The 139,558-nt window shown below is 54.0% G+C and overlaps 1 protein-coding gene across 2 annotated transcripts; it reads left to right on the top strand.

The window, feature by feature from the left end:
- Window positions 1-39,374: 39,374 nt before the first annotated feature.
- FBLN1 (fibulin 1) lies at window positions 39,375-120,187 on the top strand. Of its 2 annotated transcripts, XM_044226470.1 has the most exons (17): window positions 39,375-39,455; window positions 56,829-56,934; window positions 61,088-61,223; window positions 63,268-63,439; window positions 67,352-67,411; window positions 68,760-68,861; window positions 69,443-69,580; window positions 70,767-70,904; window positions 74,800-74,943; window positions 75,762-75,890; window positions 76,530-76,655; window positions 79,495-79,614; window positions 80,388-80,519; window positions 82,000-82,123; window positions 97,701-97,843; window positions 99,745-99,876; window positions 119,398-120,187. In XM_044226470.1, the coding sequence occupies exons 1-17, from the start codon at window positions 39,386-39,388 to the stop codon at window positions 119,535-119,537; spliced, it is 2,112 nt and encodes a 703-aa protein (XP_044082405.1). In that variant the 5' UTR covers window positions 39,375-39,385; the 3' UTR covers window positions 119,538-120,187. The 2 variants fall into 2 exon arrangements, with proteins under 2 accessions (XP_044082405.1, XP_044082406.1); XM_044226471.1 differs by lacking the exons at window positions 97,701-97,843; window positions 99,745-99,876; window positions 119,398-120,187 and adding an exon at window positions 89,932-90,377.
- Window positions 120,188-139,558: the final 19,371 nt, after the last annotated feature.

Here is a 139,558-nt window from a genome sequence, read left to right as displayed (position 1 = left end):
CTATATGGCAGAATGAATACCCTACAAAGTGTGTCCAGTACCGCTCCACCAGATCCCAGATTAATTACAGTAGCCAATTTATATGCATTGCCGAGCTCACAAGGGAGTAAATGAAACCATGGAAGTTATATTGTTTATACACATGAAACAACAGTGAACCGAAACCAAAACCGTGAACATTAATAAGAAACAGAGGCTGGGGCTGCCCTGGTGGCCAAGGTTGATAATAGGAATCCAGAATTTGGGGGATTAATAATTAGGAGAAAAATAAGAGGCCCTCATAAATGGGGGGTAATCAAAAATTGAGATTTCTACGTGAATCTGGGACCCTGGAAGGTGAATATACCCTTAGTGAAAGGGAGGGATGGGTAGAAACTTCTGGAAAGCAGTGAGTCTTCTCCGTGGCTGTGGGATAGTAATGGTGGTGATGGTGATGGTGATGATGGTGATGGCGGTGATGGTGATGATGGTGACGGTGATGACGATGGTGATGGTGATGGCGGTGATGGTGATGACGATGGTGATGGTGAAGGTGATGACAATGGTGATGGTGATGATGGTGATGGCGGTGATGGTGATGACGATGGTGATGGTGAAGGTGATGACAATGGTGATGGTGATGATGGTGATGGCGGTGATGGTTATGTTAGTGGTGATGGTGGTGATGATGATGGTGATGTCGATGGACAGTGATGATGCTGATGATAGTGGTCTTTGAGAATCCACACCCAGATGCTCACTTTTATATAGTCTCGGAGTTTCCATGATTTTCAAAGAGGGGAGAGAAATCCCCAGCAGAAAAATTAAATCTCAGTGTTCTCAGATTAGTTTTGCCTCCACGGAATGTACTAGAGGCTAACGTAAACAATCTCTGGACAAAAGCAGTCCTAATTTAGACCCTCAGGATTCCCCCAGATTAAATTCAACCAAAGACAAACTCACAAAACAAACTCACAAAACTTGCCAGCAAACAAGCCACCATGAGTAAACCTCAGTAGAGACCACCATTCAGATTCGGATCTCCCTAGAACTTTAGATAACGAAGTTACGGCATATTTTTTTTTTTAAGATTTTATTTATTTATTTGACAGAGAGAGATCACAAGCAGGCAGAGAGGCAGGCAGAGAGAGAGAGAGAGGGAAGCAGGCTCCCTGCTGAGCAGAGAGCCCGATGCGGGACTCGATCCCAGGACTCTGAGATCATGACCTGAGCCGAAGGCAGCGGCTTAACCCACTGAGCCACCCAGGCGCCCCATATGTTTTATTTTAAGCGTGCTGGTCTTCTGCATCAAGCCCTGATGGAGTAACTAGTGCGGGGCTACCTCTCCTGCTACAGACAACAGAAAACTGGACAAAATAAATAGAACAACTGTTTTCAGACATTGGACCAGAGATGGTGCAGGACTGTGATCTCCAAGAGGAGGGGAAGGAGGGGAGCTGTACAATCACCCAGCACTTCCTCCTGAAGGCATCACTGGACTCAGCAGGATGGGGGAGTCCGAGAAGAGCACGCTGGCCTCACTGGGCTGAGGAGGAACTCAGAGTCAGAGAAGCTGAGGTGGCAGGAACCTCTGGAGCAGAGTTACCACGTGACCCGCAACAGAATTCCTGGTTATCCGCCCATGCGAGTTAAAAACGTCTGTCCACACAAAACTATGTGACAGTATGATTCAGAGCAACATTATTCACAACAGCCAAAAGGTGCAAATGACCCAAACGGATGAATGGATAACCGAAATGTGTGTGTGTAAAGCCACAGTGGACTTGTGTGAATGGAGTTCTGATAAATGCTACAACACAGATGAACCTGGGAAAAAATTATGCAAAGTGAAAGAAGCCAGATATGAAAGGCCACATACCACGATTCCATCTGTATGAAATGTTCAGAAGAGGCAAATCCATAGAAACAGAGAGTACATTAGTTTTTTCCAAGGACTAAAAGATTCAGGGTTTCTCTCTGGAGTGATGAAAATTTTCTGAAATTATATGGTAGTGATCGTCACCCAACTTTGTGACTATGATAAAAACCACTATATAGTTTTAAGAGTGACTATTATAGCACATGAATTATAACTCGATTTTTCAAAATCTCACAAGATACTGCACTACACAGCCACTAGAATGGCTAATATTAAGAGAACAGACCATACGCAGCAATGACCAAGATACAGGGCAACCGGAGGCTTAATCCATCATTGATGGGAAACAAGCAATTTTCACACAGTTAGCCATATATTTAACTATACATTTAACTATGCACTTAACATGAAACAAAATGGACCACACATCTACCCTGTGACCTAGCTATTCCTGGAGAAAAGAAAGCATATATCCACAAAAAGACTTTTATGGAAATGTCCGTAGCATCTTTATTCATGGTAACCTCCACCTGGAATCAACCCCTGGGATACCTACCAAAAAGTGATCTGGTAAACATATACGTCGCCTCTACCACTCCCCGATTAAAAAACAATCTACTAGCATGCCCCCAAAAATGGGTGAATTGGAAACCATAACCAGAAACATCATACCAGATCCAAAAAAGGGCATAAATCCAGTTCTGTATGTGTGAAGTTCTAGAATCAGCAAAACTATTCTATCAGTGTTTGTCTGGGACAGGGCGATGGAGATGGCCAGAAAAGCACATGAGGCAACATTTTTGGAGTGAAGGAAATGTACAGAAAAAGAAAAAAAAATAGAAAAGAAAACAAGACTTTATGCCCCACCATCAGGAAGCGAAGGCAGGGCCCTAACACACCTGCGACCAGATTCCGGGGTGGGGGGAGGAGCTTGGTGGCTGCCTGCCATGCCGACGTCCACCAGCAGGTGGCATTGTGTCTTGCACGCCACTGCCCTTTCCATCTTGTTTCCAGGCCGGCCTCTGGTCTCTCTAGGCAGACAGGCAAGGCTGGTGTGGGGGCTGTGGGTATAACCCACTGTGACAGCCACCTTGGAGTGGTGCGGCAGGGGTGACTGGTCCCCACACCTCTTGCCTGGTCACATGGCAGGTAGAGTCTGGTGAGAGGGCCTTCTGAGGAACTTTTCCAAAAGAGGCACCTTCTTGACCTATGATGTGTCCACATGATGCTAAAACAATGATGAAAAGAAGCCAGAGGAAGCCAAGTGAGTGCAGGACATGAGGTGTGTGGACCTACATGGCCTTCCTCTGTGCTCACCTCCCAATCAGCGAAGGCCCGGGTGTCACCCTACATTCTTGTCCAACTACCCCAAATTCATGCTGTCCCATCTTAGAGCCTAGCCACCCATCTGCCAAGCCCTGGCAGTTTTGCCCACTCTGTGTCTGGGAGGTCTACCCTCCTTTTCTTCTTTTGCCAAATGAATGGTGAGTCCAAATCCCTAAGGGCCAATCCCTAGCTGGTGCTGGTTACGGCCCCAATGTGGACACGGGTGGGAATGTGGGGAGCTGGAATGCCTGTGATTTAGTGGGTCTTTTCTTCTTACCAGAGTGTTTCCAAACATACTCAATTGAGTGCCAGAAGAGACTTCAGCCCTATTGTCCACAATTGTTGAGGATGGAACATTCCAAAATCCATTGAAGAAAGATGCGGCTCAAACTTGTCACCCCATAAGGTTCCCATTGGGGCTCTTGGGTCTTTTCTTCTTACCAGAGTGTTTCCAAACATACTCAATTGTGTGCCAGAAGAGACTTCAGCCCTATTGTCCACAATTGTTGAGGATGGAACATTCCAACATCCATTGAAGAAAGATGCGGCTCAAACTTGTCACCCCATAAGGTTCCCATTGGGGCTCTTGGGCTCAACAAATGTGCCTTTGTTGCCTGGATGTCCCGCGGGGACTCACAGAGCCTGAGGACAAGACTGACATCTCCGCAGGATGAGCACGGGGACCAGCCAACCGCCATTAAGCCCCTCAGCAGCGTGACTCTGCCCTTGTCTTGCTCACGTGGAAAGTGGCCCCGATTGGCCTTTCAGCTCCAGGGCCACCACAGATGGGGCCAGTCTTCTCATTCCTAGCTCAAACTCAAGACTGGGGAGGCTAATAAGACTCGGTCGTCCTTTAATAGGGGGAGTCCATAGGTGAAGGTTAAGATGTCCCTTCTCTGTGGCCAGGAGGGAGACGCTCAGAGCGTAAGCAGAGCTCAAAGGGGTGGTGGTGGGCTTGCAGCAATGTTAAATCCCATCCGCGGCTGATGCTCACGGCGTCTAGCACAACACTGCACGGCACAGACCCAACATGTGACTCGAACCTTCACGAATCTGATGCGTTATGGCCACTTCTATTTTCCAGGTGATGAGCAGAGATTTTAAAGATTTGAATTAACTTTTCCAAGAGGGAGTCGGAGTCCGACTAGAGGACCTAGAAGGAATGGTCAGCCGAGCCCCAGGTCAAGAAGATGGGTGACCGCTCTCCCATGTGTGTCTCTAGCTTGGCCTTCGCCCTGGATTCCAGGCTCAACATCAAACACCCACCTGATAGCCCCATTTGGGTGTCCAACAGTCGAGTCAGTGCGTCCGGACAGAACTCTGACCAAACCCATTCCTCCAAGACTTCACCGTCTCCGTCGATGGCAATCCTACTTTCCCAATTGCTCAAGGCAGAGAGTTTGGATTCATTACTGGGTTTTCTCTCTCTCACATCCCACATCCACCCCATCAGCAAATTCTATTGGCTAGACTTCTAAATATTTTAAAAATCTGACCGCTTCTTACTGCCTTCTCGGCTCTGCGTCCAACCTCTTCTCTCCCGGCGGGCTGATTGCATTAGTGTCCTCACTGCTGTCCCTGCTTCTCCCTTTGTCCACACACATTCTTTCTCAACAGAGAAGCCACAGAGACAAAGTTAAAATGCAAGTCAGGCAGTTTTTCTGCTCAAACCCTCCAGTGACTCCCAACTCACTCGGAGGAGGGCCAGTTGCCTTCAAGGCCATGCAACCTTGGTCCCCGCCCTGCGTCTCCCTGACCTCCGCTCCTACTGCCCCCTCCTTGCTCATTCCGCTCCGACCACACTTGCTTCCTTGCTGTTCCCCGAGCACACCGGCCTCATTCCCACCGCAGGTGCTGGGCGCTTGGTGGTCTCCTACCTTAAAATGTTCTTTCCCTGGATATTCCCCTGGCCAACTCTAGCCTCTCCTTATAGACTCATTGTCAATGTTACCTTTGACATTGAGGTGAGGCTCTTTCCTGACCGAGACGACATATGATGACAACACCCCTCCTCCAGAACACTGGCTGGCCACCCTGCCCATCCCCTGCTATTCGTGCTTGTCGTTGGCCTTCACCTGCCCCTAGAAGGTAAGTTCCCTGAGGGAAGAGACTTTGCTTTCATCCCTGCCTTGCCCAGAGCCCTGAATACTGACATTTATCTGTTGCACGGATTGATGGACTGTGTGGTGTGAGTTTCACACATAAGCTGGTTCACTCAGCATTCAGGCATGCTCGGGGTGTGTTCAGAGAACAAGGGGGATGAATCCACTGGGGACTCACATGTCTGATGATTGAGGAGCTGCCGGGGAAACACTCATCCAGGGGCGAGAGGACAATCCTGGCACACAGCGTGTCCTAATTGTAATGGCTTGGCGGACAGTAGAGAGAGCTGTGGCTGAACTCCATGGGACTCTTGTTAGAGACACAGGGAAGGTGTCAGGAGTCCAAGGACCGGTGTTCCTGTGGGCATGGGGAACACCAGGCAGCATGACCTTGAGTGGTACTGGAGAGGTGTCACAAGGCATCCGCATGACCAGTGAGCTTTAGTGGGGGGAGCATGGCACCCACCTGCTAGGGGTGATGAGGCCAACCACAAGAGCCCTACCACTTGCCAGAAGCAGCGGTAGTCCCTGGGCTGCAGCAATTAACAAGGCATGCAGCTAAGTGGGGCAGAAGGACACAAGCAAATACATGGATGAAATCAACTCAAGCGAACTTGAATACCACCAAGAAAATGGCCATGAGAGCTACTTTGTTGTATCCAACATTTTTAATGGCCATGTCGATGAAGCTCTAAAAACAAAACAAAACAAAACAAAAAGCCAAAAGCATTCCTCATGTGGTCAGGTGAGTAGAGCCGGAATCAGGACCCACGCAATCTGGAGCACGGCAAAGTGGGATTCATTGGTGGCAAGTCGTCAAGATCTAGAATCAGTTTCCCCAAACCAATTATGCTAACTCATGATGTCAGAGTGCACAGGGCATCTAGAATGGATTTGGACCACAAGTCAAGGACAGCATGCCTGTTCTGTCACTCATTCATTCAACAAACTTTGAGTGGGTACTGATAGTGATAGGTATTGTTCTGCACAATGAAGTTAAACCAAAACAAAACATACTCCTGTCCCTATAGGGCTCACATTCTGATGGAGGGACAATGAACAAGATAAGCAGGTCACTCTGTGAGGGAAGATAAGGATGGGCGCTAAAGAGCGGAAAAGGAAGGGGCGAGTGCGCATGCGTTCGAGCAGGTGTTCTGCACTTTCAGATAGGGTGCCTGATGTCACTGAGTTCCCTGGGAAGAAAACTGGTTAGATTAGTGCATGGGATATCTATTAGGGAGGGCAGCTGGGATCAACATGTGTGGGGGAGGGGGAAAGGCAGGATTGGGCAGAGGGAGAAGTTGAGCTGTGACAAGGTCCGACAAAGATGTTGGCCAGCTCCACGTGGAATTCTGCAGATGGATGAGCTTTCAGAAACACCTAATGTTAGGCCTTTCTATGCTGTGTTGGTCAGCCGTTGGATAAGGCTGCCCCTGGAAGGAGGTGTGGCCTTCCTCAGCTGAGGCAGTTCTGGAGGAGGGCAGGAGCAGCCAGGAAGCAGGTCTCCCATTCCTGCTTCCAGAGGAAGCTTCCTCCCATTCCAGAGGAATCTGGGCCATGTATCCTCTGTCCACCACGCCTGGGAAAGCATCAGCAAGGAGGAGATGTGGAAATAAGAACCTGAAAGTGTGAGGGCAAAAGCCTTTCCAGACAGAGGGAAGAGCAAGTGCAAAGGTCCTGGGGAGGGGCAATGCCTGCGTGTCCAAGGAGGCTGGTGTGGCTGGAGCTGAGTGTGAGAGCGGGGCAAGGGGAGCAGCAAGGACGATACCGGCCTTTGCAAGTTTTAATGTTCCCTGGGAGTCAGATGGGTGCCTTTGGAGGGTTTTGACCAAGGGATAATTGACTTGCACTTAGTACAACTCCTCTGGTTGCTGTGGCAACAATGGTGTGTGGGAAGGAAACAGAGATGAAACGGGACCCGAGGGGACCCCACAGGAGTTATCCAAGTAGGGGGGATGCTGGCTTGGGGCCGGATGAAGCCGCGGTAGTGGGAGAGGTGATCTGCTTCCAGTTAAATCTTAAGAAGGAGTGAACAGGCATGCGGACTCGGGGTGGGGGGCGCCATGAGAAGGGGCACAGAATGACCCAAGATTTGGAGACCTAGCAGCTGTTTGAAAGGAATTTCTGTTACAAAAATTGACGTCTTCTCCCAAAACAATGCATTGCACCGAGCCTGCCCCACGGGGCCTGCCCTGGGCATTGAAGAGTCAGCCTTTCTCCAGGGGGCTCCTGGGGGGCTCAGTCGGTTAAGCACCTGACTCTTGATCTCAGGTCGGGATCTCAGGATGGTGAGATTGAGCCCTGCATCAGGCTCTGTGCTGAGTGTGTGGAACCTGCTTAAGATTCTCTCCCTCTGCCTCTGCCACTCCCCCCACCTCACTGTCTGTCTCTTAAAAAAAAAAAAAAAAAGTCAGCCTTTCTTCAAACCCTCTGGTTCCTTTCCTCTGAGTGGGAGCTGCCGAGCTACCCGTGGTTAGCCAGCGAGGTGAGAGGGCTGTGCGCACGGAGAGACCTCAGGGTCGCAGAGATCAGAGCCCCTGCCGTCCAGCCGACGGTGTCCCTCTCCTGCCCTGGGACACCTGTCGGAAAGGCGCTGAGAAATTAGTGCGCTGGGTAGCAAGACCAGGCGACCGATCTAGTGGCTGTTATAACTCGGAAGTAATGAGGGCCGCCAATGCCGGGCCCCAGGCGCTGCTAAGACTCCCCCGGAAGGCTCTTTACCTTATAATGGAAGGCGGCGCTGCATTTCAGTTATGTTGTTTGAAATAAGGAGGCGATTTCCCCCAACCTCTTTCATGCCTCCCTCAATCTTCTCCACGGATCTCTCAGGATTCCGCGGTGCCAGGCAAAAACGCCCCATGTGGAGCCCATTTTGCTATTGGGTTGCGTCACCGGAGGCTCAGAGAGGTAAAGGGATTTGCTTGAAACCACACAGCAAGGAGCCCGGATGGGGACCCGGGCTGTGTGGCCCCACGGCCCACTTCGGATCTGCTCTCCATCCTGAACTGGAGCTAAGCCTGCTCGCTCGGCCGGGCCAATGGGAAGACCCAGCATGCCGAATGCGCCGAGACCCAGGCCAGGCGGGTCTCCATCATGTGCCAGTCCTGGGTCCGTCGGGCACCAGGCAAGAATGGGCTCCAGGGGCTTGCCTCCCAGTGGGCAGCCTCCGGGATGATTTGAGCCTGTCTGGGGTGGGGGGGCCCAGTTCTCTCTCCCGGGCTACAAGGTGGCAAGTTGAACGGTAGGTCCTGGTGGGTGGGCGGGAGCTGTCTGGTTACTGGAACACCACGCGGGGAGGAAGAGAGAGAAGAGAGAGGCTTTCCTGACCTTGACTCAGACCTGGCAAGGAAGCCCGGGAGGAGGGACAGGAGTCCATCAGTCTCCTGATTCCTTCCATATGGCAGTGTGCACAAGACGGGGGGTGGGGTGGTGTCTACAGGAAGGCACTGGTGTTTGGAAGTGGGCTTCCTCCACGCAGAAATAGCTACAAGTTGTCTGTTTTCTTTTGCTTCCTTCCAGGGCTCCCGGAGCCATGCCTGGCTCGTCCACAATTGCCCCGAGGCCCAGAGGGTCCTGGGGGCTCCTGGGGCCAAGGCCCTCCCCTGTCAGCCTGTGGGCGCTGGGGGAGACGGATGGAGACGTGTTGTCTGAGGGGACCCTTGTAGTTCCCACGCAGTGATGGGGCACAGGTGCTGAAGAGGGAAGAGTGGGGTCCTGGGGACTATGAGAAGACAAAGGAGCTTTCCCTCCAGGAAGTTCAGTTTTCCCGGCTGTAAAATGGGATCATAACGCTGGCCTATCTCTCAGCGTTACCAAGAGGAGGAAGGGGATGAAAGTACATGAAAGGCATCCCACCGCCGTGGCCTCCCGTTGGTGCTCAGGAGTCGGAAACAGTGGGGAAGTGGGCTGCGGGGCCACACTCCCTGGCCTATGCAGCACCTCTGCGTCTCACAGGCTGTGTGCCCCAGGAAAGAGGACCTTCCAAGGCCCGTTCCCGCATCTCTAAAACAGAGAAAAGAAGCATACCATCACCCCAGGGGTATGGGGATTAAAGGACACGGCTCCCTAAAGTGCTCAGTGTATAGGATAGATGTCAGAAATGTTAGCTATTTTTTTAAGATTTTATTTATTTGACAGACAGAGATCACAAGGAGGCAGAGAGGCAGGCAGAGAGAGGAGGGTGGGGGGAAGCATGCTCCCCACTGAGCAGAGAGCCCGATGGGGGCTTGATTCCAGGACCCTGGGATCATGACCTCGCTGCAGGCAGAGGCTTTAACCCACCGAGCCACCTCACTGTTAGCTATTACTATGTAAAAATAAACTGACTCAAGTGGGTGGGATCTCTCTCTCTCTCTCAAATATAAATAAATCTTCGGTTGGTACTTGTGTGGCTCTGTTGGTCAAGCATCAGACCCTTGGTTTGTGCTCAAGGATCATAATCTCCGGGATGCGAGAGCCGGCCCTGCCCTGGGCTCCGTGCTCAGGAGAGTCTGCTTGAACATTCTCTCCTGCTGCCCCTCCCCCAGCTCGGCTGCTCGCTCTTGCTCCCTCTGTCTAAAATAAAAATACACAGGGCACCTGAGTGGCTCAGTGGGAAGCCTCTGCCTTCAGCTCAGGTCATGATCCCAGGGTCCTGGGATCGAGCCCCGCATCGGGCTCTCTACTCAGCAGGGAGCCTGTTTCTCCCTCTCTCTCAGCCTGCCTCTCTGCCTACTTGTGATCTCTCTGTGTCAAATAAATGAATAAAATCTTTAGAAAATATAAAATAAAATAAAAATACACAAATCTTTAAACGGATACTTGGGGATACCCAGGGTTCGTAAGTGAGCACTGTACCGTAATGTCACTGAACAGACCCCAACCATGACCTAGACTTTGACAGAGGCAAGGGTAAAGTTCTCCATCTAATTTCAAAACATTACTTCTCTATAAATACTTTCCCATTTCTGTCTCAGAGAAGCCACCGCTCCCTGTAATAAGCCCATAAAACCTTTGGAGGAAATGTCAACAGAGAAAAACTAGCTTGTCCTGACCTGTGGTATTCCTTTCTTCGGTCAGCAAACCCTTAGGGAGCACGGTCCGTGTGTCTGGGTGGGGACACCAGGACACAAATGCCCAGGCCTTTGTCCCTCAGGCGCTCACCGTCTAGGGGCCTCTGGGTGCAAGTTCAGACGGACCGGCTGCAATCGACTGAGGGGCTGGCTGTCTTCCACGCAGAACCTCACGGAAAATGGCCATTCTGGAGGCGAGATCCAACAACTGTTTCTTGGAATCGTAAATGTCTGAGGGTTGCTGCAATGCTCTTGGCTATCTTGTTGTCTTTACCCACCAGAGCCAAGTTTCTCATGCTACATCTGTGTGAGTATCTTTTGGTAATAAGAACCAAATGTTGTCGGTGGGAATGACTGGAAATTACACTTGAGGATCAGAATGTGGGGTTTTAGATTCCCTCTTGGAAGGCAGCACTGAGAAACAAACACAGAGACGTTTTCCCTATAAATCACCTCGGGGATGTTGCAACACTCGGGTCGCCTGCCCCCTCCCGTCTCTGGGCATCAGGAAGGCTGGGGTGAAGTGTCTTGGGTGAAGGAGTCCCCCATCTGGAAGGAAATGTGCCAGGGTGCAAACAAAACCCCCGGCCCCCACCTCTTCTCTGAGCTTCTTTTTCTGCTACTAGAAATCCCTACCCGGCTGTCCCACGGGCATCTTGACTCAGCGTGTCCAGAACTGCTCGTCTGTCTGCGAAGCCCACAGGGACGAAAGGCACCACCTTGTCCTGGTCCCGGGCAGGAAATCGGGGACTATCCCTCCACCACCCGCGCCACAGCCCCGTCTCTCCAGCTCTGGTCGCCCCTTCTCCATCCGCCTGGCCCCTGTCCTGGTCTGGGGGCCCCTCCAGGGTCTGGACCACTGAAGTCAGCCTCGACCGACAGCCTGCTCCCCACCCCTCCAGCCAAGGTGATCTTTGGAAAAATCCAGATCCCACTTGGCTGTGGTTCTTCCCCAGACCTGAGCTGAAATCTGAGTCCTTGGGCATCTCCTTGAATCCTACCTTCTGAGAATGATGTTAATAATGACAACGTGAATTCTTACGTAGGATGTAGGGGGCAGGGGGGGGGCTTCCAGGAACAGCCCTGAGACCAGGACACCCCGCGTGAGACTATGCCCTTCCTCCCATGCGCGGTGTCCTACATAGTGGAATGGAGGGGCCCGGTGGTGGCAATCAGGCACCTGCTCAGAGCAGGACCCCGCACGTGGAGGTGACTCAGATGCGGTCTCTGCTGCGTGGGGCGTGAAGCATGTATAGTTCCGAATGATGGAAAGGAACGTTTCTAGAAGGAGGGGCCCGAGACAGGCAGAGCCAGATTGAAAAGGACCTTGAGCCTGGAGAAGGCCAAAAGATCGGACCAGTGCCCGTGGGCTATGGAAGCTGAGAGAGTGTTAGCAAGGCAGTGGTGGTCAGCGCTGGGCGCTGGGCACGTAAGGCGACCACAAACTCCCCCACGCCCCCTTTCCAAACATTAGTGACCTTCCCTTGGGCTTTGCACTTGTAAATCACGAGGGGGGACAGAGGCCACCCTGGGCCCCATCTCCTCTCCCCTGGGCCTGGGCCAGCACGTGATGCTGTGGGGCCCTCCTGTTGCTCCCTGAAGGAGCTCTGATGCAGAACAGATTTCTATCAGTCGCTCTGTTTTGCTTCATTCCTAAAAGGCAACCAGGGAATAATATTTGCTGCGTGACCCTGAATGCGTGGACCCTCTTTCCCTGAAACAGCTCCCGTACCGCTCTGCCCCCGGAGACCCAGAAGGCAAAGCCAGTAGGAGTTCAGTGCGGATTCGTCTGTTGGTGGTATGCCCAGCAGGACTGGAGAATGGTTAGTGCTTGCGGAGTCCCTCCCCTGTCCTAGGCCTGGGTCGTCATGGAATTCCGACGACAACCTTGTGTGCTGTCTACTATGAGCGCGCCCATTTGCGGAGGAGAAACCAAGGCTCTGGGGGGCTGAGTCTCTGGCCCAAGGTCGCACACTTGGCGGTGGAGTCGGGCGGGACCTGCCTCCAGGCGGTGTCACCCCGCAGAGGGTCGTGAACAACGCGAGGGTGGCGTTGCCTTTAGATGGCGTTGCCATCGAGCCGAGCACAGTGCATGGACCGTTCTCTCTCTCTGTCCCCTCTCCCTTGGCAAAGTCCCGGGCTGGCCACACCCCAGCGCTGGTGAGCATCCACAGCTCGGGGACCGGGGAGCCGCGGGTGCGGAGCCTGGAGCAGAGTGGGGTCACCGCTGGCCCTCAAAGGAGGTTCGCTAGGAAGTGCGTATGGATGCATCCTTTGATCCCACGCCGAACAGCCTTCCCTACGGCCCCAAAGCCGGCCCTCTCCACCCAGCACCTTTTCTGGATCCGTCCTAAAGGCCGGGGGACAGCTGTAAACCGGTATCTGCGAGAGGAAGTCCTCCCTCTCCACTCACTCTCTCTAACAGCCCCAGCCACCCTTTCCCAGGGGCTGCGTCCACGGCAGCTCCCGGGAGCGGTCAGCTCTGTGGTCAGCAATTTGTTGAACATCCACGGAAACGTCCCCCCATTTCAGCAAACTCATGATCGACGGTGTGTGGTTTTCCTCCGGGAAGGCGGGCGCGGGCTGTGGGCACAGACGGATCACAGAGCTGACCGGTGTGGGTGGGGGGTGGGGGGCGGCCTCCGCAGGCGCCCCCGTCCAGCCACCTCGGCTGGAGCCGCGGCCTCCTCTGCGGGGCCTGTAATTGGTTCTGCATGGGGCTGTGCTGGTGTGTGTCGAAATCAGGACGAAGGAATTCGGCGGGAACGCTGCTGTCAGAGACGGCGTGGCCCGCTCCCTGTGGGCGCCTCCACTCACCTGTTCCCAATTAGGGGCTGGGAGGGGGGTGAGGGGTGCTCAGGGCCTCCAGGCGGTTTGCGCAGCTCTTTGGCCAAACCTGCCTCTGCGGGCCCTTTGTGGAGCTGGGTTCGCGGTCCTTTCTAACCCGCAGACAGAGAAAAGCCCCGTGGAGGTGAGAGACAGCTCGAGCCGGCCCACTCTGTTGGATTTTACGAGAAGGGACGGCAGCTTGCCCAGCCCTGTCCCCCGCTGGCCGGCGCCAAGCACCCAGGCTCATGGGGCTGTCACCGCTTGGCTGGACGCTTCCAGAAGCGGCTGCCGCGTCGATTCAAGAAAGAGCTGGGCGGAAAATTTGGGAAGGAGCCGTATTTTCTTCCATGGCTTGGGCACCACTTTTGCCTTCTACAAAAATATACTTTGCTATATTTAGGCAGTGCCATTAACTGGACTGTCTCTCTCTCTCTCTCTCTCTCTCTCTCTTTTCTTCCCCTCAAGAATGTTTGTCAGTTTGTTTTTGTCATTGGATATTTTCTCCTACCACCTGGGGAAATCATCAAGGGCTCACATTCCTGAATCAACTTTTCCTGCTGTTCACTAATTAAAATAAACCTCTGGCCTGTTCACCACCTCCTAGCGGTGTCCGTGGAAGGAACTGGTGCATGTTTCCCCGACCCTGGGTGGAGAGGTGTCGGTCTAGTTTCTGGGGCGTCTGCTGTGTGCCAGGCACTGTGGCGGTTCCCGTCTGCGCTTCTGGTCTCCTGGGCTCCCGTCTGCTGTGCGTCGTGGGAGCTGTCATCCCCGCACCATGTTCTAGATGACAAAACCAAGTCCTAGAGGGTCACGGCTCAGCTCCAGGGGCGTGGGGACCCTGAGATCTGACTCCAGGCTGATTTGACTCTAGTTTCTGTGTTGAACACACGCTCAGGTAAAGCAAGGAGCAACAGATGTTTCCGAGATTCTGTGGGCTTTATTTTCACGTGGCATCTAACTGCTCCTGGAAGATGTCCTTTGGGGAAGGGGCCCCGACCTGGGGCTCCAGGGGGCGGACCGCTTTCCCAAGGGTCCTATACCCCCCCAACACCACAGTGAGAAGTCCGCCTGGCTTCCAGCCCTCACCCCAAATGGAAGCAACAGTGAAGTCCCCTTCACTGTTTCCAGAAGCCCCAGGACTGCAAGTCTGAATTCAAAGAAGCCCCCAGGTCCCTCTCCCAATGCAGAGCTTGGTAAGTTTCGAAAAACCCCTGCCTCCTGCATGGCGTCGCCCTTGCTAGCCTGTGGCAGGTGGCCTCCGTCCGGTCCACCATGCAGCCCCCGGCCTGGCGTCTGTGTGGGGCAGGCAGCTTCGCACGTTACAGCACTGACGTCCCGCAGCAAGGACACTATCACGTGCAAGAGCTCAGCCACATTTTCCAGAACCGTCCCTTTAGCTTCAGGGCCTGACAAATGACGATGACAGAGACACAAAGCAATAGGCCGTATTGTTCCACACTTACAACGCACAAGGCACTTTTCTTGTTTAATCTGTACCATCACCCTAGGAGGTAGGTTCTGTTATTATCCCCATTTAACAGATGGGGGCACTGAGGCTGTCATGTGAGAGTACGGGGACCGCACAGCCAAGCTTCTATCCAAAACGCAAATCTGACGCCATCGGTCTGCTCCCTCCTGCTGAGCACCAGCGCAGCCCAGTCTCCTGGGGGCCCACCCCCCACTCCGCCACAGCGGCACTCAGTAAACCCTGTCATGCCTCTGGACCTTTGCACAGGCCGCCTGTCCCCCGCCGACATCCCCTCTCCACCTGGTCTGCCTGGCAAACTCCTCTTCTTCGGCTTTCAATACCTACGTAAGCCGCAGCGGTTTTGATCTCCTTCTGAGAACAGCTCTCTCCTTGCTTCCTCTGGGCCCTGCTGCTCCAGCACACACAGCCGTCAAGCGACATCTTGTGCCTTCTCCAGTCTCACCGTCCACCCCCTGCAGCCAGTGGTGGGTCCTCAGATCCCGGAGACATCCCAGAGGCGGTGCCGGATGTGTGTGTTTAGGTTCAGAGGGAAAGGCTTGGCTGGGCCGTGAATTTGGGGGTGAGTGACAAAGAGATGGTAACTGGATTTGCAGGAGAGGGAGAAGGGGCTTGGGAGAGAGACAGTGGGGAGAGAAGAGAGGACATCCAGGACCCAACATGGGACGAGCAGGTAGAAGCCGTGGCTGGGGGGACAGGAGAAGACCCAGCGGATGCTGGAGCAGGAGGGGACTGCTTCCAGGAAGAGGGGGTGGTCGCCATCGCGAACGGCCTCGAGTAAGAGGTGGTCACTTTTTTCTACCCGCACTCATGTCCTTCCGTGTCTTCCACAAGACGGAGGACAGCTTAGGGCTGGGGCTTAGTTTTGCTTCTATCGGCATTCCCAACTCTCACCCCAGGGTCTGCTGCGGGAACAGGGACGGGGACGGAGTAACAATGGAAACAAGGAACTGTGCCATTTCCGGTTTTCCTTAAGCAGGCGTGAATTTGTTCTTGGGAGATCAGGCCACTTTCTGGAACTTAAAGATGGGTAGATGTGTCCTTTGATCACAAGAGGCTCCCGCCATCCCCAGGGAAGCCGTGGCAGCAAACAACGGCGAGGTCCAATGAAACACCCAGATGTGCTGTTCCACTTGGGAGGGGGGACCCGGCTGTGTGCGCTGTGGCTTTGTTTGGCTTTTAAACACTGATTGGTCAAAGTGAGTGATGTTTTCCAGATGCTCCCATCTCCTCCAGCCTGGAGGCCGGCTGGCCAGCTGGGCCCCCGCGGTGGGCCTCTCCTTCAGTCCCTGCTGCGGGCAGACAGACGGCCTCCCTTGGGCCCCACTTCCATCCGCCTCGCTGTGGCTGTGGCTGTGACCTTGCTCCCTGCTGTAGAGGAGGGTCAGGCAGGTGGCACCCCCGGCCCTTCCACCTCCCATTCTACAGCTGTGTCCCTCCTGGGCAGGTACCGACCACAGAATCAAAGTCAGGCGTTCAAGGACCCTGACAGGGTTCGTAGGAGTGGTGTCTTTTATTTGAAACATGCTTCATAATCTTTTCTTTTTTAAAGATTATTATTTTATTATTTTTGAGAGAGAGAGAGTGCGCACAAGAGCCGGGGGAGGGAGAAGCAGGCTCCTTGCTGAGCCCAACTTGGGACTCGATCCCAGGACCTTGGGATCATGACCTGAGCCGAAGGCAGATACTCAACCGACTGAGTTACCCAGGTGTCCCAAAAAGTGTTTCATAATCTTCAGAGACAGCACCCTACAAGTCCTGAGCTGCCAGCGCAGCCCCATCTCCCTGGGCACCGCCAGTGCTGTTCACGGTCCCGTTGCCTTGGTAAACCCACTCCGCCAAAGTCAGCCCCACACTTGCTCCTGCCTCTGAGCGGCCGTCCTTTGGGTTTTATCATGCACTGACTTCAATCGATGGATTGTTTTATTCTTTTTGAGTAAGAAAGCTTTCTTAGATTCTGACCCGTGAAAAAATTGGCGAGAGGCCTTTGTTAAAATTTCTCTTTAACCTCTCATTTTGAAATAATCATAAACTCATAGGAAGTTGCAAAAACAGCACAGAGACTTCTCTGCTTCTGGGAAGATGGAGCAGATGCATTTTTCCTTATTCCTTTCACTAAGTACACCTCAAAAATGAGCATTTTATTATAAATATAAGAAGATTCTGAAAGATGGAGAGGAGAAAGGCCGAGAAGGGGCCTCAAGACCCAAGAAACAACACGGTGGTAAGTTCCTGGGTTCTCTTTTGCTGTACGTAACCTGGACTTGGAGCCAAGGCAGCTGCCATCTGGAAATGCCAGGAAGCACAGACACCAGAAGCCCAACAAAAGCCTGTTCTCTCTAGCCAAAGGACCGAGAAAGGGCAGCCCAACAAGACAGAAAACTTTTAGACAAAAACTGCCCTACTTTAGCTAAACACACAGCGGGGGAAAAAAAAAAAAAAAAAGCCTTGCCCACACACCCCTAACCAGGCTGTAATGAGGTGCCCCAACATCCCCACAGGGCTGGTGTCAGAGATGGCTGAGTAGGGGGGCAGGACTGATATCCCAGCCAGCTGGTAATGAGGTCTCTCTCTGTGGTGTCGGAACAGACACATGGGGAGTCTCCCCCAACTTCTCCCCCAACTCAGCAAAGACATCTTCCTTCTTCCCCATGAGGGTTTTGTGAGAGGAGGCCAAATAGAGCTGGGACTCACCGGGCAGTAATGAGGCAGGGCCCCCACTTCCCCTGCCAGAATGGTATGAGAGAAAGCCAGCTGAAACAGAAGGTTTAAATAAGATCCAGAGCTGCATACGTAATAGGAGAATATCCAGGTTTCAGTTGAAAATCCCTCAGAACCAGAAAGGTCCCAAACAGAATGAAAAAGGACAATAAATAGATACCAACCCTGAGATAGTTAGGTGTTAGGTTATCTGGTGAAGATTGGAAAGCACCCGTGATAAAAATGCTTCAGCAGGCAGTTATGAATACGCTCAAAGCTAATGAAAAATAGAAAGTCTCAGCAGAGAAATAAGAGGTAGACAAAGGAAAGAATCTGTGAACAGAAATCATCTGATTGGGACAGCGAGGGAGAACAGACCGGGAGGGGGGGGTATCAAAAAGCCCCAGTGATCCATGGGATTATATCAAAAGATCAAATATTGTTTTATCAGAGTCCTAGAAGGGGAAGAGAAAGAGTGTGGGGCTGAAATAATCATTGGAAATGTCCCAACTTTGGCAAAAAAACATAAACTACAGCTTAAAGAAGGTGAACAAATTCTAAATATGATAAATTTAAATAAATGCACACCAAGACCCATCAGAGTCAAAATTCTGGGAACTAAAGATGAAGAAAAAAATTCTAGAAAGCGGTAGAGGAAAAAGACTCTCTACCCATAGGGGAAACCATTCCAATCACAGCAGACTCCTCATCAGAAATCACAAAGGCCAGAAGAAAGTGGCATCATATTTAACAAGGGCTAGAAGGAAACATTCAGAATTCTATACTCAGGGAAATTATCTCTGAAAGGAAAGGGAAACCAAGACATTATCAGACAAAGGAGGAACTTTTGTCAATCAACCTGTACTAAAATGATTATGAATGGAAGTTTTCTAAACAAAAAGGAAACAATAAAATGAGGAAACCTTGGAACATTGGGAAAGCAAGCAAAAGGATGGGAAAGTACAATGAGTTTTCCTTCTTCTCTCGAGTTTTCTAAATTTTCTTTGACATTAAAACAAAAACTGGCTGATGTGATTCCAAATATATGTAGATGAAATATATTAGGCAACTATAAATGGGGGAGAATAAAGGAATCTGAAGGGAGGCACGATTTCTACACTTCACTCTGATTGGTGAAATGACACCAGTAGACTATGATAAGCTTCGTATATACAATGTGATACCTAAAGTAACTACTAAGACAGTTATTCAAAACAATAAATTAAAAAACACGAGAGACAAATGAAAATGTAACTCTAAAAAATATTCAAGTAATAATAAAATATTCAAGTAACTCACAGGGAAATTAAAAAAAAAAGAACAAATATAAAACAAAAAACAAAAGGGAGATTTAAGCCCTAATATGTCAATCATTAAACTAAATGTAAATGAACATTTCCCATGAGAAAACAACTAACAGACAGAAATTGGCAGTGAAAAGACAGGAGTTAGTATAGTGGATTTTTAAGATTTTGTTTATTTATTTGTGTATTTATTTATGGAAGAGAAAGAGATAGAGAGAAAGTTGGAGAAGGAACAGAGAGGGAAAGAATCCCAAGCAGATTCCACGCTAAGCATGAAGCCCAAAGCAGGGCTTTATACAGGGCTCAATCTCACCACCCCAAGACCATGACCCCAGCCAAAATCAAGAGTCAGAAGCCCAACTGAGTGAGCCACCCAAGCATCCTAGAATAGTGGATTTTACTTATTTATTTGAGAGAGAGAATGAGAAAGAGAGAGAGAGAGAGCAAGCATGAGAAGAGGGAGGGTCAGAGGGAGAAGCAGTTTCCCCACCAAGCAGGGAGCCTGATGTGGGACTCCATCTTGGGACTCCAGGATATGACCTGAGCTGAAGATAGTTGCTTAACCAACTGAGCCACCCAAGCGCCCCTAGTATAGTGGATTTTTTTAAATGACCCAATTTTATGATGTCCACAAGAAACTCACTTACACTGGCATAGTCAGGTTAGAATCAAAAGAGTAGAACATGATCATGTAAATATTAAATATTAAAGCAGGTGGCTGTATTAATAATATCAGATGAAGTAGATTTCAGAGCAAAGCAAATGACTGGTGATAGAGTTTATATGATGTTAAAGGATAGATCCATCAACAACATACCCCAATTCTGAATGTGCATCAAGTAACAGAGCTGCAAAATATGTGAAAGTAAAATGGATAGGATTGAGAGAAGAAACAGATAAATCTACATTTATAATTGGGGACTTTCACGTGCTTCTCCTGGTGACTGATAGAACAGCCAGACAGAATACCAACAAAGATACAGAACTCAAGGACACCACTGACCAACAGCATCTAACAGCATTTGAAGAACCCTCTACCCAACAATGGCAGGACACATGTTCTTTTAGCTGCCGGGAATCACACACCAAGACAGACCACATCCTGGGCCAGAACACAAACCTCAAGAAAATTAAAAGAAGGGAAACTGCACAGAATGTTTTCTAATCACAATGGGAGCCAATTAGAAACCGATGACAAAAAGCTAAAAGGAAAATCTCCAAACACTTGGAAAGGAAGCAGCATGCTTCCAAATAACCTATGGATCAAAGAGGATGTCTTAAGTAAAGGAAAAAAAAAATACATTGAGTTGAATTAAAATAAAAATACAACATATTAAAATGTGTGGGCACAGCTAAAGCTGTGCTGAGAGGGAGATTTATAGCACTAAATACATATGCTAGCAAAGAGGAAAAACCTCAAATCAGTAATTCAGGATTCCACCTCAAGATTTGATAAGTGGAAGTGGAAAATAGACCCAAAGAAGTAAGGAAATAATAAAGAGCAGAAATCAGAAGACAGAAGAAAGAAGAAAAAAAAATCTACAAAACAAAGAGTTGGTTCTTTGAGAAGATAAAACCAACAAACCCAGCAAGACTGACAAATTACAGAGAGAATATACAAACTGTCAACATCTGGACTATAATAGAGACTATCACTCCAGATCCTGCTTTTAAGGGTTGATAAGGGAAATTTATGAGCAACTCTACACACATAAATTTGGCACATTAGTTGAAATAGACCATCTTCTCCGAAAACACATACTAACCACAAATCACTTGATATGAAAGAGATAATTTGAACAGACCTACAACTATTAAGAAAATTGAATTCATCATTTTAAAATTCCTAAAAAGAAAAAAGAAAGAAATCTCCAGGCCCAGATGGTTTTGCTGAAAAATACTACCAAATGTTTAAGAAATAATTATTAATTCTACACAGTCTCTTCCAGAAAATAGGAGGAACACTTCCCAAATCCACTTTTATGAAGTTGGTATTATACTGATATCAAAACATGATAAAGAAAGAACAATTTAAAAAAAGAAAAAAAATTGCAGACCAAATATCCTTCATGAATTTAGATACAAACATCCTTAACAAAATACTACTAGGTAGAATTTAGTAATATATGAAAAGAATTATAAACCATGAGACACGAGATTTATACATGTAGGGTTTGTTCCAGAAATGAGATCCAGTTCAATATTTCAAAATCAATTGATGTCTTATTAATGAGCTAAAAGAGAAAAATAATACGATCATATCAACTGATGCAGAAAAAGCATTTGACAAAATTAGACCCCATTCATGATAAAGAACTCTCAGAAGAGAGGAACAGAGAGGGATTTCCTCAACTTGATGAAGAGCATCTACAAAACCCTACAGCTAGCCTTGTACTTAATGGTACAAGACTGAATGCTTTTCCCCTAAGGTTGGGAACAAGGTAAGGTCTGCTCTCCCCATTCTTACTCAGCATTGTATTAGAAGAACAAGCCAGTATATCAAAGCAAGACAAGGAAATGAATGGCATTACAGACTAGAAAGGAAGAAATAATACTGTCCCTATTCACAGATGACATTATTTTCTCCATAGAAAATGCCAAGGATTCTGCAAAAAACTCCTAGCACTAATAAGTGAGTTCAGCAGTATCTCAGGATATAAAATAAATACATAGAAATCTACCTTTCCTATGTACTAGCAATGAACATGTGAACACCAAAATTAAAAGTACAATATCATTTATAATCACTCAAAAATAGAATAGTTAGGTATAAACCCGATAGAACATACACAGGATGAAATGTATACAATGCTGATAAAACAAATTACAGAAGAGTTTTGAAAATGGAGAGACATACCTTGTTCATGGATGGGAAGACATAACACAGTATTGATGTCAATTCTCTCCAAGTGGACATACATGTTTAATGCAATTCCTTTTATTTTTTTAAAAAGATTTTATTTATTCATTTGACAGAGAGAAATCACAAGTAGACGGAGAGGCAGGCAGAGAGAGAGAGAGAGGGAAGCAGGCTCCCTGCTGAGCAGAGAGCCCGATGCGGGACTCGATCCCAGGACCCTGAGATCACTACCCGAGCCAAAGGCAGCAGCCCAACCCACTGAGCCACCCAGGTGCCCAATGCAATTCCTTTTAAAACCCTAACAAGATTTGAACAATATATAGGTAAAATTGTCTCAAAATCTATATGGAAAGGCAAAGGAACTAGAGCAGCTAACACAGTTTTGAAAGGGAATAATATAGCAGGGGAATCAAAGTACCCAGTTTGAAGATGTATTCTACAGTTGTAGTGATCAAAATTGTTCCATTGACAGAGGAAAAGATATACAGATCAATGGAACAGAATCAAGAGCCTAGAAATAGACCCACTTGAATATGCCCAACTGACTTTTGATAAAGGTGCAAAAGTAATTCCATAGGAAAGAGATAGCTTTTCCTACAAATGGTGCCGAAGCAATTGGACATCCATCAGATAAAAAACAAACAAACATCAACCTAAGTTTCCCACCCATTAAAAAATTAACTCAAAATCACAAACTTACATGTAAAATGTAAAACTTTCATCTTTTTCCAAAATTTTCTTTAAATTCTAGTGGGGCAACATATAGTACAACATTGATTTCAGGACTGAAATTAAAATGTAATACTTTTAGAAAAAAGCATGGGAGAAAATCTTTGGGATCTGGGACTAGGCAAAGACTTCTTAGAGATGATAGTCACAGCATTATTCAGAAAAGGGGACACTCATAAATTTGACTCATTAAAATTTAAAAATTTTGCTCTGTGAAAAATCCTGTTAAAAAGTTGAAAAGACAAGCTACAGACTGGGAAGAAATATTTGCAAACCACATATCCAACAAAGGACTAGTATGTAGAATATATCAAGAACTCTCAAAAAACAAAACAAAAGAAAACAACAAAAAAACCCTCACCAGTGAAAAACCCCCAAAAAACTCAATTAGAAAATGGAAAAAAAACATGAAGAGACAGTTAACCAAAGAAAATATACAAAAAACAGGGACATCTGGGCAGATCAGTTGGTTAAATGTCTGCCTTTGGCTCAGATCATGATCCTGGGGTCCTAGGATGTAGCCCTATGTCGGAGAGGGAGAGTCCCTGCTCAGCAGGGTGTCTGCCTCTCCTTTTGCTCCTCCCCACTGCTCATGCTCACTTTCTCTACCTCTCTCATTCACTCTCTCTCAAATAAATACATAAAGTCTTTAAAAAAAGAAAAAAGAAACTATACAGAAAACAAATAGGCACATGAAAAGACCGTCAACATCCTTAGTCATTAGGGAGACACAAATTAAAACCATAGTGGGATGATGGTTCATTCTACACCCATCAAAATGGCTAAAACAAAAAATAATGACAATATCAAATGCTGGTGAGGATGTGCAGAAATTGGACTACTCGTACATTGCTAATGGGAATGATACCACCAGCCTGGAAAATAATTTGTCAGTTTCTTTAAAAATTAAATATTCAACTACCATATGCCCCCACCCCACCCATTGCCAAGCATTTGTCTTCCCTGGGTTTTTATCCCAAAGAAATGAAGATTTATGTTTGCCCAAAACCCTGTGCACCAATGTTTGCTGCACCTTTATTCTAGGTGGCCCAAACTGGAATAACCCAGATCTCCTGGAACATTCACTCAGCAGGTTCACTGTCCGTCTGCGTCCGGACCTTTATCAGATCGAATATCTGCTTTCCATTCCCGGTTTGTTGAAACATTTTATCATGAATAGACACTGAGTTTGTCAAATGCAGCTTCTATATGTATTTCTTATTTCTATATATGTGTTTTTGTTCCTATATATATATATACACAGAAATGATGATGTACACAAATATATCAAATGATGAGATACACACGCACAGAGAAATTATTATATAATTTATGTCATCTGGTGAATTACATTGATAAATTTTTAAATGTTAAACGTGCATCGCATTTCCATGATAACTCCAAATTGGTCATGATGTATTATCCTTTTTTTTTCTTTTTTAGAGGGGGAGAGGGGCAGAGGGAGAAAGAGAGAGAATCTTAAGTGGGCTCCATAACCCTGGTACAGAGCCCGAGGCAGGGCTCGATCTCACAACTCCAAGATCATGACCTGATCTGAGATCAAGAATCTGATGCCTAACAACTGAGCCATCCAGGTGCCCCATCCCCCCTTTTTAATTTTTATTCATTTAAGTAATCTCTACACTCAGTGTGGGGCTTGAACTCACTCTCCTGAGATCAAGCGTGACAGGCTCTCCAGACTAAGCCAGCCGGGCGCCCCAATGTCTTATCCTTTTGATACATTGCCGGATGTGATTTTTGACAGTATCTGTTAAGGATCTTTTGTGTGTGTATTCATGAGAGATGTTAAGCTGCAATTTCCTTTTCTTCTAGTGTTCTTGTCTGGTTTTGGCAAGAGAGCAATGTTGGCCTTATGAAATGAGTTGAGAAATAGTCCCTTCCCTGTTTTCTGAGTTTGTGTACAATTGGTGTCATTTTTATCACAGATGTTTGATGTAATCCACTTATGAATCTTTGAGTCTTCCCTCTGTCTGTCAGTCCCTCTACAGATACAGTAGGAGCTTAGCACATGTGGAATGAACGGATTTGTTCTTTCGGAACTGGAATGGCTTCAAGGCTGAACCAGTAAGATCAACAGGTGAACAGTCACATCTGTAATAGGGAGTGGTGGGGTCTGTGGCTAGAGAGCAATGCAGAATCTTCTTTGTGGATCTTGGCTGCAGACCTTTGCTTTGCAAGCCCCATAAGTAATTCTAATTCCAGTTTTGTGAAGACACTGAGAAGGTGCTAGAGCCTTCCATGAGCCCTATCATACTCAGAAATTTAAAGTATGTACATGTGCTTCTGTTTGTTGCCTTCTTTGCACTGGTTCACCCTGTTTCTCCGCCTCACTTCTCCTCTCTCTCTCTCTCTCACTCACTCTTAGGACCCTGAGATCACAAGCTTCTGATAAAGCATCAGCATGCTTTAAAACAAAAGGGAGGGGGCATTCCAGCATTATGCAGCCATTGCCCAGCGAGGTGGAAGCTCCCTCCCCAAAGGGAAGGGCAGGTGGGAGACACTGGCTCTTGTTCTTTTCAGCTCAAGGCCAGCTAGGCATCTTGCTGGCACGGCACAGTATTTGGGCAGCATTTCATGGCTAGCGGGCCAGAGGGGTGCAGGAGTCGGAATTCTCTATCTGGGTTGTCCTTATGCCTTGGTTCCGTACCCTCAAATGTTCTAGGGAGCCATCTCATCAAGGAAAATTTGCAGAACTTGGCGTCGTTTGTCCTAGGCTGCTGGATCCCCCTCTCCCTATCCTTCCGGTTTCTGAGTTTCACTCCCGGGAAAGGTCAGTCAACTAACCGTCAGTGCCTGTCTTTCCGGGGTGGGGAGAAGCAAGACACAGCCGTGCTCTTGAAGACGCGGGACTGTGTCCCATCATCATCATGGCTAGAAACCATCAAAGGAAAACATAATGAAATAAGCTCGCATTCTGTTTCTAAAGGCGAGGACATGTATTGTGTGTTTTGAAAATCTCCCCATTCAAAATTGTCCAAATAAGAAACAAAAGCTTGTTGCTTGAAGGGAGAAGTGTCCCTACTGGAGGGAAATTGCTCATGGGGGACCGGTTCTTTTCGAAACACCCTTGATCACTGAGTGCTTACTGTGTGGTGCTTTTAAAGGGGAGATGGAATGTTCTGTGACAGCAGAGAGGGTCACACAGGCAGCCCCGCCCCTCACTTGGGGTCTCAGTGGTGACTTCAGTGTTGGAAACGATTTTTTTTTTTTTTGATCAGTTTTATAGTCTTACGAATTCCGAATCCCTATGACCAAATTCTTACTTGTGTCTCTGAAGTAGAGGCCACATCTTTAGGGGCCGTTTCATTTTTCTATTAAAGTTTAAAAAAATATATTTTGAATTTTCCCTGGCTCCGAATGAAGTCATAAGATCTCAGAATTGCCAACAGATGCTCTCTTCCTAGAACGTGAGCATATGGGGAAGTTTTATGAAAGTGATTTTCGTGTGCAGAGAAAGATGAGGCTCATACAAAACCTGCCATAAAAAATACGCACCTTCTCTGGGGAATGTCTCAGATGCGATTGCAGACTTCAGTCGTGCATAGATAACAATGGCCTCTAGGACATGCGTGTATTTTCCCCCTCTTCAGCTCGGCCTTGCTTTTTGTTTACTTGGCCCGTGTCTCCACTGTGACTCTGAATGGCCCAGACTCAAACCTGGGAAACTGGCATTTGAGATTAGGCATGAAATGAGGCGATTGTATACCTCCCAACTTTCTCATGCTTTCTGGATAGCCTCAGCCCCAAGGCTCTTGTGCGCCAAGAATGAACATTGCACTGGGGAGCAGCGCAGGTTGTTAAAAGTACTTGTCAAACGCACTTCCAAAGCTAACCCCATCTGGGGAGACAAAAGAAAGAGCATTACAGAGGATTGGCTCGAAAGCAGTTTACCCCACGGTTGGCCCCCCCAAATGTTTCTCATTAAGGACCTTCCCCAAGGGCATGCCTAGGACTCGTTTATTCCTTAATTTCCAGCCCCTTGCTCAGCGCCCGACAGCGTTAGGTGCGCACCAACAGTGGCCCCATGGATTCTTCTCGTTTGACACCGAGAGCGGTGTTAAATGGATGAGATCCCAAGGATTTTGATCCAGGGCTCAGGGCAAAGGAAGCCATTCTGCCTTTCATTTCCAACACGGACTAGTGGAACTCTGAGCAGACAGTGCCTTAAAATCTAAGGAGTTGCTTTGCTTGGAGGGAGGGATTCCAGAGAAAGGACGGAGAGAGCGTGACGCAGGCGAGTTCCTGGGGAAGGCCTTGCCCTGCTCTGCCTCAGAACTCGCGCGATGACTGACTCCCAGGAGAAGTTCTGGGGGGATCTGGAAGAACAGGGGCCGTGCACTCTTGGAGGGCTGGGCGGTGGGCTGGAGGCTGTCCCAAGGTTGGGGACGAGAGGCCTGGCTGGTGGCTTTGGTTCGGAACGTCCCCTCTCTTTGCTCGGCGACTCTCACCTGTTGTTCAGGACTCCAGTCAGGCCTTCCCTCTGTGGACAGACCGCGCCGTCCCAGCCTGGGTCACCTGCCTCTTCCCCTCTCACCCTCTGTCTGTCATGAACAGATCACGAGGGATGGCAGTCCTCTGTGTCATTCCAGCCTGTGAGCCTCCCCGGGACGGACCATGTCTGTGTGTCTCTGTGATCTACCCGGGGTGTTCTACCCTTCCCCATGGCTCTGTCCTCTGCCCGCCTCAGTTCATCAAGGCTGTTCTGAAGGGATTGTGTTTCCCTGCCCCTACTCCTACTCCCAGCTGTTTGTAAGATTTTTCTTTGTGTTTGTTTTATAACAGTTGGACTATTCTGTACTTTCGATTGTGGTCTTCTTTGTGCTTATCCTGTGTGGGGTAAACGGAGTCAGCTTTTGAACCTGTGTGTTGACAACTTTCCTTGTTTTCAGGGAATTTGGGGCCATAATCTGAGTGCTGGTTTGCCCCTCCCTTTTTTTCTGGGGCTATAATTACCATATGTAAGACCTGTCGAAGACAAAACCATGGATCTTTTATCCTTTGTATTTTAAAAAAATTCTTCTTCTTCCTCTTCTATGTTTCAGTTCACATATATTTTACTGACTTGTCTTTCCGTTCATTTTTCATGTGCTGTGTTGTGCCTAATCTGTTGTTAAACCTTCCATTAGGCACTTAATTTCTCCATTTGAGAACGTCAATCTGGTTATTTGGTCCTTTCTTTCTTCCTTCCTTTCTTTTTTTAAAAGAATTTATTTATTTATTTGACAGACAGAGATCACAAGTAGGCAGAGAGGCAGGCTCCCCGCTGAGCAGAGAGCCCGATGCGGGGCTCGATCCCAGGACCCTGAGATCATGACCTGAGCCGAAGGTGGAGGCTCCACCCACTGAGCCGCCCAGGTGCCCCTGGTCCTTCCTTTCTAAAGATTTCATTTTGTTTTCCTTGTCATTGAAAAATCTACCTTTGTTATTTTGCCTACATCTTTCTTTATTTCCTTTGATATTACTAGTTTTAATTACTATTTTTAATTTTAATTACTATTTTTAATGGTTGGCTAAGGTCCATATCTGCCTCAAGTGTGGTTACGTGTCCCTTGACCTGTTTTCTCTTCATTATTTGTCATACTTTCTTTACTCTTTTATGATTTTTTTAAAAAAGATTTTATTTATTTATTTGGCAGAGAGAGATCACAAGCAGGCAGAGAGGCAGGCAGAGAGAGAGAGGAGGAAGCAGGCTCCCGGCTGAGCAGAGAGCCCGACGCGGGGCTCGATCCCAGGACCCTGGGATCACGACCTGAGCCGAAGGCAGCGGCTTAACCCACAGAGCCACCCAGGCGCCCCATGTCTTGTGATTTTAACTGAATGCTGGACATTGTGTGTGCAAAGCAGAGGGGCTCCAGGGGACTTTATTCTCCTTTGGGAGTGGTTTCTTCTCAACTCCTAAACATATTCCTGCTTCTAACTAAAACAACAACAAAAAAAAAAAAAAAAAAAACTAAATACAAAACTGTCTCTAACCTGTAAATATTATGAGGAACATTTCACTCCAGTCCAACCAGAAACGAGCAGAGAAGGGTCTAGGTTGTAGTTTTCGTCATGGTCAGTGTGTCTCTGGGGTCGCTGTTCCCAGAGCATGGATTGGGAACCTGATCCCATCCAGCTGTCCCGCTCACTGCCCCGTGGCTTCCACACCCTACAAATACATGGAGCAGGGGGACAGGGGACATGTTGGAGGCAGGTCGTCTCCCCAGCTGGTCTTTTGTGCCTGAAGCTCCACTCTGCCTTGCAGGCTGACCCCTGGTTCCCCAGATCCCTGCACAGCACCGGAGCTCAGCAAATGTCCCACCAGGAGAAATGATCCCTGCATCCGAACCCTCTCAAGCTGCCTCCCCAGGCACTCCGCTGAGTGACTTCGTCAGCTAAGCGTCCAACTCTTGATTTAGGCTTGGGTCATAATCTCAGGGTTCTGGGGTCCAGCCCCTGGTCAGGTGCTACAACGGGGCTCTGTGCTCAGCAGGGAGTCTGCTTGAGGCCTCTCTCTCTTCCTCTCCTTCTGCCCCTCACCTTTGTTCCCCCCCCCAAATAAATACATCTAAAAAAAAATTTCTCTTTCTGTTTCCTTCTGCCCCTCTCCCCCCAAATCATGCTTATGTTAAAAAAAAAAAAGAAAACAAAAACCTAAGCATATGATTGTATCTATGCCATGATTCCAGCTGTAAAAATCCTCCTTGCAAATCAACAAGAATGGGAAGGAACATGAAAAGTCAGCCTCCTGGGTTAGGGCAGTGGGAGTGTCCAGTTTGCTCTGGGCTTTTGATTTCCCTTAATGTGATTAAGCTGTGGCTTATAGAATTTTTAAAAATACCATTTTGGAAACGAGGCTTGGCGATGTGGCTCTGCGTGAGGTCTGGTTGCCTGACGGTGTCCCGGGTTCTTGTAAATGGGCCACTGCCCCTCAGCTGTACCCAGGCTGAGTTTGTGGAAGTGATCCCTGTTCTTTGAGAGAACCCCACACTTCCTCTGGCCCCTGGCCTTGTTCTCATTGAGATGCCTTAAAAAGCTGGGGAGAACTCACGACATTGACCCATTTGAGTCTCCTGTTCATTTTCGGGTACTTTAGTGCATGAAGCTGTGGACTCGGAGCCAGGAGAGCTGGGGAGAGGGGAGCACTGGGGCCTTCCTGAGCCTCTGTTTCTCCACCTGTAGAATGGGTACATTCCTCCCTCACAGGGCAGTTTGAGGACTCAGGCTGTGCTGTGTGTGGCTCACCAGAGCTTGGCTAAGACTGCCTTTGAGCCGTGGGGCCAACAGGCATGAGCAGATGATGGCGTTGGAGGCGCAGGTCACTGGTCTGATTAGACACACTCATCGGCCAGCCCCATTCATCCGTTCATTGCCACGGTTCCACGGGACGCTCAGTGTGGATGCAGGACAAATGTGGCCTCTGCCCGGCCACGCCCTGAGCGGGAGTCCGAAATGAACTGGAGGCTGCCTGCACTGTGCTGAACCAGCCGGGCAAATGGTCCACGCCAGCACCGGCCGGCCAGGGTGAGGCTCGGGGGACCAGGGCCACGGAGATCCAGAAGAGGGCTGACGGCAGAGACCGGCATCCCAGCCTGCCCCCACTGAGCCCCCAGCTGTGACCGACGTCAATCCCGAAATCCCAGAGGGAGTTAAAAGTGTCTGGTGGTCTGAAGCGTGAGAACACGTGAGGTGTGGTCGTAAACGAGGTCAGCCTGGTGAACTGTGAAATCCAAAACATAGACATATTCTTTCCATGTTGGAGTGAACACGGCACCTTTTCTGTTAAGGCTGAAACTAAAACCAAAGATAAGGTCAGAGCCCGTTCGGAGGTGAGATACAATCGTCTGTGTCAGAGGATGGCGAAGCTTCTGTATCCACGTGGTCAGGGCGGGTGGGGGTGGCAGCGCTGAGATGCCCCCCCGCCCCCGTCATTAGACTGTCCCTGGGGAGTTGGGAGCACTTGAGGCACTTCTGAAGGGTGATGATGGATTTGCCCAGGATGAGGGGTTTCCCAGGTGAGGGAACGGCAGCCCCAGGCATAGGAAGGACATTTCATGTCTCCATGGAAATCCCCCGCCCCCTTGTGTCAGCTCCGGGGAGGCAGGATTTTGTCTGTGGTTCGCTTCCGCATCTACAACCGTGCCTGACACACAGTAGCTGTTCAATAAAATATTCGTTGAACAAACAGGTGCATGAACAGTCCGCCAATCGTGCCGACAGGAGCAGTGCAGTGAAGATGACACTGAAGGCAGCAGGCAGGACAGAGCATCCCAGGGACTTCGAGTGGCAGCCCGAGGTCCTGGACAGAGTCCTGCAGACGGCGGGCAGCCAGCACGGATGCCGCAAGATCCCCCCGGTATTGCCCAACTGTCCCCGGCGCCCGGGGGTGGGGCAGGTGTGCCGCTGCCAGACCCTGGGCAGTGCCATGGCCACAGCCACCCACATGGTGGCCCTTCAGGCCCGCCCAGGGGCCTTGCCAACATCTCCCTGTGAGGTCTGTGTGCCAGCAAGGCTTCTTCTGGCTATACCGCCATGTGACGGCGCAGCCAGAGGCAGCAGGAAGCAAACAGCTGCCAGGTGTGTGACAGGTGACTGAGGTCTCTCACACTATCTGTCGGTGCTCTGTATGCTATAGAGGGAATCCTGATTATTTTCCTGTAGGGTTATCTTCACAGGATTGTCTCCATCCAGGAGACCGGGAGCTGACATTGGCGAGAGCCGGACACTCCCACTTGCCCAAATTCACCACGTGCCCTCCTCCTAGTTTCCTCCTTTCCTTACGCACCTGACACCCTTCTGTGGGCAACCCTGAGCCCCTCTGCTCCCTGCACCCCCTCCCTTGCTGGGACTCCCATGGCTCTCCCTGGTACTGAAATGGCTGGTGTAGGTCTCCCCTAGACCGTGAGCTCCCCGAGGGAGGTCCCCGCGCAGGTCTGTGTTCAGCGTTTGCAGAGGGAAGGAATCCAGTCCAGCACGGGTTGGTTCTGAAGTGGCCCTGGGACTCGGAGGGACCCGATGAGCGTTGGTTTTGCTACTGAATCACTGTGGACTGTCAGGCATGTCCCTTCACCCGCTTGAGCCTCGGTTTTCTCGTCTGTAGAATGGGAACAATTTGAGGTAGAGAGAGAGGAAAGCACTTGATAAACCGAGTGGGGGCGTGGTGGTAGGGAGGGATGGTGGCAGTTCCCAAGGCGGCTCCTTGCTAAGCCAAGCAGACACTCTGTAAGACTCGAGATTCTGTGGATTTCCCTCAATCATGAGTCAGTACAAAAGACCGTTGAGTTCCTTTTAGAAAAACACTACCTGCGGAGATATCTGGCACTGACCGTTCAGTTTAGCAAGTTTGCTCTGGTTGTAGAGACCCGCCCCTCTCCCCAACACACACACACACACACACACACACACACACACACACAGCTGGAGCCTATGGGGAAACTTTGGGCCTTTAATTAGAATCATTTGTCCTTCCAGCAAACGGCAGGTGACTCGGCAAGCTTCGGGAGAGATGCTCATCGGGGGCAGCGTCTGCCCTTTGACCCATTCATCTGACTTCTGGGAATTCGTCCTAAGGAAATAATCCCGAATGTGAAAGGCCTCATGAGCAAATAAATGGTCTTTGCAGTATTCCTTATATCAGCAACTGGAAGGAACTCAAATTCCCAATAAGGGAATGAGTCGATGTTTCCCCAGCTGGATGGCGTTTTACTGCCCACCGAGACGGAGTGGCATGGAGGCTTTGCAGCCACACAGAGCATGTTGATGGCAGAATGTTAATTAAAGAAATCGGGTTACAAAACTATGCACCCTGAGACGGGCCATGTAAACTATGCATGCTGAATACGGGAAAAGAACGCCCCACAGTTCGGCTTCTGTCGGAGGGTGGGATCGTGGATAATTTTTCTCTCTATCTTCCTGATTTTCTGCAATGTGGTTATAGTTAAATGTGTCTTATAAACGAAGACGTCAAAACAAAGAAACAGTGCTCGGTTTTCCGGGGGTGGAGCATCCCCCCTGACTTTGTAAAAACAAGTCCTGCAGAACCACCGGTAGGGCTTATTTCAGATTTTCTTTTTCTTCGGTGAAAAAGTAACACACGTAGAGGGTACAAAAATATTCAGTGCAGAGAGATCTAGAAATGCCACCACTCCCAGGAAACGGCTTTTTTCTTCCTAATTTCTCTCCAGGATCTCTCCATACTCGTGGATGTTTTAGCAAAGCCTGGTGTACCTACAGGATGTATATGTACAATGTCAAGTTCTGCTTTTTTTGTTGTTTTGTTTTACTAAGACGCAAACACCTCGGTCTTCACATTTGTCCGTTTACAGAATTACATCACATCCCAGAGCAGGGTCTGCCATGGATTTACTTCAACACTGGTCTCGCCTACAGACCAGTTCTTACGCTCCCATTTATGTTCATGTTTCTATTTTAAATCTCATGGCAATAAATGTAATTGCCCACGATACCCATACAGTTGTACAGATTCGATATGTAAAATCTTACAGCTTTCCTTTACGTCGGGGGCAACAATGTGCGAAACATGACGGAAACTGTATCCCAGTGAAATGTCAGTCACGCACACAAAGCACTGAGAACTGAAGAAGGACGTTGTAAGATTTGTCCTAAAAAATGCAAAGTTTTAGTAAGAGATTCAGCTCTCCAAGAAGAGGGAGTGATGGAGGTGTGTGATTCCCCGACGGTGCCCACGATGTCCTGGCCATTGGCTGCTCTCGGCACACTAACATACCTTCTTCTCCCGTTCTCTCTCTATATACATACAAGCTTGTCTTTGCTGAACTCAAGCCAGCTCTCTTGCATACAGCCGCGACGTTGTGAAGTTCCTCCCACCAGAGGCAACCAAAGCCATGTTCAGAGACCACATTCGGACTCGCAATGACATCACCACTCTTCCCAGGGCCCACGGTCCTTGTGGGAAGGCCCGCTCCTCTTCCTGTAACAAGCAAGCCCAAGCGTCAATCGGGACTCTTAGCTGCCACCCATTCGGGTCAATGTAAAGGGAAAGAAGGTTATTGGCCCGGTACCAGGCAGCCTGCGTAATCATCAGGAATACCGCAAACCGAGCCTAAAACCTGGGCTTGACCAGGGGTATCTGGAGTAAAGCCAGGGCTGTACCCAGATTCTGGCAATGTCACTGTCACCCACCACTGTGCCCTTGCCACCACGGCTTCCCTGCTGCCAGGACTGACCCCAGAAATTCCACGTTCTCGCTGCCAACAGAAGGGACTGGCCACCAATGCCGCCTTGCCCCGTTGTCAGCTCCCACCACAAAGTTTGCGTGCGGTTAGCCCCCCCCTTGGGCATGGGCCAGCACCCTGCTTTCAAGGAGGCCGGTGTGGGACAAGTACGGGTTTAGGCTCTGTTGTGGGAAGCGGAGGGATGCCTCTTGAGGGCACCGCCTGAGACAGAGGGGAGAAAAGGGAAGATGCCGTTACAATCCCACTTGTGACTCCGCAACCCAGGCTAACAGGAAGCTTCGAGACCCCGTTCCAAAGCACTCTCTCTGGCAAGGAACGCAAGACACGCGGTCTGTTTTGGGACAACCAAAAACTCAAACACGAGGCCGTCCGAGCTCCCACCCCTGTCCCCGAGACATCAGGGGCAGTTTTTCCAGAACCTGATCAGTTATATCCTCTCATGTTTGTCAAGACAAAATTACATTTGCTTCAACGTGTCGTAGCCCGCCCCTCCCCCCCCAGCACACAACTTAACCACATGAGCTCCGAGCTTTTATCTTGTTGACTTTCATTTTTCCCACTTGCACTTAACTACTCTTGGCATGGCCCAAACATATTGCCAGGTCCCCCAAAGACAGAATCTCTTTGGTTTTTCTGTTTTCTGGGCTTCTGCTTGGATGGAGCTGGAGCTCGGCTCTTCACAGAGTGCAGTCCCTGAAGACTTACCTGTAACACAAGAATGAATGATGCTGGTTTTATTTGAATTTGCCCTGATAGTTCTGATCCTAGAACATCAGGACAGCTGAGGTTCTAGAATGCTCTGGAATGCTGCATGCGCCCCCTCCTTCCTTCCTTCTGCAGTGGTTTGAACTATAGAACTACATTCTCTCACAGTTCCAGAGTCCGGGAGCCTGGGATCAAGACGTCAGCAGGGTTGGCTTCTCCTGAGCCCTCTGTCTTTGGCTCATGGATGGCCGTCGTCTGGTGTCTGCAGCGGTCATCCCCCTGCGGCTGGTCCATGCAAAGCCGGCAGCTTCCTTCACGATCCTGCCTGGCTCGGTGCACAGCAGAGGTCACGTAGTGACTCACTCACGGCCGGCCATGTGAGTGAAATGCCGTCGAAGGGGCCCGAGGCATGCTAGGATGCTGGGTGTGTGGAAATTCTACGTCTTTAGGTGTCACAGGGGAGATAGAAGTATTAGAAGCCTCTGGTCAGGAGCTTCCCTGGTCGTGACCTTCCCTGATGACGGAGTTGTTACTAGACGCGGAGGCTCCCAGTGTGGGCCTAGAATCGGTGCCCTGCTCTGTGGGAGTCTGAGAGCGAGACATGTGCTGGGGGATCCAGGGAGCCCAGTGGCCCTCCCTGTTCCGTGTGTAACTGTGTGTCTTTTATGGATGTCGGGCATAATTTGGAATCTCTACTTTTCTGCAGCCACCTGGAGGGGACAGGACCCCTTCTCGTTTGTCATTCTAGTCATGCCATGGTCCCTAGGACCTTCCTAGTAAGGAAAAGACCCTGGGATAGCCTGGAGAAGGGACCCAGAGGGGCCGGGAAGAGGAACCGGGAGAGGAGATGGTGGGATTGCCGCCCCGGGCTGAGCCACACGGCCACACGGCCACACGGCCACCGGCCACCGGCCACATGGGCATCAGGGATTCAGCCCCCTTCCTGGCTCAGTCTCCTCAGCCGTTGTACGGAACAACAATGTCCAGCCCAGCGGACGTTGTGATGCTGGGTGTCCCTGATGAAGAACCCTGCTTTTCTTCCCCCGAGGCTCAGCCAGAGGCTAAGATTCTTGCCCCCGGAAGATGTGCGGACCCAGTCCCTGCCCTCAGGAAGCTCACAGGTCCAGAGCCAGAGAGAAAACCAACACTTGAACAAACACATAAAGGAGTAAAAAGAGGAACATTGTCATAAAGGGGATGGAACGGGGCAGGACGGGGCCCCGGGCACAGGGCCCGCAGAAGCCCTCTGCCAAGTGGCATCTTAGCAGACACCCGAAAGGCAGAAGGAGCCCGGGGAGCAAAGAGGCAGGAGGGGAGGGGGTGCTTGGGTGTTCTGGGGGCCATGAGCCAGGGGCGCAGGGCCGGGTTGCGCCTGGCTGGGTGGGGGGCGGGGAGGCAGCCACTGCCTTCGGGGTGGGGAGCACATACAAGAACCACAAGAGGCTTGTCTCCAGAGTTTGGGCAGCGCCGAAGCCATTTGTTTTCTGACTTGGAGAAAAACAGTCCACGTGTGCCAGCAATGATCTTTGAAACAAACGGAGAGCTATTTGTTACGGGGGGTGGGGAGCAGTGGTGGGGAGCCAGGCTCCTCTGAGATGGGAGAAAGCTGGACTGTCACAGCGGGACATGACAGATGGCTTCCTGCTTGGAGCAGAATCGGAGGGGGGAGTGGGCAGGGGCGGGGGGGGTGTCGTCTTGCCCTAGACCCAGGGGTCAGATGGTTGGGTGGGCCTCCGTGGTCCCTAATCCCCCCCGGGGAACCTCTGTGAAGACCAGTCCCATCTTCTGCAAATGACATGGGACATGCAGTTTGCTTCTCAAGTTTCTTGACTCTTACATAAGGACCCAGAGGGAAACTGGTTCGAACTCTGTGCTGGAAGAAGCTGGTCTCTCCTGATGAAAGGTTGCACACTCTCTGGTCAGAAAACAGCAATTATTCCAGTGATCATAATCTGATTTTTTACTTTGTTGTCCAGAAACTCAGTCAAGTTTAAGTATAGGGATTAGACCATTTCAGGTTTCTGGTACAATTCCTCCTTTTCAGTCACAACTGTTTCCTAAAAAAAAAAAATTCACTAGTAAACACAATATCCCATTTCTTTCAAGTTCCCTTTTGCTCTTTAGCTACGTGAATATAGCTTTCCTAGGGTTGTAATTGCAGGGTGGACCTACACAGTCATATTCAATTTTTTTTGTTATTTTTGCATATTAATGGTTCACAGAGATCTTATTTCTACCTAGGCGTCCTATTCAGCCTTTTCTGCAATGGTGCACTATTTCCTGGAGCACGGCATACAGGCAGAGCTGACTCTAACCTTATTCACCATAGACAGGCTGCTGTTAACGCTGCGTCTTTTCTCGATCGTTCACTGCAATAAGCAGTTTTGTTATTACCAAAATAAATGAGCAAATGTTATGAAAGGAGTCACAAAGAAAAGAAACACAAATGGCTAAGAAACGTGTTCAAACTCCGTGGTGAGACATCTGAAGATGACGGATGATACATTGAAACAGCGACACACCTGTTGCTTCTGCCTGCCCACCCAAATTAAACAAAGATGTTACTCCGTGTGGGCGCATGGGTGGACAGACTCCGGGCTGGGCCGTGTCCCTCGGCGGAGACCTGAGAGAATCAGTCCATTTCTGGGTGCAGAATGGCTCTCCTAAGACTTCCCCTTCTACCCTAGATGCTGAGCCTAGAACATGCAGGTTTCCCTCCTGCACGATTGTTAAACACTCCCCCCACCCCCGCTCCCCAACTTAAATGCCCTAAATGTCCAGTCCTGGCGGAGTGGTGAAACCATGTGTATAGCGTTCATACGATTCACTCCCAGATGAGCCCAGGCCTGGGACTCGGCCGGCCTGCTTTCAAATCTCAGCATAGCCAGTCGCCTAGTTGTGAGCATTTGGCCAGCCTCTCGGGGCCTCAGTGTCTTCATCTGCAAAATGGGAGCACTAAGACCTTCCCTGACTATTGTAGTCACAAAATAACGCTCTGGCCCATAATACCCACTGCACATACTACAATTACTCTAAACTATAAACTCTCTCCAGGGCCCCTCTTCCCTCCCATGGCTTAAATAAAGCAAAAACAATACCTAAGCACAAGTCTTCAATCCATCCCCAGCTCAGAGCTCCCCACCCGCCCCCATCCAAGGGCCGGCAGCTCCCTGCCTCTTGCAGACAGCCCACACCCCAGCGAAGGGGACCAGATAACCTTCCCCAGCTGCCCTGGGCAGGGAACCCTTTGTACCCTGTGCTCATCTGCCAAGGGCCAACCCCAAGTCACCTCTTTTGGGAGGCATCTTTAGCCAAGGGATTAACAAGTGACCGCTTTCTATGATCATTCCTAGACTCTCCACAAACCTCCACCTTAGGAAGCATCCTATGAAGACAGGAGTTTTCGTCTTTTTGTTTTTTATTTTTGAATAGAACTTTTTTTTTTTTAAGATTTTATTTATTTATTTGACAGAGGGAGAGACAGCGTGAGAGGGAACACAAGCAGGGGGAGTGGGAGAGGGAGAAGCAGGCTTCCCGCTGAGCAGGGAGCCCGATCCCGGGCTGGATCCCAGGACCCTGGGATTATGACCTGAGCTTAAAGCAGACACTTAGCGACTGAGCCACTCAGGTGCCCTTGAATCGAACTTTCATTTAGAAGAGGAAACCAGGGCGCCTGGGTGGCTCAGTGGGTTAAGCCGCTGCCTTCGGCTCAGGTCATGATCTCAGAGTCCTGGGATCGAGCCTCACATCAGGCTCTCTGCTCAGCAGGGAGCCTGCTTCCTCCTCTTTCTCTGCCTGCCTCTGCCTGCTTGTGATCTCCATCTGTCAAATAAATAAATAAAATCTTTAAAAAAAAAATAGAAGAGGAAACCAATAACTGAACAGCGGGACACGTTTTCACAGAGGGAACCCAGCCTTGTAACCAGTACCCAGCTTTAGAAAAACAGATTCCAAGCAGCCCCCCAGAAAGCCCCCTGGTGCTCCCCAAGGACCATGGTTCTCCTGACCGCTAAGCTGTTGTCTTTCCCACTGAGGGAACCTGCAGCACCTGGGGTGCGGGGGGCGGGGTGTGCCCCACCATGTTTCCATCCTGTTGCTGGGGATGCCCGGCAGTTCCTAATTAGAAGCTATTCTGAATAGTGCTGCTACCAACACCCTAATGCCCGACACCTGCTGGCTGTGGACCTGGGAGGGGGAGGGCCCATGGGGGCATCCACACTGAATGGTGTTTCTGTGGGTTTCCTCTCTTCCTACCTTCACTGGCCAGCATGCGCTTTTTTTTTTTTTTCTTTTTTTCTTCTTTAAAACAAATGTTATTTATGGTTCCAACAGACTAATTCACCTTCAGGAACCACTGCCTGGTTCAGCCATTTATTCCCGCACGAAGAGGTAATTTCTGTAGGCCCAGCTCTAAGGCCGCGTTCTCTCGGCAAAACAAAATCTCTTCCTCTGCGCATCGGGGTCCCGGGTTCAGCACATTCTCTGGAGCTGGGATGTTGGTTGGAGGTCGGCCTCCCTGGACTGGCAGTGCGCTGAGGCCCTGGCCAGGTGCCGGGACCCAGCTGGGACGGCCACGGACTTGCAGGACCAGGAGGATGCGTGTGCGCGGGACGGCGGAAGGCGAGAAGCGATCTGACAGCGGGTGCGGGGCTTTGCTCGCGGGCCACGTCCTGCAGGGAGTCCCCCCCCCCACCGCCTCGAAGGGACACCTCCCTGTCTCCCCCCACCCCACCAGAAAGCGCCTCCGACCGGTGGGGACCTCCTCGCCACCTTGATCCCCGCCCCCCGCCTTGGCCGCCGAGTGGGGCGGAGAGAACCTTGGAGACGCCGCGGGCCTTCGGGCCGCGGGTGGGGAAAGGGATCGGGTTTCACGCGCGCCTGGGGGAGCGGGAAGGGGTGCCCCCCGTCCATGTGCGCCCACCTTCTCGGCCGCCCCCGGGAGAGGTTTGGGTGTCCCCGCTCCCGCCCCCGGCCCCGTGAGCCCCTCGGGGTCGGGGTGCCCGGGCCCCAGGCCGGGGAGGGGGGCGGCCCGACCCGGGAGGGAGGGCACTGCGCGCCCCCGGCCCCGCCCCCGCCGCGCCCTCCTCCGGGGCGGGATAATTGAACGGCGCGGCCGGGGCCCTGCGTTGGCTGCGAGGCTCGGCCGGAGCGTGGAGCCCAGGAGCCGCGCCCCGCGCCCCGCGCCTTTGTCCGCCCGCCGCCCGCCGCCCGCCGGCCCCATGGAGAGCGCCGCGCCGAGGAGGGTCCCGCTGCTGCTGCTCGGCGGCCTCGCGCTGCTGGCGGCCCGAGGTAGGGGCGCCCCACGTCCAAGGCCCCAGCTCTGGTGGCTCCCGTCCCAGCCCGGCACGCCTCGGGAGGCCTGGAGCCGTAGTCGTAGCGGTCGTCGGGGCGCGGCGCCCCCGCCGCGGTTCCGGGGTCGTGTGCGCGGGCCCGGCCCTCCCCTCACCCCGCTCCTGGCTCTGGTCCTGACCGCCTCGATGACCTGGGGCACTTGGGTGAAAGAAGATATTTCCTCCTCCCTGACCTCTCCCCGCCCACCCCCACCCCGCCTCGTGCGGCCCCCCCAGTGCCCACCCACGCTCCCCCTGGGGCCAAGGCTGGGAGGCTAGCGGGGAAGGCCTGGCTGGAGGGTTGACTGAACCCCGGGTGCCCTGCTCTGTCCGGAGCGCCCGCTCTTCCCGCGGGCCCCACCTCTGCCCCTTGGTAGGGGCTGTTGTACCCAGCTTGTTGGTGAGAAGACGGAGACTGGGGACAGTGCTTTGCCACTCATGGGTTTCCGGGGGGGTGGACTGGAAAAATCAGAAAAGAAGGGAGCAGTCTGGAGACAGATTTTTAGGGAAATAGCCCTGTGTGGGGAAACCTCTGTCTGCCCTCCCAGAGTAGAGGGCCCCAAGGCAGAGACTCAACCAGGCTGCACACCCAGCTGGGGCTGGGGACAGGCCCCTTCCAGGCCCACCCACCCAGTGGCAGGGGGATGAGTCTCCGTTGGCAGCGCTCAGCCTAAGACTGAAGGCAGCGGGATGGCGCTTCTTTCTCCCTTAATTCTCAAGGCCTAACTCCTGGGTTGGGGGCTGGAGATGGGACAGGAAAACCCTTCGGCCCTGCAGATTAGAGCAGCAGGGGTGGCCTCTGACCTCTCCGCTGACCCATGACTCATCAGTCACTAGGCCTGCCAGCCCGAGGCTTTGTTCTTGCTGGGGCCAGTCCCAGAAGAGCCGCTGACCACCCTCAGAATCCTAGATGCTTAATCTCTGGTTTAGCTTAGTTTCTTTTCAACTCCCAGGTGATCACCCTCCTCCCTGGTCAGAAGGTCGCCAGGAGAGGTTGGGGGCAGAGGGCAGAGCTCTGCGGGTGCTTCTGGGCTTGCTCACTGGCTGCAGCAGATCCTGGAGCTCCGGCTCTGTCCTGGGTGCCTGCTGGGGCACTTTGTGGGGGAGATGGCGTGGGAGGCACAAGGGCCCAGGGGTTGGCGGCGAGAGCCATCCTGGTCCCGCCGGGGCTCATTGGAGACTTGTTGGAAGGATGGTGCTTGGGCAGGAGCTGGGAGGCAGAGGGTCGAAGGGCATTCATGGGAAGGTGACTGGTGGTTGGACTGAAAACCCTGGGGTGTGGGGGGGCTCTGACTGGAGGCCACACAAGACTCTTGTAGGAACTACAAAGGGCCCCAGGGGCTCCCTGTGTATTTTACAGATGGGGTAACTGAGGCAGGCCCAGAGAGAGGGCAGAGGCGAGCTCGGCCTGCTCCTTTTTCCACTGTGCTCTTCTGCCCGGGGTGTGAGAAGGTTCCCCTGCAGCCTGGCCGTGTCTGACTCTGAAGGGACACGGGGACTGGGCAGGCTGGAGGGGCGCACATCGTCTGTACACAGGAGGCCCTAACTTCAAGCGTATGTGATAAAGGAGATCTGTTCATCGCGTACCCGGTTGGCGTGGCCTTCCCTTCCTTTCGGGATGGTCCCTCTTTTGAGTTTCAGCACTGTGGTGTGGTTTGGGGGCAGGGAGCTGGAGCTCCCTGGTTTGCGTCTGCGGCTTGCCTGGGGTGACCTGGGCCCACCCTCCAGAGAGCTGGGGGTGGGGGGTGCGGGGCAGTACACCAGGGAAGGGAATTTAGAAGTGATGCTGGGAAAGGCCGTCCCGCCGTGGGCCCCGTTGCTAATCTGTGGCCGCTCTGTGGCCGCTCGCTTTGCCTGGTCATAGCAGTATGGGGGGCGCTGACCTTCCATGCTAGGGGACAGAGTCGAGCCCCTGTCTGTCCTATGTCTGTCCTGTTGAGCTTTACCGAGAGTGGGGTGGGAGGGAGTGGAGAGGAGGAGGGCAGTGGGGAAGGCCGACTGCTTTCTCCAAGACTTTCTTGGCCTCTAGCTCCAGCGGGCAGCGTTGCTGACTGATTACAGAGCAAGTCTCTGGGAGGGAGAACAAAGACGGGAGAGGGAGAGGGCTTGGCTTAGAAGCACGTGGCCTGCACCCCGCTGCTGGAACTTCCCCAGGCTGGTGGTGGGGGCCTGAGGGCCCCCCAGGCTAAGCCAGGGGAGGGGGCTGGTGGTGCCTGTTGGAGGGCTGGATGCACGAAGATGAGACGCAGGGTGCCCCCGGGTGGGGGACAGTGCCACGGCCCCTCCTGTGGGACCCACGACTCTAAGTGACCCCTTCTCCTGACTCTGCCTGAGGGGCTCCCCGCCCCCTGGCTCAGGGCCCCCTCTGCCACCCCTGCTGGACTGTGGAGTGTGGGGGTGGGAGAGAAGGGACAGCATGGCTCAGTCATCTGGGGCTCCCAGCTGGCTGCCATGAGCTTCTGTAGGACAGGAAACAACTTTGCCTGTATCCGCCTGGAAAAGCCCACAGGATGGGTTGGTGGTTTTCTCATTTGTAAAACGAAGATAGCAGAAACCGACTCCTTAACGTGCCTGGCGGTCGGGGGGCGTGGGGGAGAACATGGCACCGTGCCTGCCACGGTGGCTGGATTAGTGTGACCTATTATTTGTGTGACCCCCTCCCTAGGGTAAGACAGAGTCCTCTTCCCCACGAGTGCTCTGAAAGTCATCCCAGCTCCCCAGGAGCACCTCAGAACTGGCAGCGGTCCAGAACCCAAGCCGTGCTGGGGAAGGTCACACAGAAGGGGCTTCTGCGGTCTGGACAGCCTTGCAGATAAAGACTGACAAACATGGACGCTGGCCCGCACCGTCCCCTGCCGGGGCGCTTTATCCAATATAAGACTCTCCTTTGCAAAACATCACGTTATAACAATTTGATTCATAAAAGATTTTGCAGGGTCCCAGTGTCCTGGTGACGACCTCACGTGTGGCTGCCTAACCAAACGGGGACACCCATTCGGTCAGCTTCCCTGGGATCAGAGACCCGTTAGCCTGGAAGGAGCTCGTTGAGGAGGGGGTGTGCAGGGAGGCTGGTGGAGTCGAAGTCACAGCGGGCAGGGCAGGACAGAGGCGGGGTGCTGCCGACTGGAGCTCTCCCCCCCCCCCACCGGGGCTTCCTCCCTTGGCCTCAGGCTGGTCCTCACCAGGCTCCAAGTCAGGAGGGAGTTAGGAGTGGGTTGCTCCAGCTGCCTGCATGTTATCAGCAGGTGGGGCCGGCACTCAAAGGAGGAGAGGAGACTGGTTCCAGCTCCAGATGAGACCAATCCCGTCCTCTCCCTGCTTCTCCTTAAGTACGGAGTGAGAACACAGTCTGCTCTAGGAAATTTTAAAATTGACATATTTTGTATGTAGTTATTAATTTAACTCTCTCAACAATCCTATGACGAAGGTACTGTCCTTATTTTCATTGTACAGACGTCTAAATGAAGGCCCAGAGCAGTTAAGTAACTTGTCTAGGAAACACAGTGGTCTGTCGAGGGCCAGGACAGGCGACCCCAGATTCCTGACCACTTGGTTCTCTTGCCTTAAGCCTAATGAGGGGAAATAAAAACCATTTGGACAGCACTGAAACCCCTGTAGACAAATGCTGCGTGTGCAGGGGGTCCTGAGGAGGAGCAGGTGTTTTCCATCCATGGGGGACCACAGAAGCCATGAGGGGCTCGTGGCTGGCTTGGTGGGATTCCCCAAGGTGAAGACACCTGTCTTGTTTTCAGATCAGAGGACAAGCCTGTCCTTTGGAGGCAGGGGCTGTGGTGGTGGAGGGCTGTTGCCTCGGGTACCCAGGTCTGCTCTCAATCCTGCCTATCCCTTGGGTGTGGCCCAAGTCAGGGCCTCCTTGCTGCCTTCTGGGGGTGGGGCTCAGGACCCCTCCCCTGCTCGCAAGGAACCTACATTGGCTGCGCAGGGGGGAGGCCGTGCACCCAAAAACAGATGCCTCTGGCCACAGGACACTGGGTGAGGTCTAGAAATGTCCACAGGGTAGAAAGTCGCCCCTTTCCTGGCACCTTCATAAAGGAAAATGTTCTTGGCGGGTCCTGGGTTCCAGACACAACAGGGCGGGCCCGGCATCTGGAGAAGACGGCCCTGGAAATCGTTCAGGTCCTGTTCCCGCTTGATGTGCCCCTGGCCTTGCCAAGTGATCCTGCCAGAGGGCTGGGCTGACATGGCCAGCGCTGGGAGTGGGGACACTGGGTTCCTGCCATCCTGTTGCCGACTTCCTGGGGGTCCCGACTGCCAAGGGCCCCGGTTACTGCTCCTGACGGCCAGGACCCAGAGCCTTCTTTTCTCCATGTGGAGAGTCTGTGATGCATCCTGCATTGCTGGCTTCCAGCCACTCAGAGGGGACACCACACCAGAGGGTGGGGAGGGTCTGGCCCTCTGGGGTCCCTATAGCTCCCAGATGGTAGCAAGGATGTAAGAACCAAAGAACCAGCCTTGGGGTCCGATGGGTCCCCGGACAGGTTTTATGATGGGCACTTGAGGTGAATTTGGGAAGAAATGGTTTGTCTATCGGGACATGGAAACCACAGATCAGCCGGTCCACTCCTGGTATAGGTGGGGAAACTGAGGCCCAGAAGGAGGAAGTAGGTGATCTGTGGTGTCATTTGCCAGCTGTCTCTCGGGTGTGATTAGCAAACGTTTCCTGCGCCTCCCTTTCGAGCCTGGCCCGGCTCCCGAGGAGCTGTTCATCATGCTGCCGTCATCTGTCAGCGCGTCACCTGTTACGCCGCGAGCCCGAGGCCCCAGGACCCAGCACAGACGAGGACCGTGCCCTGTGGAGCTCGTGCGCCATGTGGGTCCCCTGTGGCCCCAGATCAAATGACTGCAAACTGAGCAGCTTAATACAACAGGTCTAGCCTCTCACTGTCCCGGGGGCCACAATGTCACGGTGTCGTGTGGGGCTTGGCTCTGGGGCAGGGTCTGTCCTCCCTCTCCCCGCTCCTGGGCTCGTGGCTGTCCCTGTCCCCACGTCGCTTTCTCTTCCTCTTGTGTCTCTTCTAAGGACACTCCTTGTGGGATTCGGGGCTCCCCCAGGTGACCCAGGAGGAGCTCACCTTGAGATCGACCCTAAATTCCAACTGCAAAGACCCTTAGTCCACCTAAGGCCACACTCTGGGGGCAGGACGTGGACGTGTCTTTTCAAGCCGCTGCACACACAGACGCCCTCGCTAGGGTGTATCGGCAGGAATCGGCGCCGCAGTGACCGTGACCTGCCGTGACGGGGACAGCAGACAGGGGCGCCTCTCAAGGGGGCGGAGGAGGGTGATGCCCCGCTGAGGTGTGAGTCGAGAGGAACCGTCTGTGGAAAAGACCTGAGAAGAGGTTTTGGACAAAAGGAGCAGCTGGCTCCAGGCACCGGGTGGGAGCGGGCATACTGGAGGGAAGGAGGGGAGTGTGTGCCTCTGGGGGGGGGGAGGGAGCTGCGGAGGATGGGAGGGCCTTAAAAATTAGGGTGCAGGGCGCCTGGGTGGCTCAGTGGGTTAAGCCGCTGCCTTCGGCTCAGGTCATGATCTCGGGGTCCTGGGATCGAGTCCCGCATCGGGCTCTCTGCTCAGCGGGGAGCCTGCTTCCTCCTCCTTCTCTCTCTACCTGCCTCTCTGCCTACTTGTAATCTCTCTGTCAAATAAATAAATAAAATCTTTAAAAAAAAAATTAGGGTGCAGACTTGTGGGTTTTATCCCGAGTGTACTGGGAAGCCGCTGGAGGATTTTAAGTGGAGGAATGACGTTATTTGACTCAGGTTTCTAGAAGTCACTCTGGACTGCTGCATGGTGAAGGGCCTATGGGGTGGTAAGAGTAGGCAGAGTGAGCCAGCGTGGAGCTTTCTGCGGGGTCCAGGGCCGAGTGGTAGTCGGGGGCCGCTGGGAAGTGGATAGATCTAGGGCGTCTGGGAACTTGAGTGGCCAGGACTTGCCCTGGGATGGGGGATAGAGGGCGAGGGAGAAGGCATAATTCAGGCTGACCCCACTGTTGTGGGGCGAGCAGCTGGGTGGAGGGTGATTGCTAATAACCGAGCCAGTCAAGGCTGAATGGAGTGGGGCCCCGGGGGGTGGTAGAAGAGTCCAGGTTCCTAGTGGACCCTGAAAGCGTCCTGCTAGGCATCGGTGGAGTCTGGGCTTGGAGGCACGATCAGGCTGCGGACAGAAATATGGCCGTCTCAGCCCATTGGATGAAGCTGCAGAAACGGGCAGGGGAGATGGAGAGGGGGATGGAGGGGCCGGGGGATTGAGCCCTCCCAGGCACTTTGAGGGGGGAGAAGCTCTGAGATAACGGGCCTGCTCGGGGGCTTCTCAGAACCCCTGGGACGTTGCCAGGACTGGTTTTGAGATGGGGGAGCCTGTGTGGTAGTGGTTGGTGGTCTGTTTGCTAATGGGGTGAGCTACTATCGTTCTTGAACCTGTTTTTCCTTTTGGATCATGTCACCTGCTGGAGTCAAATGTGCTATAAGTTTTGCTGCCTGCGTGTGCTCCTGATTTTGACATAAGGCTTCTCTCTGCGCCCCACGCCCGTTATTATCCCCACATCCACAAAGGACGGTGTGAAGACACCAAGGTTCAGAGAGGCCAAGTAATGTGCCTGTGGGCGCACAGCAGCTGAGCGGCTCCCCCGGGACGGGAACCTGGAAGCATGACTCTTGAACTGTGTTCTTTTTCTTTTCTTTCTTTCTTTTTTTTTTTTTTTTAAAGATCTTATTTATTTATGTGAGAGAGAGCACAAGCAGGAGCGAGGGAGAAGCAGGCTCTCCCGCCAAGCAAGAAGCCCGACACGGGGCTCGTTCCCAGGACTCTGGGATCGTGACCTGAGTTGAAGGCAGACGCCCACCCAACAGAGCCACCCGGGCGCCCCTCAGATCATGCTCTTCTGCAGGACACTACCGCGCCTCATTTATCTTTCTGACCGAAAAGTCTTGATTTTGCTAAGTTGGGCTTCGGGAGGAAGCCAGTGTCCTTTGGCATGTGGCGGGGGTATAGGTGAGCTTTGAGTCCGAGCCAGGCTCCAAGGCTTCCTCTGTGTTTGCTCTGTGCCCTGGGGCAGCTTGCTTAACTCTCCCTGATCCCGTTTCCTGGAGTCGTGAGGATCCCATAAGATCATTTGTCCACTGGCTCTTTCCCAGGAATTTATCGAGTGCCTGCTCTGACGCTGGCCGGGGCCAGGGTGCAGAGCTCGTCCCGGCCCCCAGGGTGCTAAGTACACACGCAGTTAATTATTTGTGCTTGGTGCCGGGAAGTTCAGGGTGCAAAGAGAACGTGTGTGCGCGCGTGGGTGTGTGTTGAGTGGTTAGGAAGACTTCTGGAGGAAAGGATCTTTGAATTGATGTGGGTGTGAATGAGCCAGTCCCAGGAAGGGTGTGGACCCAGGACCACCCAGCTGCAGCTTCCACAGGCCAGGTGCAGCGGACGCATGACAGGTGGCCTTGAGTTCAAAGGGAGACCGTGGGAGATGGGTCCCACAAGGTGGGATGATGTAGAGACGTCAGGAGGTAAGGCCGTCCCTCGTGTCCACTGGCCTTGGTCACAGGAGGTCACTGCCAGGAGGGAGCAATCTGGGAGGCGCTTGTCTCCATCTGAGATCTGCCTTCTGGCCCTTCATTCTTGTGGCCTCCGGCCTACTGGTTCCTTGCGCTAGACCCCTGTCTCGTGACAGGTGCTGGTGTGTGAGCATTGAAGCGGCTGTGGGTCTGTGGGAAACTGTGAGGGGAGACTCCAGCACACCCCGCTTCCTCCTGGGGAGGTCAGCTGCCCCTGAAGGGGGAGATGGCTCTGTCCTTATCCTAGACTTGCAAGGGATGTGGGGGTACTGTGCACCAGACCCCAGTGACGATGACCTGGTGTCTCCCTGGGCTATCCCCTTGGGGACAGGGTCCTATCTTTTCACCTCTGGATCCCTTGCCCCTAGATAGAACCTGCACATGCAAGTGTTATAACAGGAACCTTTTTTAAAAAATGATTTTATTTTTACGTAATCTCTACACCCAACCAAGAGCTTGAACTCACAACTGCGAGATCAAGAATCACGTGCTCTACTAACTGAGCCAGCCATAGAGGGGCTTTTTGAATATATAGGGGACTTAGGACAGCATGAGCACCATAGGGCGAGGGCTGCGGCCTGGGCTGGACTCCTGCTGGCTCCCCAGCTTCAGGAGGGGAGGGTCCCTGGCAGGGGTGGGCTGAATCTCGCAGTGTCCTATTTGGTCCCGATTTCCTGTGGGTGTCTCATTGCATTTCAGGCTTCCCGGGGATATGGGCCCTGGACACCCCAGAGGCCCCCTCCAACTCTCACCATAGCTTTAGCCAGTTGCTCTGGAGCTGATGAGGCACAAACTTGGCAGGGTGTCAAGTTCAGGGGACCCACGGGACACACTAGGACCCTGTTCACATTCTGAAACACCCGAGGCCCACTGCTTCTTTGAGCTTGTCCGAGAAAACCAAGAAGATTGACTTGTTGGCTAGTTCTGAGGACACACCTTCCCCTCCCTTCTTGTTTATGCCCAGAACTGGTCTATTTTTTATTTTGCCACATAAGAATATTAAAATAGAAAGCAGAGATCCAACCACTCCCCACCTCCTTTCTCACCATTTCCTATACACACAGGCTGTTTGGAAGGGCAGGTCTCAGAATGAGAGACAGCCTTTTAAGCGGGATCAGGCTGACTTGGGGGGAACCTCCTCTGGCCATTTCCTTTCTCACTCATTTCCTTGCAATCCAGCTGGAATTTTGTCAGAACATTGTCCATATATACGGTGGGGTTTGGCAAGCCGTTGCTGAACTCCAGGCCAACTTCTCCACCCACTTTACAGGTGAGGAGACTGAGTCCTGGCCTTGCTTCAGATGGAAGGACCCTCAGTGGTAGAGCTGTAAGCAGACCTGGGCCTCTGGAGCTCCAGCCCTGGGCCTACCCCACCACTACACGGTACACTGAGCAACTTGGCTTATTGCTTACCTGCTCATGGGCCATCAAGGCATTGCCCAGAACCCTTGGGAGGATGATAGGTGCCAGGCTAACATTCTGGAAGCTTCCACCCAAGGAGCAGTGCAGAGACCCTCTGACTGCCAGCTGGCATCTATAGTGCTGGAAAGAACATGTGCCTACATCTTTACCACTTGACGAGAATGGGTACTGCTGTAGACCGTGAGCCTTGGCGTGGTGCCAAACACATGGCATGCCTTTTGCATGGATCAGAACTACCACGACTCACAGTCTACACTGTAGTCTTTATAAACGCAGAACTCACCTGGAAGAAATTTCGTTTCAGCTGCTGTCTGGGGTGACATATGGTATCCGATGCCCGTGAACCAGGCTGTCTCTGTCCACCTGCTCACCAGTGACTTAGGACAGGGGTCTCTCTTTCCCGGAGGGAGGTGGTGGGGTGGCAGGCCCGTGGCGATGGGTCGTCTTGGGGCCCGTGTGATTCCCCTCCCCATGGTGGTGCAGCAACTTCCGTGACGATTCCATTTTGAAGAGTCTTTCTGCAGTCAGGCACCGATTTAAGCATTTTGCCTGAATTATCACATCGATCTTCCCAGCCCTCCCCAGTTACTACCCCATTTGACAGATGGAGAAAAGGAGGCTCAGTGAGGAGGAGGCGGGTCTCGGTCTGGGTGGTTTTAACCCACATGTCCGTCGTCCTCCTTGGAAGGTCGTGTCAAAGGCTAAAGAGGTCTGAAAGAGAGTTTATTCTTCGTTTATATTTAGTGTAATGCTTTGTGGATCCAGTTCACAGTCAGATTACGGGAACTGGAGATGAAAACTGTGCCCGATCAAAGCTTCTGCTCAGAAGGGAGGGAGGTGATCTGAGAGAGAAGACTGCAGACTACTTCTCTCTCTCTCTTTTTTTTTAAAGATTTTATTTATTTATTTGAGAGAGAGACAGTGAGAGAGCATGAGAGGCGAGAAGGTCAGAGGGAGAAGCAGACTCCTCATGGAGCTGGGAGCCCGATGCGGGACTCGATCCCGGGACTCCGGGACTGTGACCTGAGCCGAAGGCAGTTGCTCAACCAATTGAGCCACCCAGGCGCCCCCAGACCACTTCTCTCTTAAGGGCACCTACATCCCCACAGTGGGCATGGGGGGACATCCAGCGGGGGGTCCCCTGACGTAGTGTCATTGATACCGGCATCGCTCCCAGGAGTGAGGGGTGGAAGCGGTGCTGGCCTCGTTGGCTCCAGGTTGCCAAAGGCTGTGCAGATGTGCTGGGGCCTCTGTGTGGGAGTTCTGTGAATTGATGTCCTGCCAGAAGGGCTGCTGGCCAGTGGGAGTGCCAGTGCTGGGTTGATCTGTCAATCGCGGTGAAATCCTTGGTGGTACCAGTGAGCGGGGGTTTCCGGGGGGAGGTGTCACCCTGTCTTCTTGCTCCCCACCCCTGGCCCAGCTGTATGTCCTGTGTCTTAGAGGACAATGCTGAATTCTTATCGTGTGTGGCTGGGGAAGCGATTCCAGACGCACCGCCTCCCGGCAACCTCCTGAGAGCCTGCCCTGGGCTCTTCCTTGGGCTTGGGAGTGGCTGCGGCCGGTTCCTTCACATTTTACCTGTTCCCGTTTGAGGTCACCTAGTTTGATTATGTAACCGCTATAGTCCCCACCAGACTGCCCCGGGGGGTGTCCCGAAGTAGTTTACCAAGTCAACCCTCCCTGCGGTCTGCACGTTCGCACATTAGAACAACGATGATTGAGAACAGCGGGTGAGGGCATCGGCAGAACATCGAGGTCCTTTCTGAACGAAGGGCGGTACGAGACGGCAGGCGAGCACTCAGTTTTATTTATTTAAATTTGTTTTACTTATTTAAAGTATCTATTTATTTGATGGAGAGAGAGACACAGAGAGGGAACACAGGGAAGGGGAATGGCAGAGGGACAAGCGGGCTTCCTGCTGAGCAGGGAGTCCGATGCGGGACTCGATCCCAGGACCCCGGATCATAACCTGAGCTGAAGGCAGACGCTTAATGGCCGAGCCACCCAAGTGTCCTGTAAACACTCGATTTTTTTAAAATGTATTTTCTTTATTTTGGTAAAATATGCATAACATAAAATTAGCCATTTTAACCATTTTTAAGTGCAATGTTCAGGGGCATTACATACATTGCCATGGCTGTGCAGCCACCATCCTTGTCCATCTCTAGAACGTTTTCATCTCCCGAAACTGAAGCTCAGTGCCCAGGGAACGGCCCCCATCTCCCCCTCTTGCAGCCCCCGGTGCCCACCGTCTACTTTCCGTCTCTGACTGTGGCTCCTCTAGGAACCTCGTAAGTGAAATCACACAGGGTTTATCCTTTGGAGACTGGCTTATTTCACTGAGCATGACGTCTTCAACAACAACATTTTTTTAAAAAAGATTTTATTTATTTATTTGAGAGAGAGAGCATGAGTGGGGCAGGGAGGGGACAGAGGGAGAGGGAGAGGCAGACTCCTCACTGAGTACGGAGCCTGACATGGGGCTGGATCCCAGGACCCCGGGATCATGACCTGAGCCCAGGGCAGACGTGTGACTGACTGAGACACCCAGGCGTCTCAACAACAAACATTTTAAGTGAAGCATTTAGTTCACTATTACATGCTCAGCTTTTAAACCATTGTGGGGAAGTTCAAGTTAATTTAACTTAATTTAACCCAAGGGCGCATGCATAGCTGTTATTCTACGGGAATGGGGGAGGGTGAAGAATAGTCCAGAAAGTCGTGCTGGTTTTGGTAGAGCAGCCCGTTGGGGTCTCCAGCCTCTGAACACTGTAGGCAGTGGTTTTCATTCTTTCTGTCCAGGCTACAGCAAACGTTCGTAGCGAGCACCTCTCCCTGGGTCAGCACCAGGGACACGGTATGGGCGCTGGCCCGGGGGTCCCTATCTAGCCCTCTTTCCCTGGGTCACCGTGCCTCCTTTCTGACTTAAGGTGATATTCGTCACCAGAGTAAAGCTTGTTCACTCTGATGGGGACAAGTGTGAAAACAGCAAAGACTGCTCTGTGTCCCTCTCGAATTGGCAAGGGTCTTGGAAGAGCTGTGTCCAGGGCTGGGAGTGGCCTCGACAGCCTGGTCCCGCCCCATGGAAAGGAAACACTTGGGAAGTGGCCAGGAGGCTTTTTCTGTTTCAGAACACAAGTTAGTTCCAGATCTTTTCTTGGACGGGGCGCTCCCCTGTCTGCTGGAGACCGACCTGCTACAGAGGACATCTCCGCTGACATCTTGAGCCAGGACTCCAGAGAATCCTGCAGGGTGTTCCCCTCTCTCCACAAGACCCCTCCTGTCCCTGCAGCTCTGATGGGTGGGGGACAGCTGTCTCTAAGGCCAAGAAAATGGCAGTTCTGGAATCTCAGATCTCGGCGCCAGCATGGTCCCGGCTCCTGCGGAAACTCTAAGCAGCCCCACTCTTCAGGGTGGTTGGCTCCGATCACGTGTTGCTCCTTGGGGTCATTCCTTCCCCGTGAAGAGGCGTGTTTGCAGTAAACCCCACACTCCAAGGACAGCCTTGCCTTCAGGCTCTGGTTAAGACGCCTGTCGCCGATCTGTCCCGTTCAACTGGCACTGAGCCTCCCTGATGGTGTGGGGCATGGGTGCATGCTTCAGGGTCACCGAGAGGAGAAGGATACCATCCCTGCCCCAGAGGAGTTTTGAATTCCCCAGGAGGCAGACTAGAGCAGCCTAGGAGTCTGTCAGAACCAAGCCTGATGCCTGATTCTGCTGCTCCCTGGCCCCTCTGGCTGTGTGACCTTGGGCTCCTCACTTAACCTCTCTGAGCTGGAATTTTCTTATGTGCGTGATGGGGAACATCATGAGCCGGCCTCTCTGGGTTCTTGTGAGAACGAGTAAGTGCTGGGTAAGCCTGGGACGGAGGGGGCCCTCAGTGAGGAGCACTCCCTTCCTGAGCGATGACAGTGATGCTGGCGAGGCCTGGTGCTGCGGGGCATCCCGACAGAACTGGGTAGTGTCTGGAGGTGAGCGGGTGACAGGGCTGGCCAGAGAAGGACCAGAGCCTGGAGGGCCCGGAGCCCAGGCCAAGGAGCAGTGGGATGAGAGGTTGGCAGGAAAGCGTCAGGGACTTTGAGTGACAGCTGCGCAGAGCTGGCCGCCCACTGGTTTCGGGAGGGCAAGGCACGGTCCCGGTGGGATGGAGGACACCCTAGCATTTATGTTCACATACTGTGTGGCGACTTCACTCCATTTGGCTGCTTCCCTTCATAATTACTTTTGAAGTCCAGGTTCCAGATGTGCAGCCACTGATGTGACAGCTTGGCGGCAAGATACTTAAGGCATTCGGTTGCAGGACGGTGGCCAGTAGGGATGGAGTGGGAACGGGAGTAGGAGGACCCCCAGCTGCCTTCTGGGCACCAGACGGCCACAAGAACCCTCTGGTTTGGGCCAAGCCCTGTTTCCTAGACTGGGACCCAGATCCGAGGCATAGACGCTTCAGGAACTTACCCCTGGATGGTGAGTTGCGGACCGGGAGGCCAGAGGTTCAAACCCAGGTCTGCCTGACACCGATCCCGCACTCCCCGTGCGCTCTCTGGAGGAACACGGGGAACACAGGGGCCGGCGTTCTCCCTCGGGTCCCTCCGACTGGCAGCTGGGACTCTCCGCTCATCCCCCCGTCTGTGCCTCCGCCTTGACCAGAAGCCCACGAGCTTCGGCCCGACAGCCCAGCTCCAGCGGGCCGCCCGTCGGCCACAGGTGCTGGCTCTAAACCCGTCCCCGGCCACCGTGCTCCAGCGGCGGGGTGGGCAGCGCCGTGTGAGCCGGGAAGCCTCTGGGGCGGCTGCCGCTCTGTGTCTGGGGGTCTCGAGAAGGTTTGCCCTGTGATCCAGCCCCTCTGCTCCGGCTGACCCGGCCGAAGCAGACACTCGGGGCTTTCGGAGTGACAGTGTGTGGATAGAGATGTTCCCCCCAGAGCTGTTCCTCCCTTGAGTGTAGAATACAGGAAGTGGCCAAGGGGCCAAGAGAGGGGGAAGGGGTCGGAAAAGACGCCTCTTCTACTCGACAGTGTGACGCATGCGCCCTGCTTGGTGACGTCAACAGGAGGGTCGGGGTGGAGGGAGAAACAGATGGTGAGTGGAAGAGGTTCCCGCGTGTCAGGAACGTTTGTTCCAGTGAGGACAGTGATGCCCCGGTCTGTTCCCCACACATCAGCCTCGTCACCATCTGGCCCGGCCGTGGTCCCCGGGGGGCTCTCCATCGCCCATCTGATGGGCCGTGCGGGGACTTCCTGTGGCTCCCAGGGGGCTGCGTGCGGGTCCCACCCGGCCCCGCCCCCAGAGGCCTCTGCTTTGCAGGAGTTCCAGCTCTGTGGCTGCTTGGAGCATTCCAGGGACATTCCAGAATTTCTGGACGGAGCAAAGGACTTACCGTGCTATTGTCCTGCTGAGAACAAGGTTCAGAGGGCTCAGGTTCCCCGGCGAGAATCCTTTCCAGATGTTTCCACAGCTCAGGGTACAGAGTGCTCACCCCACTGAGCGGGCCGTGGGAGCCTGAGCTTCCCCATGCTTGTCTTTCTCAGGGATGAAGGGAGGCTTTGGGGGTGCTGCTCATCCCTGGGGGGCTTCTGCACACCAGCCCAGGGCCATGGTTCGCCATTTCTCACAGGCCACGCATGGCATGCAAAGCCCCTTTGTTCCTTTAACACATAATCAAGCACTGTTTGCCGGGAGCTCCCTGTGTGCTCAGAACTTGAAGCCACCTCCCTCGGGTGCTCAGCTGGTTGGGCGACTGCCTTCGGCGCATCTCATGATCCTGGAGACCCCGGACTGCGTCCTGCATTGGGGTCCGGCTCAGCGAGAGTCAGCTTCTCCCTCCGACCCTCCCTCCTCTCATGCTCTCTCTCTCTCTTATTCTCTCAAACAAATAAATAAAATCTTAAACAAGAACTTTAGAAGCTATATCCACCTGCTCAGCCACTCTGCGAAGGTCCTCCAAGCCCCATTTTACCATCGGGGAAGCTGTGGCCCAGAGAGGTGAGGCAGCCTGCCCAGGGTCAGGGAGCATAAGGAGCTGGGGCCAGGGTTAGAGCCGTGAGCCCGGAGCTCAGGCTCTTTCTGCTCAGCTCTGGAGCGGCTACCGGCCAGCCTTGTGCCGAGGGCGTAATGACAGGAGACAGGCCCAGCTCGCAGATGTTTGTGGGTGGGAGGGCGAGGCTGTGGGATCACTGGAAGAGGGCGCTGTGCTCCACGTACAGGCTGTGGTGTGCGAGCAGAGGGGCCCCGGCCAGGCTGGTGGGCCGGCAGGCCGCAGGAGTGAGGGTGCCCCGTCGGGGGGTGCGGGGCGGGCCGGCCCTGGAGACCGCAGAGGCTGTGAGAAGGCCGAGGGGTGAGACGGCAGGCAGAAGGGGGGCGGGCCCAGCTGGAGCCAGGGTGGATGGGAGCTGGGCTTGGCGGCGTGGGGGAGATCAGCCTGCCGGCGGGGTCACACTCCTCCCGGGGTGGACTACAGGTCATATTTTATCTCCAACAGATAAAGTCCCCGGTTTCATGAGTGCTTGTCTTAAATTCAGGGCAAGAATGAAGGAATGTGTCAGTGGGCATGTGAGTGGGACCATCGACGCTGTCCCCAGCGCTCTGTGGGAGTGTCCCTGCTGTGCCGCAGGGAGGCCCGTGACCCCAGGCAGCTTTGTCCAGGCCCCGACCCCAGGCGACTCTCCCATGTTCACAGATGGCGTTGTCGGGGGTTGAGGAGGGGGGACAGCTGAGTGGGGGAGGGCCCAAGTAGCCAGGGGCAGCAGACCGGGTGGTCTGTCACTCTCCACCCCGTGCACGTGAGAACGGGCTGGGGTACCTCCCTCATTGTGGGGAGCAGCTCAGATCCCTGGGAGTCCGGGGAAGCGGTGGCCCTGACTTGGTTCCAGGCGATGCCACCCCTCTTCCTTCTGGCCATGTGGAAAGGGCAGCTGCGTGCCGACTGCCCCAGGGTCTTTCCGGAGACGGTCACTCTCGGTGGGCAGTGAGCATGGCATTCAAGGGCAGCGTGTCCCACCCCCGGTCTGACCACAGATGTACTTGGGGCAGTTGGGAGCAGGTTGGCAGGGGGACGTTTCAGGAAGTCATAGCCTCGTGTTAAGCTCAAGAGAGAGAGCCTCCCTTCTGGGGCCGCCTCTAGGGCCCGGCTTTGGAAGAATAATGAGCCCAGACAAAACACCCAAGGCCGACGGTGCCAAGAAATTCAGCCAGGCCCCGCAGGATTTACCCCAATGGGGGCCGGGAAGCCATCATCAGTAAGAAAACGTGGCGTCTCTTGAAGCCCAGGCTCGCTCGTGCCGTCACAGCGCGGCCTCCCACCCAGGCTGTGGGTAGTGCTCTGGCCACAGGAGTCTCCTGGGCAGAGGGCACCTCTGTGCCCGGCTGCTCCTCCCTTGGGGCACACCGAGGCCGTCTCCTTCCCCTGTGGTGTGGGGCTTATCGGGACAGTAGCTGGGGAGAGGCTGAGAGCCTGGCTCGGGACTGGAGGGCCGTCGTCCAGCTGTGAGGGCCTGCGTGGCCAGCTGCTTGACCCACGGGAGTCCTTCTGCTGTCCCTTCTGTGGGCGAGGACACAGTCTGGGGCAGAAGAGGGGCAAGAGCTGCCGGCCGCTGTATGGGGAGGACTGGCGCCTTGCTAGCAAGGGGCGTAGGGAAAGTAAAGGACAGAACACAGCTGTGGCTCCCAGAAGCTGGTCTGGAAACGTTGGCTCCTTCCTTGTCACCCGAGGGACTTGTGGCTGTGAGGTCTCCATTCCCACTCTGTCCCCCGAGTCTTTGCTTCTGCTGCGCCTCGTCCCCAAGTGGCCTGGTGGCTCTCTCCTTGGCGGGGAGCCTTCCTGGGTTGCCACTGCCTGGTGTCAGCCTTGCTGGGAACCTCCGGGCCTCCCCCATTTCTGGTCCTCTAATAGTCAGGTTGGGGGTGCCCGGACCCCCTCACCACTGGGCTGGACGGCGGCTGGTTCAGGTCTCTGTCAGCCATTCCTGCCGTTGTTGTTCTCCTGACCCATCTGGGCTTTCTTCATCCGAGTTTCTGGCGCTTGGCTGGAGCAGGTAGCCAGCCCGGGGAGGGGAGCATGGGTCCCCGGGGCTGAGCTGCGGCCCCATCAGATCTGGATCTGGAAGATAGTTGTTCAAGTGTCAGGCCCTTCTAGGAAGGAGCGGCCGTGTGTTCCAGCCCGGGATCCAGTGGGTTTTCCATTCACGTTTGTGGAGTGACTCACGGACGTGTGCAGGCCTGTTCGGACTGGACTAGCCTGTAGTGGGGGCCCAGGGAAGCAGGAGGGGGGCTGCATGTCCGAGGGGACCTCCGTTGGGCCAGGGCAGAGTCGCCCCCTGACCAGGCACGCTGCTCTCTCACCACACAGGGGCCGCGGACACCCTCATGGAGGCTTGCTGTGCGGACGGACACCGCATGGCCACGCAGCACAGGGACTGCTCGCTGCCCTATACCTCGGAATCCAAGGAATGCAGGTACGTGTGCCGACAGCCCCTTTCTACAAGAATGGTGTTCCTTTAGCGGAATGCAGCGGTAGGAGGGGGACAGCGTGAGCCAAAATCCCTGGCAGAGCCTGGCACAGAGGCCCACACCGGCCCCGGCCGTGGCAGACCGGGTGGGTCCCTCCTTGCCCCCTTCCTCTGCACTCTCACATCCCTGTATGGCACTGGACTCCCTCTTCCTGGACCGCCCTGGGATGCCTGGGGCATCTCTCCCCTTCCCCGGGCTGCAGAGCAGAGAGACCTGGCTTTGCTGTTCTCTCTGCTGCCGTCGGGCTCTGCGGCCAAGCCAGGCGCCTCGTTACAAAAGGGGGTCTGTTGTGGGGTCGGATGCGATCACGTGACTGGTGAGTGAAAGTGTGGACAGCCTTCAGACCCCAAAAACACAAACGAGCCAATCTGGAGCAGAGAGGTCCCCCAGACGGGCTCATGGATACGCTGTTCCTCTTCCCTTAAATGGACCCAAGCTCCCACAGAATTTTGGGAGGAGATAAGCTTAGAGTGAAGGATGCAGATCTGTAACGTTGACCATCACCATGAAAGTAATAGTAGCAAGCCTGTGGGAAGCTCGTCGCCTGCGCCATGCCTTGTGGCACGTGACCTCATTCAACCCTGTTATTAATCCCTGTTCCCAGATGACGAGCCGGAGCTCCCCCCCAGGTATAGCTGGTAGGTGACAGCATTAGGACGTGAACCCAGACCTGCTCCCCTGGGGAGCAAATGTCAGGGAGGCGACATTCCGTCCTGGGGCAGCCCCCACTCTCCTGTGCCTCCCATCCCGGTCTAAGCCGAGCCCCACTGGGGCTGGGGGCAGCTGGGCTAAGAGCTGTCATGGAAAGAATGTGTAGGGCAGGCTCGTTCGCCTCATCCCAGACTTTCGCATTTTTGTTGGCAGCGAGCATCGTGTGCAGCCTGCCAGCGCGGCTGGACGATGTAAATCTCGGTTTAGGAAATTCTTGAAAAGTCCAGAGCCTTGTGGACCAAACAAAGGAAGAGGAAACAGGACACTTGGCTGTTGGGATTTGCGGGGCATCTGAGCAGCGAGAGCTGGGAGTTTGGCTCCTGAGCGCAACCCAGGGCTGGAAACCGCAGAGGGGCCGGGGCCGAGTGTTCTGTCCACAGCCTGTGCCCACGAGAAGCAGCCTGGCCCGGCAGCTTGGATGGGTTGGGGCTGGATTTCCGGCCGTGTGACCTGAGCCAGCTCAGGGCCCCGGCTTCCCCACGTGGAAAAGGAGGATTATGACAACATCCCTTCAGGGTTGGGACAGTGACACAGGAGAGGGAAAAAGCCGGCACCACAAAGCCAGACGGGCCCCAGGAGGCTAGTTGGCTCGTCCTGGGGAATTCACGGGCCGGGCTACATGTGGGTCTCAGGCCTCCTGGTGAAGAGGGAGCCATCGACTTGAACTGGCTCTAGCCGTGTCACTGTCTACGCCCCTCCAGACCCCTGCATAGTTTCCCCTTTGCTCAGCGAACATTAGGGATTGAACCGCACATAGTCTGCAGAAGTCAGAGGCCGAGCGTGGGCTGTTGGCTCAAAGTGGGGCATCACTCAAGGTGGGATGGGACAACACAGCAGACGAGCCCTCCTGGGGGCAGTCAGCTCCACTGGGTGGGGAGGGAGCGACCCCAGAGGACCACGGGAGGGGCTGAGCCCCCTCTGCAGACATGGGCTCTAGCCCGGGGCATTCAGCTTCCGCCGGAGCCTCTAACACGAGACACATTTGGGGGCGTCAGGGAACAGCAGCTCTGAGGCCCCCCCACGCACATATCACCTGCATCCAACCCGAACCAAGGGCCCACATTTCTTAGTATCTGAATTTAAATTTGCCCAAGACCTCAGGCCCCTTTGAGCGCCAGGCATGTTCTCGATGAGACAGGGATGAATCATTGGGCAAAAGCTCTTCTACAGGGTACAGAAGATAGAACAGTAAGTGAACTGCAGGGCTTGTGAGAAGGGGCTCCGTGTTGTGGGAAGGGAGAACGAGGACGAGAGGCCGGGTCCGTGCGGTCCTAGCAGGGGCGGGAGCGCGTCCTTCCTTGCTCAGCTGAATCATGCGTCACCGTACGGATAGACCTCGTTCTACTTGGCTGTTCCTCGGTGGGCACGGCATGGGGTTGCTTCTCTCTTCTGGCTGCTGTGATTGATGCTGCCGTGAACGTGTGTGAGCAAGGACCTCCTTGTGAAAGACCCTAGAGGACCCGCACCCAAGGACACACATACACACCACTGGATGCAATAAGCAAGAGGATTTTATTCGGGCATCTCGGACTCCCAGGGGCACTTGACCATGAAATCCGCGAGGGATTTCTCAGTGTCTGAGAACCCTGATCTGTTTCGGGAGTGACTTAATATAGAGTCTTACAGTCCGTTACAGCAGAGCCCGCGCTTTTCTAGCCAGTAATTTTAAAGCATTACAGCAAGGTCTGCACGCAGGCAGCCAATCCTTTAAGACAAACCATACATTTTGGCCAGTCACCGTTCAGGTGGTGTACAGTAGAGTGTATGTGTTGAATTGCACTTCTCCGGCCCTCGGTATGAGAAAACGACCCCTATCTGTTATTTGTTTCAAGGCCCTGATGCTGGCCAGCTGCAAGGCTTAGATAATAGGACGCGAGCTGTTGTCCTTTATCCTAACCCTGGGCCTGGAGAGGGGGTGGAGGTTTTCCAAGCAGCCTTCCAGGTGGAGTATTATTTGATTACATAGCGGGGGTTTAAGCAATTTTTCCATTTTTTTTAGCAAAGCATTATTATACAGAAGCCAGAAACAGCTGGGTTAAACACAGAATTTTGCTTTTTACGTTTTTCCTTTGTTATCCTGTTGTGCTGCTTGCTAACTCTCTTATTTATGGTCAGCTGGCCACAGTTCCTTAGTTAGCAAAAGCTGGTTATAAGAAGAACGTGTTAAAACATATAGGCTGTACTATAGTTCTGACCTGGGGTTCTTCACTTGAGCCTCCGCCTTCAGTTCTTCCGGGTGCATACCGGCCAGTGGGATCGCTGGACCATTTGCTCGTTGTGTATTTAATTTTTCAAGGAGCTACCTGAAAAGGATGCTACAGCATCCGTGACTCCCACCAGCAGTGCCTAGCCCTTCCAGTCCCCGCTGCCATCACTAACACTGTTTTTGGCCCAGCCAACCTCCTTGAATGCATGGACAGATGCACCCCTGTCTGGTTGCTGTTCTGTCCAATCTGGCGGAATACCTATCATCTGTAAGTTCACCGAAAGCACAAGCGAAATGTGTAGGATCACAAGCATAGACAGATCTTTCCAGGTGGTTCCGGAAGCAATGGGAAGCCCGGTGCAGAGCTCCAGCCCTGCAGCGTGGAGGTGGGGGGATGGTGGGGTGGGGGCCCAACACCGCTCTGCTTTCAGTCTTTCTAATTGTACACTTCGGGAGCACCTTCCGTCTGCCGGCCATGGTGTGTGTGCATGTAGCGTGCACACGTGTGCCCGCGAGTCTGTGTGTAAGTGTGGGCGACTGCCTACGGGCATCTGTGAATGTATGAACGTGGGAATGCGTGTGTATGTGCAAGTGTGTGGGGGTTGGTGAGTGGGTGGAGTGTATGTGCAAACACACGCGACCGCATGTGTGACGTGAGAGCACGGTGCGTGCGTGTGTGAGTGCATGTGTGCAGGCGAGTATGTGTAAAGTGACTGTGGGCGAGCGTGTGTGAGTGTGTAAGTGTGTGCGTGCATGTGTGCGCGTGCGAGTGTGTGTAGGAGAGTCAGTGTGTGCGAGTGAGTGTGTATGCGTGCCGGTGTGAATGTGTGTGTGCAAGTGGGTGGTGGGTGGAGTGAGTGTGGGCATGTGAGTGCATGTGTGCACATGTGACTACGTGTGTGTGGGAATGGGGGTGGGCGAGTGGATGGAGTGAATTTGTGTGTGCACATGCGAGTGTGTGTGTGGGTTGGTGAGTGGGTAGCGTGTGTGTGTGCAAGTGCATGTGTGTGCACGTGCGTGTGTGGGGGAGAGTAGGTTGGGAAGGAGAGGCACCCAGCGAGGCCGAGCTCCCATCTCTGGGGGACTACAGCGCCTCCCCCCAACCCCGCAGGGCCCTCCCCCACCAGGGCCCCACCCTCCCAGGGCCCTGTGCTCAGCGCCCCGCCCCACCCCCCACGCAGGATGGTCCAGGAGCAGTGCTGTCACAGCCAGCTGGAGGAGCTGCACTGTGCCACGGGCATCAACCTGGCCAACGAGCAGGACAGCTGCGCCACGCCACACGGCGACAACGCCAGCCTCGAGGCTACATTCGTGAAGGTGCGACTCGCCCGCCAGCCGCCCTGTCCCCTGCTGGAGGCCTGGGTGCTCTCCTGCCTCAGCCCCTGCCCAGGCCTCCTCTGAGCAGCAGGGAGGGAGGAGGGCGCTTCTTGGATACCCCGCCCCCCTGCAGTTTAATCAGGAAACCCTGGATGACCTGGAGGAGACAGGGACGAAGGGACCCAGGCTGGCCCTGTGGACATCCAGTCGCCGGGCTTTTGGCCAGAATGCAGAGATCAGAGCAGAGGTGACCCAGGCTCTGGGGCCTTCAGAACCCTCTTCACTATTCAAGGCAGGTGTCCCTACCCTGTCTGCCAGGAGCAGGAGGCCCTGGAGCTTTCCTGCCCACCAGGGCGAGGTCCATGTGGCCCGGAGCTCACAAGGGTCCTGCACGGGGGCTCTGAGAACACATGACCTCCCAAACTGTCCTAGAAGAAAAGACAGAGATTCAGAGAGGCCCCCACTCCAGAGTGGCCTGGCGGGATGCTTCCAGGACCTGCAGGGGAGGGGTCTGGCGAGGCAGCGCTGGGTCCATCGGGCCCAGGGGGAGGTGAGTGCCGAGTGAGTGATGCCATGCAGCCTGGGTCTGCGAGGGTCCCTCGGGGCCTCTGTCCCTGGGGCGTCTGCACCTTCCCATGCGAGAGGAGTTCCTGACCGCTTTCTGGGCCTGAAACCACAAATTAACGAGGCTGTCCCTCCCTCATTACCCCCTGCGAGAGAAAAACAAGCCCGACTGGAAGGAGCTCAGGCCGTTAAGCTGGGCAGCTGGGTTCCTGTCCGAGCTGCGTTTCCAGGAAGAAAGTTTTCCCATTCTCTGCTAGGAGGGCCAGGCAGCGATTTCAAGGAGCACGAATTGGAATGGAGTCTGAATTCTGGGGTGGGGGGGTATGGGTTCCTTTCTGGGGATTCTCTCTTCACACCAATTAGGGCAGAGGGAGGTTCCCCATGGAGGAGTTGGGGAGTCCAAAGCCCTATCGCCCACCCTCAGCCTTCCTGGGCCTTCACAGGAGGAGGTTTCTGGCGTGCGGGAGCTGGGTGGGGCGAGGGCGGGGAGGCCTGGTCATGGAGACCCCCCAAAGCCAGGAGCCTGGGCGATAGCGACTGCCTTCCCGGGCAGGGCTGGGGCTCTGCAGACGCCGACTGCCCGTGTCCCCAGACGAGAGAGAAAGGGAGGTATGGAAAAGACACGGAACATTCTAGCAGGAGTAGGACAGGCCACTTTGGCCGATGGGTAATCAGTGTTTCCAGGAAGGATTACTCGTGTCCTGGAAGGCAGAGGAGGTAACTGGTGCCCTCCCCCCCCTTTTTCTGGCACGGGGGTTGTAGAACCAGCGGGATGGAAGACCCCCCAGCCCGCAGAGAAACTGAGGCAAAGCCACACCACCTGACCCCTGCTTTGGGCCTTTTGGAAAGTTCTGTGCTTTTCTTAGGATAGTAAGGACTGAAATAGGGCTCTTCCTGTATCAGCCTGAGTGCCATCCCCAGGATTCAGGTGTCACTTTCGGGAACACCGGGGTCCAGGTGACAGGCGGTAACTCTGTCCCTCGCTTGATGACCTGTCTCGAGGTCCTCGTGCTTTTTAAATGCACGATGTGCTTCTGCTGCCCAAACCCCCTGCACTCGTGAGGGAAGAGACAAGGGCTTGTTCATTTTTCTGGGCTTGGTAGAGAAATCGTAGACCACACACAAGGAGGCGACACTCGGGGAGCTCTTGTGTGACCCTCAGAGCGCCCCTGTCATAGCTAATTCCTCCTGGAGGTATTTGAGTGGGGTGGGGCAGGGATGTTGATGGGGACAGTCTGGTGCAGGGGAGTACGTGTTGGGCGCAAACCCCTTTAAGGTTCCTTTCAAACCCGGGACCTGTTTGGGGGACAGCACGCCTCGGGCTTAGCATGCTTGAGCTGCTTACGGCCAACCTTTAGAAGAGAGAGTAAGTCCCATGTGTCGTTGCTGTGTGGGCGGCGTGGCTATGGGATCAGAGAGGCTTGGGGGCGCCCCAGTGCTGGGTGGCTTCTCCACCCTGACTCTCCACTCCTGTTCGCAGAGGTGCTGCCACTGCTGCCTGCTGGGGAGGGCGGCCCAGGCCGCGGGCCAGAGCTGCGAATACACCCTCATGGTCGGCTACCAGTGTGGGCTGGTGTTCCGGGCATGCTGTGTCAAGGGCCAGGAGACGGCAGACTTTGCTCCCGGTGACATCGGGGACATCCAAGAAGCAGGTAATTCCCCCACCCCCCTTTTTTGCCTTCTGGCCAGGGCATTAGTCAGTGCTAGCCAAAGAAACCAAACCAATAGGATGCGGAGAAAAGAGATTTATTTTAAGGAATTGGCTCCCTCGATCGTGGGGGCCAGCAATTCTGAAGTCTGCGGGTTGAGCCAGCAGGCCAGAGAATGGGGGGAGAACTGATGTTGCAGTTTGAGTCCAAAGGCCGTCTGCTGGCAGAATTCCTCCTCGCTGGGGGGGGGGGGCTGCGCTGATGGCCTTCACCCGATTAGGCAAGGCCCACCCCCATTTCAGCGGGCCATTGGTTTTACTCCAAGTCTGTTGATTCAAATGTTAATCTCATCTAAAATAAGGTCAGGAGTGCCTGGGTGGCTCAGCTGATTGGGCGACTGCCTTGGGCACAGGTCATGATCCCGGAGTCCCAGGATCAAGTTCCTCATTAGGCTCTCTGATCAGCAGGGAGTCTGCTTCTCCGTCTGACCCTCCCCACTCTCATGCTCTCTCTCTCATTCTCTCTCTCAAATAAATAAATAAAATCTGTAAAAAAAAAAAAAAAGTAATATATGGTCACAGCAAATACAGACTGGTGTTTGATCCTATCTCTGGGTACTGTGACCCCAGCAAGTGGACACATGAAATTACAGGGAGTGGGGCACACGTGTGTGCCTTAACTCAGCACAGACTGATTCTAGGTGTCAGATCAGTTTCGAGTTCGTTACTACTCTGAGAGAGCCCTGCCCTGGGGGGAGACTGAAGGCTTGGGAGCTGGAACCTGAGAAATCTGGGTTCATGTCTCTGTCCTAACATGTATTTTAAATAATCAGATGTACCAGACCTCTGTTCCCTCAACTGTGAAATGGGTATAATCATAGTCCTGCTTTGTAAGGTTTCTGGAGGATTGTATGGGAGAATGAGTATAGAGTGTTTGGGCAACTCCATGAATGCTGGCCATCGCGATTCTTCCTTGTCCCTCCAACAGCCCTGGGCAGCATGGTGGCTGACCTTCCTCAAGGTCACATGGCCAACACACAGGGGAGGGAGAACGCTGGCCTTCTACCCTTCAGCCCCTTTTTCTCTCCATCTGGCTCCAATGATGTGGTGACAAGAGACAGGGAGGGGTACCTTATTAATAAGTGGTTGTATTCTTTCAACTAATAGATATGTATTCAGCAAACAGGCAAGTGACCCCAAGGACAGCATCAAGGGAGCTTGAGTGGGTCAAGGGCAGGAAGGCCCTAGGAAGGAGGAGTTCACAGAACCGTGCTCCCTAAGTCACGCTGCCCATCACCCTGGCTTCATGACCCCGGTGGCTTCGTGGTCCTGGGGCAAGCAGACCTGCCTCCCTCTGGTTTTGATTTCTCATGGATGCCGTGGGGCTGATTTCAGATATCTCAGGCATGAAGAAGGTCTGGAACCGCATTCTGGCTCCCTCCTTGACTTTTGAAACCAGAGATGATATTTTCACTTTAAACAAACCCAAACTATTCATCCTGATGGAGATTTTCTCCTGTGTCTCTGGGGAGGATTTTTGTTGATTTATGTCCTGTTTCCATTTGCTGAGCTTTGCTGCTGCTCCAGATGTCTCATTTCTCTTCTGTCTTTTATCTGCTTCAATTCTTGCCTCAGGCTCTCCCCAAAGTCACTGTGAGGACTCCCTGCCCTTCCTCCTCCCAGACCCAGACCCTTATCGCGGGCCTACTGTGTGCTGCCACAGGCCCGCACAGAGGCTCCGCAGACCGCTGCTGGCCTCTAACAAAAGAAGTCTGGGAATCGAGAGGAAGCTTTTGGAAACTTTTATATGAATCTGAGAGCGTAGCTTAATACCAGTTTCATCTAGACAGGCCTGTATGTCTGTTCTCATAACTTAATTTTTCTGGTAATTCGTTCATATTACATGCTATCAAGGTATGGCCTGTGATGGGGGAAAGAGCCCCGTCCCTTTACCGCAGAGAGTCTGGGAGGAACTGTGCTGGGATATATATTGGTTTCCCCCATTCTACAGATGGGAAGATGGGGGTGGGGGAACCCAGGTTTAGGATTCTCTTTCTGGCAGGATTGGCGGTGGCTCTGTGCCAGGCTCGCTGGCTTCCAAGGAACGCCATGGAAGCCTTGATGGCCTCCTGACCCAGGCGAGAGCTCCTCACAGTCCTCCTGGCCGACCCTCTGCCCTGTGCCTTGGCCTTGACTGAGTGCCCCAAGGGAGCCAAGAGTTCCCGAGTTGAATAACCGTAGCAAAGGTGCTCCCAGCCTCCTGACCTGGGGGAGACGATTCACACTCTAAAGGCCTTTTGCTTATTTCCTGGCCAAGTGAAAGGTTTACTTGGGGACCCTGACCACATTTTAACAGCCTGAAAAGAGCCTGCCTTGTGCCTAGTGTGTGTACGTTACATTGTATTGAATTTTAAAGCGGAATTTCTAATAACGTTTCTTTTTGATGGTGTTTCATTTTGCTGGTGTGAGGGTGCTACACACTCACCGTGGGTGTGTTAGCAGATATAGAAAGCAGAGGGGAGAGGAAATGGACACAGAGAGAAATTGTGTTTCCATCAGGTCGCTTTTCCTTTCCGTGTTTTCTCTGTGTCTCTTTTGCTTCTCGCACATGCAACGGACACATGGGTTTACGCTTTCCCGCCCATCGCGGTCACGCCTGCTGCCCACTCGTGCCTGAACTGTGGTCCCTGCCATCCTCTCTCGTAGACGGGGCCGCGACTTCCCAGGGTGTGGCTTTTGGGTATTTTTAGGGATCCTTCCTGCCCCTGGCTGTCTTACACAAGCTAAAGGGACGAATCTGTTTCTTCTCTTACCCCAGAATGGCCAGTGGAAAACCACCCCATCAGACTACAGTAGGGGAATCCACCGGTTGACATTCCTATTGTGAGTAGGGCCCTGTCTCTGCCAAGGGCTCAGCCCGCAGAGCAGATCTACTCAGATGCTTCGTCTGAATGCGCCCAGCGCGTGCCTGCTGATGGCCGGCGCTACACGGGGCTTTGCAGGTGGGCTGTATACATGCATTTATTTCCTGGGGCTGCCCTCGCAAAGCTCCGTGGACTGGAGCTGGGCGGGGGGAGCTCAAACAACAGGAATGTTCTATCTCCCAATCTGGAGGCCAGACCAGTCAAGGTATTGGCAGGGCTGCATCCCCCCGAGGCTCCGGGGGAGAATCTGCTCCAAGCAGCTCTCCTGGTTTTTCTTGGCCTCGGGGGCATGGGTCGCCCGTCTCCTCTCTCTCTCTTCCTGTCATTTTGCCTCTGCGCACGCCTGTCTCTGTGTCCGCTTTCCTCTTTCTAGAAGGACACAGATGTACTGGCCGGGAGCCCACCTTCACCCACCTTAACTCTATCATCTTTGCTAAAACTCTTCTTGAAAGGAAGGTCATGTGTGTGGGTACTGGGGGGTTAGGGCTCAACATCTTCTGGGGGGACACCATTTACCCTATCACCGCAAGTTTTTACTGGGCACGTTGATTCAGGTTTGGGGGCCGTGGCCCGGTGTAGAGCAGGGCCGCAGCTGCCTTTGCTGAAATAGGCAGGTAACGTGAGTGCCTAACGTCCCTCGGTAACCCCTGAGCTCCCCAAATGGGCATGACTGCCTGATATTTATAAGGAGATAAAGCGGGGCGCCTGGGGGGCTCAGTCGGTGAAGCGTCTGCCTTCAGCTCAGGTTATGATCCTGGGGTCCTGGGGTCGAGTCCCTGCTCAGCAGGAAGCCTACTTCTCCCTCTGCCTCTGCCTGCCACTCCCCTGCTTGTGTTTTCTCTCTCCCTAGGTCAAATAAATAAATAAAATCTTTTTTTTTTTTTAAAGAGTATGTTAAAAAAAAAAAGAGAGAGAGAGAGAGAGATAACGTATTCAGGGTTTCTTTCTGTTGCGACATGCCAGACACTGCGTTTGCCTCTCTTTCCCCTCAGCCAAGATTTCGGAGATGGAGGGGGAGCAGGAGGACCCGTACCTGAACGACCGCTGCAGAGGTGAGGCCGCCTCCCGGAGGAGAGTCAGGGCTGATCCCATCGCGAGTTGGACCTTGGGTTTTGCTCGGGTTCACATGGGATGGGCCCTCAGTGTGTGAGTTGACTCAGGTCCCTCTGCCCTCCCTGCACGCCTGGGCTCCCCCTTCTCCTTCCCCTCGAGCTGGGGCCTGGTGGGCTCATAGGGAGGGCCCATGCGGGAAGCGGGCGTCAGAAGCCCCCCACACCCCCCAACCCCGCAGCACCCGCCTAAACACAGTCTCTGTGAAGGGAGAACACCTGGGGCGGGGGCTGTTCCTTGACTTGGGTCCTGGAGCCCCAGTGCGTGCCTTGGACAGTATCCACTTGTCTCAAACAGAGACGTTTGCAAATTTAAAGAGGGTGGGGCCTGGCAGGTTTGTTTTTCATGTGATAAAAGGTCATTTCTCTTTCATGGAACATTCCCACATGTCTAGACTTGCGAGTCTGCTCCCCAGCTCCATTCGGACGCCTGCCCTGTGGTGGGCACGTTGATGGGGAGCAAACACAATCACAAAACGATGGGGTCCGCGCTCGGTGACACGTCAGCACAGGGGTGGGCGGGCGGGGGGACGATGGGGAGGCTGGAGGAGGGCAGAGAGCCCAGAAAGCTCCCTGGGGGGTGTGGGAGGCCTTCCTGGGGGAGGACGTAGCTGGTCTGCAATGGATGAGGGTGGCTTAGCCAGGAAGGTGCCCCGGGACAGAGATTTGGGCAGTAGGAGTGGAGACAGGCGGACCCAGACTCGGGCTGGCAGGCCATGGCGTGGGGGAGGGCTGTGGCGGGGGACAGAGGAAGAGGCTGGGGAGGCGGGCAGAGGCCTGTGGGCCCAGGGCAGCGGTCAGAACTCTGGCCGCATCTTTAGCTGGTAGAGTTTTGTCCCAGGGAGATTTGCTCTTTGAGCATCACTCAGTTGCCTGCAGGTTTGTGGTTGGTGGGGGAGGGGAGGTACCAGGGACACTGAGGGACCCTCATGGGATGGCCCCCTCCATGTCTGTGCTGGACGGCAGCTTCTGGCTTCTCTGCCTGGCCCCTCCCAGCCCCACTCCAGCCTGCAGGGCTGGCCCGGCCTGCTGCCTTTTTGTCAGACCAGGGCTGGGACCTGAAGCAGCAGCCGCAAGGTTGTCCCGGGCCAGATCGTGGGGGGTCTCCCAAGGAAAGGGAGGGGTGCTAGGCTGGAGAGGGTGGCCTCCAAAATGGGGAGCCCACCTTTGTGCGTCGTCCACCCCGAGGGCATTTGCTCTGGCCCAGGCCAAACAGAACTGGAAACCCAGGGGGTCTCTGGTGTGTGTTGGGCTGGCGGCTCACATCTGCCCTGATCTGCTCTGATTGCAGGCGGCGGGCCCTGCAAGCAACAGTGCCGAGACACGGGGGAGGAGGTGGTCTGCTCCTGCTTTGTGGGCTACCAGCTGCTGCCCGACAGCGTGTCCTGTGAAGGTAACTGTCGCCATGCTTCCGCGCCAGGGCTCGCAGCCGCACTGGGAGCCTCTGCCTGGACTTGGCATCTGGGCAGGGCCCTCCCTGCACACCTCAGGCCCCCACCACCCTGCAGGTGAAAACCAGCGAACCCTGGAGTCCACGGTGCATGGTGCCAAGCACCGTGTTGGGGAAGAGGGCTGGCTTTGGGGGTCTGAGCAGGCTCTGAATCCAGAATCTGCCAGGTGGCCCTGGGCACGTCCCTTGGCCTCTCTTGGCTCCTCCTGTCTGAGGCAAGGCAGATGGAGGAAGGGGATCGCCTCTCGTAGGGGCCTTAAGGATCACGTGCCTCGGGTTCAGGGCCTGGCACTTGCTTCCGGGGTGCTCAGAGAGAGCTGCAGATCTGAAACGGAGCAGGGGAAAGAAACCACTGCTTTTGATTTGGTGGTGGGTGCCCAGGACCCTACATAGCACGTGCATGGGGGACTGGACAGAGGCTGGGAACCAATTGCACCACGCCTTCCGGAACATTCTTTTCGACAAAGCACGCGGGGACCGGTGGTTCTGGCTGGTTACTCCTGCTTTGCCTCCATTTCTCCTAGACATCAACGAATGTGTCATGGGTGAGCACAACTGCCGGCTCGGAGAGTCCTGTGTCAATACAGTGGGCTCTTTCCGCTGCCAGAGAGACAGTAGCTGTGGGACTGGCTATGAGCTCACGGAGGACAATGACTGCAAAGGTATGACATGCTCTGGGTCCGCACACCTCAGCTCCCCACGACTAGATAGGATGTGCTGGTAAATGCAGCACCGGGCTCCGGGGGGCTCTGGGTTCCCTGTTGCCCTGTGTCGTACCCCGTGACTGCCCAGGGATGCTGATCAGTTAAGCTGTTAGTAAAGATTTACCTTCTTTACTGTAACATTGAGTTCATGACAGGGGTGAGTTTGCATTTCTGGAAGGGCTCAGAGCAGAATCAATTCAAAACAAGTCCCGAGGTGAATTTCAGGTGCTTCCATGTGCTTTCTTCCCGCATCCACCCCACAAATTATTTTTGAAAACAGCTGCCTTCCATCCGACTCCAGGCAGCCTCGGAGTTCAAAGCATAATCTCTTCTGCTGCATGAAAACATGACATTTCTGGCTGCCGGCCTCTCCCTGCCGGGCCGTAGATGTTATTTGGCAGATAAGGCTTTGCTGAGGATCTCTGAGGACATAGTTTTCTTCTGAGGCTTTCCAGCCCTCCAGAATGACAAAACGACTTGTGTGAAAATGTTGGTCGAGTTACGAGGGTAACTCAAAAGCCAGGCACACCCTCCTGACGTCGGAGGGTCTTTGGGCAAGCTCGCTCCTCTCCACCCTTGCTGGGCAGCTTGGGCCCTGAGAACCCAGGGACCCAGGCCGCGGAGTATACGCTTTGGAACACTTGACGGCCATGAACTTCGGGGGAAGGGCAGCCAACGTGTCCAGTCATGACAATCACCATTACTCCTATTTGGCATCTCGTGACGATTTCAGGATGAATAACTTTAGAGGGACAGTGTTTATTGCCACGAGGATCATTGCTTATTATCTAAACTAAACATGCACTTAGCCTCAAGTGAAGGGAAACAAAAAAATCCCACATGCTGCCAGGAAAATGCCTGGGTTATTTATTATATAACAGAAAGTTTGCCTCATAAGAGCCTTGGGGAAAAGAGAGAGAGCGAGAGAGAGAGAGAGATCGAGTTTTCAGTCTTAAGCGATGCGAGCACTATCTGGCCAACCAAGGCTGTTTTTTAATGTGATTTCTCCGTTGGCATGTTTTGGGTTGGAGTCTGAATAATGAGCATATGAAAAAAAAAAAAGGCATTCTTGTGATGTTTAAATGTTGTGAGATGTTTCTGACAGGACTCTTGCTAACAATTTCCTTTTTTCATGACGTACCAGATATTGACGAGTGTGGGACTGGTATTCATAACTGTCCCCCCGGTTTTATCTGTCAGAACACTCTGGGATCCTTCCGCTGCAGACCCCAGCTACAGTGCAAGAACGGTTTTATACAGGATGCTCTAGGCAACTGTATTGGTAAGACGCTGTCACCAGGGCTGAGAGGGTCCCCCAGGCGGGGCGAACGCCCCGGAGCTGGGCCATGTCTCCGGATCGGGGGAGGGTGGGGGGCCTCCTAGCAGAGGTCGGCAAGCGTATCTTATCAAGGCCCCGGGGGAGCAGACATTGAGGCCTCGTGGGCCATCCAGGCTCAGCTCGGCAGAAAGCAGCCGTGGATACGTGACCGAGTGGGCGGTGTTGTGTCCCCATAAAACTTGATTTACCAAAACAGGTACAGGCTGGGGTTGGCCCCGGGGCTAGAGTTTAGCAACCCTGGGTTTAGACAAAAGCCCTGGTTTGGCTTCAATTTTGGAGTCTACACCTGGTTTAGAACTTAAGGTGATGGACTCCCTTCCTCTGACCCTTAATTTCTTCCTCTGTAAAATGGGAATAGTCACGCCATCTGCCTTAGAGGCTTGAGGCAAGGATCGAACAAGAGGATGGTGAAGTGCCTGCGGTCTTAAAAACGTGTTTTGAAAGATACTCCGCGTTAGTAGTCAGTTTCACAGAGGTGGAGAGGGGCGCGGGAGGTGCCAAGGGCCTGGGGCAGGGGAGTGAGGAGCTGGTGTTGACTGGGCAGGGAGTTTCAGTCGGGGAAAATTAAAAAGTTGTGTGGCTGGACGGCGGTGATGGTTGCATGGCAGCGCGAACGGAGTTGACACCTCCTGTCTGGAGACTTAAAATTAGGGAAAGTGGCACATTTTCTGTCACATGTATCTCACCCCCAAAAAACGCACCACTGTGGGAGGAAGAAAATCCCATGGGAACGTAGTGAACTGGCAAACGCAGGAGGCCTGGCCAGAAGCTCAGGCAGGGAAGTAGCGTGTGGGAGGGGCAGGAAGCAGAGCACCCGTCACCAGCTTTACACAGGGGAAGGGCCTGCCCTTCCTCCTGGACTCAGCCTGGCTAACCTCCTGGCTCAGGCACCGGGCGCTGTTGGCATTGGCGTCTAGATCCGCAGACCTGGCCTTGGCCTCTGCTCGGCGGAAGCTTTCTAGATCCTGCCCTTAAGGACAGGAAGACGTCTCTCCAGATGAGAGCTGCAGACGCCACCTGTTAGAACATACTCCGTGGGGCTGCCCCCTTACCCTCCTTGAAGGGTCTGTGAACGAGGGATGGCCGGTTTTTGTCCTAGGTCTGGCTCAGCCTCTCTCAGAGAAATCTGTATTGTTCTTTGATTTGGAATGGTAGTTTGGACTGAAAGTTCTCCTCGCCGCCCCCCCCCCTTTTAACCACCCTGGGATATTTAAAGACAAATACAACAGTGACCCCCCACTTTGGACAGGGGCCTCCTTGGAGCCCTGCCCCAGCCTTCTTCTTTAAAGCAGCACCCCCCATGACAGGCGGGGAGTGTGGGGAAGTGTCGGAGCTGGGATGAGGTGGGGGGGGGCTCAGCTCTGGGATGAGGTAGGGGGGGCTCAGCTCGGCCGGGCTTGGCCCCTCGCCAGCTCCCACCCAGCGCAGGGGACCAGGAGCCCGGGGCTGACGGCCCTGCCAGGGCCAGCAGGGAGGAGGGGCCTGCCCAGACTTGCTGTGTGCTGGGTGGGGGCTCTGCGAGGAGGCTGGCATCTGTTCAGGATGGAAACCCTGGCTCACCGCAGGCACAGCCCCGGTGGGAGAGCAGCGGGAGGGAGGGGGAGCAGCGGGAGGGAGGGGGCGGCCTCCTTCGTGTCCTCCACTAGACGCGGGGAGAGCCTGGCGGAGTGCAGGAAAGCCCCAGAGGAGCCCCGCCGGCCAGCACCTGGTGATTCAGAATGTTTGCCAACCAACCAGGAGGCACCCCTCGTCTCACCCTGGGGCAGCCCCCCGTTTCCTGTGCCCACCCCACCATCCTTGCCACCAGACTCAGGATTCTTTCTTTAAAAAATGGTTTTGATTTCAAAAGTTTTATATACATATAAAATATGTGTATATGTATAATCTTTATTTACAAAAATGCAAGCAAATTGCAAAGTGCAGAAAGGAAACATTTCTGTATAGCTCAGCAGAGGCTGTGCCTCTCGGAGCTCCTCCGGCTCTCTGGAGACCTTTTCTGATGTAAATGGGGCCAGAGTCAGCGGTGCCTGCTCCCCGCCCCCACCCATTCCTTGACAATCGCATTTCAACATCATTTTTCATCAGTACCTTTATGTCATTTAAAAAAAAATGACCAAGTCATCCCAAATACTTCTGTACAAGGAGGAAGTGTGTTGGGATCCAGTGCTAGTTTCAAGGCTGTCTGGGCGAGGCCACTTCCTCTCCCCCGTGTGCACCCGGGTCTTCGGCTTGCACACCTCTGCCCACGGCACCCTCGCTCCCTCCAGAACAGCGTGAGGTGGTGGGAAGCTCTGACCTCATGGGCAGCCACATTCATCTTCCCGGGGATCCTGGAACCATCTGGTACCCCACAAGCCTGCCTGTTCCCCTCGGGCCACCAGCAGACAGCCCCGTAGCTGCAAAGTACCAGCTTCATGAGCTATGGGGTCTCTGCTGTAGCTTGTGAAAACAGCTGGAGACAGTATGTAAGACAATGGGCATGGCTGTGTTCCAATAAAGCTTTATTGACAAAACCAGGCAGTGGGCTGGATTGGGCCGGCAGGCTGCATTTCACCCACCCCTGATTTAAGGGCTGGGAGGTGGGGCTCCCTGATTCTAGAGCTGAGTAGTCCCTGGGCCCGGTCTCGTGCTGGGGGAGTTTCCTTGTTTATAAAACGCAGAGAATAATCCTGGCCCTGCCTAAATCGCAGGCCAGCTGCGGCGGCGAGGGTAGCAGGGACCTACGTGCTTTTGTAAGCTGCTAAGTGCTACTCTGGCTGGAGAGGCTGACCCAAGGGAGAGGGTGCGGCTGGTCACCGACTGCCTGAGGAGGATGGGGTGAGGCCAGGAGGGAAGCACCGCAGGTCCCTCGATGGGGTGAGGCCAGGAGGGGAGAAGCACCGCAGGTCCCTCTTTCTGACGTCAGCTCGGGAGTCTTCTACCATCACTCCCTTCTCTTCGTCCCCTAGATGCTTTTGAGTGTCTGAGAAGGGGATTCCTTTTTTTTTTTTTTTAAAGATTTTATTTATTATTTGACAGACAGAGATCATAAGTAGGCAGAGAGGCAGGCGGGGGTGGGGGCAGCAGGTGCCCTACTGAGCAGAGAGCCCAATGCGGGGCTTGATCCCAGGATGCTGAGATCATGACCTGAGCCAAAGGCAGAAGCTTAACCCACTGAGCCACCCAGGCGCCCCTGAGAAGGCAATTCTTAAAAACCTTAGAATTCTCCCTCTAGTAAGAAGTTCAGCCTCCATGGCTTGTTGTTGTTGTTTGAGAGAGAGAACTCGAGTGGGGGGAAGGGCAGTGGGAGAGGGAGAGAGAGTCTTAAGCCGACTCCACACTCGGCATGGAGCCTGAGGGGGGTGCGATCTCACGACCCTGAGATGGTGACCTGAGCCGAAATCACGCATTGAACACTTAAGCGGCTGAGCCACCCAGATGCCCCTGCCTCTGTGATTTTGCACCAAAGGGGAGCTAGAGGACCGAGTGTTTATCCTTGTGTGTTTACTGGTTTGCACTCTCTGGGCGTGTGGGATTCAGAAGGGACATGGCCACTTGACCGTGGGTAGCCCCGAGAGCCAGGCAGGCAGCCTTAGATGCCGTGCAGGGAAAGATGGATGGGCTGAAGGTCAGGGCCAGGGAGATGGCCTAGGCACGTTGTCTTTGAGGTAGCGTGTGCTGGCAAGATCTGGGAGCCAGCTGGGGGGCTGGTGTTGGTTCAGGGTGAGCAGGCTTCATAGTACCTCTGGGTGAGGCTTTGCAGTGAGGAGGGGATGTGGCGGCGTTTTGGAGATCGCGTCGTTGGGTTTTTGGAGGCCCCCCGTGTTTAACCACCTTGGCTTTGTCTTCCCTGCTGTAGATATCAATGAGTGTTTAAGTATCAGTGCCCCGTGCCCCGTTGGGCAGACATGCATCAACACAGAGGGCTCCTACACATGCCAGAAGAACGTGCCCAACTGTGGCCGTGGTTACCATCTCAACGAGGAGGGAACCCGCTGTGTTGGTTGGTATTTAAAAAGAGAACCAGTCTGATATGAACCTTCCTGTCTGCTCCCAGCACATCCCTTCCTTCCCTCGAAGGGGAGAAGAAATCCCCAAAGTGAAGTTGTTTCTATCTCTCTATCCATCCCACTGCTCAACTCCAAGCATAGACCTTTATCATCGATTGCTGGGACTGGTGCAGTAGGATGCCAGCCTCCCACTGTGCCCAGCTTCTTCCCTTTCAGTCTGTCCAGGGTGTCCTGAGCTGAAAGCTCTTTTGTTCCTCCCCACTCACAATCTCCAGTGGTGAGAGGGGATAGGCAGTGACCCCGCTTACAATTCAGTCCTCCTGAGATGGCCCCAACTTCACAAACCTTATAATTCAGATGAAATAGGTCTTGCTGCTCCCTAAGCCAGCTCTGCTCTTTCCTCTCTGTGTTGTTTTCTGCTTTTACACCTTTTCCTCTGCCCACCTGCTTCTACATGCCTTTGGACCCAGATCCCTGCTAATTGGAAAGAGTCCTTCTCCCTCTGACTCCTAGAGCACTTCCCTGGTGGCTCCCCCGGGTCACTGGTACTACCGGCCTTTCCCAGGGCCATCACTGGCCAGCCAGAGTAGGTGGCCCCTGAGTGTAGGGGCTGCGTCTGGGTCAGCTGCCTCCCCAGCACGGGGTTCAGCACGCGGCAGGTGTCCTGTGACATCGTCTTGAAGAATAAATAATGCTGCTTTGTTAACGTACATTTTAGTTTGCTGCTTTCTTGTCTTCCTTTCTGATCATCTTACGGAGAAAAGAAAAACCCACACTAAACATTTTTCAATGCGTCATTCTCTTTTACAAGATGTGGACGAGTGTGCGGCGCCCGCTGAGCCCTGTGGGCCGGGGCACCTGTGTACGAACTCCCCCGGAAGCTTCCGTTGCGAGTGCAAGGCTGGATACTATTTCGACGGCATCAGCAGGACGTGTGTGGGTACGTGGGCATCCCTGCAGGCCCCGGGGGGGGCCCCTGAGAACGTCCCGGTGCAGCAGCCCCAGAGAGCAGACCCTGCGATGGGGGACCCCCATTCAGGTTCCAGCCCTGCTGCTGTGCTCCCAGGTGCGACCCAGGCCCCACCCATACAGTAGGTGCTCTGCTCCACCCAAGGCGGGCAGGGGTGTAGGAGACTGCAGCTGGCTCTCCAAACGTCCAGAAGCACGAGTGACTTCCCAGAGTCCGGGCTCGCGGTGGAAGAATGAATGGTGGTACGGCCGTCTCCCTGCTGGGGACGGGACAGCCCCCTGGAGGCCGCCACCTGCCACCCCAAAACCGGGCTGCTCCGGGGGAGGGGAGGGCTGGCAACTGCCCCACCCACCCCCAGAGCCGCGTGTCTGAGCCAGTGGACCGTCCTTCAGGGCTCTGGGATGGAGAATTGGCGGGTGGGCACGGCCACAGGAGGCCAGGAGGGGCCCCCGGCACGCCCACTGACTGCTGGGGGCTTTGGGACAGTCACTCTGCCTCTCTCCTCCTAGAGATGTGGCTGTGGACGGTGGGGGACACTGGGAGCTCGTGGGCAGAGGTGGCATGGGTGGGGGACGCTGTCCTGAGCCGGCCCCGCCCGCTCTGTTGCAGACATCAACGAGTGTCGGCGCTACCCCGGGCGTCTCTGCGGCCACAAGTGTGAGAACACGCCCGGCTCCTACTTCTGCAGCTGCACCGTGGGCTTCCGGCTCTCTGCCGACGGCCGGTCGTGTGAAGGTGAGGCCATGTGGCCAGGGCGGGGGGTTCCAGGACGCCCGCTCCCGGGGAGAGCCACCGCTGAAGCTGCACACCCGTGGGATGGCCTCGAGTTGGTTTCCGCAGCGCGGGTCACGGGACGCGCTGGTTGGGGAAGCACATGTCGACGGGGGCTGGTCAGAGAGGACGGCTCACCCAGTCCCTGCTGGGCCCCGGAGCGCCTGGTGGCGTCCGCCTAGGGCCACGCACGGGGATGGAAAAGCCGAAGAAGCCGTGTGGGTTGTGGCCGAGGGTGTAGGATTCGGCGGCGTCTGACAGACCCTGTGTTCACCCGACTGGGGCTGTGGCCGACGTGCCCTGCCTCTGTGCCCTGACGGGAGAAACGGGGTTGGGAGGTCAGATTTTCAAGTAAATTGGATTACTCAGACTGTGGCAGTAGCAGAGCGAGACATCAGTGCAGATCCGTCTCAGCTCTGCTGGAACAAAAGGCGACAGGCTTTTGAAATGCTGGGCCATGCCCAGGGGTCGTCCCCCACGATGTTGGCGGTGGGGGGGGGGGTGGTGAGCCTGCTTAGGCGGGCTGCACCTGCTAACCAGCTCCTCCGTCCCACAGAGATTGGGAGGTGGGGGCCTCCCCTTCCTGATGATCACATCTCGAAGGCATGATTCCTGCATCCTGGAGAAAGACTCTTGGGTTGCAGAGGCTTGAAGGGACAGAGAGAGGGTTTGCATCTGCAAGTTTTAGCAAGTAAATACTTGTAAGAAAGAGGAGGCCAGGGCAAGCTGTCGGGTGTTGGTCGGAATGCTGAGTCTCTCCTTTGGGCAGCACTGAGCTTTTTTTTTTTTTTTTTTTTTTAAAGATTTTATTTATTTATTTGACAGACAGAGATCACAAGTAGGCAGAGAGGCAGGCGGGGGGGGGTGGGAAGCAGGCTCCCCGCTGAGCAGAGAGCCCGATGCGGGGCTCGATCCCAGGACCCTGAGACCGTGACCTGAGCCGAAAGCAGAGGCTTTAACCCACTGAGCCACCCAGGCGCCCCAGCACTGAGCTTTTTAGGAGGCATTTTAAGGGTCCGAGCCCGTCACCCTAGGCGTTCCTGTCTTGGGCCCGTAAAAGCCAGGCTGAAGTCTGGTTGGGTCTCTCCGTCCGCCTGGTGGGGGTTGGACGGAGCTGTTCGTGCCGAGTGTTTCGGTTAGCACAGAACGCCGGCCTCCTCGGAACATGGACCGAGATGGTGGGTCATACATTCAGCACAGGGCCTGGTACACAGTAGGTGCTCAACAGCTATCACATCTTCTACGGGAATTAGGGTCTGGGGTCAGCAAAGGACAGAGCTTTGGCAGCCCTCAGCGGTCCTCTCCCACTGTCCTGCACAACTTTTGGACCAACCACGGAAGAATCATGAAAGTCCACTATGCCCAGAGGCACCCAGGACGCACAGTTCTCAAACTGGAGGCTGGACAGTGAGATGGGGTCCTGGGCCCTAGGGTCCCCACAAGAATTTCGGATCTGCCCCCAAGAACCAGACCCAATGCATGGGTATCGCAAGGAAACTGTTCACACGTGGGCTGGGTTCCCTTGACCTTGGGCTCTAATCCTGGCTCTGCCATTTTAGGGCCTTGAAGGAGTAACTCAGCATTTCTGGGCCCCAGCGTCCTCCTCCGCAAATGTGGGGGGTGGCGGGACCCACCTTACCGGGAGTCGGGATGAAACATGGGACGAGCTCATCCCAGGGCAGGGTCCCGTACGAGACAAAGTGTCGTCTGTGGAGACCGCTGATGTCCTTGCTGCTATTGTTCATGGCTTATGCCATTCCTTGTCACTCCGAAGTGGCCGGAGAGGAGATACTCACATCTACATTAGTGGCCACACTGGGGACAGAAAACCGGCTTGGCCACATCATTCCACTAAGCATTTATAAAGGTCCCCTGGCAAGGTGGAGAGCGAGAACGCGGGCTCTGCCTTCAAGGAGTGTCTGTAGGATGTGACGAGAAACCCCAGGGGGCAGAGCTGAGCAGCCGACCTGGTGAGCAGGTGATAGCCAGGCTGGGCACGAGGTTGCTGTAGGACAAAACATGGGGTGAGAAGCTAATGCACACTCTCAGCTGCTCTCCCCTCCTGCCTGCTAGGAGTTAGCAGTAAATACGTGTGAGAAGGGACTTCTAGGCCAGGGGTTGGCAATTTTTTTTCCCCTAAAAGCCACATAGTAAATATTTCAGGCTCAGCCAGCTACGCTCTGTGTTGTAGCTTATCGCCTCTGCCGCTGCGTTGCCAAAGCAGCCACAGACCGGGGCAAATGAGGGAGAGAGCGTAGCTATGTGCCAATAAAACTTTATTTACAAAACCAGGTGGTGGGCCAGGTGTGTGCTAATTCCTGCTCTAAGGGAAGGAGACAGAGGAGCAGGAGCCCGGCGCTGCCCAGTGGGCTGGTGCGTGCCAAGCACTGGCATGTTAGGAATGTTGGCATCTCGGCTCTTCACCCGGGCCTCCCGCTCTGCAGAGGGCATTGTCTTGGGGATGCAACTGGGAGGGCTGTGATCAGAGCTCCATTTGAGGACTAGAACGGACCTGGTGATGGGCTGGGGGGAACCCACTGGAAGGAGCCGAGACTGGAGGCTTTACTGTGGTCCCGATGAGAGGTTCCAGATCTGTCTGGCATGGGGGATGGAGTGGGGGCCGTGCTCCCTCGGGACGACCCCAGGCGGGTCCCCAGCCCCAAGCGCAAGTGCTGAGCGCCACAGGACTTCTGGCCCTTCTTCTGGGGTGACTTGAGGGAGCTGCTGTGTCTCCAGCCCCGCCCGGGAGCAGGGGCGGGTGGCCGGCTCCGAGCGCTGACCTGCGGTGCCCCGTGTCTTTCAGATGTGAACGAGTGCAGCAGCAACCCTTGTAGCCAGGAGTGTGCCAATGTGTACGGCTCCTACCAGTGCTACTGCCGGCGAGGCTACCAGCTCAGCGACGTGGACGGCGTCACCTGCGAAGGTGGGAGCACCCCACTCAGCTGAGGGGAGGGGACTCCCAAACCCCTCCCGCTGAACGCCCTTCCGGGCTGGTGGGTGGTGGGGTCTTTTTCCCCTCCAGCTGAGATTTATTTGGATACAAAGAAGCCATAGCGAGTGAGGAATAGAAAGCTGCGAACACACACGTAACTGGCGACCGTCCAGTGGGCCGGGACCTTGAACCAGCATGGCAGGAACCGCATGTGGCGGGGCTTAGTGGCGACCCTGGGACACAGCAGGGGCCCAGGGGGCCACCCGCAGGCCTGACCCGAAGCTCTGCCTCCCCTTGGCCGGGGCCGTGTGTCCTCTGCCCCCGAGGGCTGAGCCCAGACCTGCCAGGCTGTCAGAGAATTAAAGCGGAGGTCGGCCTGGAAGGGCTTTGCAGGGTGCCTGGTGCACCGTGGGCGCTTGAGGCAGCTGCTGTTAGGTCTCCCCCTGCCCCGGCGGGTGTCATTTTTATAAGCACGTTGTACTCAGCATCATCATGCACCTGAGACCTGCAGATCACCTGTCCTGTGTGCTGTCTCCCTCCCCGAGTCCCCGGTCTGCCACGCTTTACACCACCACCTCACTGTGTGACCCTAGGCCAGCTCCTTCCCCTCTCTGGGCCTCATTTTCCCTTTCTGGCATGATAGTTTCTGAGGCCGCCCCAGCATCCGGAGGCTTCCTGTGTCCAGATGCCCCATCGCGGCCTGCTGTCGGGAACGTAGCCCAGCCTGGGGCCCAGTCGGGATGCTCAGGGTGTTTCCGTTGCAGACATCGACGAATGCGCCCTGCCCACTGGCGGCCACATCTGTTCCTATCGCTGCGTCAACATCGCTGGAAGCTTCCAGTGCAGCTGCCCGCCGTCTGGATACAGGCTGGCCCCCAACGGCCGCAACTGCCAAGGTGAGCATTGCGGAACCCGTGGGGTTGCCCAGGCCGTGCACAGGGCTCTGCAGGGCAGGGGAGCTGAGTCCGGGCGGCCCCCGGCCCCGTTGTGGGGATGTGCTTCCCTGGCCCAGGGGCGACATCACAGATGGGGGCACTTGGGACAGGGATGGGAGGACTCTGCACACACACCCTGGTCTCCCGTACCTGGCACACTTGTCTTCAGGGGGTTCTGATCCTCCTGCTGGGCCCTCGACACCCCCAGGGGCCCAGAATGGGGAATGACAGCCTTTAGGAAGATGCTAGCCAAGGAGGAAAGGGGAGCTCGGCACCCAGAAGACCCCATTCCACAGCACAGGGCCGCTTGTTCCAAATGGCATTTGCCCACCCGACGAACCCTTGATGGGAGCCTGCCACGAGTGAAGGACAGAATGGGCAGCAGGTGCTGGAGGCTCCTGTCCCAAAGGGTTGATGGTGACTGCCTGGGCAAGAGGACAGGTGCATTCTGGAGCGTGCCCACCTGTCTGTAGCTCTGAGCACCATGACCATGAGGGTCCTCCTGGGGCCAGGGTCAGCTCCAGCGTGGGCTAAATGAGGGGCCAGGGACACGCATCTGTACTTGGCTCCTTGTCTAAGAGCACTCTAGGGGTCATCGTGAGCTCCAGAACTGAGCTCTCTGGCAACTGAGAGGAGATGCTGGGTGGAAATTTGTGAATGAAGGACCCTAGGAATGGGTCCAGGGACAGGCCCAGAAGCTGAGTCACAGAGCTTGGGTCTGTGGGCCCCTTCCTCAAGAGCGCCCCCCCCCACGGGACTCTCAACCCAGAGGCTCCAGAGGCCCCACTTTCTGCCCTGTCAGCTCTGGTCATGAAGAAGGTGACTTTGATCAAAGGCAGGCGGGAGCGGTGGCCTTTCCTGGGAGGGACCCACTCAGCTCGCCTGCAGCTCTGGGTGGAAGTCACTTTGTTTTCTCCTTTCTGGCGGAGGAGACGACTTTCTTGCTTCTGGCCAGGCTCCCTCACCGCAGCCCGGGTGTGCAGCCAGGACCAGCAGAAGCACATTCCTGAACCTCCGTCTTTGACATTAGGAGTTGTTTTTGCCACCAACATCAGGCGCCTGGCCCCTCTTCGCAGATGCCTCCCAGGCGTGGTGGCGTCCCCTGGGCCCCACCGTGGGGCTGCTCCAGAGAGCTGTGGGAAGGGGACAGCTCCCCGTATCCAGGGTCTTCTCAGTCCGGTGCCCCTAGCATCACTGACCCCAGGCCCCAGGCACAGCCTAGAATTCTCTTAAGCCCGGGTCTCCTCACCTGTGCTGTGTGGGGCCCTTCCAGGCCTGCTCCTATCCCCCAACCCCAGGAACTGTGCATAATAAGCACAAACTATAAACACCGATACCCTGCGAGAGAGGGGCCGTGGTGGGAGGCCTGGGCTCCCTGTCCGGGATGGCGAGGACGCGGGTGGCCTCCGCCTTCACTGGGCTGCCCTGGGGTCTCCCACAGACATCGATGAGTGTGTGACCGGCATCCACAACTGCTCCATCAACGAGACCTGCTTCAACATCCAGGGGGGGTTCCGCTGCCTGGCCTTCGAGTGCCCCAAGAACTACCGCCGCTCTGCAGACACGTAAGTCCCTCGGGGCCCTGGGGTGCTCCGCGGCAGCCTTCCCATGGGCCGTGGCTCCTGGGCTGGGCAGGTGCTTCACTGACTGTGCCCACCTCCTCGCAATGGGAGCCCTGGGAAACCAGGGGGCCCCTGAGGCTCCAGCCCCTAAATGCCAGGAGAGTACAGAGAGCCTGGGTAATGACTTCAAGGCAGGTGGGCCTGCCCTGGGGGAGCCCAGGCCTGTGCTTTCCCCAGGCTGGACCAGGGCAGGGGCACAGCTCATGGGGCCTCAGCTTTCTCACATGCACGTCCTCTGACCCAGATGAAGGTAGTGCTGGTTCTGGGTGAGCTGAGATTGCTGGGGCATCCTCCGTCGAGGACCCCCCCCCCACTTCCTAAAAGCCAGATTCCATTCAGCCCAGTGACGGTGTGGGCCCAGCACGAAGGGTCTATGTCCCAGACTTGAAGCTGTGTGTTCCCATGTCCCTGGAAGCTCCCTCCCTCCCTGGCCAGTGGGATGTGTGCTGGAATGTTCTAGAAACGCCCTTCCTCAGGGCAGAGTGAGGACCCTCTGGTCTCCTTACACACCACCCTGCCCCTGGTTCGTTGGGTGCCCCGTCCGTAGTCTCAGGAAGAGCTGTCCGGGGGGGCCAGATTCAGGAGCACAGATGCGTGACTCCTCCCTCCAACCCCTGGAAATGCTCAAAGCCCTCACACAGCCAGGCTGACCATGACTCGGCCTTTCAACCTTAAGTCGGCGGCTCCCGCTGGAGGGTCAAGGCCTTCTTGGCTGGTGCACCCGGCCTCGGTGTCCACTTGCTCAGCCTCGAGGCGGCTGCCCTGGCTTGTGGTTCTGGCCCTGCCTCCAGCTCGTCGAGTGCCAGAACGGGAGATGCTCAGATAACCCATCTCCGCGGCGGCCCTCTGGGCTCCTCCTGGGGGTCCGTGCTCCCCCTCTGGCCGCTCAGCTCTGCAGGCCCACTCTGTTCCCCCTGCGTGGGTATATTTGTCCTCCTGGAAGCACAGCCGCTCACGGCCTCCCTGCACCCCTGTGAGCTCCCAGCCCCTCCAGAGCTGGGTCTGCGAGTGTGCAGCCTTCCAGAGACCTCGTGGGTTACCCAAAGGTCCAGAGGGCAGCGAGGCCATTCCTCTGACTGCTAAGAAGGTTCCGTGTCCTCACTTCGAGGCTGGGCTGCCGTTGTGTGTTTTAAGTGCCTGCTCTCCGGGGCCTTTGTCTGTGTCTGGGTTTGAGGACTCTGGAAGACCGGCTGGCGCAGGGCGTGGACTTCTCCTTCACACCCAGCCATGAAACCAGAGGAGGCGGCTGCTCTTTGGGGGTCTGCACATCTCCCAAGCTGCCAGCTGCCAGGTGGGCGCCGTGTGTCAAGGTCGTGGTTGAAAGTGGCAGACCAGGCCCCTCTCCGCCGCATGTTGGTGCATACTGGACAAAGTCATTTACTGGTTTGGGGACCGTGGGCAGACAGTGGGCTGCAAGGCCTCCCACCCCTGAACCGTGCCTACTAGGGGCACAAGACAGAACAGCAATGGCCACAGGGTGTAGCAGAGTCCCCATAAGGCTGGAGTGGGAGGCGGGGCGTGCTGGAGTAGGCAAGGCTAGAGGGAAGGGGGAGGGAAGAGCTGTGTCAGACAGAGAGGGAAGGGGTGGTGGGCGGGATAGAAGGCTGCGGACAGGGGAGCAAAGGGGTTCCGGCCGTGAGATGGGGTGCTCAGCAGGGAACCGGGACCCGAGTTCCACTCACTGAGGGGTTGATGCTCCAGGGCTCAGTCTGCTGGTCCGTGGATTGATTGATCGGCCGGTACCCGGCACAGATAACGAGGGGGCTCATCATTTTCCCTGAGAACAGAAAGTGGGCCCCCACCCACAACACAGGTGAGAAGGGAAGGATGAGTCTCCCAGCCACACCCCCCAAAATGGCCAAGATTGACACACGTTCCTGTTCCCCAGCACCACCCAGCGGTGCAGCAGATGGGGAGGAGAAAGGAGCTGGGAGCCGAGTCTGGACCTGACTCCCGGACCACCAGCCCCCCTGAGTGCTCTCAAGCCCCGTGGGGATGCTGAGGCGTTCTGGAAAGATGCCGGCCTGGAGTCAGGTTCACGCATGTCTGCCTCCCTGCTCAGCCCATTCCAGGTCTGTTGAGCTTCTCGGAGCCGCCATACTCCAGCCGTCAAGGGGACGGTGATGTCCCCCCGCCCGGTTCGCATGGGATGAGCAGGGATTGTGGGGCGGAGCCCCCTCATGAGGTTCACACTGGGCTCAGCCTGGTGGGGTGTGAGTAGGCACCCCAAAGGCGTATTTCACTGCCAGTGTTCATGGAGGAAGGGAAGGTGGGCAGGGCCCCTGGTGTCCAGGTCCGGGCTCAGCCTGAGGGGCTGCGTGGAAATGGGAAGAACCCGGGCTGGGAATTTAAGCTTCCAGACTTGTTCTCCTGTTTGTCGGGGCTGTGGCCTCAGGTCAGCGTCTTGGCCACCCAGGGGTCCTTTCTGCGTCTGCAACACCTGCTTGGCAAGACCTCGAGGATTAGTGAGGATTAGCGGTAACGAGCTCCAGGCATCCAGCCCAGCGCCACCCCAGTGCCCATGGTTAGAAAAAGTCGTGGGGAGGAGAACGATCACCAGACATCCCCATTTCTCTGCCTCGGGGTGCAAGCCCGACGGGGAGGTTCTCTGCCGTTTGCTCTGTGGCTGGCTGACCGTGTGACCAACGGAGTTGCCCCACCTCAGATGGGCGACCACGTGAGGGCTCTGAAGGACTGGGGGGCCGGGGCCGCCACCACTACACATGGGAGCCCATCTGGTTACACTTTTCTCCTTGGCTGATCCTGGTGGGGAATCATGGGCCAGCCAGGAGCCCAGCGTAGGAAGTGGGGGCTGGGACCGGAATCCCAGGTTGAGTGACCACAAGACGGGGCTTATGGTTGCCCCCTCTCAGGAAGGGGGGTTAACGGAAGCTCAGAGCTTAGTCTGAGCCTAGTGACAGCCTCGGACAAGTTGTGAAGCAACACGGGCAGGAGGCCAGCCAGGGCTCCAAGCAGGGAGGGGCCGATCTTCTCAGCCCCGCTAATGGCTCAGGCTGGAGTTTACCATTTTTATGGCTTATTTTCCTCCTCAAAACTTCTCTTAGAGAAGTTATTATCTGACCTTCAGAAAGCAATTTATAAAATTCGGGAGAGCTGTATTAGGAAAGACCCAGTAGCCAGCATTTCTGAGGTGAGCATTTCGGGTGCCTCGAGAGGGAAGATTGAAAGTGCTCATGTTCTCTCTCTTTCTCTTTCTGGGCCTCAGACCTCTTCTTTCTCTCCACACAGCCTCCTTCTGGGCAGTGTCGCTGGCAGCTGAGGGGTGGTAACTGGAGCGTGACCCGGCAGGCTGGGCCACACAAGCCACAGGGCTGGGCCTCTAGGATTATGTCGTTTGTTAAGATCCTGACCACATGATTCCCTCCGACCCACAGGAAGAATGTCCAAGTGTTCCAGAGCCTGGGATGGGGCTGAAAACATCCTCTTTATCCCTCAGCAGGGCTGAGCCCTGACACTCGTGGTCTTGGAAGTTAGAGCAAGGCCGGGCAGCCCTGGTTGGCATGGCTGTGGGCCCGAGGGTATAATACGGGTGGACAGAGGGGCAAGTGTCCCACCTCAGCCTGTTCCTGGGGCTTCTCTCCAGAATGACTAGAGCATGGAAGTCAGAGAAGTGACAGCTGGGAAGGCTGTGAGCGTGAGACAGCCTAGGGGGTGGCCCCGGTGCCCATGCCTCCCAGGCAAAGGGGCTGGGCCTGGAGGACCTTCTTTCTCCGGTGTGTGCCAACTTTCAGTAATTGTACTTTCTCAGATAATAGGGTTTCCTGATCCAACTGGTTGAATGAAAAAGTGGGGCTCGTTGTTCTTTCGTACACGATGAGATGGAAACCAAGGCGTGCGGTCCCGGGAGCTGGCCCTTCTCTGCGTGACGGTGGCCCCTCCTTGGTCCAGACATACCCGCTAACGAAGGCTTTTGTGTCGGGCCCATTCAGGCAGGCAGTTTCCCAGATGCAGTAGTTAAGGACTTCTGTGATGTGTCAGTAAGTGCAGGGTAGAGCAGGGAAGGACCGTTGAGGTTGGAACTGACGGGGAAATGGGGGCCGTAGTTACTTGTGTCTGTTTACTGAGCACATACTGGTGTCCTGTGCTGGGTGCTGGAGATGAAGCCATAGAGCCATGGCCTGGCCCTTGGGAAAGGAGAGCCCTAGAAAGGGCCGGTCTCAGATCCGCCTTGTTCAAGAAAGTGGCGCTCTGGCTTTGGGGTCAGGAGAGCCCCTGGAAGAGAGTCACATTCTTTGGTGTGCGAGGCCTGCGGGAGCAGTACCAGAGCGTCACGCTCACTGCACGATCCCTCCCCTCACCCACCCACCCCACACCCCCACACCCCCCCACCCACCCCACCACACGCAGGGCTAACGCTTCCATCAGACCAATCAAAACCCTGTCCTTGGACCCGGTACCATACCAGCCACACAGACGTGGGCCAGCCTGAGTCCCATGAAGGAGACTCTAGTGCCACCTGCTGGCCAGACCCACCAGGCCCTTCCTGAAATAGCCAGTGAGTGCGTGTTTGCGCATGCGCGCCCAAAGGCTTTCCAGGGAGGGCAATTTTGTGTCCACCGCTTACTCCAGACTGTGGAGTCAAGGACGTGTCCTCGCTGAGCTTTGACCTTCCCATCAGTAGAACAGGAAGACAAAGTGGGACAGTGACGTGAGTACACAAAGGAGAAACCCAGCCCGATGCCAGGCGCCACCCCTTAGGATCTCCCAGTTCACCTGGAACACTCCCATTTAGCCTGGACTGGGTGTGCCTGGGGTTAGGCTGCCCCTCAAAGCACCCTCTTCTGCGTACCTTCTTTACTGTCTCTCCCCTCTGTCTCTGGGCCCCCCATGCCTGACTTGTCGCCTACCATGGGGGACCATCCCCCAGGGAGGCTCATGGAGCTCACTCCAGGGCTGTCCTTCCTAAGTGCTCAGAATGGCAAGTGGCCGAGTAAGTGAAATGATTTCCCACCAGTCCTGACAAAGAGCTGGAGATAGGATGTAGAAGAAGACCACACTCGCCAAGTGTAAAGTAAGTCCAGGTGACCTGACACGAGGCCTGGAAATGTGAAGGGCTGAAAGGGAGACGTGACAGGGGACTAGAACAGTACCTGTTCCCGGGTGGAGCATCCCAGCACGGTCAAGATGGCAGAACTCTCTGGGACAGGCTCTGCCATGCCCCATAGGGCTATGCACTTTGGCTCCACTTCCTAAGGTGGCTACCATCAGAGTGTGAAGGCCAGCCTTCAGGAGGCAGAAGATAGTTTGTGTCCCCATCCTGTCACAGGAAGTTAGAACCTGTCTCTGTCTCCATCACAGGAAGTTAGGAGCTATCACCATCTTGTCACAGGAAGTTAGACCTATAAAAGAAAGTTAGAATCTCTTCCCATCCTGTCACAGGAAGTTAGAAGCTCTTTCCATTCTGTCACAAGAAGTTAGAACCTGTGACAGAAAGTCAGAACCTCTCCCCATCCTGTCACAGGCAGGTAGAACCTGTCACAGGAATTTAGAAGCTCTTTCCATCCTGTCACAGGAAGTTAGAAGCCATCATCATTCTGTCACAGGAAATTAGAACTTATAACAGGAAATCAGAACCTCTTTCCATCCAGGAAGTTAGAGGCTGTCGTTGTTCTGTCACAGGAAATTAGAACCTGTGACAGGAAGTCAGAACCTCTCCCCATCCTGTCACAGGAAGGTAGAAGCTCTTTCCCTTCTGTCACAGGAAGTTAGAACCTGTGACAGGAAGTCAGAACCTCTCCCCATCCTGTCATGGGAAGGTAGAACCTACTACAGGAAATTAGACACTCTTTCCATCCTGTCACAGGAAGTCAGAACCTCTCCCCATCCTGTCATGGGAAGGTAGAACCTACTACAGGAAATTAGACACTCTTTCCATCCTGTCACAGGAAATTAGGAGCCATGATGATGGCTCTGTCACATTCTGTCACAGGAGGTTAGAACCTATAACAGGAAGTCAGAACCTCTTCCCATCCTGCCATAGGAAGGTAGAACCTGTCACAGGAATTTAGAAGCTCTTTCCATCCTATCACGGGAAGTTAGAAGCTATCATCATCTGGCACAGGAAGTTAGAACCTATAACAGGAAATCAGAACCTCTTTCCATCCAGGAAGTTAGAGGCTATCATCATTCTGTTGCAGGAAGTCAGAACCTCTCCCCATCCTGTCACAAGAACGTAGAACCTACCACAGGAAGTTAGATGCTCTTTCCATCCTATCACAAGAATTTGGAAGCCAACATCATTCTGTCACAGGAGGTTAGAACCTATAACAGGAAGTCAGAACCCCTTTCCATCCAGGAAGTTAGAGGCTATCATCATTCTGTTGCAGGAAGTCAGAATCTCTCCCCATCCTGTCACAAGAACGTAGAATCTACCACAGGAAGTTAGATGCTCTTTCCATCCTGTCACAGGAAGTTAGAAGCCATCATCATTCTGTCACAGGAGGTTAGAACCTATAATAGGAAGTCAGAACCTCTTCCCATCCTGCCATAGGAAGGTAGAACCTGTCACAGGAATTTAGAAGCTCTTTCCATCCTGTCACAGGAAATTAGAAGCCATCATCATTCTGTCACAGGAGGTTAGAACCTATAACAGGAAGTCAGAACCTCTTTCCATCCAGGAAGTTAGAGGCTGTCGTTGTTCTGTCACAGGAAGTTAGAACCTATGACAGGAAGTCAGAACCTCTTCCCATCCTGTCATGGGAAGTTAGAAGCTCTTTCCCTTCTGTCACAGGAAGTTAGAACCTGTGACAGGAAGTCAGAACCTCTCCCCATCCTGTCACAGGAAGGTAGAACCTGTCACAGGAAGTTAGACATTCTTTCCTTCCTATCACAGGAAGTTGGAAACCATCATCATTCTGTCACAGGAGGTTTGAACCTATAACAGGAAGTCAGAACCTCTTTCTATCCAGGAAGTTAGAGGCTGTCGTCATTCTGTCACAGGAAGTTAGAACCTGTGACAGGAAGTCAGAACCTCTCCCCATCCTGTCACAGCAAGTTAGAACCTGTCTTCTCCTCCATTCCAAGCCCTGGCTGTTCCTGTGGGTCTACAGGGACCTGCGCCTGGGGCACAAGGCTCAGCGAGGGGGCGGAGGAACAGACCTCCCTGCCAGAGCACAAATCTGGCTTCCTCACTCACTCTGCGACCCTGGGAAGGCCCTGAACTCTTCCGGGCTCAGTTTCCTCATCTGAAGAATGGCACTCAACCCATGGCCCCAGAGCAGTTCCAGTGTTCCCACTAGAGAAAGCCTGATGATGAATGTCCAAGTGCCTGATAGATGGCGGCAGCCGTGACTGCTAATGGCGGAGAGGATCACTTCCGGGGTCCTCTCTGTGACCCACCAAGAGCCCTGTATGGCCCCGACCACTGTCTGGGTGAGGGGCCAGGCGCCTGGACGACTCTCAGGGGGCAGGGCGTGCCTGGTGAGTGTGGCCCGGGGTGGGGCTCTGCCAGTGAGAGGGAACACGCCTCACTCCCGGCGCAGCCCTAGGCCCCAGCCACCCAGCGCCCCCTGAGGGTGTTGGAAGAGGCTAGTGGCTGAGTCAGCGGCCCGGAGGTCCACGGCACCTCCTGCAGGTGAGTGAGGGGGGCTCTTCCGTTGGCCAAACTGGCCAGAGGGGTGGCGGGAGGCCCTGCACAGCGAGCCCCCCGCTTTCCCTTGCGCTCTGTTGTCCCTCCGCTTGCTGAATTTGCTCTGACCCTCTTCTTGTCTCTCTGTCCACTTTTCTTGCAGCCGCTGCGAGCGCTTGCCTTGCCATGAGAATCAGGAGTGCCCCAAGCTGCCTCTGAGAATAACGTACTACCACCTCTCTTTCCCCACCAACATCCAAGTGCCCGCGGTGGTTTTCCGCATGGGCCCCTCCAGTGCCGTCCCTGGGGACAGCATGCAGCTGGCTATCACCGGCGGCAATGAGGAGGGCTTTTTCACCACCCGGAAGGTTAGCCACCACAGCGGGGTGGTGGCCCTCACCAAACCTGTCCCTGAGCCCAGGGACTTGCTCCTGACCGTCAAGATGGACCTCTACCGCCACGGCACCGTCAGCTCCTTTGTCGCCAAGCTTTTCATCTTTGTGTCCGCAGAGCTCTGAGCACTTGCTTTGGGCCGCCGGGGGCTCCCTCTTGTCGCTTTCCTAACCCTCCCCTCCGGGATTTTAATAAAGTCGTAGCAGGCGATCCCTACACAGCGTGCCTCGCGTGCCTTGGTTTTATTTCGCACGGTGGGGATTCTGCGCTGTTTACCACTGGGGGGGGGGTGTTGCCGGGCACCTGCCATTGCCTGGCTCAACCCCCCTGCAGTGATGGAGGTGTTTGTCATAGGTAGTGTGCATGGGGGGGGGGGGTTCCATGTTGATGGAGGTCACTGAATACACCACCAGGGAGCCGCAGGGCGGGGAGAAGGAAGCTCGCCTGTATCATTTTGGATAAACTTCTCTTCTCCATTTTGCGCTGAGCCCAAAGGAGGAGGCGATCATTGAGGCCATTGAGCTCCTTCCTCTCTCGTTTTACAAACGTGGAGACCGAGGCCCAGAGAAGGGAGGGAGCTTGGCCAGGGTTTTGTGGCCCATTTGTGGCAGAGCAGGGCCGCGGGACCAGGGCTTCTGGCCCTGCTTGGTTTCCTTGCTGTATCGCATGGAGCTGACCATTTACTGGAGTCAGAAAAACTCGATTCTGAGATTCAAGCCTCTTTTCTGTTTGTCTTGATGAGAAGCCTGAACTTGTGGTGGAAAAACACTGGACACAGGTATAGACTCTTGGCTGCAGCTCTTGCCTAAGTAAGGTTGGTTGCCTGTGTTGGGGGTTCTGTCCCCATGCCGGGAGGCGGTAAAGGACAACACAATAAATGTGCCCGCTCATGGGAACCACTGAGCGTGCTTCAGGCCCTTTGTGCATTACCTCCAGGGTGCAAGTCAGGTGTCTCATCCCCATAGAGACTCAGGGATGGTGAGTGTTGCCCGAGATCACACAGCTGGTATTTGAACCTTGGTTTCACAGGGTTCCACAATTCGGACTATTCCTTTCTACCACAGTACTTTCAGCATGGGCCTTGACCCACCTGCCTCTCTTCATCTTCCCCACCATGATTCCAGCCAAACCATTGTCACAAGGCCCCAAAGTGCCTTTCAGGACCTGTGTAACTTAATCCTTGCATGCATCTCCAGCCTGCCTTTGAATTGTTCTCCTCTTGTTCACTTCCCTTGAGCCACACTGCTGAGTTCTTTGCTGTCTCAGGCCCTTTGCACATGCTTTGCACCCTCGGCTTGAAAGTTGGTTGATGCTCAGCTTAAGAATTTCTTTCTCGGTGAGGTCTTCCTCAGCACCCTTGGGTTTGTCATCTCCTCTATGTGTCTTTCTCATAACACTCCATTGTTATGCTTATCACTGTTCGCACTTCCCGTGTGTCTGTGTTTCACATATGTCTTCTCCACCACCCAGAAGCCTCTGTGATGGCAGAGACCAGCTCCATCTCATTTGGTGATGTGTCCCTAGCTCCTGGTGAGCTACCTAACGCATAGTACATGCTCTATCCATGTCTGTTGAGGGAAAGGATGACTTTCTGCCAACACTGGCTTATGTCTCTAACATTTTCTGTGACTGCCGATGCTGTTTCCGATCAGAAAAAAGAGGGGAAGGCAGAATGCCACAGAGGAATCAAGTAAAGGATATTGCAGGATCCTAAGATCCTTTCTATGATGACATGTAAGTTGATGGGGGAGGGTGTCCTGGCCTTGCCGTCTGGTAGGGGAGACGGACATACAGGAAACTGTGCCCTGTCCTTTTTGATAGAAGCAGCAATGAAGTTGCCATGGAACCATGCACACTTCTAGCCGGTCCCCTCAAGCCTCCAATCTGTCTCCCATACCTCTCTCTGCTCATGTCTGGTCTGGAAAGCCTCCTAGTCTCCTATCTTCCAGTGCATTCTCCAAGTTACAACTAGAGGACCCCCTCTGAAGGACTGGTCTGTGATGTCCCTCTCTCATTAGGACCTTCTGTGGTTCTTTTCTATGAAGAGATGAAGTTCAACTCTCTTGAATGGCATTCAAGGCTCTGCCCACCTTTCTAGCTTCATCCTAGCTCATCCTCTTTGTTCTAGCCATGCAGAGTTGCTTGCCTTTCCCTGAATGTGCCTGCCCTTGGCTTTAGCATGAGCCATGCCATCCTTCTGCAAACTGCTATTTTCCTTGAAGTGTGAGCTCAAAGATCACCTCCTCCATGAAGACTTTCCTTAATCTGAACTCTCATAGCCCTGGACATACTCCATCTGAACATTTTCCCTGTTATCTTATGGTTGTTACTTTTTATTATCCCTACTGGGTCCCTTTGAGGACAGAGATTATGTCTGTATTCTCTACAATTTCAGAGTGGCCTAGAAGGAGTTCAGTAAACATCCGAATAAACATATAGATGGATGGATGCATGCATGGTTGGTTGGATGGACAGATTGATGGATGGGTGGTGGATGGATGATGGATGATGGATGGGTGTTGGATGGATGAATGGATGGATGATGGACGGATAGATGGATGGACAATTGGACGGATTGATGGACTGATGGTTGGATGGATGGATGATGATGGTTGGAGGGATGGATGATATTTTCAAGGTTCAGTTCAAATATTACCTTCTGTGAAGTCAGCGTATTACAGCAGGGATCTAGTTATTGCATTCAATTATTCTTTCATCATGATCCAGATTATTCAGGTTGGAAGAAACATTTTTCCTTCATGTCCATAGGAGTAGCAAGTGGGGGAAAGCTCTCAAGGGCTTTAGAGGCCATGCATTGACCTTACAGGATTTGCCAGATTCCCCTTTGCAATATTCCCACCAACGGACTTTCCAGGTTTGCTTGTACTCTCCTTTGTTTGTGGAACTCCCTACATCTTAAGGTGGCCTCTTGCATTTTAGGACACTTCTGCTGTCTCTGTGTGTGTGCCTGAGAGCACATGAGGGGCTATATCTGCATTACGTGACGGCTCATCTCTACCCTGTAGTTCCTTGGGGCTACATAGTGATAGTCCTACCTCGTGCTGCTGAGATAATGCAGGGCAGAAATATAACAAAAGAAACAAGAGTTGGAATGTCTTCCTTGACATTTACTAGTTTTATGAACTATTCAAAGTCATAGATGAGTCATTGGCCTTTCAGAGCTTCATGGCCTCCTTATGGGTTATTTTGAAGATTAGTTGCAATTGCAAATGAGGCATTATCTGGTGTATATATAGTAGGCAGTCAGTAAGTGTTGGCTTCTTCATTCATTGGACGGAATTGAGTGTTCATTTAGACCTTGAGTTGAACGAGAAATGAAGCTTCAGAGGGTTTGAATGTGTCCAAGGTCACTGCCATCACCTCTGACTAACTCCTAGGCCTCTGTTCTTCTGACTTGATCACTCTACTAACTCTAGCTCCCGAGGGCAAATGATAATATCATGATTGTCATTATTATAATGATAATAATCATAGCTATGATAGCTAACACGTGTACTCTTTACTGAGGCCCAGGCACTGCTCCAAGCATTTAACTCCATTAACCCTCCCAACAGCCTTGTGAGGAAAATGCTGTTATGATTCCCCCATTTCACATGGAAGACTTGGAGGCATAGAGAAGATAAGTAACCTGCCCAAAGTCCCACAGCTGGTATCAGGTGGGGCTGGGATTCAAACCCAGGAAGCCCACCTCTGGAGTCTTCTCTGAAACCCTGCCCCCCTGCTGCCTCAAATGCTATAAGAGGGTGGGATTTCCAGGATTTGTCAGTGCTGGCCAGATTGTTAGTCTGGCTTTATTTCTGAAATCATGGATACAATCCCTATTCTGTCATTGCCAGGTATAGAATAGGACATTTTATTAGCTAAAGAGGGAGGCAATGTGGTATAGAGGGAAAAGCTGTAGAGATTAAATGAGACAATGTGTGAGAACTCTCTAGCACACAGAATCTGAGAAGATGTGGCTGCATGGTGTTTGAAGCTCTCTGGATCCCAACCCAAAACACACAGACAGCTGGACAGATCATGGAAAACATGCCCAACTAAACAAGATGACATCATATCCTTAAGAACCCCAAGATACAGTTCATGTCTACCTTCAGGGTCTTAGCACCTGTGCAGAAGAAAGCAGTGGAAGACTCCAGAAGAGTCAACAGACATTCCCTAGAAAATACAATAGAAAATTTTTGGAGCAGCAGCTGAGACTGGGAGACACTTTACTCATTCCATTGCAGTGTGTGTGAGGAGCTCATGGACATGTAGAGGGAATGGAGCCATCTAGCCCCTAGGAACTCTTGGAACTGGACCCAGCAAGGATTGCCTTAAGGTCAGGATCTCACACTATGGAGAAGCTGTTGCAAGTGAAATGAAGAGTTGAATAGGAAGGAGACAATAGACTGCAGATAAAGAAAATCCAGGTAAATGTAGAGGAATATTAGAAAGCAAGTTGCTGCAAATGACAGAAAAGGGAGCTCTGTGAAGCAGAACAGCTGCTGTAAATATGCCTTTTTCTAAAATTTCAGGATAATTAATTTCACTTGGAAATGATCAACCAAAAAGTAGCAATGCTGAATTGCATATAAAATTATTGTAAGAAAAAGAATGAAAAGGAATGGAATGGCATCTCTCTGCATAATGTAGGCACACTAGAAAGATATGCTCCAAATCCAGATCAAAACTGTAACCTATAGCAAAACAAAGTAAAAGCATTAGGAAAATGGTCGAAAATGGATGAAAACTGTAAGTCAGAATTAGGAAAAATTGAGAAATGAAGTGATGGAACCCAGGAAATAATTTAAAATTATAGCAAAAAATTATAACTGCAGAAATAAATATTTGAGAGAAAGAGTGGCTGAGAAGGAGACAAATTTTACAGATCAAAAAAGAAATAGAAGAGATGAAAGGGCTTAAAGAGAAAGTGACAGACATTGAAGACACACAAAGAAGACCCAACATACAGATAATAGAATTCTCTGAGGACTGAGCCCACAACAAAGGAAAGAAATAAGTATTAAAAAATGCTAACTCAAAGAAGTTCCCAAAAATTAAAACAAAAGAAGAAGATTTGAAAATCGACATTGAGAAAACACACAGCATGCCCGAACATACCTACTCAGAGCTGCAAATACCAAGACATAGTCTTGTAAAGTTATCAGACCAAGAAAGAAAGAGAAGACAAACATCTAGCAGGCATCTAGGTAAAACCAGCAATAATGCTTAAGGGAAAATATTATATTGACATCAGACTTCTTCACAGCAACACTTATGCTAGAAGAAAGTGAATACTTAGCATCCTCAAGAAAACATAGGCCAAGATTATACACCCAACAAAACAGACTTGTGTGCACAAAGGACACAAATTATTACCACCATGCAAAAGTATTGCTGTGCAAGCATTAGGCATAGTTATACACCCAGCTACAACCAAGTGAGTGTTATAAGGAAATCGTTTTCTGTGAATTGTTATACATTCAAACAATGTAGAAAGAGCACATCTGTTAAAAACTGCAGGTAGAGTAGGGAGTACATTGCCAGACAAACATTATTTTAAGTACTTATGTCAGTGGTGATAATTTTAGCATTGCTCTTCTGAGACTAACGTGTTGGAATATGGAATAATTACATCAATAATTGTGGAATATTCTATGGTCTCCTGTGTTCCTAAGAGCCAGGATTCTGTCATGGAAGAAAAGGGATTCCTTTGTAATATAGAAGAGATTAAAAGACTGTGTGGTTCTTGTTTTGAATTGGAAATAGAAGTAGGAACTCATGATATATTTTACCTTTAAAAATCCACAGAAGAGGCCTGGAGGCAAGGGCAAAGCCAGCAGCACCCACCATACCTGGTACCTAGGGTGTGGCCTTGAAATACCATTTTCCACTTTAAAAGAAAACCCAAACAAACCCAAGACTTCTTGGAGAAGTAGCTGGGGAAGGAAAAGTACAAGATGAGACGGACCACCCTGTTGTGACATAGAGTAAGAGAGCTACTGAAGATTCCTGGAGCCACTCTGATCTTCCCTCTGACCAAAGAGGGGAAAGCTTGAGTTCCAGCAAAGGATAATAATTGCAATGGGTTGAAATTCATCAAATAGTTTAAATCCATGAGTTCATACTGATATTTTAAAAAAATCAATGGTTATGCTCTGGGTGATGATGGAGAGAGAGAAAGTTCATGATCCTGAAAACTTGTAAAAACAAGGCAAGAATCAGGCATTGATCTTCCTTTTCTTCTATGAACGATACTCCAGACTGCATATGAAGGGCAGCGCTCTTTCCAGAAGTATTCCAACTAACATACTGAAAAGAAACGACAGAATCAGATTGCCAGCCTTTTGCAATCCCCGATGAATCAGCGGGTCTAGGCCCTGAGCATCGACAGCTGCTGACATCACAGAGAGAGAGAAAACCAGACACCAGGTGCCCCCCGATAGAAGAGACGTCACCAACTGTCATCTTGCCAAAGGGCCTGGGGCTGCATCTGATCGGGTCTGGATCCAGCAGCCAGTGTGACAGAAATGCAGAGAACAGAAGAACTCGCTGCGTAGCACCAGGAGGGTGCAGTAGGCGGCCCGCCTGGAGAAAGCACTATGGCTCAGAGACTTCCGGTTCCTTAGCAGATCAACTTCTGGGAAATGAAGAGACAGAGGAAACTCATAGATTAAAAAGGACTTGAGAACATGCTTTTCTCACGGACAAATCTAAACGGCTACGTCTCGAGTCGTGCACCCCTGTGATACGAACCATAAAGAAAGCCAGGTGGGCAACACTGTCACCGTCAGGACAGGGGTCCTGGGGAGGGGGCAGGCACGCAGAGGGGTGCTGAGGTTGGTGCGGGCACATGAGGGGGTCTCGGGTGGCAGACGGAGGATCTCTTTCTTGACCTGAGTGGTGATCGTAATACTCATTAAACGGTGTCTTTGTTCCGGGTAGGTTTTGCATCTGTGTTTTATTTTACAATAAGGAGGATTTAAAATCTGTCTGGCAAACAAGCCACCCCCTTCCTCTCCCCACTCCCAGTCTGTTGCATGACACTGGGGGTCTGACTTCCTCATGCCGGGCACTGAGCTGGGCACTACATCTGCAGCTCCCTCCCTTCCTACCCCCGTGACCCACCTGGCTGGGGGCTCTGGGGAGGCGGTACCACGTCTCCCATGTTTGCTTCGGTGTCCCTGGTGCCTCGCACCCAGTAGGGCTTCAACACCCACTTGTTGAGCCCGTGAATCTGCAGTGGCAGAAACCGAAGCCCAGCCCATACGGTTGGGCCAACAGCAGAGCTTTGCCTGCCCACAGCCAGGGCAGATGGACATCGGAGTGTGGGTCCCGGTCCAGCTGGCAGGAAGGGCTCTGCGGCAGCCCCGCCGAGTGGCTGGGCTGCAGAGGCCATGGCGCCTCTCCGGTGGGGCTGTTTCTGGGTCAGGCGATCCCCGCCAGGCCACCTGCGGCTCCTCGTGGAGCCTGGGTCTCCGGGGGAGGGGCAGTTCCGACTTTCCCATCTGCCCCTTGTGCTGTGATTCCCCTCAGGCTCCGCCAGGAGAAGACAGACACCGTCCGCTGTGTCAAGTCCTGCCGTCCCAACGACGTCACCTGCGTGCTGGACCCAGTGCATACCATCTCGCATACCGTGGTGTCGCTGCCCACCTTCCGAGAGTTCACCCGCCCTGAAGGTGAGTGGAGCTTGAGCCGAGAGCTCGGCCTCCAAGGAGCTACATCCTGGTAAAGACACAGAGTGGCCTCGGCAGCTCCCAGTGTCCCCAGTGCGCATGGCACCACGCCGGCCTATTCCCGGCTCTCCACTCAGGAGAACGCTTCTTCTGGGTCACAGCTGTGCGGCAAACAGCTGTTGAGCATTGACTCTGCGCCAAGTACTAGGGCATCAGGGAGGGCTTCTGGGAGGAAGTGACTTCCATGCTGGAGCCCACGTTGTCAATAGGAGGTAAATAGGGAAAGTGGGGAGCCAGGAGAGTGGAAGGTGCCAGGTGGAGAACTCATCTGGAAAGGTCTGGAGGTGAGTTTGGGGGGCGGTGGGTATCGGAGGAATAAAGCCAAGTTTTCCTGGCTGGAGTGGGAGAGGCTTGGCAAGAGACAGGCTGGGAAGGGTAAGCCCTAATTTGGGACAGAGGTTTCCACTGCGAGGCTCTTGGGAGCCATCACAGGGCTGGGCCTGATGCTATGGGCATATACAGAAAGGTCACCGTGGAGACCGAGGGGCTAGACCGCATCCAGGGAGCCCAGGAGTAAGTCAGGGTTCCCAGCCCTACCCTGCAGGTGGCTCCTGGCCGGCTGTGTAGACCCGCCATCACCACACCCTTCCCGCGGGGGTGGGACCTGCGGCGTGGCACCCTCCCGGCACCTGTACTCCTTGCTCCCGGGAGTGCAGCCCCTCTGCGGAGGCTGCTGTGGTCTCCGGCCACCCCTTCCTCTGTGGGGTCTTCATCCCTGGCCTTGAGAGGAGCTCATCATGATTGATTCATGGGGCAAACGTGGACGGGGCCTCCGGGGTATCAGGCTCAGGGCCAGGCTCCAGGGCACAGCAATCAAGAAGAGCTCCCTGGCCCCCCGAGGGGAGAGGTGCAGTTGAGCCAGCATGACCGAACCCCAAGTCTACACACTGTGGTAGCCTCCCACGGAGATGCGGGAGCATGGGCCAGGGCACAGGTCCCGTTGCTGAAGGCAGGAGAGGCTCCCCAAGGATACGGTTGCCTGAAAGAGCGGGCAGCCCATCCCCCCCCCCACCACTGACCCGTTCTTCTAGAAAAAGGAGAGGCCCAGAAACTCTGCAGGGCGGCAGGGGCTTGCACCGGAGGACACCCCTGACTGCTGCTTGTCTTGTGCCAAATGACAGGTTCCACAAAACCACAGACAAATCCTTCCCAAACCCCTAAGAGCCGGTTTTGTGGCCTCTCGGGCAGTGCTGGTCTGGGCATGGATTCTACAGGGAGTTCAGTGTGGCTGGGGATGTCTATTAACATCTGGGGCCCAGGCAATCCTGACCTTGACCTTTAGGGCTGAAAGGACCCTTAGCGGCCACTGGCGGTCTGCCTCCTTCACTCTACAGATGAGGAAATGGAGGCCCAGAGAGACGACACCTCCAGATCGCCCAGAGCCAGGGTAGAATCAGGCCCTTGTGCCCCCAGCCCAGGGCAGCTGGCCCTGCTTTACGCGGGGTAGTCGGAGAGATGGACACAGCCACCAGACTGCCCAGTCCACCCTGAGAAGTGGCTTTTCTGACCCACATCACCACGGGACAGGAGACCACTCTGCTCTGCTGCCCTTGCTGACCTCTTCCCCTTTGTCCCCGCATCCACCCCCCTTCCCCTTCTCCCCAGCTCCACGAAGATCTATGACTAATGACGAACTGTGCCTCAGCCCTGCCACGGCTGCCCATTAGCGGCAGGATCTGAGGGAGCACCCAAAGCTTCTCTAGGCCTCAGTTTCCCCACCGATCAAAAGGCAGCTAGGTGATGACCTGTGAGCCCTCGGCCCCCTCTGCTTTCTCGCTGGCCCTGGGCTCTCGGGACCCAATGGTGCATCTCCAGGGACTCCAAGCTGTGCCTCCCTCCCACAGAGATCATCTTTCTCCGGGCCATCATGCCCGTGTATCCTGCCAACCACGCCGACATCATCTTCGACATCACGGAAGGGAACCTGCGGGACTCCTTCGATATCATCAAACGCTACATGGACGGCATGACTGTGGGTGAGTGGCCGGGGACGTTCAGGTCCTCCCAGGCAAAGGAGGCCCGTTCGACCAGGCTGCTGGGGAAACCTCTCTGGGCCAACCCAGGTTCCATCTGAGTGCCCCTCCTAAGTTCCTCCTGTCCCTCAGGGCCAGCTGAAGCCTCCTCCCGCCCCTAAAGGCAATCCCTGGCGAGGAGCGGGATCTGCTCCTGGCTGTGCACCAGGTCTCAGGGGACGACCCTGAGGGGCTCCACGTCCTGCCTGTGAATGGGCGGATTCACTAGATCTCTGTGTCACACTCACGAACCGACAATATCACACAGGTGACACACTTGTCTCAGAGCTGGGACAGTCCCCAGGTCAGTGGGACCTGATGGAATTCTCATTCTTGTGGAGTGACAGAGGGAATAGCGAACGGGGGTCTGAGCCCGCGCTCTGGCCTCGGCCCCAGACCGCTTGCCTTGCCATGTGTCCAGTCAATGTCCCTGCCGGCGGGTCATGCACAGCCCTTGAGCAGAGAGTGGGGGAAGGGCACTAGCCCATAAACCTCTCCTGAACAGTCGCTTTTTAGAGACCTCGAGGTCGTGGGTGATGGAAACTGTCACAGCGGCCATTTAGACTCTGAGTTGAGCAGCCGCAGGCCAGGCCCTGTCCTCGCATGGGCCTCAGTTTCTCCATTGTGGGTGGGTGGCACGGACTTGGTGGTGTCCCGGGCCTGGATCCGAGCGGCGGCCCTTCTGCAGAGCGTTTTGGAACAGGGTCTCTAGGTGGCGCTGTTGGATCTCAGAATGAGGTCCCTGCGCCGGATGCGGCCAACCGTTGTTACCGCAGCAGCTGGAGACCCGGGATCGTTACTCCCCTGTTGCCAGAGAGCCATTTATAGCGACTTTACAAGCTCTTAAATGGGTTTGCATGTTGTAAACACGACTGAGTCATTTAGGGGCTCCCCACCCCCAGCCACCTCCTCCGCTAGTTGGCAGCAGGAATAATTAGTTAATTACAATTAATGGTACATCTGTCCTCACTGGGACTCCAGGGGGAGGGATGCAGTTGGGCTGTCAGCAGTCCTAAAACTGGCTGCTTGCCCTGAGTCACTGCCCACCCTGGGCCTCAGTTTCCCCCACGTTAGATGAAGAGGCCTGGGGGAGGAGAGCGGACGGGAGGAGGGAGGGTCAGGCTTTGTCCCGTTTGGGGGGTCATGGTGAGCGCTACCTGCCAACACTGGCCTCCAGAAGCCCACCTCCTCCCAGCCCCATGTGCGTGAGGCTGAGCCGGCGGGGGAGCAGCAACACTGCCTCACGGCAGGTAAATCACCCCCTCGCTCAGTGAGTCACCCCCTTGCAGGGTAAAAAGTCACAGCTTTGGAACTGTAAGAGCCGGACTCAGAACCTTCTGCCTCACCCGCTCACTCTTTCCCTTCTGCTTTGTCCCTGAGCCCCCATCTGTCCGGGAACCGGGACTGGACACTGAGGGGACACAGGTGAATAAACAGCACGCAGACCCTGCCCCGGGGGGCTTTGCATTCCAGTGGGGGAGAGCGACGGGCCCAAAACAGATCATCAAAATCTGACACTGAAGAGACTGACCAGCCTCTATGGCCCCACGAGGCCTCTCTAGGGGGTGGCACCTTGTAGTGTTTGTGCCTCACGGTCCCGGCTAAATCCTTCCTGGGTGACCCACGTCTGGGGGTTGAGCAGCGGCTGGGCCCGGATCCAGTGCCCACCAGTGCATTTTTCTAGCCGCATCTGTACTCCAGACAGAGTCAACCTGGGAGCCTCCGTTTCGCAGCTTCCCATCCACTGGGGCAGAAAATCTTGGCGTGTCGGAGCCTGGAGGCTCCTAGAGACCATCGCTTTCCAACTGCTTTGTAGAGGGGGAAACCGAGGCCCAGAGAGGCGAGAGGGTGTGCCAGGCTTCTCACGGTGCCTCAGGGCAGAGTGGGGAACCGAATGGAGCCCCTGGGAATGGAATGTGCTGTCCCTCGCTGCGCTTGGTCACGCGTGCCCTGGTCTTTGGAATCCGGGTTGGGGCTGCGTGGAGGAGGGCGCAGGCCAGCCCCGGGGAATTCGCTGAGCTTCCGGCGGACTCGGCCTCCTCCACTCCTCGCTGTGGTTGCCGGGCATCCATCTGGCCGGGGTTTGGCATGGGGTCCCAGGGTCCTCATGCTGATGTCATCTCCCAGATTGAGGACTGAGGCCAGGGGAGTCCGGATGGCAAGGTCTGGCTGGTGTGGGACCTGAGCTGGCTTTCAGGTTGGGCTCTTGTCTCTGCCCACTGGTGGCTGCCTTATCTCTCTACTTGGGTCTCCTCCTTGGGTTTCCTTAGCCCCACCTCTTTCCCTCTCCTCCTCTGCCCCAAATAACTCCTGTTCACCCCAGGAGCTCCTGGGCCCCTTGGGGGTGGCCGTGGTGGTACAGCTCCAGGCCTGTCCTCCTGTGGTGGATGGTTTGCTGCTGGATCCGATCCCAGGCATGAGTAGCCCACGAGCCGCAGCCAAATTGTTTACCCCGCACGCCTCTCGGGTCTCACCCACACCTTCAGGGACGGGTGCGATCGTCTCCCTCGGGCCAAGAAGGCAACAGAGTTAAACAACCACACTGGGACCAGGCATCTGAAAGTCAGTGGGGCCTGGGTATTTGCCAACTTGTTTTTAGGGGTGCAGTTCTCATTTCAAGCAGCATCTTAGGAACCCTGTGTGTCAGTGGAAAGGAAGAGAGTGTTTTATGGGGCCACTCACTCCTGCTCTCTGTGTGACCAGCAGGATGTGGGGGGCGGTTCCTGGGGCCCAAAGAGAACTAATGTGCAGCCCCACACTGCCTGTACTGCCTGGGAAGGGACACTGACCCACTCACAGGTGTCAGCTGAACACCTGCCCGCTTTAGGCCATGCCCTATATGGATACTGGACACGAGGTCAGGAAGGCTTCCTGGGGGAGATAAGTTCTGAGCTGAGTCTCGACACATGTGAGGAAGTGACTGACACTTAGTGAGAGCCAGGAGAGCAAGAGGCTTGTCCTTGGCCACTTGGTATTGGGGGCAAAGCGGGCCTAGAGGCCCGTGCTCCCCGAAAACCCGGGGCTAGAGCCCGCTGACGGCTGGGGCTGACTTGGGCAAAGTGACAGAGGGTTTGGGTCCCATAGAAACGCGGCGTGCACAAGCTGCCAGAACCCTGAGGCCGCAGAGCTCATTCTGCCCCCGAATAACAAAAGGAGAAAGTGCCCTAAGTTCACTCAGAATGTAAACGGGCCAGGCCTTCCCCTAATATATCCTTTAAAAGCCCATTCTTAGCGGGGATAAAGGCGGCTCTGCCCAGGTCTGAGCCTGCTGTCTGCCCAAAGCCCGTGTGGCCATCCTGTTGCATTCCTCCCTCACCAGCTGTCAGAGAAAAATGAAGAAAGCATTTTTAGGCTGTGAAAAAATGCCCTCTTAATGCCTGAGGTACCCTCGGGCCACGATGAAGGCCTCCTCACCCAGCCCCACGCTCAGACTTGGCTCTGCGGGCTACGGGCTGCGGTCAGGGGCTGTGCCGAGAAGGGGTCCTTCTGGTACTAGCTCGGCGCTCACAGGATCCCTGGCCAAGCGGGCGCAGGCCGGGTCCTGTCAGCTCCCCCGCCACTGGGGACTGCCCCCTTCCCAGGCCTCAGGGCCCCGGCGGGCCTCAGCCCTCCCTGCCACCCCCCCCCTGCTTCTTTTCAGCTCTTTTTATGAGGACAGGAACATAAAATCTGTCTATCCTGAGGGTTAGCTTTGCCAACATTTCTGTGAAAACCTCCCCAAATCCAAGAGGAGCTGGACAGTGTGTAGCCTGAGTAGTTTTTAGACCCACCTTCCGACTTTGTGCAGGCCCAACCCACCCTTGGCCAGCGGGCGCATGGACGGGGAACGTAGTGGCTCATGGACGGGGAACGTAGTGGCTCGCTGGAAGTCGGCCCCTCCTGCCACACACCCGTTTCGTGAGCTGGGGGTGCTCGGGGAGCCTCGGGACAGCGCGTCAGCCACGTGTGGCGTGAGTTCTGTGCGGGCCCAGGACTGGCCTTGGTTCCCCGTCAGCTGTGGACACACAGTAAGTGATCGTGTGTTTACCCAAGGCCATGTGGGAGGGACAGAAGCACCCCGGTCACACAGCCTCCGTGGCTCCCACCTCCCGAGGCAAAAACCGTCCCCGGCAAGGACGGGCCACCCGACTGGGATGGAGCCGCGACTCCTCTCTGGGTCCTCCACTTCCTGCTTGGAGTGGAATCCTTCACACCGGGGTGCTGGTGTGTGAGGTGAGGTTCCTAAAATTTGACTGTATTCGCAGACATCCCTTATAAATGATGATACTTAAGATAAGAAGAGCCCTAAAACTACTAGTTAGGGCGCCCTCCCAGCCCCAAAGTGAGCTGAAGGCAACGAGACGGGCTTGCTAATTGCTCTTCCGCAGCGAGTGGGGAGCTCCGTTTTGTCGTCTTTGCACGATTGCGGGGAAGACTCTACTTTTACTAAAATGAGCAGGAACACAAGAGAACAGCCCGGTATCAGCGTCACCGGCAGTGTTAGCCTTGGGCCTCGTGAGATCTGACCAGTCTTTCCACTCGAGCTGTGCCGAGACCATCCCCGCGTTCTGGCTGCAGAGATCCTAGAAATAAACTGTCCCGTGTGGACTTCCCACGGGCGTGAATCGTAGCTTCCGGGGCTGCTCCTGGGCGCTGTCCCCGCGGCCCTTCGGCAGCTGCTCTCCCTCCCCGTTCTGCTCACATCCTGGCGCTCTGCAAGGATCCAACGTTGGCCGTGCTAACGCCATCCCCTGCTTCTCTGCCTCTAGGGAGCTCACTGTCTCTGGAGCAGGACAGGAGAGCACAGAAGTGCTGGGGTGCAGAGCCTGGCGACCCCTGCCTGAGCAAATCTTTGTGGGCTGCTGGGAGGAGGTGGCACCTGGGAGGCTCGGCTCTGACCAGGTGAAGAACCAGAGAAGGCTGTTCCCGGACCTTGTTCCCGCCCTCACTGGGATGGTGCTTTGAACATCGTGACCATATCAACTTCAAGGGGGCGTGGTCTTAAGCCATCCCGTGTGGTCCGGAAGCTTCAAGACAACCGCTCCTACACACGTCTCCACCCAAGTGTTGTTCAGCCTTTAATGTCTGCGCTGGGCAACGCCTCTCAGCAGTACCCTCCGAAGGCTCTGGGGTTTGGAGTAACGTCGCACTCTTCACGGACCCAGGGACCTGCCACCGAACGAGGCAGGCTTTCCCTCCAGCGACTGCAGGCGCCCGAGCCCTGTACCTGCACATCAGCTCTCCTTCCACTTGTCTCCTGCTTCCCGCCGAGTGCGGTGTACCTGGCAGTCTTGTCAACGCTGTCGCCCTGTCACCTAACCTTCCCTGGAGTCCAAGAAACACACGCGGGCCTCCTATGGCCCAGCCTTGGGTCGGCTCGAGGAGGCTGAGGTGGTTGGGAGGCGCCCTGTGCTCTCTGGTTGCTCCCAGCCCAGGGAGGGAGACAGACACCAAAGCTGTCCCTTCCAGCACGGAGCGGAATGTGCTGGACAGGCAGAGGAGAGGCAGCCCAGCCGGCTCCACGGGCGGTCAAGGGAGGCTTCTTGGAAGAGGTAACATGAGAGTTGGGTCTTGATAGCTGAGTAGGAGTGAGCAAGGCCAAGAGGTATTCCTGGCCCGGGAGCAATGGGACAAGAGGCAGGGGCTGGGAAGACACCCACACAGTCTGGTGCTACCAGAGCAGGGCGAGAAAAGAGGCTGGAAGTGTCACAGGGCCAGGCCTCGGTGGACTTCGGTGGCCCACAGGGAGCCACCGGAGGTGTGCAGTGCTCCTTGGGAGGTGTGCACTTCCCATGGTGCTTCTAGATCCCTCTGCAGCCTGCCATGGTGGTGTCCCCACTTCGCAGATGAGAAGACTGAGGCCAGGGGAAGTAAGCTGCTTGCCAGGGCCTCTCAGCTGGGGAGCACTTGAGGATGGAAGTTGGACCTGGACCACCTATCTCCAGAGCTTCCCACCCTGATGGTCCCCATGGTGCAGCCCCGTTTTCCTCTGGTCTACACCGGCGGGCATCTCTACACTAGCAGCTGGTGGCAGAGTCAGAGGGGTAGGTCATGAAGCATCTCCTTTCGAACAGCTGCAGGGCTCCCAGCCATGGTGTCTTGGGCCTCAGGTCACCCCTTTGTGAGTAAAGAGCTCCTCTAGGCCCACATGGTCAAGAGATGGGGTTCAGACACCGTGTGCTGGGAGGGAGCAGGTCCCGAACAACCTTCTCTGATCCTTCACCTGACCAGGGCCGACTCATTCTCGTTCTCACAGGCGGCCACAGCAGGGGCTGCTCCTCGTGACCCTTGGGCCTGCCTCTTCCCCATCTGCCCGCAGGGGGCTGGTGGGAATGGGGGTCCGGGACTGCCGTGGGGAGCCTCTCAGCCTGGGCCAAGCCGTACCCTCTACGGGCACTTGCACCTTAGGGGGATTATGTGTAGGCCGGGCAGGACTCTGGCTAGAAACACGCTTTAATTATAACCTACGGGTCTGGAGAGAAATTCAGATCCCACTCTAGTTGTGACTTTGTTTCTGGGAAAGCCCTCTGGTCTGACAGTGTGTGTGTGTGTGTGTGTGTGTGTGTGTGTTTGCACGCACGTGCGTGTGGGTGGTGGGTGTGAGTGTCTGGGTGAGTATGTGCAGGTGTGTGTAGGCGTGGGGGAGGCTAAGCATCTAGGTCTGTAGGAGCATGAGACGGGCGGGGGTACACACAGGGCTTGACCCCCAAGAACTTGCCGGCTTGGGAGGGGTGACCCTGTAAGATCAAGGCTCAGCCTCGCGTCCCCAGCGCTAAGCCATCCTGGACCCAGGGCCAGGGCCTGGAGGGTCTGCTCACAGCTTCACCTGGGAGGGGAGAAGTCATCTGGGGCCCCCATGTGCGTTCACATCCCTGTGCACAGAGCCCTTTGCAAGCTCGACACTTGGGCGCAAACCCCTCCTCGTGCTGCCGGGAGGGATGGCATCACTATTGCTGTAAGACAAAACTGAACGGCCAGCCCCAGGTCCCGCGGCCAGCAAGTCAGAGCTGCGGCTGGAGAGCTGGGCGGCAACATGCCCACTTTGGCTTGAGCTCCCTGGTCTCGTGGGCTGCTCTGAGGCCCCGGGCCCCCCGACAAACTCGCCCTGGCACTGTGGCAGCTAGTTCTGCACTCAGTAAAGGCGGAATGAATGGAGGATCCCGTGATTGTCCCACTCACCTTAGAGATGGTTCCCAGTTAGGTGCAGAAGGGATATGCCCTAATTATAGACGCCTATTAATGCAATTAGTTGGAAGGATTGTGTGAAGGCTCGTAGCTGTGCCTGGCCCGCAATGACTGTGCAGAAAGTCAGTCCTAGTGGGACTTGAGACTCCTCTGTGGAGAGGGGTTGATGGCCCCCATTGCCCCGCTGTCCGTGCCAACCAGGGCACGGGCATCCTCATACAGTACCCCCTCTTAAAGCAAACTAAAAACATATAAGCTTTGAAATAGCATTCTGATTTCATCTGTGGGTAGGATTCTTACTCGATTACAAGTTTACTGTTTGAAAATTATCAGTTGTTGGGGTGGCTCTTCTGGGGCAAAATGTGATCATGTGGCCACAATCAGAGCCCTGGACTCAGGGTGAGACTTTCTGGGCTTGATTCTTGCTTCCCTGTTTCTAACTGTGTGACCCCAGGCAGTTCGCATAACCTCTCTGAGCCCCAGTTTTCATCTCAGCGAAACTGCCTCAATACTTGCCTTGCTGGGTTGATAACCAGGAGGACTGGAGGGGACATGCGTACTTGAACGTAGCTGGGTGGGGTGTTAGGGATGAATGAGCCGCCTTGGGGAGGCGTTCGGAACTGGAGCAGGTGAGAGCTTTGTGTCACCTGAGGGAATGACAGCCCCGGGAGTGTTCACCCCAAAGCAGCTCCAGCTACCTGGGGGCCATCCTTGTGGCTTGGGCGGGCAAGGCAGGCCCAGCCAAAAGCAGGATGGTGGAGGCTATGCCTTCCAAGTTCTGCCATCCTTGAATTAGCTCGTTCATTCAGCAAGAACATCCTGGGTTCCTACTCTAGGCCAAGCCCCGGGCTGGGCACTGGGCTGCCAACTTACACCCAAGCCACAGAGCCTACTTTCATGGAGCTGTCTCCTAGCTTCCCTAGTATCCTGCCATCTGAGCTCCTGTAGGCCCCGTAGCTGTTCATGTCTCAGAGGGAGAGACAATTGGTCTGTGGCAGGACTGCCACATCCAGCTGAATATGTTGTGCACTGCAAAACCCTAGGGGGTTACCATTTGCAGCCTCTTCCATGTGCAGTGCACAACATACGGACTAGTACATGGCAGCCCTGGTACAAGACCTCGTGAGTGAAGATCCCAAGCTCACAGCGCCTCTGCCCGCCACTCCCACCCCAGGGAGCAAAGCGCTTGCTTGCCCAACAATCTGGCTTCAGGTCCCTGTTAGCTGTCCCAGCAGGCAGGGTGCAGATCACCTCTTTAAAATCATTACCCCCTAAGGGGTTAAACATGTGCTGCTGACCCTGTCCTGCGGCCTGATTCAGAAAGCTTGGCCTGGGATCAGTACACATTACAGATGACATTGAGAAATTCCACCTAAAAACAACAGTGCGGCTGTCCCTGCCGGGTGACGAGTGATTGGCCCTGTCCCGGCTTTCACGGCAAATCCTGGGGATTAGGCACTCTCTCTCCTCCTGGAGGCACAGCCTGCCTGTCACCCCGGGCCACACCCTGGCCCACAGCCAGCATGTTTCCTGGGGTGACGGCCCAGCTGCCTTGGGGCCCGGGATGGGCTGTGGCCTGACTTCACCATGAGGGCTGGCAGCCTCACTGAGGGCGGTGGGAGGTAGAGGGTAGGTGGGAGGGTCTCTTGAAGGGGATGCCTTGGAGATGATAGGCACACACACTCCTTGTGCCCCTGTGCTGGGATCCCAGGGAGCAGAGATGGGGTGGAGGGCACAGGGCCCAGTGCTGTGCCTGACCACGTCACCATGCTCAAATGACAGCTTTAGGCCCCAGAACCCTATGAGAAGGGCTCTCCACCGCCAGTTTCACTGACAGACTCTCAGAGGTCACCCCATCACACAGCTGATGATGCCCCCAGGCAGCCCTCCAGGCTCACACTGGACCCTCCGAGGGCTCGGTGGGGCTCAGGGCTTTCCAGTCCACCCAAGTGAGGCACGCAGGGAAGCCCGCTCCTGCCCAAGCGGCCCCAGAGGCCCGAGCTGGCCCCGCTGAGCCTGGCCAAACATCCCTCCTCTCTCGGCAAAGTGTTTCCATGTCACGGCAAAAGGTGCTCTAGCCACTCGGTTCCTAAAGCCAGGAGCTGGGGACCCTCTACAGTGGCTCCCCTCACACCCCCACAGCCAACTGTAAAGACCCCGCTGCCCAGCCAGAGAGATGTCCTCCACCTAGGCCTGTCCTTGTCCTCCTCAGCGCTCAGCATTCTTGTCCCTCCTCTCTGTCCACTGTGTCCAGAAACCCCAGCTTCAGACGCTCAGAAGCCCTGGCCTCTCTCTTCTTCTGGACATTAGCTAGGATGTTCCCTGCTTCCTCCTCCTTTAGGTGAACTCCTATCCATCCCTCAAAGCCCTGTTTTCTCCTCTTGCCTGTCCTCTGCACCCTCACAGGCTGAGAATTTGGCTCCTCCCCTGTGTTCCACAATAGCCTGGATGGGCCTCCTTGGGGACCCGTCTCATACCCCTTCTTCCAGCAAACAATGTCTGTGCCCTGCAGAGCAGGTCCTGGTCCAGGAGACACAGCAGTGACCTAGAGAGACATGCAACCCTGCCGCATATTCATTTTATTCCAGAAGGTGGGAGCAGACAAGAAATGAGTAGAATACGTTCATGGTCAGGGGGTGGTGAGTGTGATGTAGAGGGCTGGAGAGGAGGAGGGGCAGGGTGGGATGTGGGGCAGAGAAACAGCTTTAAACCTGGTAGTCGGAGATGGTTGTCTAACCCGAGGAGCTGAGGCAATGAGCCACATGGAAATGTGAGACAGAGAGCATGTGCAAAGTCCCTGAGGCAGCGGGAATAGCATGTGCAAAGTCCCTGAGACGGAGGGAAGCCTGGTGTCTTTGAACCACAGCAGGGAGGCCGATGAGGCTGGAACAGAGGTGTGAGCTGGTGGCTGGTGAGGCGGGGTCTTAAGGACTTTCAAGGCCTCTGGCTTTTGCACTGAGTGAGGTGGGAGGCACAGGAGGGTCTTGAGGTAAAATGTGAGATGACCTAATGCTTTAAAGGTTGACTCCAAGTGTGGGGCCGAGGCTCTCATAGCCGGCTGAGGCAATGGTGGGCCCCCATGTGGGCCCAGCAGAAGGCGTGAGAGGGAGACAGATTCAGGTGTCATTGGAAGGGGGTGCCATGTTTTGTTATGGGGTAGTTTAGGGCAGATAACCCCACAGATTTTGGCCCTAAAAAGAGAAGACCGCTGAGAGGGGAAGGCCAAGACGTGGCAGCTTCGGGGAGGCTGGAGGTTCAGTTTGGACATTGGGATCAGGACTCCACGGCCCCACGGCGGCACTCCGTGGAACCGATGAGCCTGGGAGACGTTAGCATGTGGAGGGTAGTCAGAGCCCGAGCCCCCGTGAGCTCACCGAGGAGGCGAGGATAGACGCGGAGAGCCGAGGCCGAGGCGGGGGCTGAAGAGGCCGAGGCGGGACGCACAGCCCTTGTGCTGGTGGTCGGGGCGAGCCTGGGCCGTGACATCCTGGAAGAGGGGAAGGCGTTTCCCAGAGGACGGCACACCCATTGGATCGGGTGACGCCCAGGCCCCTGGTGACCCTGGCAAGGCCCTCCCAGAGAACAGGACGGGGTAGATGCTCGGAGCAGGATAACTGGAGGCTCCTGCGGAGCGAGAGCCGAGGGACGCACGCGCCCACGGCAGCAGCGCGGAGCTCACGGCCTCGCGAGTTCGTGCTGGATGTTCTGGATTTGCTCTTCTAAAGACTGTGAATTCCGGGAGGCAAGGACCTACGAGGGGCTCCTCTGTGCAACGGCCCCCTCCATCACCCTGCTCGTTCGTCTTTCTCGCACACACGTGTGTGTGCACACACACACCACACTAGGAGGTCACCACCCAGGCCCAGGGTCCGCTGAATTCCAGAGTCACCTCGGGGTTAAAGCGATCCCAGAGCAGACTCTCAGCGTCCCCCGAGGTGGCCCCCGGGGGCCGTCTGTGCCCAGCCAGGATGATTCGTGAGCCTCCTGCTGCCGCTGTCATGAACCTTTGGAAAAGCCTTTGATAGCACTGGGCACACTCATAAATCGCTCTTTATTTAAAAAAAAAAAAAAAATCAGTGTTTTAGGCCAACAGCAGAGGAGGCATGTCACGCAAATTCAGGAGAGGAAAGTTGGGTGAAAATCCGAAAGTTCGAGGCTCCTGGCCTCACAACCATAATGTGCAAGGGACCCAGATGCCTTCGTCACCCGTTAGCAGAAGAGCCTCGATGTCAGGCGTTTCTGGACGGACTCTGCGCGGAACGTCCGCTCCGTGGCCGAGATGGGGGACCCCAGCATCCCAGTTGTCACCGCCGGCAGACAAAGAACTCGCCCCCCGGGGCCAGCTGTGAGCCAGGCACTCTTCCGGCACGTCGGGGATCCTGCCTGCAGCAGGCCTGTGAGTGATTCTCCCCATCCACAGAGGAGGAAACTGAGGCTCGGGCTCAGGGAGCATGAGTCAGGAGAGCACACAGGGTGTCGGGACTCTGTGTGGGGTTCCTGGGCCGTGCCCTTCCAGGGTGACCTTGGGCAGGGCGAAGTCCTACTCTTCGGGGTCCGGCCGGTCCTGAAACCCCCTGCAGCTGTGCTTCTGAGCACGCCCCGGACCGTTCCTGCCAGGCCGGCTTGTCCGCCGAAGTTCAGCCGAGATGAGCTCCTCGGTGACGCTTTCACGGCGGCCGGTGCCCAGTCTGGGGTGAGCTTCCCCAAGCTCCATGGACGCCTCTTTCCTTACCTTCCCAGCCTCTGCGGCCTCGCCCTCTACGGCCGACTCCCCCAGGGGGCCGAGAGCTCCACGAGGACCCGCGCCGGCTCCGGGCAAGCTTGTGCCCACAGTGCCGGCTCCGTGCTTGCCAAAGGAGGGAGAAGAGCGGGCACCGTGTTGCAGCCAGCGGTGGGGGCTTCGGGGCCCGCTCTGAACATGGCAGCTGCACACTGGGCCGGCGTCTTAATTCCTTGGGGCCTTATCACCTCTGAAGAAAGAGGTGATGTAGCAGAGGGCAGGACTCGTCTCTCTCCGACACTCCCAGCCCTAATCCTAAGTCCCCTTGGCAAGACTTGCACACACTTGCCTTTCCGTGACCTTTGCGCCTCCTGGGGGGACTGCGAGGGGTTCAGTGTGGCAGCAGCAGAGCGCTAAGAACGTGGGGGACCCGAGCAAGGTGCTTCACCTGCTGGGAGCTGGGGGTTGGGGTGGGGGAGACAGGATATTTGGCAGAGCCATAGCACAACCCCAGAATCAGACCTGCATTCTAGAAGGCTGGCTGTGGCCGCAGCGAGGGGAGAGCTTTGGGGGTGAGGAGCAAGTGTTGTAAGGTCAGGCATGACCTGAGGCACGGTGGGATGGGGCTGGAGCAGACAGGAGGGTCTGGACACTCTTGTGCGTGGAAGCCGTCTGTCCCCACGGTGACCGAGTGGGATGGAGACAAGCCAGGAGGCCTGTTGAGGAGGGGTCCGCGTTCTCTGGAGACTGCAGAAGGGCAGCAGATTTGGGGGGAGCGGCCATCTGGGGGGATCTGAGCAGATGAGCTTGGGTCTGGGGCCAAAGGACCCCAGCAGGCAGGGGTAGGGACAGGAAATGATTTTTTATCCCTTCTATCATGGGCGGCTTTTTGGCCAACTCTTACAGTCCATGCGTTAGACGGTGAATCCCTTCCAGAAAAGGGCCCGGTGAGCCACACAGCTCCGTGGAAGGGGCCGTGGCCCAGGACTGACTCCCTGACGGTCAGAACTCACTCACTTCCCCGCACGGAGCTGGTTTCCTCCTCCAGGAGCACAGACAGTGAGGTTGACGTGAAGAGGGCGAGACGGCGGACAGGAGTGGGCGTCTTGAGGACAAAGCACCGTAGAGACATCGGTTTCCGCGTCAGGGAGCGAGGCCGAAAGGTCTAGCGCAGAGCGACCTTGCCTTCCATATTCCTCCTGGAGGGGAAGGCTGGCCTCAGGGGGCTGCCTCCCATGCGGCCGCCTGCATCCGCCGGTCCAAGCTGCCTGATCTCCGGGGAGGCCGGTGTGGGGAGCACATTTATAATAATTGAGAAGTGCGGAGGGCGAGTTCTGCGGAGACATGTTGAAGGCCATTTGGTATTTTAAATATGCAGCCCAGACACCCTCCTCCTTCCTTCCAAGCACCTGCTCGGGTGTTTCTTAGGGCAAGAAGGGAAGACGGAGTTTCAGGACTCAGTTCCTCCACTGCCGAGCACAGATGGGACTGCTTCGTGGTTCCTTTCTGCCGTGCTTGCCTTCGATGCAGGCCAAGGCAGCACATTCTGGAAGCTTCCTCCATGTCACGTGGCACTATGAGGAGGGAGGTGCAGGGGGATGGGAAGAGCTGAGCTTTGGGTCCGTCCCAGCTGGCTGGCATCCGGAGGTGTGGGCTGACCTGAGGCATCCAGCCCTCGAGCCCACTCCACTCCTCCCAGGGAAGGGTGGGGAAGCTCTGTTCCCGAAGGCACCGCGGTGAGGACTTAAGAACCGATAGGCATGTGGGATCCACTCATTCCCCTTCCCCTTCACCGGCTGCGCGTCCCTGTCCCGGCCCAGCCGTGCTCTGGTGCTGGTGGTGCCGCTTTCTTGTAAGGAATCTCTAGGCCCGACATGGGGCTCGAACTCACAACCCCAGGATCAAGCGTCACGCACTCCCGGCTCAGCCAAGCACCCCATCTAGTGTTTTGCTTTCTATGTAGCTACAGTGTATCTTTGTTTTCTTGGGTTTTCCTCTTTGCCGTTGGTCTGTGCTTTTCATTCTCCTCTGCAGGGACCGTCGTTTGTCCCGAGGAAACCTCACTGAGACGTGCGTAATGACGGGCCTGTCCCCATTGCCCATCACGTCTGGGTTTGTCGGGGCCACGTGGGTCTCCTCTGACTGCCCGGCTCGCGGTCGCAGCCCCTCGTCCTCGCAGGCCAGCACTCCGCCTTCCTCCCTGCTCGTGGCTCTGCGAGGCGGCCACCAAGGCCAGACAATGAGGCCTGGCTCTTCCTCGCCGTCCCCTTCCCACCCGAGCCGGGAAACTCAAGGACCCACAACCACTGTACGTTCTCCCTTCCGGGTGACAGTTTCCACTTTACGAACGGTACTTAATGTTTTCGTGCCGGTTCCTTCATTCAGTCATTCGGCAACTGTAGGTCGAGTGCCTCCTGTGTGTCACGTGCAAAGTACCGCAAAGAACCTGTTCCCTGCGACACACAGGAGACACCAGAGTGGCCTGGAAAGATGGGGCTATTGGCCTCCGGACTTTCACGGCCGTGCAGAGACTGATGACCCCCAAGAGAGCAATGGCTCTCTAGCCTGTCTCCGAGGAGCGATAGCTCCTCACTCTTTTTACTCTGTGGGCTGCGACTTTCTTACCCGTCTTTCCTAAGCCGGATCTCTCTGAAACGCACGGTTCATTTCCACTGGCACGAGAGCACAGCGAAGTTCCGTGGTGCGTCATCTGGCTTGTTAAAATCCCCTCCGGCAGCCCCGTTCGCGCCATTACACCTCGTCGGTCAGAATCACAGGGCTTCTGGGTTGAAGGCTGACCTTGAGAACGCATGGTGACTTGCCCAAGGTCACACTGTTGGTCCGTGTGCGGTGAGCCCCGGAACCCGAGGCTATGATTCCGGGTCTCCTCCTAGATCAGCATCTGTGTCAGAGACAAGACCCGTGCAGGGAGCTCCGTGGCTGCTTTCCGTCCTTTCAAATGATGGGCGGGCACTCGGGTGCCACTCTGAGCAGCAGATGCTGGGGACAGGGAGCAGGGGCGGGGTGGCTTGAGGACCAGGAAGGCTGACCACAGACCCCCGGGATGACCAGGGTCCCCGCTGGACCCGTGTGCTTCCTGTGGGGTTCCCGGCTCTCAGCACATCAGCTGCAATTTACAAAGCAGAGACGAGACGTGAAGGTGAAGTGCCCGAGGGGCCTACATTTTTCAAAGGGGAAAAAAAAGGCTTAATTATATCTTTAAGAGGCACAGACACGCCGAGGAATACCAGCAGCGTCTGAGACCTGAAGCAGAAATGCCAAGGACGAGGATTTGGAAGATTAACACAGTTGAACCCGGCACTGTGGTCTTTTTTTGTTGTTCTGGGGCTCCGGGAAGCTGGGGAGGCACAGACCCCAGCAGGTCAGATGGACACGCCAGGCACGACGGAAAAGCATGCCTCCGTTTGGCCTGCATGTTGTTGCTAGACTGGTCATTAACTACCGTCCTTCCAGAACCTTCTGTGGTTCCTCTTTCCTTCAGGACAGAGTTTTGTCTCCCTTCCTAGACTGTGGACGGGAGACAAAACTCTGTCCCGCCTGGGCCTCAAGGACTGCCGTCCCTTCTTTCCTCCTTTCCTCCTGCCTTCTTTCTTCCTCCACCTTTATCTCACTCATCATCACGATGGAGCTCCAGGCCCCGTGCTGGGGACAGTGGGACGCCCGAGTTGCAGATGCCATCTCCCTTGAAGAGGAGCTGACTGCAGCTTCCCAGCCATGGGCAGAGGCGGCATTATAGCTGCAGGGACGAAGTATCATGGACCCCAGGGCAGGGGAGCCTTCATGAAAAAGGACCTAAGCAGTCTAGCTGGTCCCCCAAGCCTGGTCCTTCGCAGACACCAATATCACATCTACAGAATCGAGTTGATGGGCGGGGGTGGGGGCGGGGGAGTTGGACCCCTGGGGGAGGCTTTCCAAACTCTGTGGGGTCACGGAGGGGCGGCACGAGTCTCTCTTCTTCCCTGGCTTGTTTCCCTGCAGTAGGAAGGTTGTTGGTGGTTCTGAATGGATGCTGGTCTAGAATCAGTGGTGGGGAGGAAGCCAGAATGGATGGATGTGGATGGGTAGATGATTGGATGGATGGTTGGGTGGATGGGGGGTGAGTGCATCAGTGGGTAGGAGAGCTGTAAAGAAAGAAGTGATACCAGGAGAAAACCTGGCTTTGGTCAAAGGAAGGACTAGGAGGTAGAACTCAAGCTCGGACTATGCTGGGAATGGAGGGAACGTGTTCACCTGAACCAGAGCTGCAGGGGAAACGTGACTGAGCAGAAGACGTCATGGTCAGGTCCACAGAGTGGGTGTGGCCTGGAAAGGGATCTCTGGGTTGGCTGGCTTTGTGGTTAGAGGTGGGGATTTAGTGCTGACTTCGGGTCAGAGGGAGGGGGCCGAGAAGCCCCTTCTGGAGAGGTGGGGGACCCGGGGGATGGGAGGGAGGGGACACACTTCTGAGCCCTCCTACGTGCACTCACGATTTCTTATTTCCCACTGGCAACACGCGTATTTGTTCCGCCTTAATCATTTTTCTTGTTAATTGCCGAGACCCTGCGGAAATCCCGGCTCTGAGCGTGACCTGCACCAGATTCGGGCCCATCTCCCCGTGGCCCCTCCCAGTGCCCCCTTCGCTAACACAGCCCCAGGCTTCCTCCCACGCCCCTTTGTCTCAGCGCTGAGCTGCAGCCGAGCAACGAGCCACGGCCTGGCAGGGACAAAACCTGGGAAAGTGCCCAACGTGACGGGTACAAACGTTTTCTACACATTTGGGGCTTTCCTTTCAGTCCAGTTTTGAAATCAATCCGGTAAAAATACTCACTTGCTCTGGTTTCCTGTCAGGCGAGAATTCTGCCATACTTTGAACATCAGATCACATTCAAGTTGGAATCGCAACATGCTTTTTGGCCGTCCAGTAGTCATTTCTGAGGGAGGAGGAGGAAGGTGTCCTCCTGCTTGTTTTGTTTCTGATTTTGAAGGTTGCTTGTTTTCATTGCTGTTTCACAGAAGAGCACGTTAAAACGCAGGAAGGTTAACAAACTCTTCTGGGGTCGTACCGCCATTCCCTGTCCCCACGCTGAGCCGCAAGGACAGCCCAACATTTCCTTGCACACTTTCTTAGCGTGTGCTTGGCAACACCCAGAACGTCTGTGGGTCTGGACCGTTCATGCTATTCAAATGTGTGTGCATAATAATTTTATATTTCTATGTAATGTACAAATGTATACATTTTCTATTTCTATATAATATTCATAAATTTATATAAATATATAGATATAGAACATTTTATATGTTTAAAATATATAATATATTTTATATAATATTTATATAAAATATTTTTAATATATATTTTTAAAAGATTTTTATTTATTTGACAGACGAAGATCACATTAGGCAGAAAGCAGGTAGAGAGAGAGGAAGGGAAGCAGGCTCCCTGCTGAGCAGAGAGCCCGATGTGGGGCTCCATCCCAGGACCCTGGGATCATGACCTGAGCTGAAGGCAGACGCTTAACCCACTGAGCCACCCAGGCGCCCCAGATTTTTAATATATTCTAAATAAGTATATTTACATATTTCATATTATCTAGTTACATATTTGGCATTATAATAATAACATATATAAAATTATAATCTGTATCACATATTAATTATATGCTATATAAACAGAATGATGATTAATAGAAATAAATACATATCTGATCGTTGCTTAGAGAAATGTACTCTCCACTCCACTGTTCCTCTGTCCCAAAATAGTTCTCAGGCTCCCCCGGCCTCTCACCTCTTCCTTGAAGACACGGAAACTCCTCTGAGCACTGGAAATAGAGCAGTAACCTCTGTCCCCAGCGTGGGAGAAGTCAGGAGGTAACCCAGGCCACTGGTGGCCTCAGGTAGCACTGTGGGCCTCAGGCCAGGGGAGAGGAGAGGGTGACACAGAGGGGGGCTCTGGGGGAGCCCCCACCGACCCGTCCAGATTCTATGCCCGGGAGGGGCAGGCGGGAGTGGCCGGGTCGTCAGGGGCCGCTGACATGCCTGCATCTTTAGCAGCTGAAGATGTTTTGGGCGTTCACCCAGGACAAAGCCACAGTGTCACTGCCGGGCAGGGGCTGAGAAAGGGTGCTGACAGCCTGCAGAATATCTCTCCATCAGAGCAAAAGCCCTTGTTTACTTAGAATAGCCTGGAATTCTACCTCGGCTGTTGGGCATTTCACTTTTGAAACATAAGCCCAGAGAGTGAAAGGGGGAATGGCACTCCCAGATTCCCCTTCTGACCGTGAACTTGGCGTTCCTGATCAGAAACCAGCGCCGCTGCAGGAGGCCTTTGCCAGCCTGCAGGGCCCCCAACCCCGAGCCTTTGACATGGACAGAGGCAGCCGTGGGGGCCTGACCACAACGCCCTGGTCTTGGTTCCGAGGTCTGGGGTGGGGGCTCAGTAGTCTGATGCAGGAAACAATCAGGGGCAAGTTCGCAGCGCATAGTTGTGGAGCTGCGGCTCCCCAGCTTGCTCTCTGCCCGCACGCTGGGGCAGCACACCACCACAGTCGGCTGAGAGGCGCTGGTCCGCACTTCTCACCCCTGCCTCAGTGACGTCATCTCTGTGGCTAAAAATCAGCCACGGAAATTGTGCACTCCAGCGGGAGACCCACCCCTCCACGGCACGTGACTTGGGGCAGGTCCTAATATCAGAGCAGGTGGGACGGAGAAAGGACTTTGGACATCATTCATGCATAGATGTCAACAGCTGTTGGTGGCACCTGCTTGGCCATGCACCGGGGATCTATCCACCTGCAGACTGCTTGTGTTGCTTCCTCCTCCAAGAAGCCTTCCCTGACTGGCCAGGCTCTGTCTGGCCAGGCTAATGCCCACCGTAGCCCCATCTGTCTCCTCCCAGAGGGCAGGAGAATTTGCTCTGAGCTTTCGGGTGTCCTGGAGAGGCAAGCCGGTGCCCACAAAGCCTGACCCGGAGACAGGGAGATGGCCAGGCGAGTTTGGAGAGAGTTACAGAATCTGCTCTTCCCCTCCAATCCTGCTCCCCTACAAATCTCAGGGTGACTTCCAAGCTGGGCTTTGTCTGAGCCCTGGCAGAGCCCATGACTGGAGGCTGCCATTCATGGCCTTCGTGTGGTCCCTCTGTTGCCTGTCCCCGCCTGTCCTCCTGCCGATGGCGCTGGCCAGGCTCTGCTGCTCAGGCTGCACCGCTCTGAGACTCTGTTGGCCGATGCTTCTTGCTCATCAGTTCCCACCAACACCGAGCAGTGAGCTCAAGTGTCACCCTCCACTGTGATCTTCCGTGTCACAGAAGACAGGATCACGTGTACTTTGCTCCTTCTGCTGGGTCAGAACTAGACATGGTGGGTAGGAAGGAGAGGGACGGGTGTCGCCTGGGCATCTACGCCACACCAGGCCCGCTTTTAGGCTCTTCCAAATCCTCTGTCAGGTAGATGGCCAGAATGAACTCATAGTCATTTGTCCTCTGGAGGTGGAAACAGAGCCCAGGGGCGACCACCAGGAGGTAGACATTACTCCACAGGGGATTCAAACATCTGGCTCAGCGTGGGATGCGAGGAGGTCTAAGACGCCTTCTGTTCTCTCCCCAGGTGTCGTGCGCCAAGTGCGGCCCATTGTGGGCCCGTTCCATGCCATCCTGAAGCTGGAGATGAACTATGTGGTCGGGGGTGTGGTGTCCCACAGAAACGTCGTCAACGTGCACATCTTTGTCTCCGAGTACTGGTTCTGAGGGCCTGTCCGTGCCGTGCGGCCACACCTGTGTCTCCAGGCCAAGTCATTGCCACACCAACCGTGCTTGTCCCCGTCGACATTTCTCAAATTGATGTATTTGTCTTAGCGTTAGGCCAACATGTATTAAGCCAGATGAATGAGTTCATCTGGTGTATTTTGGTATTTAAATAACAAGTCCAGTTACTCAACTGTTGAAAACCTTGCTTATTTTTTGACTCCAAGGTTAAAGTTTGCTCCCGTTCTCTGCCCTGGCAGAGGGGTGGGGGTGACTGGGAGTTGGTAAGGACCAAGAAAAGAAAGACATTTTTCAGGGGGCAGCCAGTCTAGATGGCGAGAGAAAACCAGTTTCGGCACTGATCATATGTAGTTTGACATCTGGTACTTTTTTCGCCAATCGGATGCAGTGTGTCCAAGGACGCGATGCTGTCCGGGAGCAAGTATGACCGGCTCTGCCCCGATGCCTCGGGAAGCACTTAGAAGGTGCGTTACAGATCTGTTAAAGCAGGAGAATTTCCTCGGGAGAGGCAGAGCCTGTTAGGGTTAAGTGCGGACCCTGCGCGGTCAGCGAGGGAATGGCTGGGTTTTCTCTGCACTGTGCATCCGTCTTTTTTCATCAGAGGTGGGGAAATAAACAGCTTTGTCAGCCTCCTGGTGGCCTGTGCATGAGGGTCTTTCAAGAAGGGGGTTCTCCGCTAGCAAAGCGCCTGGGACTGTCCCTTCACACCTTCTCAGACAGCCTCCGGCCCCCTGCGGAGGTTTTGGGTGGGGCCCAGCCTGTGCGTAGGAACAGTTTCCCACCCCGGTCGTTTCCGATTCCACGCCCGCCCTCTGACAAGTGCGGTTGAAGCCCGCCCCATGCCCCACATCTGCCTGACGAGATGGTGTTCCGTATGGGATTCTGGTCCCCTGAGAAATCAGCAGGGAGAAATACCGATTATCTTCAGCAGGAAGGGAGTCCCCACGCATCCGGCCTGTGGTGCTTCGTTTATTTGGTCCCGGAACCTGAGGTGGGCATGACCGGACACAGGTTTGAGGTGAGCAGACAGGGCTCTGAGAGAGGGACATCACGGCCCAAGTCGCAAACTTTTTAGGGACACGGGATTCAAAGTCAGTTTATCAGACGCCGAACTCCACTCATCCGTGAAGCCCTGTGTCAGAGAGATGTGGTCAGGCCAGGTCTATAGGGTGTCCCGACACACTCAGCGTCACCAGGGAGCCCGGCCCAGCCCATGCTCGGTAGCACCCTGGGACCCACGGGGATTCAGCATCAGGCCCCTCGCTCCCACACATGCCCCTCCTCTAGATGCCCCCCCGCCCCAGGTTTATCCAAGCTTCTTAGGCGGGGACCCCGCTTGGGGCTCAGAGCCTCTCTCTTCCCCTGCCCCGGCTCATCTCAGCAGCCTGGACCCTGGCACTGGCTGAGATCGTAGCCCCCCAGGGGACGTCACCCTCGCTGGGATTTCACTGTGGCTGGTGTTCTGGTCATTCAAATGAGCGCTACTCCCACTCTGCGGGGTGGGGTCTCTAGCCGTCTTTGGGGACTCCTGCGTTTCTGAGGTCCCTCATTCAGGGTATTGTTCTGTCAAAGCCAGGCTGGGGCCAGCCAGACACAAGACCTGCAGGGTCTGGGCATCTTGAGGTACTGGAAAGGGGGGGAACGGGGTGGGACTGGACAGTCCAGGAAGACATCCCAGCAGCTCTGGATGCCCGTGAATTGGGGTCTTGGTGGGGAAGGGGGGACCTGGGGTCTGATCACAGGCATGGAAGCCTGGGGTGATGGGCACGAAGTGAGAATCCACTTGGGGTTCTGGTTTCCTGCCTGCAATGTGGAGGACAAGTGTGCAAGGGCCAGGCAGCGGGGCCCGGGCCCTCAGAGAGGAAGGTTTCTCCCGCTCCCGGATTCCTGGGTGGGGCAGAGTGGGGCGACGGAAGCAAGGACCCCTGGAAAAGGCCTTCCCACTCTCCTTATAGGGGTTAGGGTGGGAGCTGCCGTTGGTGGGCAGAGCCGCCTCCTGTCTCTGACTGGCTCTCAGAGCAGCATATGGCCAATCAACCTTCCTGAGCGTGGGCCGGGGGTGGGGGGCGTGGGAGCGGGCAGAGGGAAAGTGCTGAGGGCAGGGAGCTGCCCGGTGGAAAGCAGAGGGGAGAAGAGCAAGCCAGGCCCTTGCCCCACCTGACACAGAGCCAGAGAGGCCGAGTCAGATCTCACCTTAGCAGGGGCCAGCAGCCTGGGTCACCGCCTGTTTCTGCCCTTGCAAAGTGGAGGCAGAGATCGCTGCCTGCCCCCCAGCCCTCCGTGGCAGCCCGCGGCGCTGGAGACCGGGAGCACAGCTCTGCACCTGTCAGGAGCTGTGTACCTGTCCGATCTTACTTCACTCATTGTTCAAGTTATGATGGTGACCGTGACGGCGACGGCCACTGTCAACCAGGCCACACCAGTGCGCTCTGCGTTTCCTTTTCTTAACCACCCATGAGAGCCCGGGGAGACAATTGTGTCGATTACACAAGAGCCCAACTTTTCATATTTGATATCGTGCTCTGGCTTGGGCACCCGACGGACCCATACGTGTCCCATTATTCTTGCCAAGGAGTTCCTGCCAGGGCCCAGCTTCAGCTGCCTTCCCGACCGGCGAATATGAACCAATATCCAAACACGTAGCGAGAGAGGTGGAAGCGTTTGATGGTGAAGGTCGGGGTCCCCCCCCCCACAGGTTCTACCGTTATTGTTTTTGTAAGATCAGTTTGCATTTTGAAGAAATGGTGACTCACTGCTATTGAATTTCACATTAAACTTAAAAAAAAAAAAAAAGCTTTTGGGTTTCGCAGGCTCAAGTTCAGATCCAGCCACTCTTGGACCACGTGGCCTCAGGCGAACGGCTTCCTGTCTCAGACCCTCAGTGCTGCTGCTGCAGAATGAAAGTCATCTCGTACCTCATGCCGGCGGCGGCGGGGACGAAACGGTCAGATTACGTGACCAGCACAAGGACCGACACACTTCGGGTCCCTGTAAATAGTGCTATCATCACAGGTGCAGTTGAAGGGACGTTCTTTATTATTCTATTATTCTTTATTCTATTATTAGTCTCATGTGGACCAGCTGGGGACACAGCAGGAGTTTACAAGTCACCTCAAGTGGCCTCGTGAGAGCTGGCTGCCCCCGCAGACTGCTCGCTCCTTCCGCCTGGGACACCACTGCTACGGGGCATGTCCGCTTGTCCCCGGGCTGCTTTCTGGACCTCTGGACTGTCCCCTGGGCCAGCTCACATATTGTGCCCCCTTCCCCGGCTGCACTCTGCTCGTCCCGATGACGTCCGGGTCTGGGGGCCGGCAGCAACCCCGCGCCTCCCATCACACTTGCCAGCATCACTCGTGCCTGAGAGATGGGCTCCTAGAGGCTGCCGACCATCGTCCTGGAAGTGCATTGAGACGGAAAGTGACTTTTTTTTTTTTAATCAATCCTTGTCCTTTCCCTATTTTTTTTTTAAGATTTTATTTATTTATTTGACAGGCAGAGATCACAAGTAGGCAGAGAGGCAGGCAGAGAGAGAGAGGGGAGGAAGCAGGCTCCCTGCTGAGCAGAGAGCCCGATGTCGATGTCGATGTCGGGCTCCATCCCAGGACGCCGAGATCATGACCTGAGCCAAAAGCAGAGGCTTTAACCCACTGAGCCATCCAGGTGCCCCCGGAAAGTGACTCTTGAGTGACTCGCAGAGTCTTTAAGGGATACGTAGAGCACGGAAAAGCTTGTAAAATATAACCTTTAGGGAGTGTGGGGACAGTCGCCGTGATCCCGAATAATCATTACATTTTGTAGACACATTTAATGTGCCAGGATCCCCTCTGTAACTGTCCCCCCAGATACACGTACACGCACACGCACACACTATATGCCCAGCCCCGCGGCCAGGTCAGCTCAGGGCCATCTTCTCTCAAGAAAACACCTGTCTCACCCCTGGGATGACCCTTCACTCCCATCGCTGCCGAACTCACAGCGTGACCCCCTGTCCCGTGCTCTGGGACTTGACTTTCTCAAAACTTCCACAGATGCAGCCAAGGACAGCAAGGAGTCTAGAAACCTCTCGCACCCGTCCCCCTGCTCCAACAATTACAGACGCTTTGCCAGTCCTCTTCCATCTCTGCCCTCCCCTGGCTCCTTTTCATTTTACAGGAATTTTTTTTTCCAATAAACTTTATGTTTAGAACCATTTTAGAGTCACAGAAAAGTTGTCAGGGTCAGGCAGAGTTTGCGTACACCCGGCCCCTGGTTTCTCCTTCGTCAATGTCTTGCATGAGTCCGGTCCACTTGTTCTAATGAATGAACCCATATCGATGCGTTGTTGTTAACTAAAACACATTCTTTATTCTGGTGCCTTTGGTTTGTACCAAATATCCTCTCGTTGTCCCAGGACCCGATCTAGGATCCTATGTTACATTCGGGTGACATGTCTCCTCAGCTACCTTGGGCTGTGACAGTGTCTCAGACTCTCCCTGTTTTTGATGACCTTGGCAGTTTGGAGGCTTACTGGGCAGGAATTTTGTCAGATGGCGCTCAACTGGGATTTCCTGATGGTTTTCTCACGGTTAGACTGGGTTATGGGTTTGGGATGACGGAAGGGAAGGGCCCTTCTCAGCCCCTCCGACCCCGGCCCCTGCCATCCACAGCACTGAACGCTGGCAGTGTTGACCTTCATCACCTAGGCGAGGTGGGTCTGTAGGCTTCTTCGCTTAAAGACACTCTGTCCCCCTGTCCATTCTGTCCTCTTTGGGAGGAAGTCACACTGCAGAGCCGGGGACTTTGTCAGGGATGAGGACTTACTCTCCGCCAGCGTGAGGGAAGAGTGCAGGGATATTTTAAGCAAATCCCAGACATCAAGTCATTTCATGTTTAAATATTTTAAACACTTTTTTTCCGTATACCTTTCTAATGATGAGGGCTTTTAAAACATGGCCACCACACCTGTTACACCAAAGAGTAATGATGAGTCCTTAATTATTTCTAATAAGTGGTTTATGGTATTTCTAATTCAACTCAACAAGTACTTAGCAAGATGGGTAGAAGGACCTCGCTGGGGACCGGGGGTGGCGAAGACACAAAGATAAAAAAGATCTGATCCCTGGGATGGGGGATGGGGAGCAGAATAGAAGGCAATCATTTCCTTAACAAAAGGGACTTTTCGTTTCCGAAGGACTCTCACCTTGGGACTGTTTTTACAAAACCAGCCTCTGCTTTGTGTTCAGGGCTTACAGGAAACGGACTTGCTTTATTCTCCACGTCATTCTCCAAGCCTCAGCCCAAGTATGTCTCTCGGAATTGAGGCTTCTCCTGGATCCCCACGACCCAGGGCACGGACTTCCCTTCATACAACACACGTCATAAGCATGTACCCCAAATAATCCGGGACTGTCTGACCTGGAGTCCCAGACGTGCTCACCTGATCCGAGCTGGGAACTAGAAGCCGGGGAAGGGGGACAGAGTGAACAGGACCCCTGTGCACCTGCTTCCGAGTCTGGCTAGAGTAGGGCAGGGGGACTGAGGCGAGGCGAGGGGGCTGACTGTTTGGTAAGTGAAATAAAGTTCAGGGTTCCAAGGCACTCTTTATATGTAGGCGTTAGAGTCCGCCCAGAAGATAGGTCTAAGTCCTGATCACAAGCACTTGTGAGTGGGAGCTTACTTGGAAATAGGGTCCTTGCAGATGGGATCAAGCACGGGCTCTCTGGGTGAGCCCGTCCTGAATTTAGGATGGGTCCTAAGTCCAACGGCAGGTGTGATTACAAAAGAAAAGAGAGAGGGACTCGACACACAGACCCAGAGGGCATGGCCACCTGGAAAGGGACACAGAGGTCAGTGAGGCCCCCACAAGCCAGAGATTGCCAGCAACTTCCAGAAGCTGGAGAGTCCTGGGAAGAAGTCTCCGTCAGAGCCTCCCGAAGTGGCTAACCCTGCGGACACCTCGATTTCTGGCTGTGGGAGGACACATTTATCTGCTGGGTGAAGCCGCTAGGTTCACGGTAATTTGTTGCAACAGCCCTGGGAAGTGATATCCTCTTGTGTGTGCGCACACACATGTGTATGTATATTTTTTTAAAAATTCCTGCTCCATAATACATCTTCTTTTTGGTTTATAGAGTCCTCCGACATCATCAATGGGAAATTAATTCTGCTATTTCCTCATGTTTTGCAAAAGTGAGGCACAGATGACCGTGTGTGCACCTGCCTGGCCTGTCCCTTTGTTCTCAGTCTTGAGGACAGCAGCTACGTCACAGGCACCTGTTTCCTTGGGAATTACTGCTGGTGAGGGGGGCCCAGAGCCGAGGGAGCCGTCCACCTCGACACGAGTGGTTCAGTGAAAACTAGCGTCCCGAGTGACACCGAGTAGCCCAGAAGATGGACCGCCGCAGCCTTCCATTTGGGGAGTTCAGCTGTGGTCCCTGGTGGCCACGAAAAGTTCGAGGTGCCACGATTTAATTATTCAACATTGTGGGACATGAAGAGGTTTGGGCACGGGACGCTGAGGGATCCACTATAAATGCAGCTGGTTTGTTCATAGTCGCGGCACCTCCTGCTGGTTCGGAGGCACGTGAGCAGCGGTGTTTTCCCCACGTATACGCTTCCGCAGGGGAGAGGGGCAGCTGTACAAGTCAGAGTGAAGCGCTCGCTTCGGATCATTGAAACCACCTGGATTTGGTCTCCTGCAGAGAAACGTCACCGTGGCTCGTTCCTGTTGACTTTCTGCAGGGACTCAGGGTCTGGTGCCACCGTCCTGGGAGCAGTCTCCCGGATGGTGTATTTGGGGACCCGTGAAACAAGCGCGGGTCACTACCCAGCTGGAGCCAGTCCAGGAGCCAGCCTAGACACTCTCCCTCCAAAATGCCGTGACCTCCGGGTCCCGCTGCCCCCTGGCAACTTGCTCCTTTAGAGCAGAGGACCCGGGGTCCCAGCCCCTCTGCTTTGTTGGCAAGACCCTGCACCACCTGGTCCCATTCCTTCCATCCTTCCTTCCTTCCTTCCTTCCTTCCGTCAGTAGCCCCACTCCGCCCCTCCCCCAGCTGACTCTTTCTTCCTCAGTCTCCCCACAGCTGCCAGGCTGTCTACCAAACCCTGATCAGCTGGAGCCGCTCCTGGTCCCCGATCCTTCAGGGGCTCCCGTGTCCACCTCACGGTGTGGCTGCAGGACCCCTCACACCGGCCCCCCCTTACTCCCCACCACTCGCCACCCTGCCCACTCCACGCGGGGTCCAGACACACAGAACTGACCCCCACACACAGATCCCTCCACCTCGACTGACACACTCTCCATCTCCACCCTCCCCGCCAGGTGAACTTCTCCTGAACCCACAAGATTCATCCTAAGATGCCAGCCATTTTAGGTCTATATCCAAGAGGACGGAAAGCAGGGACTAGACCGGATCTTAGTACATCCATGTTCAGAGCAGCACTGGTGACAACAACCGAAAGACGGAGACAACCCAAGAGCTCATCAGCCGGTGACTGCGTAGACAAGACACGGTGTAGCCATTCAGTGGAAAATGACTCCTCCATAAAAAAGAAGGAAATAAGCCGACCCCGAAGGGCAACTCTTCTACGGTCTGCTTCTAAGAGGTAGGTTCCTAGAAGAGGAAAATTACATCAAAACAGAACATAGAGCAGAGGTTTCTAGAGGCCGAGGGGATGTTTTAGGGAGTCAGTGTCCAATGGGCACAGAGTTCTTGTCGGGGAGGATGGAAATCTTTGGGGTATGAAGGGGAAGGGACAAGAACATTGTGAAGGTCTTTGGTATCACCGAAACGTACACTTATGAAGGACGAAAATGACAACTGCCATGCTATGTGTATTTTAGAATAGTTTTTTAAAGATTTTTTTTTAAAGGAATCTCTGTACCCAGCACAGGGCTCGAACTCACAACCCTGGGATCAAGAGTTGCACGCGCAGCCGACGGAGTCAGCCAGGCGGCCAGCATTTTTTTTTAAACTTTAAAAGAGAGATACCTGTTACTCTGAGACGTCTCTCTCAATTTCCCAGGTGTGATCTGTTCTTGCCTCCTCCATGCATCTGGAAACTTCCCGTGGGAGCTTCTTTGTCCGTCCGCGTGCCTGTCCCCCACTGGAGAGCCGGCGCCCAGAGGACAGGGACTCATCTCCGTTCTGGGTTTCCCCTGGCTCGGTGTCGGGCCCAGAATAAGCTCGCAGGCCATGTTTATTGGATAGGAGAGGTAAGACCACCATACCGTGGGCTGAACTGGGTCCCCCTCCAAATTCATACGTTCAAACCCTACTCTCCAGTGTGACTCTTTGAAGATGGGGCCTTTATGGGAGTGATTCAGGGTAATCAGGGAGGCGCCCTGACCTGAGAGGGTCAGTGTCCCTATAGGAAGAAGAAAAGCCCCCGAGACCCCAGACGGATGTCACATGGACACAAGGAGCAGGTGGCTGTTCACAAGGCAGAAGGAAGCCTCCCCAGGACCCAAGTTTCCTGGTACCTTGGTCTTGGATTTCAGCCCCCAGAACTGCAAGGAATGAATGAACGTGAAGGCCTCCTGCCGTATTTGCTCCAGCAGCCACACCACGCCACCCAGCAGACACGCAGGCCCGTCGAGCCATCTGAGGACCCGTGACAGTGCCATGGCCGGCGGGCGCTGCGGGCCGTGGGAGTAAAACACGGGGCAGTCTCGGGCCGGGGGGCAGGGGACGTCCTGGTGTCGCAAGCATCGAGATAGTCTAGGGTCTCCTGGCGGGAGTTCTGTCTGAGATCCAACCGAAACCCACCCCTTCTCACCCGCCTCTCTTCCCCCATACCGTAGCTTCAGGCTCGCCAGAAAAGAGGCTGTTCATTGGAAAGGCTCAGCACCCGCGGGTACAAGACCCAACCTCACATCTGCCCCAAAGCAGGCCCGAGGCCATGGTCCCGCCCCCGGGATCCTCTGTGCCTCCGCCGAGGTCCTCTCCAAAGTGAAGCCTGTGTCGGCGGGTCAAGTTGAGGTTGGCCAAGACGAGGTGCTGAGTCAGCTTCCGCCCCCCTGCCCTGCCCCCAGCCTCCAGCCCCCAGCCTCTGGTCTGCACCAAGGACCACCTTCTGGCCTTCGAATTCCACATTTGCCGTCTTGTGTCGACACTGCCAACGTTGGGGCAAGAGGTAGTCACAATGGTAAAAAGTACTAGATACCTCCGTGACTACGGTTTAGGTTAGTAAAAATGCTACATACCTACCTAAGCGGGGCTCTAACCCCAGAGTCCTAGATGTTGCTTTAACTGTGGCCTCACCGGGTTTAGAAATTAGAAAGGAATGTTTTTCACTCTGCAGAGTGGAAACATTCTTATCCCACAGCCTATCTTGACAGCTTGATGGTTGCTCTTCCAACCCAGCCTAGATAATTGCATAATTAATTGCGCGCAGGTAGCGCACGCAGACGAGGTGGTTATAAGGGGTGGGGAGCCCGACACCCACTCCCCTGGAGGGTGGCCAGGCTCGCCTCTGCGCCAGGTCCCCGGTGGGAAGGAGCCTTCTGCCCCCGAGCAGGGTCTTCTGCGCATGCATTGATCCAAGGACGGCCGGACCTGGTAGTCTGGTGGCCCTCGTAATGACGGGTCAAGTCTTGGGCAGAGGCCCGGCCAGCGTAGTTGCAGGGAAGCTGAAAAGAATTGAAAGCGTCCCCTGGGGCTTCAGCCATTCTCCCTTTGGGTTTCCTGAGATTCTTCTGGAAAGCCAGACTCTACTTCCTTCCTGCCACACACACCCTCACTACCATGGTCTACGTAGCTCAGGGGTCTGACACACCTGAGCCTGGGCTGGTTCCCTGAGTCCTTGGCAGTAGTCATGATGTTGGAGAACGGATGCATCCCCACCCTTGGGACAAAGTACGTGGTGTCTGTGATGGTCAGCTTGACCGCTTGCCTGGGAGCCCGGGAGAACCTTAGCGTATGTGACAGAAGCCCACGTTGTAGGGAAGCCTAAAGCCCCCCTCCAGAACCTCTCTCTCCCCCAACACCCCTACAGGAACCTAGAGTCTGCCCAGGAGCCCTGGTTCGGGGCAGGGCTATTATGAAGAAGGAGAGGCAGGGATGGGTGGTGACAGAAGCAGAAGACAGGCACGCGGAGCTCTGGGCATTGAAGAGGTCCAAGGAAGAGGGGGTCACCTGCAAGGTGACCCAGAGCTATTGAAATGGCACAGAGCCAATGTGGCCAACTAACCATGCGCTAACAGACCTCTCTGTGTAGCGGCCAAGGGCCAAGGTCCTAAATGGGAAATCTAAGGAGGTACCAGGGCCAACTGTAATGGGGTCATCAGCCAACAGCTATGACCCTGACATTGTATTATTGCATGAACCCCTCCCTCTCACCTCCCTCTCGCACCCGGGCCACGCTACCCCAGATCCTGCACGTTTACAAGTCAACTATTCCAATCCGTCTTTCAAGAGGCCAGTGATTGCAGATCATTCCTAAGAGGCGAAATGCTTCTCTGCCCTCCTTGTGGGTAAAGGCAGACAGATCTCAGAAGAAATTCTGCTGGATGTCTTTTCCTCTCTGACCAGTACATTGCTATGCACACAGCAGGTGCTTAATTCTTGTCCTAGAGAGCAGAGCCTGCCTCCCCCCCGTGCAAAGAGTTTGCGATCCTACAAAAAAATGATTTCTGCCTTGTCTCCCTCGAGGAGCCTTCACTGTCGGCCCCGCCCACCAGCAGCATCGCCGTGGAAACCTGAGCACGCCAGCCTCCCAAACCCAAAACCACAGCCCAGAAAGCCCCTGGCGTCCCAGGCCATGTGCTAATGGCACTGATGTCACAAGAGAACCCCCTCTCTTCTGGTCCGTGATGAGAACATCAGTGTTGTAGGTGAACAGGAAGAAATCCATTCCCAGCACAACCAACCCGACTGGGACCTAGGGGCCACTGTCCACATTCCACACTTCTTCTGGTCCATGGGAGGAAAAAGAAAAGACTTTATTTATTTTCTTTTTGCCCCACAAAATTTCAGCGGAGAACACTAACCTGGGGTAACGTGAGAAAGTTTATGGGTTGGTCTGTGGCTTTCCTGCCAAGCGTTCTGTTTATTAAGCGACAGGAAGACAGATGCTGCTGGAAGTGAGTCCTGGTGTGGCGGGTTTGCGCCCCAGGGCTGGGCTCCCTTGGGGGTGGTGGGGGGAGGCAGGGCGTCCATGGCAGTAGGCGGCTTGCGGAGCTCTGGAATGGGCGCCACCTGCTACTCACACATTCTAACAGAGACTGGGAGAGGAAAGGCGCTTCTGACTGGACCAGGATGGGTTACTTTAGAGAAAGGCCATCCACCACCTCCAGGCAGCACTGGGAGGTTGATACCAGTAATACCACCTGGCAGAGGACCTCCCTGAGCCCTAGAAGTTCATGGACTCCCCCAGCGTAGCACTCCCTCCTCTGGGGCCCTCCCAGGCTCTTTCTGCCACAGACAGACACACAGGAGAGACTACCTTCTGTCTAAGCTCTCGTGAGCTCTGTGCAGCCCGGTCCTTCCTCTTTACCAACTAGGTTCAGTCCCGTTGGGTAAAAATCAGTCGAATGTTTATTGTGTGCCAATCCCTAGGATAAAAACAACAGCACAATCATAACCGAGCCAACAGCCATGGACGCCGGCCCCAGGACAGGCTCCTCTGTGGCACATGCATGAAACCTTCCAGAAGACATGGGTCTGGCACTGAATGGCCAGAAAGGGGCCTTTCCTCCCTTCTCCCTGTAGGGCCACACCCAGTGTCTAGCACCTTCCTCCAGCTCATGTCAAGATCTTTCTCAGAACTTTCTTCATTTGTGTCAGTGTTCTCATCTGAATAATGGGTTCAATCATCACTGCTTCATGGGGCTTTGGGGAGAAGAAGCAAGATGGTGAATGTGAACACCATGCCTGGTGCCTGGCCAGCCAGAGGAGCTCCGAGGATAGCTATTCTGGTTCTTCTCCCTCCCCAGAGACTCACTCTCGTGGGCTCTCCATAAATGTCGCTTCATGGGCCATTATTTCTTTTTTTTTTTTATTTTAGGCAAATCTTGATTGCACATCTTCAATAACACAGGTCCAGAGCCAGGCCCGGAGGCACAGGGAATGAGGCACAGAGGCCAGCAGGGTGATGGTGTGGGGTCTTTTAGGCCCAGAAGAAGCGAGTTTCTTTAATTTTCTCTTGCAACTCACTGGACCAAGTTTTGCTTTCATCTCTTTCATTTTGTCAGTTTTCCCTCTATGCACCAGGATGAGTAGGACAGAACTCATTGCAATTTCACCAATATTTAGAGAAATAAATTCTCAGAAACCTCCAATGACTCGGTCATAATTTAACTCCACTAACTTTACTAATAAAAGCACCACATGCTTTCAGAATCCCGAGAATCCATATTTTCCTTTTCACTCTGGCCACTGGGAAGCTCAAGTCAAAACTTAATGTCCAATTGAATAATACCCTGTCTACATTTAAAATTTAATTTTACCTCCTGCCTTGTTTCTGACTTCCATTATCTTACTCTATACTGTTCTAAAGCACATTTTTTAGAGGAAATCATCTCATATTCTTTTTTATTTTTTAAAGAGTTATTTATTTGAAAGAGAGAGAGAGCACACGTGATCACGAGTAGGGGGAGGGGCAGGAGAAGAGTGAGAATCTCGAGAAGACTCCCCAATCAGCACTGAGCCCAACGAGGGGCTCTCTATCCCAGGACCCTGAGATCATGACGGGAGCTGAAATCGGGAGTCTGATGCTTCACCAACTGAGCCACCCAGGCGCCCCGCATATCTTTTCTTAGATTGAGACATAAATTGTGATTTTTGTAAAAGGTGAAGAGAATATCACAATAGAAATCACCTGACACAAGAGCCTAGCTAGAAAGAACCGGAGCGTCCATCGGTGGCCGAATGGGTAAACAAACCGCGGTCCGTCCGCATAGCGGAACACTGCGCAGTCTAAGAAGGAAGGCGATCCGGGAGGCGGCGACAGCGTGGATGAGGCCTGAAGACATTTTGCTCCGTGGAACGAGCCAGCCACAAGAGGACGCGGCTGTGTGGTCTCAGCCGCCTGAAGCCCCCGGAGCAGTGGAGCACAGAGCGGCCGGGACTAGAGCAGTGGGTGCCAGGGACCGAGGAAGGGCGTGATGGAGCCGTTTCCGTTTTGGGAAGTGGAGAACGTTCTGGACGTGGATGGTGCTGATGGCCGTACACGGTGCAAATGTCCTTAACACCCCTGAACAGCATGCTTAGAAATGGTTAAAGCGGTAAATTTTATAGTATGTAGATGTTACCACAAGAAAGAAAGGACGGAAGGAAGGAAGGAGGAAGGAAGGAAGGAGGAAGGAAGGAAAGAGGAAGGAAGGAAGGGAAATCACCTGAAAATGAACACTGAAATGTTTGTCTTCTAGAAAATGCCCTAGGCCAACCTCTGATGTTTCATTTTGCTGGAGGGATGATGTCGTAGCCTCCTCCTTTGGACACGGGTGCCCTCCTACCAAAGTGAGCTGTGTTCTAGGGCTCTCCAAGGAGGTGTCCGAGTCGCAGAAACGGTGACTCGCCGTCACCACGCCCACGACCATGGGGCACCGCTGACATAAGCCCGCTGTGGCGACAGCAGTGACGTGGGCGAGCAGAGCGCTGTCCCTGGAGCAGCCCGGCATTCCGCTGAGCGCCAGGGCAGAGCACGGCGGCCGCCCAGGACAGGAGCGCCCCGAAGCAGTGTCAGCCCCAGCCGCAGAGGCAGACGGCCCGGGTTTGAGTCCTGGCCCCACCGCCGATGAGCTCTGTAGTGTGGGCGCGTGGCTAAACCTCTCCGAGACTTGCACGGGGACCACAATGCCACTAGGGAACTCTCCCAGCAAGACAGCAGACACTCAGCTCCCCACCCCCAACCTCCTCCCCATCAGTGTCCGGTGAAAAATACGGTCCTGCCGGCTCAGCTCACTCCAGACACCCTCTGGCACGCTCAGCCTGTCTCCGAACTGCCCTCCATCCCTGCAGGGCAGCCTCTAAGGGACATGACCACCATTCGCTTCTCAGAACTCCTCTGGCTGGCGTCTTCCAGACCAGCAGGGCTAATTCCCAAGGGCTGGACTCGGATGTTCTGCTCACCTAGTCTCTGCGGGATGACAGTTTGCAAACCCACAAAACAGGCGGAAGCAATCGCGATGCCAGCGAAGCATTAGGTAAACAGAGCGTGATCGCCGTCCAAGGGAGCCGAAGGCAAATCCGTAACGAGAAAATGCAGTTAGATGCGTAATGCCTGGTGTTGGGCACACAGTTGGCTTTGCAGTAAATAGCAGCTCCCTTTATAGCCCCCAGAACACGAACGATCCACTTTCCATATGGAACGATTGGCAACCACGAGGCAAGGCGAGGCCAAGGCCTGACTGAACGGGCGGTAAAGAACAACGAGCCTTATTGGATTTACCAGGTTTGTTGCTTATGTAGACAACAAAAGGGAGAGTAAACACAGGGGCCCCTAACAAGAAGACAAAGGGGCCTGGTGACAACCCCAGTGGTAGGATGCCCCGGAGCAGGGAGCTGAACCTGGCCTGTCCACAGGGGTTTCATGCAGTTGTACCCTGGTGTGGGTCAAGGCAGAAAGTCTCATACCTCCCTCGTCAGAACTCGGAGGGGGACTAACTGGATTTCCCATTGCTTCACCAGTGGCCTTATGACAGCCTCCTTTGTGGCCAGGAAAGAGAGTGACAAAGGGTCTGGTGACAGCTCCCTTCCACCCTCCGAGACTCCCGTGCTCCTATGGTCCAGGAGGACCACAAGACCAAGACTTAGACCAGCTGTGTTTCTAGCTTTGCTCACGTGACCTGTGTTGGGTTCAGGCAGAAGCCCGAATGGAGCTTTTCCCCATGAGCATATGTGCAGGTTTGCTAATAAAATACTTTATCGGGCTCACAGAAGTCTTGGTTGAACTACAATCATTTCTTAAAAAGATGATTTCTACACTTGGCTCTTTGTTGTTTTGAAGTGTGGTTTGATGTAAATGGAGTGAATCGTATAAATCTTCAGCACACAACTTAAAGAATGTTTATATTTGGGGTGCCTGGGTTGCTCAGTTGGTTAAGTGTCTGCCTTCAGCTCAGGTCATGATCCAGGGGTCCTGGGATCGAGCCCCAAGTCAGGATCCCTGCTCAGTGGGGATTCTGTGTCTCCCCCTCCCTCTCCCCCTCCCCCTGCTCTCTTTCTCTCACTCACTCCTCTCAAATAAATAAATAAATAAATCTTTAAAAGAAAAAAAAGGATGTTTATATTTGTATACACCCCTGTCATCACTCCACTAAATACAGAACATTTCCAGGATCCAGAAAGTTCCCATGGCCCAGCACCCAGCAGTGACCACCACAATTCTGCTTAGCCTTGGACTTCATATAAATGGAATTATGTAGGATGTACTCTTCCATATCTGGCTTTTTTGTTGTTGTTGTTGTTCAATATTATGTCTCGGGCATTCTTCTTGATTGCTGTGTAGTATTCCACTGTGAGAATGAACTACAGTCTGTGGATCACCGAGTTGCTGTGGGCTTCCTTGTCCGCGTCCTTTAGTGGACACTGGCACCCACTTCTGATGGGTGAACAATTTACAGTATCACATGGGAGGTTCACTCATTCCACAGCCTCACCAGCACTAGAATTATCGGATGCTTTCATTTTAACCATTCTGGTTTAGTCATCCAACACGAAGAATGAAGATGAAATTCCAGCAATAAGAAATGAACAAAAGATTGGAGCTGAAGACCTTAAGTGCTTGCTTTTTGCCCATTGACCAGATAAACAGAACTATATGCATTATCTATGCAGCATGGGGCTTTTATTATTTTTACCTAAAGATGTCTCTTTTTGGTAATGACAAACGTGTTTTTTAAGACAAAAAAAAGTCTGTTTTTTCTCAATACAACTTTAAAGGATTTTGTTTTGTTTTAAAAGATTTTATTTATTTATTTGAGAGAAAGAGAGAGAGCATGAGAGTAGAGAGGTCAGCAGAAGAAGCAGGCTCCCTGCCGAGCAAGAAGCCCGATGCGGGACTCGATCCCAGGACTCCAGGATCATAACCTCAGCCGAAGGCAGTTGCTTAACCAACTGAGCCACCCAGGCGCCCCAACTTTAAAGGTTTTTAAATTGTTTCATATCTGGTCAAGTTGAGCTTTTTAAGAACCTCATTTTTAATTTGTAATAAAAGCTTACAACTTGATTTTTTCAAAAAAGTCAACAAACGGCAAGCACCCGTTAATAAAGGTCTTAAATTAAAAAAAAAAATGTTTTGTAATTTTCAGTGTGAATCTTGCACATCTTTCTAAGGATTCATTCTTAAGTAGTCTATAATTTTACGCTATAAGTTGTTTTTAATTTCATCGTCTAGTCATTTGCTTGTATGTAGAAATAAACTAAATTTCATATATTGACATTTTATCCAGTGATGTCACTAAATTTGTTTATTGATTCTAGTAGTTATAGATTCTTTTGGGTTTTCTAGTACATGATTATGCCTTCTGCAAATAAAGACAGTTTTACTTTCTTCCTTTCTAATCTTTGTATCTATTTCTTTTTCTTGCCTTATTGGTCTGGCTAGGACCCCTAGCACCATGTTGAACAGAAATGGTGATAGTGGGCAAGAGGAACGTGCCTAATAGTTTCATTACAAATTAACCTTGCAGTTTTAAAATATGCTCTTTATCAGATCAAGAAAATTTCTTTTTATTATTAATAGATGGACAGTTTATATCATGAATACATATTGAATTTTATCAATTGTTTTCCTGCATCAGCAAGCACGACCATACTTCACATGACGTGATTACAGCGTAATCAAATTACGCTGATTGATTTTCAAATGTTAAACCAACCTTGCATTTCTGGAATAAACTCTATTTGGTCAAGAAGTATTACCCTTTTCATGTGTCTCTGGATTTGATTTACTAATGTTTTATGTAAGGGTTTTTATCTACATGCATGAGAGATATAAGCCTATAGATTTCTTTTATTGTAATGTCCTTGTTGATTTTTAATACCAGAGTTTTGCCAGCCATATAAAATGAGTTGGGAGGGGTTCATTTTTCTTTCCCTGAAAGACTTTACGTAAGATTGGTATTATTTTTTACTTAAGTGTCTGGAAAATGACTAGTGGATCCGTCTGAGTCTGAGTTTCCTTTGTGGGAAGTTTTTCAGTACGATTTGGTTATTTTAAACTATAAGTATAAGATTCTTAGGAATTTCCATTTCTTCTGGTATTAGTTTTGCTAATTGTAGTTTTTAGAGAATGTGTCTATTTCTTTGGGGTTGTCCTTTTTATTTGGCATAAAGTTATTCATAATATCCTGTTATCCCATTTAAAATGTATCAGGCTCTGTACTGATGGCCTGCTTTTATTTCCAGTATTGATGTCAAAAAAATCTGGAGCTATGTTTTCTGGGTTTTTTCCATGATCAGTCTTGATGGGATTATGAATTTTGTTCATCTTTTTGAACACCTAGTTTGGTTTTGCTGGTTTTTTGTTTTTTGTTTTTTTGGGTTTTTTTTTTTTTTTTTGTCTGTTTTACCTCTCTGGTTCACTGATGTCAACTCTTCTCTTGATTGCTGTTGTCCTTCCATTTTCTTTGTATTTAATTTACTGGATTTTTCTCCTTTACTGACACAGAAACTTAGATCACTGACTTCCAACTCCTTTATTTTCTAGCTCATGCATTTAAAACAAAAAATTCTCACTTGAGCACTTCCTCAGCGGCTTCTCGCAAGTTCCAATATGTTTATTTTCATTATCATTCAGTTCAAAGTATTTGCTACCTTCCATTGTGATGTTTCCTCTGGCCCGTGAGTTATTCAGAAGTGTGTTGCTTAATTTCCAAACACTTGGGGATTCAACAATTATCTTTCTGTTATTAATTCCTTGTTTAATTGCACTGTGGTCAGAGAATGCACAGAGAATGAAATGTGTGATTTCAGCCCTTTGAAATCTGTTGAGACTTGCTCTACGGCCCAGCATAGGATCTATTTTGATACATAGTCCACAATTCCATTTATCCCTTGCCTGGTGCCATAGATATCACACATTTTAGCATTCGGTCACTTATGATTGCTCTAAATCGTTCCTATTACCTTAAGTTTACCCTGTTCTTCCTTCCTTTCTGCAATTTGGTGCTTCCATCTGGGGTCATGTTCCTTCAGCATGAAGGTCTTCCTATGGGATTTCTTGTGTGTTGACTTCTTGGTAACTGATTCTCATAGCTTTTGAAGGCATTTTGCGTTAGCTCTCATTTCTGAAAAAAGCAACCTACAAAAAGATTGGAAGGGCTTTTTTTTTTTTTCCTTTCAACAATTTAAAGACGTCATTCCATTGTCTCCTGGATTACAAAAATGAGAAATGTTCACAGACCGTCACATCACCCTTGGGGGCTCTTGCCGCCTTCCACGTGTCATCCCGATGTTCGTACAGGTCCCACAAAAAACAGGAATGGAACGTCGCTTTTCCTACATTTATACTTGTCCTTAAGAGAATCAACAACAATAACCGTTCCTTCCAGCTTCTCTGTTAATTCCCTCCTTTACATGAGGAGCAGGTAGAGTTCCCTACATTCTCTGGGCCTCTTCGTTTTTGTTTTTTGTTTGTTTTAATAGCTCCCATCCAATGGGGGCCCACCATTTGCCCGACCCCACACCGGGCACGTCCCATGCTTTCTCCCAACCAACTTGTAGCCCCACACTCTGAAGCGGGAGTCATTAATTCCACTGGCCGGACAGGACACCCAAGTCTCCCGGGTGGAACGCTGTCTCAGTTCCCAGCGGTGCTCACCCCACGGCAGGTTCATTAAACTGAGGAAAATGTATCTTTTGTGGATATCTAAGGACTCACAGCAGCAAGCCACCTTCTCCCTTGTTCTTGGTGCTCTGGGTCCATCGGCTTCTTTTCTGTTCCTCCGATGGTCCAAATTCCTTCCCACCTCGGAGTCCTTTGTGCTGTTCCCTCGGTCAGCATGCTTGTCCAGGCCCTCATGACCTCACTGGCTCTGCTCTCACAGGCCTTCCTTTCAAACATTCCTTTCCAAACTGTCCATTTGGACCCATCTCGCAATTCAGATCGGTTCCCCTTTATAACCTTTCTTCATTTCTTCTCATTTCCTTCTTTTTTCCTTTCTAGCACTTGCCATGCATTGCGATGGCATAACGAGTCTTGTTATTTATGTCATCTTGTAATGTATAGATGTTGCCTCTTTTAGACCACGAGCTCCTCAAAGGCGTGGGCTCATCTGTTTTGTTCTTGGCCGTCCTCCCAGCCCCCGGCGGAGAACTTGGCCCTCCGCGTCCATCCCCCTGCTCCCGGGCTCTCCCCTCTCCCCCTGTCCTCCGCTCACACTCTCCTCGTCCTCCTCCTGGGGCGCGGCTGGGGGTAGGCCAGCTGCCGCTCTTCTCTCCCACCTCCCGCTTCTAGTGCAGACAAGCCAGGGAAATTTCTGGGAGCAGCGCAGGTGCGTCGAGCCGGCCGCCCGGCGTGATTGTACTGGCCGGATCATCGCCCGGCTCCTGGCAGCAGGGCTCGATAACATGCTTACCTGAGTCATCTTTGGCAAAACCTGCCAGGCTCCAGGACGGAACATGTGTGCGAGAAACAGCTCTTGTGTGGCACGCCCGCCCCTCTTGAAAGGCAGTCGAGGGAGGCAGGTGTGGACGCGGGGGGAGGGGGCTGCAGGCACCAGGGCTGGAGGAGCTCACGGGCTACCCAAGTCGAGTCAGGTTCTTTCTCGAGCCGAAGAGGCGAAAACCCCGTTTAGGTGAGGGTCCTTTGGCCACGTTTTGTCCTATTTTCTTTGTATTAGGACTCACAACTGGCTTCTTTGGAGTAAGAATTCGGCTACCTCTTTCTTTCATTATACCCCACGAAACACCCACCACGGGGATAGGCCTTTGTTCTGTCCTGAGCGCTCCTCAGGGAGGACGGTCCTAGGAGAAGCCCCAGCTGCTCAGAGCCGGGCCTTGTGGACACCCGCGGTCACTGTCTGTCATCCTCACGATGCAGTGACTTCTGAGCACAGCCCACACCTCCAGGTCGAGAAC

Source organism: Neovison vison, chromosome 12 (assembly GCF_020171115.1).
Source record: "Neovison vison isolate M4711 chromosome 12, ASM_NN_V1, whole genome shotgun sequence".
NCBI lineage: Eukaryota > Metazoa > Chordata > Mammalia > Carnivora > Mustelidae > Neogale > Neogale vison.
Note: the sequence above shows the minus strand (reverse complement) of the source record. Positions and strands in the feature narration are given on the sequence as shown.

Bases quoted from the DNA above. Each gene is read 5' to 3' on its own strand.
- FBLN1 (XM_044226470.1), top strand. From the start codon at position 39,386: ATGGAGAGCGCCGCGCCGAGGAGGGTCCCGCTGCTGCTGCTCGGCGGC. The intron at 56,935-61,087 runs GTACGTGTGCCG...CCCCCCACGCAG, and splicing joins TCGGAATCCAAGGAATGCAG to GATGGTCCAGGAGCAGTGCT. The intron at 75,891-76,529 runs GTACGTGGGCAT...GCTCTGTTGCAG, and splicing joins CATCAGCAGGACGTGTGTGG to ACATCAACGAGTGTCGGCGC.